At 32.0% G+C, this 133,565-nt stretch overlaps 3 protein-coding genes and 1 long non-coding RNA gene across 4 annotated transcripts; 1 reads left to right on the forward strand and 3 right to left on the reverse strand.

The window, feature by feature from the left end:
• Positions 1–4,888: 4,888 nt before the first annotated feature.
• On the reverse strand, positions 4,889–13,687 carry LOC136980099 (uncharacterized). The gene is made up of 2 exons (XM_067276138.1): positions 13,597–13,687; positions 4,889–5,652 (listed from the first exon to the last, which is right to left on the reverse strand). Exons 1-2 carry the CDS (start codon positions 13,685–13,687, stop codon positions 4,889–4,891), a joined length of 855 nt encoding a protein of 284 aa, XP_067132239.1.
• A 119-nt stretch (positions 13,688–13,806) lies between these two features.
• LOC136980100 (piggyBac transposable element-derived protein 4-like) lies at positions 13,807–15,468 on the forward strand. The gene has a single exon (XM_067276139.1). It carries the CDS (start codon positions 13,807–13,809, stop codon positions 15,466–15,468), a length of 1,662 nt encoding a protein of 553 aa, XP_067132240.1.
• Positions 15,469–17,342: 1,874 nt separating this feature from the next.
• LOC136980102 (uncharacterized) lies at positions 17,343–19,300 on the reverse strand. Its single transcript, XR_010881496.1, has 3 exons — positions 18,889–19,300; positions 18,545–18,798; positions 17,343–17,585 (listed from the first exon to the last, which is right to left on the reverse strand). It is a non-coding gene; the product is annotated as an uncharacterized lncRNA (long non-coding RNA).
• Positions 19,301–65,080: 45,780 nt separating this feature from the next.
• On the reverse strand, positions 65,081–110,366 carry LOC136980101 (patched domain-containing protein 3-like). The gene is made up of 4 exons (XM_067276140.1): positions 109,802–110,366; positions 67,006–67,878; positions 66,605–66,922; positions 65,081–66,288 (listed from the first exon to the last, which is right to left on the reverse strand). Exons 1-4 carry the CDS (start codon positions 110,364–110,366, stop codon positions 65,081–65,083), a joined length of 2,964 nt encoding a protein of 987 aa, XP_067132241.1.
• Positions 110,367–133,565: the final 23,199 nt, after the last annotated feature.

A 133,565-nucleotide genomic window follows, 5' to 3' on the forward strand; every position in this document is an offset into this window, starting at 1 on the left:
AAAAACATTTAAGCCTGGTATTCACATGCGGCAACAAACGACAGAAACGGTCGACGAAACGGCAAAATGATGTCACTTTTGCCGTCGACGTCGACAAAATACAAGTTAAAAATTTTCAACTTTTGCCGTTGCGGAAAGCAAAACGGCAAAAATTACACCAATAGGAAGGCCGTTTAGCAATATCGTAATAAGGATCACGTGGGCATTCAAACTTTAATGACAGTCAACATGAACAGAAAGCGTGTGATGTTCAATAACGAATATTTTATTGAAACGATAAAAAATATCCGTGTCTGTACGATAAAAAATGTACAGATTTTGAAGATACAACGCAGAAAAAAACAATATAAACTGCAATTGGCAAAGCAGTTCGGAATTAGCGGTGAGTAGTGATTTAACATTAGTTCGAAACTATAACTTTTTTTAATTGTTATATTTTAATTTTACTAATGTAATTACTAATTTTATGAAATTTACTGAATGTTATTAGGGGATAATGCCGAGAAAAAATGGAAAAACCATCAAGATAGGTACACAAAGGAGAGGAGAAAAATGCGCCACAGCCACGTGAGTAACACAAGTACTTCAGAAACATACTCCACAAATTAGGTTGGTTGGTTGGTAATAGTTTTTTGGCACAAAGGCAACACAGGCCAAGCTGTGCCACAACACATGGTATAAATTAATACATAAATGAATAACAATAATAAATAGAATAAAATATAACAAAATAAAACAACAAAAAAAAACAAATAACATAGAACCGATAACAAAAACAAATAACAATTAAAATATATATAGTAACAAGGTGTAAATATAAAACAAACAAACAACTAAATCTGTTTATAAATATTTGTAACTTTTAGAAAGTTCAGTAATTTATCAACATTTGGCCTCTGGCCCAAAATCTCTTTAAAACTTGCATTTCCAAAATGCTGCCTACGAATCCTTTCAGAGGCAGTGCAATTGCTCAGTATGTGCTTAACGCTTACAGTACAATTGCAATACTGACACACAGGCTGGTCATCACCCGTCAGAAGGTATTGATGAGTCAGTCGAGTATGTCCAATTCTCAAACGAGTAAGAATGACCTCGGATCTCCTGTCATACTGTTTGTTGTGTGTCCAATTTTCTATTATAGGCTTGATCTCGTAAAGTTTATTGTGGACTTGTGCGTTCCACACATTTTGCCATCTCTCTGCTAGTCGTTTTTTAACGACTAGCTTCAAGTCACCTCCTTCAATAAACATTGTATGCTGAGGAGGACTTGCTGACTTTGCAGCTGCGTCAGCTTCTTCATTCCCTCTTATACCTACATGGCCTGGGACCCAACAAAATTTTACAAAAATATTACTCGCAATAAGATGGCAAAACAGTTTGCGAATTCTAATCACTATAGAGTGAGAACTAGGTTCATGTGAGATCAAAGCCTGAAGTGCACTGACTGAGTCAGTGTAAATAACACAGCGATGATGACCTTTCCTAATTACATATTTTAAGGCTAGATAAATAGCCTGCAACTCTGCAGTAAAGATGGAAGAATTCAATGCAATTTGTTCTGCCACGATCTCATCCTGGCAGACGAAGGCTGAGCCAACGTAATCAACCGATTTCGATCCATCAGTATAAATAGGAATTAAATTCCTGTCATGGTGTTGAATTTCTGCAAAGTGCTGCATATAGATGTAGTCCGGGGTGGATTCTTTAGGAAACTGCTTTAAGCTAATGTCAACAGTTATCACAGGAGTTGACCAAGGTGATATATTATCGACCTCGGCCTGTGAAATGTTGCTTGTGTCCAGGTCAATCGTGCTGCTTACATTCTCCATTCTAATGTCAAATGTAGGGACACAACTTGGGCGAGCTGTAAATAATCTTTTCAGCTGAGTATCTGATACTCTACAATAAACTGAAGGTTTAGCCAGAGATTTCTGTTTAATGTAATAGAACAAACACAACTGCTCTCTCCTGAGAGATAGTGGAGGCTCATAAGCATCCACGTACAAACTTTGAACAGGAGAAGTTCGAAATGCACCAGTGCACAAACGCAATGCTTGATGGTGGATTGGATCCAGCATCCGAAGAGTAGATTCTCGCGCAGAGCCATAAACAACACATCCATAATCCAGCTTAGAGCGAACGAGGGCTCTATATATCCTGAGCATCGAACATTTGTCTGCTCCCCAGAATGAGCAGCATAATACCTTTAAAAGGTTCAGAGATTTTAAACATCTACTCTTCAAATTGCGCAAGTGTGGCAAGAACGTCAATTTTTGGTCAAACACGACACCCAAAAATTTTGCTTCATTGACCATTGGGATTTTAACCCCATTTAGGTGAATTTCAGGGTCCAGGTGCAAACCACGCCTTCGGCAAAAGTGAATGCACGAGGTCTTCTCTACGTTAAAACTGAAACCATTGGTCTTGAACCAATTGTCAATGCGATTTAAGGAGGTTTGCACTTGTCTTTCAATAAAACTCATGTTAGTAGACTGACAGGAGATCTGAAAGTCATCCACATACAAAGAGTGTTTCACACTGGGAGGAAGACACTTAGCTATGCTATTAATTTTGATTAGGAACAGAGTCACACTCAGAATAGAACATTGAGGAACACCCTCTTCTTGTGTGAAAGGCCTAGACAAAGTGTTGCCCATCCTGACTTGGAATCTTCGATTCTGCAAGAAGTTTTTTATAAAAATTGGCAAATTACCCCGCAGTCCAAATTCATGAAGATCACGGAGTATTCCATATCGCCAGCAGCGATCATAAGCCTTCTCTATATCGAAAAACACAGACACTAAGTGCTGTTGTCTAATAAACGCTTCGCGTATAGATGTTTCAAGGTTTACTAAATTGTCTGTAGTACTTCTGTTCCTACGGAATCCACTCTGATGTGGTGAAAAGTAGTTCTTTTCCTCTAGGAGGAACATCAGGCGTCTGTTGACCATTCTCTCGACAAGTTTGCAGAGACAACTAGTCAGAGAAATTGGTCTATAATTAGAGGGATTCTTGCAGTCTTTACCTGGCTTGGGAATGGGAATAATAATTGATAGCCTCCAAGAGTCAGGGAAAATACATTCTGTCCATATTCTGTTAAACAGATTCAGAAGGTTACTAAGGGAATTGTCTGACAGATTTTTAATCATGCTGTAATAGATTTTATCCGGGCCTATAGCAGTATTCCCCGAGCGAGAGATTGCTGTAAATAGTTCTATTCTGCTGAATGGCACATTATATTCCTCATTAGATGGAGAGTGGAAGTTTAGATATTGTTTTTCAGTTTGCACTTTGTAAGCCTGAAAATCCTTTGTATACATACTATTGCTGGATGAGGACGAAAATGTTTCACCCAAACAATCAGCAATACCTTTTATGTCACTGATTATTGTGCCATTATTTTCCAGCATGGACAGAGAGTGAGAAGCATATTTTCCATTAATTTTATGGATTTTATCCCAGACCGCTTTTGAGCTGGTGGAAGATGTTATGCTAGATACATACTTCCTCCATGAATCCCTTTGGCTTTGCCTCCTTATTTTTCTGGCATTTGCCTTTGCTTTTTTAAAAGCTATCAAATTCTCAGCAGTGGGGTATCTTCTGAAGATCCCCCATGCTTTCTTTTGTTTTTTAAATGCTACCTCACAATTCTGATCCCACCATGGTTTCGGATGTTTTGGATATCTGGTTGACGTTTTCCCCATTGTTTTTTCGGCTGCCTGAATAATACTCGATGTGACAACTTCTACTGCATCATTGATATCGGCAGTATTGACCATTTCTTCAGTGATGTTAGCCAAAGAGGAAAATGTAGGCCAATCTGCCGTTTCAAATTTCCAGCGTGGTGGACGGGCTGTTTCACAGCTTTCTCTGCCTTGGTATTTTAGAAATATTGGGAAGTGGTCACTGGAAAGTGGATTAGATCCAACCTCCCATATAAACACTGAAAACAGATTTGGGGTTGCTAATGATAGATCAATGGCAGTAAATGTTCTTGTTGGAGCGTGGAAGTATGTCACTTCTCCAGTATTAAATAGATATAGTTGGTGATTACCTATGAATCTTTCAATGGCTCTGCCTCGACGGTTGATATCGTGACTGCCCCACATTGGATTGTGACCATTGAAATCACCAAGTAAAAGGAAAGGAGTTGGCAGCTGTTCAACCAAGGCATCCAATTCATCCTCATTGACTCTGACATCTGGTGGCAAGTATATGGAACAAACTGTGACAGTGACGCCCATAGATATTCTGACTGCCACAGCTTGCAGCTCTGTTGTTATTTGTACCGGAAAAGACGGGATGCGGTTTGAAACCAGTACAGCCACACCTCCACTGGCGCGGGTGTGGCTGTCGTCATCTTTACGGTAAAGATCGAATCCTTTTAAAGAAATTCTTTTTCCAGGTTTTAGATGTGTTTCCTGGAGTGCCACGCAGAGAGATGTGGTAGGTGATGTCAAGTGTTTAACGTCAAAAAAGTTGTTGCGGAAACCACGACAGTTCCATTGGATTATTTTATAATCCATTATGTGGTTGAGGCTGCATTCTTTGCGAGGGTATCCCTCTTTAATTTAACAGGCGGTCTCTCTTTTGGAGGTGACATTGGTTTTGTTACCTCCACATTATTCTCTTCATCAGAGATATCAGAGAACTCGCTCACAGACTGAGCCTCTGATTTTTTAGATTTAGAGAGAGCTGCTTTCACTCTCTGTTTGTTTAATGGGTTCTTACTAGCCTTTTTTGAACCCAGGTTTCTTGTTATCACCCCTGTTTTAGGTAGGGGTGTTTTTTGTTTTGTATTGTCATTTTCTACTGTTTCTTTTGAAGGGATATGTAAACATTTTGCATGGCAAGTGAGAGATTCCTTTGGGGAAACAGAAATGTCTGTCTAAACTTCACATGTCTTTGTGGATTTCAGAGCAGCAGCAAATGTTTTTTGTTTCGGTGGTGCACTTGAAGTGACCATGCGACGTGCCTCTGGGTAGGGTAAGTTGTTGACTGTTTTTACACGCTGTATTTCTTTTTCTCTCTGCGATGCAGGGCATTTCCGGGAGTAAGCAGGATGGGCATCTTTACAGTTCACACAGCATGGGGTACTTTTACATTCTGTACTGTCGTGACCCTCAGTCCCACACTGTGCACATGCGCTTTTTCCTCGGCAGGATGTTTGTGAGTGTCCAAATCGCTGGCATTTGAAACAACGCAGCGGATTTGGGATATATGGACAGACTGAGCAACGTAGATATCCTGCTGTTATAAAGGATGGCAATGTTGGTTTGCTGAAAGTAAGAATCAAGTGTTTTGTTGGTATCAACTTGCCGTCTCGACGAATTGAAATGCGCCGGACAGCAACGACACCTTGATCTGAAAGACCAATCTGAATATCTGATTCGTCTTCAGACATCAGATCAATTTCAGATATCACACCACGTGATGAGTTTAGGCTTTCGTGTGGTGTGACAGTGACTTCCATTTCTCCCAGGGTCTTTGTTTCTAGAAGTTTTGCAGATTGTTGTGGGGAGGATGTTTCCACCAGTAAATCACCTGATCTTAATTTCTGAATTTTTTTCAAATCTCCAATAGTCGACTGGAACAATTTTTGAATGAGAAAAGGAGAAGCTTTAGATAAGGGTTTGTCACCAGTTGCGTGTACTATTAAGTACGCTGGGGTACTGAAAATTTTTAAATTTTTCCGCTCTTTCGGGTCTTATAATTATGGATTCCTCAAAAATAAAAGTAAAACATTCAGCTTCTAGTGACCCCACCCACCATGGGGCCCAACAAGGGGATGCCGTCACATGGGAGACTCCCATAGACCGTTGCACCAGGGTTTCCCAGGAGCTATACCCTCACAATGCAGTCGAGAAAAGCACACCTTGTCTGACGTGTCTGCCCGGTCTGCATCGATCGGTTGACTCCAAGCCGAGGTCAACAATGACTCAACGACCAGCCGATTGACTCAAACGGAGCCTGATTTGAGCCTCCCGTTTATCCGAAGCAGGGGCCAAAGCAGTGTGTTGGGGACGGTATGTTGCCCCTCAACTACCAGGATCCCCCTTTCCGGCATACGGGCCACCACGCACGGCAAACACGTGGGTGGGCGTTCAGATCCCAGGGATGGTAAAGAAGAGATACTAAACCATCTCTGGGAGGTCCCCTCACCACGGACAGGAACCCACATCGAGGGGTCCACAAATTAGAGTTTATTTAAATATATTGATGGATTTCTCGGATCAGTTTTACTACAGGCAGACAGGTATGATGATTATAAGTTTTAATTAATATATAATGTATTTAAGATATTAATACAACTGATTATAGTAGTGGTTTGCAATGATTATATATTAGTATTTTAATTTCTTAGTTCAAATATAGAACTGAATAACCAGTGATTTGTTTAAAATATTAAAATAGTGCATTACTTAAAAAAATCATTTATCAAGAAATAATGATGGCAATTTATTTTAACAGCACTATAGGAAATGATGAAGCAATCACAGCACACATTGAGAGTAGTGATTGTATCAACATTTCTGATACAACAGAACCTTTTTGTGAAATGTAAGTGAAATTGTACAATATTTTAAATTTATAATAAATAATTGTAATAGATAATAACAACTGCTGTTATTATTACAGAGATGAGACATCTGAAGAGAATATTCAACATGAAAGCCCCTATAAGAAAAACAAAAGACGATAAAAAAAAGTCGAGACATGTTGGATGTTGCTCTAAAAACTTTCAGTGAAACATCTAAACTTTTAACAGAAACAACACAAGACAGAATAGACTGCTTTTGTAAAAGTCTAAATGTTAGACTTTGCGATTTAAATAAAAAAGACAGGCATTATGCCATGAAGAATATTGAATTTATGATGTTGGAATTAGAAAAAAAAAAGATGAATATTTTAAAAAATAAAAAATTTTATATATACAAAAAGTTATCATGTATTTTTCATTTTTACACTATAAATTTCCTTAACAGGCTATTTAGAATATAACCCTTGATATAAACAGCCACTCCACAGCATCTTCAGAATACATTCAGGAAATTTGTTAATGCTTTTTCAATATTTTAGTACATATTTGTATTGTGTCTACTTCATTTGTACAAATGTAATAGACGAGGAGGAAGAATTCAGATATGGCGAGAAAAATATGAAAAAATTATCTCATAGAACCTTTTTGTGAAATTATAAAGTATGGAATATAAATTTAAATGCTATACAATATGTTACAAATTTCTTTTAAATTTTCCTATTTAAAACTTACCTGAAAAATAATAATAATCCGTCAATAAACTACATTGTATAAGGATTAATATATTACATGGGGGAAATAAAATATGTGACACTTATTAGTATTTGTTAAAATTCTTGAAACAAATTAAATAACAAAAAGTATAATTATAACTAAATCATAGAATGATCATGAAAAAACACTTGTTTCTTCAAAGGATAACCTGAAAATAAAGAATACCCAAAGTTGCCATAAACTACAAAATTACATCCATGAGATCTGGATTAAGAGCTCATTTTCATCAAACTCAAACAGATCTAGAAAATCATATCCAAAATATAAGAATCTTGGTCAACCCAATTATGCTTACTAGAATGAGTTTAAAATGTTACATAAAAAATGCAAACAAATCAGTCTTTTTTAAAAGAAGTTAAACACTCTTATAAAATGCACATTATCTAAATCTAAATAGATTTAGATCATGTGTATTTTATAAGAATTGAGTAGCTGATCTGCTTGATATTTAGTAAGTTTGTAAATTAGGATAACTGAATTATAGGCTTTATTAAACTTCTGATTTGATAAAATTTCAATATTATTGGACACAGACCATATTCATTAATTTCAACTATACAGAAAAATTTGGCAATATATCAAAGGAACTGATAATAGTTCTTATGAAAAAGAACAGATTTTGTGATAACCTTCATATAAGATTACAAGAATTATCAAATATAGACATGAGGTCTTAAAAAACACTGAATTATTTGTTGGAAACAAAAAATACATGAACAACACAATAAGTAAATCATTTGGCATATACAGTAGAGCATCGATTATCCGACTCAATTGGGGACTGGGGTTGGTCGGATAACCGAAAAGTATGAAAAAATACATTATTAGTATAGTGTATTAGGCCTGGTTTAAATACTAGCCTCCCTTTCATGGTCGAGCCAGTGCTGCCAGCTAAAACATGCAAAAATTTAACAAAAACAATATTAAAGTAGCCAAGACATAACCAAATATTGTAGCGCCACATCACTAGCGGACATTTGAATTTGCCGACTAGAACGCGGTCGGTTAACCGATAAGTCGGTTAATCGGGGGTCGGATAATCGATGCTCTACTGTACTTTTAAAATAAATCATTACTTTTATATATACACCCAATCTACTAGTCTGACTACTGGTTTATTTAATCCGTAACCTCTTTTCTAACCTTTGTATCCGGTACTTCTTTTACTGTCCAACCACAAACGTTTTCGGCCTCGCTCGAGGTCTGCTTCAGGTTAATCGAACAAAAGAACAAACGAGAATTGGCTTCCAGATTATTTGAATTAATCCTCGAGGAACTTTTAGAATATATTCAAATCTAATTTTGAATATACGCATGCGCTATGTGGCGTTGCCGTTTTCGTATTCTTCGCATACGTAACCATCATACGCATGGCGTTACGTATGCGAAGAATACGAAAACGGCAACTGCCACATAGCGCATGCGTATATTCAAAATTAGATTTGAATATATTCTAAAAGTTCCTCGAGGATTAATTCAAATAATCTGGAAGCCAATTCTCGTTTGTTCTTTTGTTCGATTAACCTGAAGCAGACCTCGAGCGAGGCCGAAAACGTTTGTGGTTGGACAGTAAAAGAAGTACCGGATACAAAGGTTAGAAAAGAGGTTACGGTTTATATATACAAAACAATATTTACAGATATTTTTACATTATAAAAATTTAACGAAGGCCTCAATATACACAGCTATCTTGCCATTCGACAACACCTTCACTACATAAATAGTGGGCAAGTTTGTCACTTAACACTTTTGCAACATTGCTATATGCGTTGGATCCTTGCCTACCACATTTATGTAAATTTTTTTGTTCATCCCGCCATTGTCCTGGATTGACTAAATGAGCCGAATCTTCTGTGTCGACAAAACCTGTCGAACAGTATATAGTGCTGCTTTCGGTTAATAAAAAATTATGCAACACAAGAGAAGCAGCAACAATCTTTGGCAATGTTATATTTTCGTCAAAATTCAATGCCCGTAAAAATATTCTAAAACGTGATGCCAAAATTCCAAAAGCATTTTCGACAACATGCCGAGCTCGACTCAAACGATAATTAAAAATACGCCCTGTATGATAAAAATGAGATTTGCGAGGGTATGGTCTCATTATATTTCTCCTTAAGGGGAAAACTGCATCAGCCACAAAGTAATAAGGGAAAGTTACATTAGAATTTGGCAAATTAGCATCTTTTGGAAGATTAAGTGTCTGACTTATTACTTTTTTTCCCAAATGTACATTTTTGAAAAACTCCTCCATCACTCTCACTTCCGTAATGTCCAAAATCAACAAAAATGAATTTGTAATGGAGCATCTACTACAGCCATTAATATTTTGCTAAATCTCCTTTTATAATTATAATTTAGCGATCCGGTATTTGCAAGACACTGCAAAACAATATGCTTGCCATCGATACTGCCACAACAATTGAACAGTTGCCAACGTTCCAAAAATTCATCAGCGATGTTTTGCCATTCCTCTTCCCTCCTAGGTACTTTGATATACGTTGCTTTCAGTTTTTTCCAGATGGCAAGACAGGTCTCTCTCACTATTGAAGTTACCGTTGTTCTTCCCACTCGAAAAGTATAGCTCAGACTTCGAAAAGTCTCTCCAGTAGCAAGAAACTTAAATTTTAAGTGAAGTTTAACCCCTTAAGCCCATAACCCGAGATATCTCGGGCTGCGCGTGCAGCTGCGCAGTCCATATCCCGAGATATCTCGGGCAAGTATTAAATAATCGTTTGTAAACGTCCTATGCCTGATATATTACGGAAAAAGCTTATTTTGTATTCTATTGGATGTTTTCTATGACATCAGCAAAGTTTGAAATTATACATCCAATAGAAGCTTTTGTTATTGACCAATTTTTTGGTCCCCTCCTATAGAAACATCACAAATCACCGATATTCTCGTGATGTATTTATGTGCATACGGTAACTGATGCACATCTGTGCAGAAACCTATCTTCCCCTGAAACTTAATTGGAAATAACCCACTAGCTTCGACAAACAGCTGTTCTCAAAGACATTTAGCTCTGTACACCGAACAGCGGCGCGTGTCGCGTGATCCGTCGCGATTTTTTTTATTTGAAAGACCATTCGTTTTTAAATAATATGCAGTAAAGGAAATTAAGTTATATGTTTAAATTTTTTAGAAATCTAATTTATAAATTGGTGTATTAAATGTTTTTTTAATTTTATGTGGGAGTTTTTCCTGTAAAACACAAAAAAACAATGTTAGGTTAATGTGGTTTAGATTAGCATATAATATAGGTAATAACAAGAAAATAAAAAAAAAATTATCAGAAAATAACGTAATACAATCGAGTATTTGCAGTAACTAGTTCAGACGTGTGTAGAAAACCTACTTCCCCTTAGGCTGTTGTTGGGAACAACCCGCGAAAGTTTACAATCAGCTGTTTTCAAGGTCGTCCAGATGTTTATCTGTACTGAAGCTTGTATTGAGTGTCTCTTTGCCAGTATTGTGTTACATAAAAAATAACAAGTTTCTAAATAATACATTATAAAATGAATAAAGATTTAAACTAAATTTTTTTATAAATTTATTTTATAAAATGGTGTATTATAAATTATTCTGATTTGGTGAGTTTTTTGTAAAACTTCTTATGTCAGCGTATAAAGCTAGAAACTATTATAGAATAAGTATTATTGTGATATAAGGAATTTTTTGTATTTGTGTAAAAATATTCATATGAAAAATGCTTTTATAATAAAAGTTTTTTGACACACCTGCTTGCAATTATCAAGTCCTAGGGGAAGACATAAAATAACACGATTGTCTATTCTAATTTCTTATCTTTCTAGTCTATATCGATTGTATTGTACAGATTGTTAAATATTTTGTTGTTGAATATTTTGTTGCAATTACTATTTTCTAGTTTATTTTTATCTAAACACATTTGATCTAATTTTATCTATAAAACACAAATTTACAATAATATTTACATGGTTCATTTTCGAAAAAACCATAGAATAAAAATAAATCAATAAATTTTATTTGCAGATTTTATAATGTAAAGTAATTTGTTGTCTTCTTTACTAGACGAACTGCACCCCTCTAGAGCCTCAGGGTGTAAAATGTCTTTGTTTACAATATACTATTTCTCTCTTGGAAAGAAACTCCAGGGGGTAGTGTGGGTCAAGCAATGTGAGACCGATAAAACCTTTTTCTGATAATAAGCTAATGAAAAATATTCATATACAGAATTTTTATAAAAATTCGGCATTTTTCTATCAAAAACACGATGTTTTGCAGGAAAAACACTTTTACGGATGCAAGTATTGTTTCAAATGTGGTATCTCGTTTCAAATTCTCGCTACATTCAGTTTTTTTTTGTTTTCTAGCAAAGTCATATTACAGTTTACAGTAGTTTTGTATTTTGTTTATAACGAACGTGAAATTATAATAAAAAAATATAAATTTTCGAACAAAGCAAAAAATAATATATTTACCTATATAAATTCGCTAAAATATCGTAGATTTATTAGTCACATACATCTTTTGTTTGAAAACAAAACAAACCACAGCCTTCTAGCTACAGCAAGTGAGAAGATATTGCCATTATTTACACTACTTCTCTAATTACTCTCCTAGGAGGGGAGTGGATGAGTCATCTGAGGGTCGAAGTCAACACAAGTTTTCTTAGCGATAATGTATAATAAACGTTATTTTTATGCTATTTTTTGACGATTTTTACAATAATCGACTATACTACGCAATTTCGGATGCGATTCTTTACATATTTTGTCATATTATGTAACTGCGAGGAGAAAGGGTCACTTTTCCAAATAATTTATAACTTCACAATTCTAAAATAATGTTTGCTAACCTAAATACTCTCTAAGAACAAAGATTAGCTAATTAGAGCTAAAAAAACGTTAGAAACAAACAATTTTATAACGATTGTTTACATATTTCAAAGATGGTAACCAGAGAGGGATGGAACTTAGCAGAAATTTGAGCTCCACTATTTTCACAGGTGGCTCATTCGTTGATCTAATATCAACATAGACAGAAAGTAACCAACTACAGTCTAAAAGAAGTTGACTATCAATTCTATCAGCCAGTGATCTGCCTCTTCATTTCTAATTACTTTACACTGGGAGGGGTCGATATTTTGCGAAATATTTATGGCCAGGAGGTGGTGACAAAACATTTATTGGTTGAGACAGTCAAAACACACATACAAAAAAGCAAATCAAAGCTTAGATCGGTACAGATTTGGTTACAGTTTGTACAAAACTCCTCCTTCCCATTGTTATATCTATGGAACACACTTCTTTTGTTTTTTGGATGAAAGAAGCCTTCGGTCACATGCCTGTTGAGCTGCAACTGGTATATTATAGCTAATTGACTATCCTTCAACGAATAAGCATAGACTCAGCTTTGTGGGGTGGGAAATTTCAAGCAAAAAGCCACGCATTCTCGGAGATACTCTTAGTAAGCTACGAACATATAGAAACTATCATAAATCGTTATTCTGATTTATTTTTACCTGAATTTAATAAATTTATATGTATATTCATACTGTTTTACGTTTATAAACGTTTTTTCAGAATCATCCAGCCATAAGTCTTTCTAAAAAACAAAGTACTTCCGGATTATTGTGATATATCCGTAATACGTAAACAATAATACATGTATAATCGTTCACATAATAAGGAAATAATTGCTTATTATAATAGTATAAATAACATAAACAAAATCAAATATACACCATCGATGCACAAATGTGTGTTGACCTAGATTTACAAATTTCAACCACCCACCCCAAACTAGTCGCGTTGTAAACTGTAGGCCATATTCTATCTCTACTTTGATTTAGAAAGCTGCAGTTTTTTTGAGAAAATAGACCTGTCTACGTAACATATAACAGATTGTTATATGTTACATATGTTATATGTTACGCATGTTTATACAAAAAAGTTTTCTGATTTTTTCAAATCTTGAATTTTATAAATTTTTGTAAATATATATATGTTTTAGTCAACAATCATAAATGGTGATAAGTTATTCATATTTCTGTAAAATATTTTACACATATAAGTATTTAGAAAGAACTTCTAAACACCTTCATGTAATTATCAATTCTCAGAACTTGTAATAAAAATTTGCCAAATGGAAATGTGTATTGTACTGTAAGTACAAAAGCTTCCGATACTGGTGTTCTCAAATGTTACAGTTTATGACTGCAATAAATGTCAGGTGTTTATTCCTAGAATTTCGGTGTCTCTGTTCTTCTTTCGAATGCTTCGAGAAATTCTCACTAGTGTCCTTGCTCTTCAGTAGACACGACACGTTATCATTTTGTTCTAGTGCGATCTTACTTGTTAGAATAACTAGCTCTATAAAATTCATCCTGTTATTTTCAAGTAAGTTTATAAGAAATATAATATTCCTGGAAAATAATAATAATTACTATTTTATTTCGCGTTCGATACATATAACGGGTTTTAGATCATTTTTTTATTGTCAGCATGTCAGATTCGGAATTTGACATCGAAGAACTGTCAATGTCTGAGAGTGAATCAGACAGCTGCATCAGCATTGATGAAGATGGATCATCAGATCACAGTGAAGATGGATCAGATCACAGCGACGATGGAGTCGACACCTCTATAAGAAAATGGGTGGAAATAAACAAGGATGATCCTCCACCACCTCCTCCGCGATTTCCTTTTCGGGGAAGTTCAGGATGCAATTTCACCCTTGCGGATTATTTTGACCCTTTAGCGTACTTTCTATTATTTTTTAATTTGGAATTAATAAACATGATTGTAACCGAAACGAACAACTTCGCATTGCAACAGGCACGGTCATCAAGGGATCAGTGGGAGCCAGTGACAGTCGAAGAAATATATATATTTCTAACGATTAGTATATTGCAAGGACTGTTGTACAAACCCAATGAGAAAATGTACTGGTCCAGGAATAAACTTATAGAAACCCCAATTTTCGGTAAACTAATGAAAAGAACAAGATACGAGGAAATAAAAAAAAATTTACATTTTGAAAACAATACCAATTTTAATCCCGAAACACACGATAATCCAAAACTTTGGAAGATTTGGCCGATAATAAATAATTTAAATTCAAAATTTTCCCAATATTATACCCCGCAACAAAATATCAGCATCGACGAGAGCCTCCTATTATTCAAAGGCCGTCTTTCCTGGAAGCAGTACATTCCTCAGAAACGGTCTCGTTACGGTGTCAAATTTTTTATGTTATGTGAATCGGAAACTGGATATTTGCACAACTTTCTAATTTATACAGGAAAAGGCACTTGCCTAAATAAAAAATACGGGCATTTTTTATTTACGTCACAAGTTGTGCTATCATTACTGGACCCGTTGTTAGACAAGGGATATTGTCTAACTACGGATAATTATTATACTTCCCCACAATTAGCAGATTATCTAATAACGCGCAAAACAGATTGTTGTGGAACACTACGAACAACAAGAAAAGATGTACCGAAAATATTACACAAAAAAAAATTAAAAAAAGGAGAGACTGTGGCAATGCAGAGAGGTAAAGTGCTGATACAAAAATGGCATGACAGGAGAACAGTCACTTTCCTCTCTACATTCCACAGTGCTACAATGGTAAGTACAGAAACGCGTACCGGTAATGTACTAATGAAGCCACAAGTTGTTGTTGACTACAACAAAACTATGGGAGGTGTTGACCTTTTAGATCAGCATCTCCATGATTATACTGTGGCAAGAAAAAGAGGGAAGAAGTATTACAAAAAAATATTTTTCCAGTTACTAGACATTTCACTTTATAATGCCTATGTGTTATATAAAAAAAATGGTGAACAGAAACCAAACATGCTATTTCGACTGACTCTAATAGAACGACTGATAACCACATACCACACCGTAACGATGGCCAGTAAACATGGTCGGACGAGAACTGCAGGTCCGTTAAGACTTACGGAAAGACATTTCCCGGACTTTATTCCGCCGACCGACAAAAAAGTAGCTCCCACTAGATGTTGTGTTGTCTGTTGTAAAAAGAACAAGGACGGAAAAAAAATTAGACGAGAAACAAGATATCAATGTGAACAATGTCAGGTGGCCATGTGTCCGGCCCCTTGTTTTAAGATTTATCACACAAAAGAAAATTTTTAATATTATTTCCAACTTAAGTGTAATTTGTATTGGTGTAAATTGCTTATTTATATTATTTTTATATTCTGATTTGTATGCTTTTTTTATCATTATACTTTTTTATATTTTTATCTCTTTATTTTGATATTTTTCATTTTTATTTTTTTGTGATTATAGCTATGTACTATACAATATGTAAAGTATAGTATATTATGTATATTTGTAAATATTTTATTTTTTTTCATTGTAAATATATTTTTTTTTCATTGTAAATATTTTATTTTTTCATTTATGTTACTTATAACTTTACTTTTATTTCATTAAATTTATTTTCATTTTAAGTTGTGTCATGTTTCATTTCTTAAATTATTTTTAAACGCTAACCGAGGCTAACCGACGCTAACCGACGAATGGCAGCTTTCCAGCACGACAGTAAGTCATGCAGAAAAGACACCTTTCCAGGCCCTGTAAAGTTGGCTGTCCGAAGGAAAAGGTGCCATTTAGGAACCAACTTTGGTGCATTCACAAAAATTAAAACAATATTTGTTTTTCAATTAAAATGAAGTGTTTTTTTAAATATTTAACAACAAAATGATTTTCCGAATGACATGCCAGCCGGAAGACACGTATTTAAGGGGTTAATATCATTCTTTAGATTATGGCTCTCATCGAGAGAGGACAACGCGTCGGTTATGACCTTATCGAAGACCGCTTTAGACGGGGAAAAAGTGGCAGACATTTTAGAATAAAATGATACGAATTAATTAAACATAAGTCGGAATAAATCGGAATCGGAAAATTAATCAGCTGCCGCTCTTAACAGCTATAAAAACCTCAAAACGAACTCACTTAGGAAGCAAGATGCTGAAGCGTTGAGATCCAAACTGTAAAAGCCTATCCTGGATTACAAGCAAACATTGGGGCATGGACTACCAGAACTGTAAACTGATATATAAGAGCCATAGAACCAGCCATCCAGTATGTTATGGCAGTCTGGTACAAGTCTATAAAATACATACATGTATAGCAGAAACTTCTGTTTCTCCAAATAAGATTCACAATAAAAATTTGTAAAATCCTACAGAACAGCTGCCACTGATGAACTCAATCTACTGGCATGTATTATACTGATTTACCTTCATGCTCAATATCTGGCTTGGTACAGGCTCCTATTCACACTATATTTTAAGCCAGCTTAAGGTATGAAATATGAACAAAACTGACTTAACATTAAACCTGTTTAACTACCAACTAGCTCAGCTTAAACCTCTTTCTCAAACAAGCTTAAGTCACTTCAAGCTTTCCTCGAGGTCTGTGATATGCAAAAAAAAATGGCAGCAGCAGTTATCAAGATATGAGACCAAAGCAAAAAAAAAAAAAAGCTCTGAAAATTGGTAAAATGAAGATAATACCATTTCAATAGAGGGAAAACGTTGATGATTTACATAGAGTGAAACAGAATAAATCCATTTACAAAATAACGGCAGCAGAAGTACATCTTAAATGGCCAATGTCAAGAGTAAGAATGTGGTCCGAAATAAGGACAAAAATTAAAACTGACTGCCAAATATAGGTAAGTTAAAATTGTAAAAGTACTCTGATCATTAAATTAATTAATAATTAGATTTAAATAAAGGACTATTTAAAACAGATATATTTCAAACCTCGATACTAGCCTATAAATGTAGTATGTGCTAGTATTGCTAATAGTCACTGTAGTACTGTAGCATTTTATTTTAAGTTGAAGACTAATTTGTAATAGAATATATAACTAATGTAAGAATATTTTTGTTTTGAAGTAATTCATGGAAAAATTTTCTTTATATTACATTTATATCATCTAGGCCCTAGTCGCGCATTTCTCAGTATATTTGGCATAAGTTAGTTAATAGAAATTTTAAAATTTAACTTCTTAATTTATTAGAAAGTACTGATATTATACTTGAAATAAGTTTTTCTTTTTAAAGTAAAAAAATAATTTTCTTTGTTACTTCTTTAATAAAATAAAGACTGGGCCTTCAGGACAGCTCATCCACTTGGCAATATTTCCAAGTCGTCCATTCAATTATAGGGTATCAGCCAGTTCACTCTGTCATTAATGTAAGAGAACTGTGTGATGTCAGAACCTTCACAGTCACCTGAATTGGACATAGGTAAACTATCGTCAGATGTATCCTGTCATATCTATTACAAATTAATTATAACCTCCAATATTAATTATAAAAAGTACAAACTAAAGAAATTACAAAGGAAAAACAAAAGAAACAAGGAACAGACAAGAAAGAAATCTACTGGCAAGTCCTTTTTAAATAAATACAATAAATTAGTTAAGAAGATAGGATATCTGAGTTTAAGAAAAAGAAGATTATGAAAGACAATTAATCTTGAATATGACGGATGTAGAAATTCCAGGTTCAATCCAAAGAACACTAAAACTAGGAATGGACTATAATGAACCAGAAATAATGAAAATTGAAGAATTTCTTGTGATTACTGAACATTTGTTATGGAAATTTCCAAAAGAAGAAAGAGAATAAATAAGAAAAGGTATGCAAAAAATAATAACAAATAAACTGAATAAAAAAAAATAAAATTAATAATTGTAAGAAACAATTAAACAATGTTTATACATTTTTAACATACATTTTTAAGTAATAATAATTTAGAAATACTTCAAGGTGACAAAACAAAACAAATAATAATAATGAAGAAAAAAGAAAAAAACAGAAGTGATCAAAGAATTAATCAACGAAGGAAATTACAAAGAACTGAAGAAAGATCCAATGAATGACCTCATAAAATCATTGGACAAGGAATTGAAAAGTCTGAAAACACATCAGATACTAGGATAATTAAAACTTATATCCAAATTAATCATAATTTGACAAAAATTATTCATTTGGATTGTTGTGTGCATTATTGCACACCGAGTAAAAACCGATTGGACACAAAGCGTTAGAGTAGGATCGCTTCACATCTCTGCCGCGATTTCTTGATACGGGGGTGCAAATTTATCATCGAATATCGGTTTAATATATAAGTATTCTTATTTAAAGTAAGAATTATCAGTAAGAAAAGCAAACTTATAGAACCTTACCTATTGAGAATCGTCCGCTTCTTTTCTTTGGGCAAACATACTTGATATTATGCCTTTCACCTCGAGGCCGATGCACCCAAACAGCTCCACTTTCGTCACTGGAGAAGCATTTCTCGTCTGAAAACCTTACATTTTCCCACTCCGTGGTCCAGTGAAGATGCTGATAGGCAAAGCCTAAACGGTCAATCATGTTTGCATTGGATAATACTTGTTTATGGGCAGCCCTTCTCCCCGATAAATTGAATTCTCTTAGTCTAATAATATAATAAAACATTCTTAATAAAGTTTTATTTATATAAATATATCTTTTTAATGTCTAGGTATTACACTCAAATGCTACATACCTTCGCTTAACCGTATTTACTGAAACAGGTAGGGATAATTCCGATTTCAGTAATCTTGCTGATTTAAACGGATCAACTTCGCTACACTGCTTTAAACGTTGATCCTCTTCTTCGGATGTAAATCGTGCACGACCTTTTGCCTTTCTCGGTGAAACCGTTCCGCTTTCAATTTTCTGTTTACAGATTTTAATAACTGTTTATGTCGTAATTTTGAACATTTCTGCTATCTCTTTCACTGTTTTCCCTTCTTCTCTATATTGAATAATTAGTTGTCTTATCTCCTTAGAAACAGCTTTTGGCATTTTTATAGATTATACAGGAACTACCTCTTGCCAGTTCGTCGCACTGAATTGAAATAAACTTTTCGGTTAATGTGAGCCTAGGTATACAAAATGGCAGTGCTTCCGGTAACCTCGATGGCAAGTGTTTTTAGAAATGTAGATGGCGCTGATAGTAATGATGCCTTCATATGCAAATATCCATCAAAAAATTCCGTATTCCAAATATTTATAATTATATGCATGTTTTCGTGCTTTTAAGTAATTTTTTTCTTTTGTTTTGCAGGAGTATGGGGATCGATGTCGGCATCCGGTCCCGGTGCCCTTGTAAGAATAAATGGCCACCTAACTGCAGCCCAATATGTGAACATTCTAGAAGGAAAATTTTTACCCTCTCTCCAAAAGTTGGATCCATCAATAAAGGTCCCGTTCGTCCATGATCACTCCCCGATACACACAGCCAGATTGACCAGAAACTGGCTGGAACATGAAACAAACATCGACGTCTTAAACTGCCAGGAAGGGGAGCTGATCTAAACCCCACTGAACATCTGTGGGCGGCGATGGGAGATGAGCCATTCAATGTTTCCACTCCGGACGAACTCTGGGAAGCCCTTTGCGAGAGATGGGAAAGATTTGGCAACACTAACATTTGTCAGAAGCTAGTAAACAGTATGCCGAATAGGATGAAAATAATGATCGACAACGATGGCTTCTGGACGAAATATTAAACATCTTCGCTACACTGCTTTAAATGTTGATTTTCTTCTTCGGCGGTGAATCATCCACGACCTTTTCCCTTTTTTGGTGAAATCATTCCTCTTTCAATATTCTGTTTGCAGATATTAGTAACTGTTCGTGTATTAAATTTAAACATTTTTGTTATCTCTTTGAATGTTTTCCCTTCTTCTCTATGGCCTAATTAAATGGAATATTTGTGCAATGAAGTTTTACTGTATATGTTATCTGCGTTTTAAACACATTGATCAAAAGATCACATAAACATTACAACAAACACACACACACACACATATATATATATATACACACACACACACACACTTGTTTTCACTCTCTACATTACAAAAATTGAAATAATAAAATTGAGTTTAATCATTATATTCGTAATAGAAAGGATACAAACGAGGTAGAGGTCTACAGAAATGTCCGTGAGTTTTCGCCATCTAACCAATAAGTATTTCATAAACTAACAAGAATTTTTATGAGAAAGTTTATATTTAAATTCATAAAAGTAATATAATATTTAAACATCATATAAGTATCTTTATGAGTGAAGCAGAAATAAATCAACTACAACAAAGCTCTTAAGATAATCACATAAGATATATAAATAAAATTAAACACATCAGAACGAAAGACGAAACTTTTATATACAATTAACAGCTTGTTTATAATAGCAGTGAGGTGGATGGCGGCTAATATAATACACTACACTGACCGTAAAAGAAAACACTTCTCCAATTACAAACGAAACCGCGGTTGGTCCGTGAAAGTTGATATGTTTATTTCTTTGCTTTTTCGAATCAAATTACAACAAAATAAATATAAAAAGTCGTTAAAAGGAAGAAAACTGATTGAAATAAAAGATATAACCATAATTTTTTTATAGTGATTACCAAAACTTCACAACTTTAAAGAAAAAAATCTCACGCTCGAAATATTAAGAAAGTATCAACATTTTAAATGGTTATTTAAATAATCAGGAATGTTTCCTATATGAGAAATTAAGAGATCCAAGAAATAATGCAGACATTATCAAAATTTTGAAAATTTATGAAATGTCGAAGGTGTAAATTTCTATCTTTATATAACTTTAAACAATTTCCATAATTTCATCAAATAAATGCCCAAATAATGTTACAAAATAAATGAAAATTTTACAAGTTGCACAGTTTGCATTACAGGAATTAGTTTTTATATATAAGTTGCGCTACTTTACCTGGGACAACGCAATACGTGACAAGTCGCGTCGTTTTAGTTAAAGATGTGACTGCTATTCCTTTCATTATATTGTTAAATGTGATGCAGAAAGCTTCGTTATTTTACGACTTTCGTCATTAAACGTTATAAGAGTTATTCTAACTGTAAATTAAACACAGTTGGTTTCTGTTTTCTACTTAAACTTTTCCTAAAAAATGATGTGATAAGTCATTAACTTTAGCCGTCATGCATGCGATAAACATATGAATCGAATAATAAGAAAAAGTAATTTCCTGTAAATCTTAGAAATGCAGAGAACAAATATTCCTTTGAATTATGTCGCTAAACGATATTAGCCATAGACATTTTATGTTAATTAGACAAATAATTTTATAAATTTTATTTGTAGATTTTTTCGTTATAACGTTTATAAATTTATTCGAGAAGTTCGACTACTTTGCAAGACTTAGCTGCTTTACAGGGATGAATGATTTTCAGAGAGTTGACAGGCGACACTTAACATGGAAAAAACGAGGAAAAAACCAGACGACAAAATGAACAATAAAGAGCGTTCAGAGAGCGATATTGGATTTATTATTGGATTAGCGGAAATTATGAAGATGTGTCGTGCAATATTAAAAGATTATAAACTCTGCACTGATCGTGAAAGAAAACACTTCTTTCTCCAATTACAAACGAAACCGCGGGTCAGTCTGTGAAACTTGAGTTAAGTGGAAATTGATGTTTATTTCTTTGCATTTTTGAATCAAATTACAACAAAATAAATATAAAAACATGTTGAAAGGAAGAAAACTGATTGAAATAAAAGATATAATCGTAATTTTTCCTAAACGATTACCATAACTTTAAAACTTAAAAAAAAAAAATGTTATTTAAGTGGAGATAAATAAGTGATCATCAATTAGTTTACTCGATTTTCTTGAGTAAAACAGTTACGTGACGCCACTTTAATGCCCCTCTTGACCAACTTCTTACTTCCTTGTTATGAATCGGAACAGTCCTTTTCAAATTGCAACCATCAATCTCGTAACGGTCAACTCTCTGATAACAGGTGGCGTGTCTTGAAACTGTAACCGATAAGTTACAGCGGCACTGATCGATTATACGCAAGTGAACACATCATTAGACCAAACTGTACATACATATGTACTGTACATTTGTAGTTGTTTTAAATGAGTAATTTTAATAAATAATGTACAGTACTGTGATTGATTTGAATTTATACTTTCCTTTAACAATCTTAATTCAACATTATTCAAGTATAAATAAATAAGGACTAACCCGTTACAAAGCTATACATCCACAAGAGCCGAATTATCGGGCTTGTAATGACCGTCGATGGTCGTCGTGTTAGCTTATATATACTGGAGGAGGCAATCAGACCGAAGGTCCGGGTAGCGTAACTGGTAACGTGTCTGCACGGATAGCAGAAGTTGCGGGTTCGAGTCCCGCTTCGGGCCGATTTCTTTTCCTCCAGTTCCAAATTATTAAAATTATTTATTTTATTTAATTATAATTATTAAGTTTAGTAAGAGATGGCGCCTAACGCCAAGCTCTAGTGCCATATTGTCTTATTAATTATTTATTTATTATAGCCAACTCTAGCCCGATAATTCGGCTCTTGTGGATGTATAGATTATTCAAGTAGCCTAAACATTACATAATTGTAAAAACAACGTTGTATTTGACTTTTCGCGCCAAACATAATCTTTTCGAGTTGCAAACGACCGCTACGAACGGATTAAGTTTGTAAGTAGAGGACTTACTGTATATGAATTTAATATCACTTGACATCAGTGCCTTCAGTTCGAAAATAAATTCTATACCCAAAGGATTATCCAAAAAATTTGTTGAACAAATGGATTAAAAAACTGACAAATGAAAAACATTTAAAATTAATAGATAAAGGAAAAAGTTTTGTTAAAATAAGATATATCCCTAAATTATTTGAAAGAATTAGAAATGTATTAAATAGTAGAATTAACTTAATACCAGAAAAAGTAAATACAACTAAAAAAAATCTATGTTACAGAAATAAAGAATATGACATATTAGAAGTAGTATTATATTCCTTTAATTGTAATTGTAAACCAGAAAAAATATATATCTGAGAAACAAAAAGAAAATTAAAAATAAGATTAAATGAACACATCCGTGCAATAAGGGGAAATTATGCAAATTCAGTAGTAGCCAAGCACTAATTCCACAGGCTGTGAATTAGTATTAAATTCAGTAAAAATGAGGAAAAAAGAAAAAAATAATTATAAAAGACAACTCTATAAACATATTAGTACAATTAGACAAAAAAACAGAATAAATAATATTACCGGACAAGAAATACACCAATCGTGGCTAAGAATCATAGAGGAAGGGGTGTGTTGGAAATACAAAGAGAATGAACAACATAAGTGTAGAAGAATAAGTCAAAGTGAACAAGAAGAGAAGTAAGTTTGAAAATAATGTTTAAATGTAAAAAACTGTGATAATGCTAAAGTTTAATATATTGAATTGTTCTTATACAGGTTTAAGTTTACAGTTTTACTATTGTTGTTGGTTGGAAAAAGTAAATGAAGGAAAAAGTTTTAAAAATGTAAGAATTTTATATTAATGTTGGTAAACTTGTCAGGAAATGTAAAATGTTTTAAAAATTATTTATTATTTTTAATTTATATAGAATGTACTGCATAAATACCTACTGAAGAGGGATGAGAGAGTCCGAAACGCAATAGCTAAATGTATATGTCCAGGTATATCAAATAAAATAAATTTCTGATCTGTGAAACTGTGTTGCAGAATCCTTAAAACCAGTCTAATAAGTCCTGATAATAAAAATTACGTACTTGTAGACAAAAGTAACATTATAGTAGACTATTTTACATTACTTAGTTTTTAAATATAAGTTATTACAGAACATGTCTTTGGATTGACATTTTAAACATAGAAAATTACATATTACATAGTTTTCTATAATTAAGCATTCAAGCCCTAATAATTATCCAACTATAAACAAACAGAAAAAGTAGATTTGACAGTATTTTCCAATTATGATTAATTGGAAAATATCGTCACCAGGGGAAAGCTTTTTCAAATCTGCATTTTCCAGCGCTTCTTTGTTGTCGATAAAAAGCCAAAACACCCCAAGAAAGCAAGATGGTCATTGAGAAGATGTTCGTATCACCAGTTCCTTTTTTAGAAAAATTTTATATTTTTTAATTGGAAAAATTTGTGTGTTTTTTAAAAGGACTTTTAGCGTTTTGGCAGCTGGTAGCCTAAAAAGAAAGGTCAGTCGCCGAGATTGTATTGTCTGTCTGGAACACAGAATTAATAAATGGCAGTCCCTGCATGGACAAACTTTGTCTCCAAATATTAATTAAAATTAAAACAACCAATCAGACGAAAAAATTAATATTAATAAAAAAAATTTTTAATTAAAAAAGGTTTAAACTTTAATGGCCCAACAAAAATTATTTATAAAGATTTCACAATATATTTAGAGGGTATTAAGTAAAATAGAAACTAACAAGAGGGAATATATCAGGGCCAATTTTAAAACACATTTTAGATCATAATAAAAATACTAATAATCATAAAATCAAACAAATTAAATTTCATAGTAAACTTACACAAGTATAGACTTAAATTATCAGTTAACTGTAGTCCCTGTTGATAAATCAAAGCAAATCATTAACGGAAAAAGACAAATGTGATAATTTAGTCTCTTCTTCTCAATATCATACTTTAACCGAAGATCGTACTTTAAGCATACGTGAAAGTCTAGTAAAAATAATTAGATTCTTTACATTTAACCAATTAAAGTAAATGAAGTTAATATACTTGATTACAACTGTAGAATACCCAGACTCAACATCCGAGTAAAAACCCACAAAACAAATGAATCTTACTCCCCACTGGTTGACAAAAAGAAGATAAACAATAGACATAGCACAACGAATGCAGTCTACTCAATACCATGCACCTGTGAAAACCCAAAAAACTACGTAGGAGAAACGAAAAGTAGAAACACGACTAAAAGAACATATCACCGATTTGAAACACAGAAGGATAAATTCAGTTTTTTACGAACACCGCACAACAAACAATTCTAATGTAAATAAGGATGACGTGAAAATTTTACACAAGGAAACAAATTGGTACAAGAGAAAATTTAAAGAAAGTTACAAAATAATAAATAGGCAAAAAAAATAGCATCAATAAAAATGTAAGCGTTAAGATTCACAACAATTGGTTAAAATTATTACAATAATGATGATATTATCAACAACAGCAATAATAATGATAATGATAGTAATAACAATTAGAAAGTTTAATTTATTACATAAATGCTCTTAAAGAGATGCTAATATGCCGAGATTAAACAAAACCTCATTAACACGAATGTCAAGAGTATCTGCTAGGTAATGTTCTAGGTAACATCAGGAAACTTTAACTGTAATGGTACTTTTAACTGTAAATAAGTAATTTTAAACAAGATGTATACATGTTAACATCACCTTACAAGATATCCAGAAAGTAATGGTACATTGTAACCTGTTATAATATAAACAATTTGTAATGTGAGAAATTCATGTTATGTTTTATTATGTAGCTGACAGAAGAACGGCTTATGCCCGAAACAGGTCTCTGCCAATAGGATATTCCCAAATAAAAATGTCAGAAATGCCCAGTGTCTATGTACTGTACCTAGTCGTGACAATAAAAGCAGACTTATATTTAATTTATTTTTAAGGAATTTCTCTATTTGATAACACAATAGCATTAAAAATTCTGACCAGTTCCTAGAAAATCTCAAAAAACTCAATATAAATAAAGATATGAGAATGTTGAGCCTAGATATAAAAACACATACCCCCATCCATAAAAAGTTTATAATTGTTACACTTTGAACTATTTAATGTATCTAACAGATAACTAAAATGAATTTGACAAGTTGAGTTAATTATTTTATTTATAATACCAATTTTTTCAGACAATTAGATGGCATTGACAATTGATTTCTTTGATTCAATAATTAATTTTCAAATTGTATCTTTGGTAATTTATTTTCAAATTATAGTATATAAGAAATACAGGTATACCTAGAGTTACCTCGATTATATGTATTTGGTCGCTGGAACTTTCTTTGTTGGAATTTTGTAAAATGCAAATAGGACTTGACTTTTCTACAACCATCGATTGGAACAGTTACACGAGGGAGGTCTGCGCCCATTCTTTAATGACTCCTTGTGATGTAACGATAAGTGGCGTTGACAAGATAGTTGAAATAGAGGAAACGACATATACAAGAAGGAAGTACAGTCCCGACCATAATTCTAGACTATCAGTCGATCAACAGCGCAGCTTCGGAAATTGATCACTTGATAAGCCAGGACGTCCTACCTGTTAGCAAAGGCGTCTCAGGTGGACTGACCCGATTTGCGCCGTAATAGGGGTGAGGAAATCGAGCTGGAGGGACTAATTGTGCAGTCAAGCGTGATGCAGGTTGACATTACTAATCGCTCATCGCTTGCCTAATGCTGGGTTCGAACCATCGGTCGTTTGTTTTTTTTATTGTAAATTTCCGCCATCGATTAGCAGAAATTATGATTTTATCTGTTATTTTTATACTTTTCTTTCTTTATAACGTTTTTTTACGTTTATTTTCCTGTAATTTGAGACGATACAGCTTTAAAATAAACAGATCACGTTTCACTTGCCAATAGACTATCTTTATTGACATCGGTTTCTTTGTAATCGGAGAGGAATAGATCCTGGGTCAATTACAAGCGTGTATTGCTTTTGTAGTAATCTGAGTAGAGCGGGGGAAGTCACTTAATAAACTGCCAAGTGTTTTATTACCCTTTAAACAACTCCTTCCCACTTGTTATTCTTAGTAATCGGAGAGGGGTAGATCGTGTGTCAAGGTCAGTAAAAGTTTATTACTTTAGCAACAGGGTGTCATATGAGCTGCCACCCACTCCCCACTCTTAATGACAACAACGCGCTAAGTGTATTATTACTATGTAAACAAAAACTCCTTTCCCTGTCAGAAGTGGGTCAGATGTCAAGGCTACTGTTTGATTGTATTGAACAGAATGCTGTCCTTGATATTTACGAATCATTTTGTCAGAACTGTTTACTTTTAATACCTTTCTTGTAATTTATTTCCGTTTCGGTTATAAAATTGTTTTTATCATGTTTTAAATCTGCGCGTTTTATAATACGCTTGTATAAAGTAACGAATTAAAATTGAAATGCACATTTCATTGTTTCATAAAATATTTATTGATTATACAGAGTTGAAGTTTGCAAAAATGTTTCCATATCTCTACATCTTCGTTATTACATATATATGAATAAAATATATTGCCATTTTATAAACAGATCTTATTGAATTCAATTTGTTTTATTTTCTTGTATTTATATTCGTATTGTATTCGAATTCACCATTTTATAATTTGTAAATATGCACGTATCACATTATATTTCATTCGTTTAATTCTATACTACTTATGTAAAAACTATTTTTATATCATTTAATTTCCTTTTATATGTTTTTAATTAGTTTTTTAAGCTAATGCGACCTAATCTACGAATGGCAGCTTCCCACGCATCACATAGAATTCTACGGGAAAGCCATCATTGCAGGCGTAAAGTTGCCTCTGTAAAGTTGTTTATCCGGGTAACATGCCGATCAGGTGTTATTTGCAGTCATGGGTTCATAATGCGTATTAGCATAATGTGTTGCATTTATCAGAAAATTCGAGGTAAAAACCTTCAGTAATTAAAAGGAGACATACACAGTAAATAAGGACACATTTTCTTCTATATTATTTATGTCTGTTTCCCCGAAATTAAATTCAATTGTCAAGGGAAGCGACAGTATATAAAGCCTTTGCTGAAGTGCTGGATTAATTCATCGAACATGCCGAAACCTCTGGCAAAAGAGATTCGACAGTTAATCGTTCAACATCATGACGATGGCAAAACTATACAAGAGATTGCGGAAAGCCTCCGAATCTCAACGAGGTCCGTTTCTAGAATTCTAAAATTAAGTCAGGAGACTGGTTCTGTGTCCCCTGGACGATCATCCGGCAGACCGCGCCTGACGACTCCTGCTCAGGACGAGCAGATCAAGGCAGAAGGTCAGGCAAATCCATTCGCCACTGCCTCTACTCACAAGTCGGCGTTGGGATTACAAGTATCTGTGAACACCGTCAAGCGAAGGTAAGTAACATTTGTAGTATAATAATCCAACCTTCCAACGAAATATATTTCTATCGATATGATGAACTGCCAGACATAAATGTTAACGTGCTCTTGTGTATACAGAAATGTAGGAAGCAGGATAATACATGTTTTATTTTATTTATAGGTTGCGAGAAGCAAACCTGTTTGGGCGGATTGCTGCTAAGAAGCAAGCATTGAGCATAACCAACCAAATGGACAGAGTTGGGTTTGCCCAACAATATGGGCAATGGACTAAGGCGGATTGGGCAAAGGTCATCTTTTCGGATGAAGCAGTTTTCTGCTCTTCTAGCAGTGGGCCGGTTTTGGTTCGGCGGCCACCAGGCACTCGCCATGATCCTAAATATGTGTGGCCCACTCAAAGAAGTGGGCGTTTTTCGCTAGGTGAGTGTTTTTAATGTGGTGTTTTCGTGTATATATGTCATTACCTCTTTAAACATGACAACTTATCTGCTTTTTTTGTTTACAGCCGTCTGGGGATGGATGAGTGATGCGGGTCCCGAGGAGTTGGTTCGCATAGACGGTAACCTCACCGCCGTGCAGTATATCGAGATCTTGGATCAGGTATTACTGCCGACGGTGAGGGCCGTCTATGGCGATGAGCGTTTTTTTTTCGTTCAGGACCGCTCCCCGGTCCACACATCACGAATCGTCTCTACTTGGTTTGACGACCATCCGCAAGTAGTGGATCTGGGATGGCCGGGGAGAGGGGCGGACCTCAACCCAATCGAACATCTTTGGGCCAAGCTCAAAGACGAACCCATTCAGGCTGCCAATCCCAACGACCTTTGGGACATTGTCTCTGGTCGTTGGGAGAAGCTTCGCGAGGGCATGCTTTGCCACACTCTTGTGGAAAGCATGCCCGAGCGACTGAATGAGGTCGTCGAAAGAGTTGGATTGTGGTCGAGGTTCTAAACCTCTCCCCTCCATCTGCGTTTTGTTTTGATGTTAGCGGATGCTAACATAGTTATGTTTTGTTGTTGCTATGTTTTGTTAACGAGCCATCAAGGCCGTGATTAATTGCTATGTTTTGTTAACGAGCCATCAAGGCCGTGATTAATTGCTATGTTTTGTTAACGAGCCATCAAGGCCGTGATTAATTGCTATGTTTTGTTAACGAGTTGTTTGTAACTAGAGTTAATAAATGTATTTACTCATTTCTAATCTGAGTGTTTTGCACACAAGTCATAAAATTGTTGCACAATTAAATGTTTTAATAGTTATTATAACTGTTACTTGATATTAATGTGCATTGCTGGCAGATTGGTCGCTTACATATATTTGTGACCTCTGATTGGCGATTCTGATATAGGTCGGTAATGATTTACGGCCAATACGCTTTATGCAGGGTGTGACCAACAATAATGACCAATCAAGCAATTAGAAGAAGGTGTGGCTAAAACCATTTAACAAATCATGTTCAAGGAAATTTTCCAATGTTTTATTGGATAATAACAAACCAATAAACTTCGTGTTTTGTCTGTCAACTTTCAAAACTTAATCAGTAAGCAATACAGTGGTGAGTTTGCGAAAAGGGGAGGGGAAATAAAATTCAGAAAGAAAAAGCGATTAGGAAAGAAACGTAGATGTGGAAAAAAACAAAAGCATGTCACCTTTATAGTTGAACCTGTTTACTTAGAAAAACAAATTGGAATCTTAAAGAGTGGGTCTTCGAAGCAACACATGAGTCCCAATTTCCTGTCGTTGCTCTCCAATTAATTTCTTTTCTATATCCAGGTAACGGCAGACTAGATCAGTTGTAGAGAAAGGACAATGTTCGATATTCATCAACCGAATTGTAAGAATAAAAGTTTCATTACCTGGTTTGACATTCGTAGCATTACAAATCGTGTGTTTGTCGAGTCAACTCAGAACCCGAAAATTGATGATGACGATAATGCGATGTATCGCTCTCAATTATGCCATTTAGAATAAATATTGTCATTGTAGTTCAAAACATCTTCAGATTGTTTCCAATATGTTAACTTCTTCATTAGAAGGCTTCTATCGAAATCGTGCTCAGAAAAATGTATAGCTTTGTTAAAATAAAAAAGTATTCATTAAAAATTTAAACAAGTGTGTATATTTATTTTCTTTTAAAATGTCGAAAAGGATTCCTGATCGGTATGTTACCCAGATAAACAACTTTACAGAGGCAACTTTACGCCTGCAATGATGGCTTCCCCGTAGAATTCTATGTGATGCGTGGGAAGCTGCCATTCGTAGATTAGGTCGCATTAGCTTAAAAAACTAATTAAAACATATAAAAGGAAATTAAATGATATAAAAATAGTTTTTACATAAGTAGTATAGAATTAAACGAATGAAATATAATGTGATACGTGCATATTTACAAATTATAAAATGGTGAATTCGAATACAATACGAATATAAATACAAGAAAATAAAACAAATTGAATTCAATAAGATCTGTTTATAAAATGGCAATATATTTTATTCATATATATGTAATAACGAAGATGTAGAGATATGGAAACATTTTTGCAAACTTCAACTCTGTATAATCAATAAATATTTTATGAAACAATGAAATGTGCATTTCAATTTTAATTCGTTACTTTATACAAGCGTATTATAAAACGCGCAGATTTAAAACATGATAAAAACAATTTTATAACCGAAACGGAAATAAATTACAAGAAAGGTATTAAAAGTAAACAGTTCTGACAAAATGATTCGTAAATATCAAGGACAGCATTCTGTTCAATACAATCAAACAGTAGCCTTGACATCTGACCCACTTCTGACAGGGAAAGGAGTTTTTGTTTACATAGTAATAATACACTTAGCGCGTTGTTGTCATTAAGAGTGGGGAGTGGGTGGCAGCTCATATGACACCCTGTTGCTAAAGTAATAAACTTTTACTGACCTTGACACACGATCTACCCCTCTCCGATTACTAAGAATAACAAGTGAGAAGGAGTTGTTTAAAGGGTAATAAAACACTTGGCAGTTTATTAAGTGACTTCCCCCGCTCTACTCAGATTACTACAAAAGCAATACACGCTTGTAATTGACCCAGGATCTATTCCTCTCCGATTACAAAGAAACCGATGTCAATAAAGATAGTCTATTGGCAAGTGAAACGTGATCTGTTTATTTTAAAGCTGTATCGTCTCAAATTACAGGAAAATAAACGTAAAAAAACGTTATAAAGAAAGAAAAGTATAAAAATAACAGATAAAATCATAATTTCTGCTAATCGATGGCGGAAATTTACAATAAAAAAAACAAACGACCGATGGTTCGAACCCAGCATTAGGCAAGCGATGAGCGATTAGTAATGTCAACCTGCATCACGCTTGACTGCACAATTAGTCCCTCCAGCTCGATTTCCTCACCCCTATTACGGCGCAAATCGGGTCAGTCCACCTGAGACGCCTTTGCTAACAGGTAGGACGTCCTGGCTTATCAAGTGATCAATTTCCGGAGCTGCGCTGTCGATCGACTGATAGTCTAGAATTATGGTCGGGACTGTACAATGGGCACTTGTGCTGATTGGGGGTACGGCTATTTCAGAGGTTTTCTTCCAGAAAATTAATAATTTCTAGACTAATTTGACTCAATCATGTCCAAAACACGTATAATTTGTTGGAAATTAGTGATATAATATATGCTATAAACAAAAAATTGTCAGAATACTTACCGAGTGTACCCCGTTTGAAGACGCCATTGCTTAAGCACGATGTCGCCGCGGAGCGGTACATTAGATGGTGGACGCGTACGAAGCGTGTCACGTGACATTTCTCGGGTCCCTTCGGTCACGTGACTATTCACTCGTCTCGGCCACGCCTCGCATCTCTGACGTGTTTCCTGATAACTTAATCTTCTTGCGGAGGAATTAGCTAAACTTTGGAGACATCACGAGATTTGACTCAAAAGTTCCCCATATAGTTATACCGCATAGAATTTTCGGTTCTGTACAGATGTGATATAGTCGTTTAATCGTATTTATGTTTAGGAAATCCTGTATTTTTCTGATTATGCCAGTAAACTTGGTGACAGTTTTTGTTACATTTTCGATATGTCTATCGTATTTGAGTTTATCATCTATCAAAACTCGAGATATCACTTCAAATAGGTCATTCAAGTAGATATTAAAGAGGATGATGATAATCGGACGGTAATTTTCTATGTCCCTTTTAGACCCTTTATTTTTGTATATTGGTATGACCATATTATTTAAATCGGAATGATCCTTAAATATGTTAAATATCGCACCCTGTAATATGAGATTTTGTACTCTGATATTGTTTTTGAAGAATTAAAAAATGTAGTAGCTAAATTTAAATGCAATAGGGTACCGGGTATAGATCAGATTAGAATACAATGTTTTAAAAGTTTATCTAATCAATCTCTATTAGACTTGTTTAATAAAATTAAAAGAACTGCAAGTTTCTCAAATAACTGGATTGAAATTCTATTCGAATATAAAAGAGTTGTATCGAGAAAAACTGTATCGTTTCTTTTTACGTTTTAAGTTAAGAATCTTATAATCGAGATGGGTTGATAATTATAGTTATATTTTTGTAGATTGTAAAATTTGTTATATTATGTATTTTCTCCTCGTAATGGATGATAATGTCTAATACAACACATAAATAAAATAAAAAATAATACGGAATTAATCAAACACTTTATTGTAATCACAGTTTACAAATTTACGGAAAAATTCTTAAATAAGATGATTCCATGAACTCATTTTCGGATTACCTCTATTACAACGTGAGCCAAATTTAAACTGTGCTTACGGGTACAATATTCATTAGTGCAATTGTCCCAACCACTAAAATGTTTTCTTCTCTATGAAAGAAACTGCCATTCTGATGTGGGACTTTCCTTTGTCTTTCTAAATGAAACAAATATAAAATACAGTACTTAAATCAAAGTTTGAGTCTTTATTCGTTTCTTTTTCGGTATCCTTTTAAACTCTCATCTGAGAAGTTCAGTACTTTCTTTCATATAGAATTAAAACATTTTACAATAGTTGGGATAATTGTCTTAATAACTATTCATTAGCATTTCTTAAATTTAGGTTAAGCTGTCCTAAAGATGAGCGAAAGTGGTCCCTATGGAACCATTTTATTTTACAATAAGCAATGGCTTATTTAAAGCTGAGTTTGTCAGATTCAGTCACTAGTTTGTGTGTTTTCTAAAACCATGGCTATTTCAAACCAAGTATTTCCGGATCTTAGTGAATTTCGAATGCAAGACCTTTTTCTTGTCACAATAAATAATAGAGAAACCATTCAGTGGGCAATGGACAACGGTCTACTAAAAAAACATCGCATTTGCGAAAACGGACGTTGTATGACAGGAAACGTGATGCAACTGGAAGAAACGGACAAAACAGACGGGTTAATTTGGCGATGTTCAGCCAGTAGGTCTTGCAGAAAGAAGATTTCTATACGCAAGGACTCGTTTTTTGAGCAAAGCCATTTACCGATATCAAAGATTATACAATTGGCATACATGTGGGCGTTTGAGATTGATAAACAGGACTTCATCAAGCGAGAACTGCAGATTTCTTCTGCTCACACAATTGTGGACTGGAAGCAGTTCTGTCATGACATATGTCACGAGTGGTTTATCCAAAATCCAATTGTTATTGGAGAGCCTGGCCATATTGTGGAAATCGACGAAAGCTGTTTTGTTCGTCGAAAGTATAATCGGGGTCATCTCGTCAGAGAATAGTGGGTGTTCGGTGGATACGACGTGCACACCAAGGAAAGTTTCATGGTCACAGTCGATCAACGGAATGCATCCACTCTGCTGCCCATTCTACAACAGTTTGTTCTACCGGGAACTACTGTAGTTTCAGATTTGTGGGGTGCTTATAACACTCTGGGTAACATGAGGTACCAACATCTGACTGTAAATCATTCAATGAACTTTGTTAAACGCACCGTTACCCAAGCGACCACAAATCATGTGGAAAGCATTTGGCAGAAGGCCAAGGAAAGAAATAAGAGACGTTATGGCATTCATCGTGCAATGTTAAATAACTACTTAGCGGAATTTTTATGGAGGCAGAGATTCCAAACGAACACATTTCATAATTTTGTTTGTCATGTGCGTCAGGTTTATCCCAACGCAGCTAATTAGTTGTAATAGTTTTATAGCTGTAATGTATAGTCGTATAGTTGTAATATAGTTGTAATATAGTTGTAATGTATAGTAGTATAGTTGTAATAATCATCATATTTAAGAAGTGATTACAATAAAGTGTTTGATTAATTCCGTATTATTTTTTATTTTATTTATGTGTTGTATTAGACATTATCATCCATTACGAGGAGAAAATACATAATATAACAAATTTTACAATCTACAAAAATATAACTATAATTATCAACCCATCTCGATTATAAGATTCTTAACTTAAAACGTAAAAAGAAACGATACAGTTTTTCTCGATACAACTCTTTTATATTCGAATAGAATTTCAATCCAGTTATTTGAGAAACTTGCAGTTCTTTTAATTTTATTAAACAAGTCTAATAGAGATTGATTAGATAAACTTTTAAAACATTGTATTCTAATCTGATCTATACCCGGTACCCTATTGCATTTAAATTTAGCTACTACATTTTTTAATTCTTCAAAAACAATATCAGAGTACAAAATCTCATATTACAGGGTGCGATATTTAACATATTTAAGGATCATTCCGATTTAAATAATATGGTCATACCAATATACAAAAATAAAGGGTCTAAAAGGGACATAGAAAATTACCGTCCGATTATCATCATCCTCTTTAATATCTACTTGAATGACCTATTTGAAGTGATATCTCAGAGTTTTGATAGATGATAAACTCAAATACGATAGACATATCGAAAATGTAACAAAAACTGTCACCAAGTTTACTGGCATAATCAGAAAAATACAGGATTTCCTAAACATAAATACGATTAAACGACTATATCCCATCTGTACAGAACCGAAAATTCTATGCGGTATAACTATATGGAGAACTATATCGTTAACCGTCTGCAAACACAACAGAATCACCTAATGAGAGCCATCATCAAATTCAACTACTACGAATCAACTTCCAATTGTTATCAACAAGAAAAAATCGACAACATAAAAACTTTATACGTAAAGCAAACTATACTTTTCTCCTTTAAATTTATAAAACTTAAAACGCATAACAGTTATCTTCTAAGCATTTTCGAAAATCATCGCAGGAAGGAAAACTACTGCCATCGTCTAAATTATAACTTCTTAAAACCCTCAACAAAACTTTCAATTGGACGAACTGACCCAGTCTTTCAAATGATAAAATACTGGAACTTGTTACATAGAAATTTTCAAGAAATAACTAACAAGAATAAATTTAACCCAAACATAAGAAAAACCCTCTCAGTCAGATCTTCAAAGTAAGAACGTTCTAACCGAAAACAAGAAAGAAAAAAAAAACCAACGATTCTGCTGATCAAAGACTTTTTCCTGCATAATCAATTCTAACAATGATAATTGATATACACCAAAAAGAAAAGAGGGAAGAAGGGCGAAGTAAATTTTCCGAAGGGTTTTTGGCTACAACGGATCACTTATGCCTTTTCTGTTTTAATGCAGGAAATTACTTTGTTCACTTTTTTTTTTTTTTTTGTTAATTTTCTAATGTTTGGTTTGTTTTGTATTTTTGTGGCACCTGAAAAAGGCCAAATGGCCACAGTGTCTTTTGAGATTAATCTCAAACATCATGCGATTTTAAATATGGATTAAAATCAACATGTAACAACGTACGATAATTCGATAAATAACTAATAATTTTACTCTGCTTTTAAATAGCCTAATCTCTTTCGTGTCTTAAGAAAAAAATAAGAGTTATATAAAGTTATATATATTTATCTGAAGACATTAGACATCTTTTGTTGCATCTGACTAATATTTATCATCATAATATATATCATATTAGTAATAATTTAATAGATAATGTATATAAAATTATAATAAATATTGTAATTTGAAACCGACTCATTATTATGTCACTGGCCATATTAAATGAGTTAATGATAAAATAATAGAATAATTAATTTTTGTATTTATTATTATTTTTGACTATACGTTCTGTAACGTAACTGTCGTAACCTTTATAGGTTCATTTTATTCATTTTGAACGTCATTTCTCATGTTTTTTCATTCTAACAAGTGAATTTCTTGTGATATCATTTGGAACTTTCGAAAATATTATGAAAGTACTAAAATTAATTGTACATTATTTAACGATAAAGTGTTGACACTGAGTACCGATCTAATACACGTTTCATCTATTGTTTTAATGAAAACATTTTATTTCTAAACAAAAGTCTTTATATGGAATTAGTCACATATCTTACATAAATTATATGTATAATATTGTTATATAACTTTAGTGAAAAAATAAAATCATATTTTTTTTGTAAATTTAGATAACAACTTTATAATTATTTAATAATTTAGGGACTACAGGAATTTCATCTGAATTTTAAAGTAATTCGATCATTTATTACTTTAGTTTTTAAAAATTGACTCTGGGGGATTTGTTGTAGAACGTTACGGTATTACCGGAAACGTAACTAATGCAAAGTTTATCAACCTGTAGTCCGGGGACTGCTTCAAAGGCTCGGTTAAATCACGTGATGTCTCCAAAGTTTAGCTAATTCCTCCGCGAGAAGATTAAGTTATCAGGAAACACGTCAGAGATGCGAGGCGTGGCCGAGACGAGTGAATAGTCACGTGACCGAAGGGAACCGAGAAATGTCACGTGACACGCTTCGTACGCGTCCGCCATCTAATGTACCGCTCCGCGACGACATCGTGCTTAAGCAATGGCGTCTTCGAACGGGGTACACTCGGTAAGTATTCCGACAATTTTTTGTTTATAGCATATTTTATATCGCTAATTTCCAACAAATTATACGTGTTTTGGACATGATTGAGTCAAATTAGTCTAGAAATTATTAATTTTCTGGAAGAAAACCTCTGAAATAGCCGTACCCCCAATCAGCACAAGTGTTATACAATGTTGGTCGTGTTTTACCCCAACAATGGGTGTTTGGCGAGCTATGTCGAGAGACAAAGGAATGTTTCCTTGTCCCTGTGCCAAATTGGTCAGCAGAAACGTTATTAAAGGAAGTGGTAAATCACATTAATGAAGGAACAACCATAAAATCCATCTTAAGAAATGAAGCACATGAACGACCATATTTTCAGATTGTTGGAAAGGCTATAATACCAAAGAATTACAAGAAGCAGGATATTTTCATTATCAAGTGAATCACAAATTAAACTTTGTCGATGCGGATACCATATGTCATACGCAGAACATAGAGAGGTTACGGGGAAATTCTAAATGCAGGAACAAGGTACAAAGAGGTACTTCTCGTCATCATCGCAACTCTTATCTGATCGAGTTTATGTGGAGAAGAGAGAAAAGTAAAAACAAAGCATTTTCAGCAATCTTACAAGACATTATGAAATTTATGCCACCAAAATGATAAATTACTAACGTAAAAAGTAAGCATTTTTGGAAATTTGTTAATTATTTAAAGTATGCCTTTTGTATAACATTAATTTATTGTTTGATTTATCAATTGTAATAAATGTGACAAATAAAAACTTGCATTATTCGAAAATATCGCAATTTCCGACTGACGTCCCCCTAACTCATAAGTACCTATATTTTTTTTTATATTTAATTCACTTTATTAGTTTACCACCACGCGGGAGTCACGTGACGACCTATCAGGACAACCTTTTCCGTGCAGTCGCTAGAGTAATTCAAAATGGCGACCGGAAATTCCGCCATCTTGGATCCTTAGGTAACATTAACCAAATATTCTTTGTATTTATTTAATTTTTGTTTATAATTAAATTTATTTATAAATAGCAAATTTAAGTTCATTATTGCAAAAAATAAGAATTTCAATGGCATCCTGCTAACTAGAAAGTACCGTACATGTAAACTTTTACCTACGCAGTAATTCACCGGATTTACTCCTTATTCGTTAAATTACCGTATATTAAATAATTTAAACTAAGTATGAATGTAGAAAAGTTTAAAACTTACTTAAATATTAAACGGCTTCTCGGAATATCGACGAAATGAAAATTACTTCAAAGTTCGCCTTCAGACGAGCAAAATACGCGCCAACAAACGGCCGCCATCTTCCCATCATCCTCCTTTAACGATTATTTTCGTTACTGACCTGCCACTAGCGAGAAAAATCACAAATTTAATAATATATTCAATTCAGTTTATTTATTCGAAACGATATTAATACATAACATATATAACCAAGTATTAATATTGCATTATTCTATGTACCCTTTTTACAGTTTGTATATTTATATAATTTTATCACGTGATACGGAGTTAGCGTCATTTAATATAAGCAAATTTACTACCTAATTTGAAAAATTATATTGCGTATTAAATTAAGAAAAATATTAAAACAATACGAAATTCTTTAAAGTTTTATATAACTACATTTTATTTCATATGTACAATAAAATCTTTAAAACTTAACCCGAAAAAAGAGGAAACCTGCCTAAACGGGAAAATTTTTATAAACGAAACGATTTTCTATGTTAAAAAAATAGAACCTGTCGAAAACGGCAATCTGCCAAACTAGACAAAATATTCGGAATCGTGCGATTCCGGTTTACGCAGGTTTTGCTGTATTTATTCACGTATACCGAAACAAAGAAAGGTTGATGAGGCATTTCGTATTCGCTCAAACAAAGCGTATAAAATTCTAAGGGGATCGATTAATAAATTTTATTAAATTTATTTATGATTATTATTTAAGGTTAAGGAACAGTATGTATGCCAAATTTGGTTGAGGAATCCCAATAATTTTTTCTGTAGAGAGATCCGAACATTCACTATTACTCACTTTATATTTTACTTATGCAAAATATTATATTATAAAGTTAAAATGTCCATGAAATGCGTGAGTCTAATGTTCGATTTCTTAGCAGTCACGAAAGCTGCTAGCAATAGCAATTCAGAGCATTCAGTGTGTTTAAAGGGAACAGTACAAGTTGCTACGGAAGCAGTTATAAAGGTAATTTTACTTTCGCAGTAAGTAATTCTGTAATTTCTTTACAACGATAACAAACAGAAGATAATAGTTTTGCAAATTGTTTCATTAAACTCCAAATTAAATGTTTCGTTCTGGTAAAAAATTAATAAATTACATGTAGTTGTTTCCCTGTATACAAAATATTTTTACTTTTGAAGTTTTTTCGTTTGAATAATGCCGAAGAATACAGCAGATATACTTGTGTTTCTACATATTATCATCTTCTTTAATAAACAATATAATAATCTAACCCAGGGCTGTCCAACTGGCGGCCCGCGGGCCGTATACGGCCCGCGAGTACATTTTACTATGAATAAATTTATGTTACTAAATTATTATTATTAATATTAAAATTATTTTACTATGTGAAAATTACGGCCACAATGTTCTCATTAATATATTACGAATATTTTAAAGTTTTCTTTTTAGTATAAATAAAATATTTTTTTAATTAACATAAACTGACTTTTCATTTATCAACCTTCTTGGCCCCCGAAATGTTTGGTGAAGAAAATATGGCCCGTGGGCTATGATAAGTTGGACAGCGCTGATCTAAGCTAATAAGTTCAATTATGAAAATATAAGTTTATTACTTAAAAACAACATAAGCTACATTTATATTGTATCGATTTGCAGATGTGCTGTATACATGAGAATGTTTATAATTATTGACTCTTTCCGCCATATTGACACTAGAAAGGCCTTCATTAATAGATGATAAAAGAGGCGGAACCATCATATGGCAGCAGTAGTGATAAATTGTGCCAACGTATAACCGGGACAGATCTTTTACCGAAAAACTTGTTCCGTTTTTGTATCTCTTTTGAATTTGCAGCCCATCACAACAACGTGATTTCATGGGACAGAACATCCGTAATTAAATCGATCATCAATGAGGCAATAGCTAGATATTTCCGTTTATGCAAAAAAATCTTGCTTCTATACTTTTCTCGAAAGCATACTAACCTACTAAACTACTATTTTCCTTACAACTATTTTCTTCTAATAAAACTAAGATTTTCTTAATAGATTTTTGACTGTATACAAGGCAGCGGAGGTGTGTGGGGTGCAGCTGTTCCCATTTTTTCACGAATATACTGTTTTATCCGAATACTGTCTAGTAGCTCAGGCAGTGGAATATTTGTAAATCACATTGTTACCTTTCTGCACCACACTCTAACGATTTCTGTTTAGATATTGTGTACACACATATCTCGAACAAAGCAATACTATAATATCAATCGTATGCAGAGATACTGCTACATGAAACCACTCCGTTGAGGTAAAACACTACTTTGTATTCTAACCACAACGCTTGTAATACTCGTACGTTACAACGTAATAATTTTAACAAAATAATCACGAAGTTGCTCGTGTTTTAATAATTTCTTGTATTGGATCATGCGATGAACATAGAATCTTGATAACAATTGTAGTAAAAAATATATAACAACACTGATTATTTCTCCACACACCAATAGAGAGGAGTGTCCCCCAGATTGACAACCATTGGAGAGAAATCTTTTGGGATTATTAATCATATAACGAAACATGAAGATATAATTTAAATATCTTTAAACAACAACGAGCAAATTAAATTCTTTAAATTATTTAATTCATATTTTATTTTTTCTTAAATGGTGTAATGAAATAAGTAATATTCGTATTTCAAATTTAAAAAAATCCAGCAACGGGTTGCTTAACTTTCCCGGCAACATTTAAAGTTATTAATTTTTGACAATCGGATGGGGTTGATCTGTTAATAAATGTTTTGATGAATTTCAAGCCACTCACATCTGAAAGTCGTATGAGACAAATTCAGCCGATCACGCCTAAACGCCGCGTAATAATTTTTTGTTTTGGAATATGTCGAAATGTAATTGTTGGCTACGACTCTGCTACTATATGCAAAACAGCCTACAATAGCCTAAAATAAAAAGTCGTGTGTTCTAAGAAAGACTGTTATTTGCTGGTGTGGAAAGGGCGAAAATGAAGGGCTCACCAGTGGCCAAGCGGTTTCGTTCCCTTAGCACAGGGAGTTTAGTCGCGGGTTCGCGCCTTGCTAAGAGGGCTGGCCAATTGCAGTTTTCCGAGTTTTCTCCATGTCTGTAACGCTTGAATAGGGGCCAATCACCGTTAAAAAGATCTGCCGGAAGGCATTGCTCAAGTGTTGCGTATGTGCCCAAGCCACGACTCAATAAAACTAAAACCAATTGAAAATTAAAACGTTTCGTATGTGTATTTTATATATATTGAAAAATATACCATTTGTCATTTTAAAATTATCTATAAGTTCATTTGAACTATTTTTCTAGAAAAAAAAACGGGACAATACTACAGCCTGGTTACAAACTATTGTGCAACACGGTATATTGCGTTTCCAGCAGATTTTGATTACTAAATTTGCAGAATTTTGATTTGTAAGATACAGGATGTTTGTTAAACATGGTATTTTTTTATTTCAGCGCACCATGCCACCTAGTGGCATGAAAACTAATTAATGTACTTTATTCGTATATTTCTTCCTCATATTCTTATTGAGGTAACTACCATCTTTCGCTGTGGACAAACTGTCAGTTTATTTGTAAACACTCTAAGGATAGAGTAAAATATATTATTCAAATGCAATTACACTAAAATTATTGTTTCTTTAAAAATTACTATACAATAACTCTCTTCATTTTGTGTAATACGACGTAGTAGATGTTTTTGCTATTTCCATTCAGAGTACATAATTATTTTTGCTTTGTATAGTTGTATATAAATATTACTCACCGATTTTCTTGACTATACTAAAAATTTAAAGTAATTTTACTTCTTTTTTTAACAAATGCATTTTTTCTCCGACAGGAATTTATTTCCTTGAATAAAAAGTCAACATGGAACAGAAGCATCTGAACAATCGAGTTGTTAAAGTGCATCCGAAACCTGATAATGAAGATAATTGGAAACTGGGAAAATGGAATCCTTTGTTAAAAACCATGGCCCTATTCGGTATGGGATTGAATACGAATGCCTTTTCTATCCCTAACGTTTTTATTTTTTTACTAGGGATATTATATACGCTTTACTTTACGTACTGCTCCTTCAGCAATTTCTTCGCCAGGCCACAAGTAAAAATGGCTTTTGTAGCATTACAATTCTTTGCGTCTAATATAATAAGTTTATTCTCTTTCTATCGCTTTCACGCCAACAAAAACACAATAATTCTTCAGATGAAACGATTAATAGAAAAATCTGATGTACAAATAACAAATAAGAAAACAACCCTTTACATATACGTGTCGCTAATTGTTTTGAATTCTGTAATGTATTTATTAACATACGCATGTGTAGATACAAAGAAGATCGATTTATATTGGAGATTAAATAGTATTTTTAGTGTACGACTTAGCAAAGAAACTTCAGAAATAATTGTAGTTGTTGGAGAAGTTTTCTTTACTATAGCTTTAATGTTGCCACAAAATCTGTTGTATGCGTTCTTTGCTGCCATCTGTAAAGAAATAGAAAATGCACTCATTTCCCTATTCCGGCGTGTTAACACAAGAGAAGACATGTCAACCAAATTTTCGGTTATTTCGAGCAATTACTTAAAAATTGTAGAAGTTGTCGACAACATCGAAGATGTTTATTCATTTTTGCTATTTCTATGGTCGTTTCAAATAGCTGGTAACATTATTTTCTATGTCTACTGCTTCATTGTAAGTACTAAGAAGTTCAGTTTAATAGATTTACAGGTGGTGTGTGTATCTATTTTTCCGTTTGCTCAGTTCATCGATATCTGCTTGGCTTCTACTAGATTAACAGAAACTGCCAGGAAAATAGGTAAAGCTCTGTACATTCGGTCTGTTGATTGCCAGGAAAAATGTGTTAGAAAAATGGCATATCGAATGTCTGTAAAATGTTTACAAGATTTACCTTCCTTTACGGCTTGGAATACGTTGTCTGTAAACACTAACTTGATCCTTACCATTATCAGTGTCGGATTGACTTACACTTTAATAATTGTAACCTAATATCTAAATTATTATATGCGTTATTCGGTTATTTTTTATTGTAGCAATATTGCATAATCTTGTATTGTTTGAAATATTCATATATTAATATCTATAAAATATTTATGACATTATAAGTTACTCTTGGTATGAACTGTACATTTCTCAAAAAAGTATAATAAAAGCTGAATAATTGTAAAAGTTGTCATGTTACATACTACAGTTAAAATAACTCATTATTCTAAATCGCGCGTAATTGGTTGTGTAATGTGAAACAGACGTACAGAATGGCGTGCAGAAATAACTGTGTATCGATTTTGCAATTACTTTCTGAATACAGTAGAGACTCGTTAATCGGAACCCCGGTAATCGAAATCGCCGGTAATCGGCACGATTTTCAGTCGGACTGTGTCGTGCTGAATCGAACGTTTTTGATACTAAATTTACTTCTAAAGTATAATTTTCATGTTTTTATATTCTTCAATATATTTATTTTGTTTGTACAAAATGCAGAAATAATTTTTAACGATACGATAGCCTCGATTATTATTATAAAAATTTTCGTTAGGCTTAAAATCGAAAAAAATTCAACACGAAGCGACACGCAACGGATAAAAATTTGGACATCGGACAGGTTAATGTATTTTTTCGTACATAATCGGTAATCGGAACAAATCACTAATCTGAACAACCCCAGTCCCCAATTGATTCCGATTTTCGGTTCTCTACTGTATTTAGAAATGCAAAAATAATGGGTGTACTATAGATTACTCCCTATGGAATTTCAGGACTTTGATTATATATTTGAACTCAGGGGACCGAAACGAGTTCAACGGTACCCTACTTTTGGACCGGAGACGAAAAATAAAAAAGTTATCATACTTTTTCACTTACCATACTTTTTTAATGCTCTCATGCAGACGGCACCGTAGTTGCTAGTATTGCGATCTTGCGGTAAAGTCTGCAAACCATGACGTCGGACTACGGTCATCTTCCGGAGGGTAAACACGCGATACGAGAGCGGAGAGAGCGACGCGACTTCCGATCATCGCGCGATCGCGAACATGGCGGCCGTTCCCACTGTTCGTGCTCCCGACTGACCTCTCGTATGGGAGCCACCACACGCCGCCATGTGCTAAACTAGTGATCGATTCACGGTAGTTCTTGAACAAAGTAAAAAAAGGGGAAAACGTCTACTAAAGGCAATTTTAACGGCAAGCACGCGACTCCCGATTGCGATAGCGAGGCCACTTAGCGGAGAGCGACGCGACTCCCTATCATCGCGTGATCGCCGGGAAAAAGTATGATAACTTTTTATTTTTCGTCTCCGGTCCAAAAATAGGGTACCGTTGAACTCGTTTCGGTCCCTGAGTTCAAATATATAATCAAAGTCCTGAAATTCCATAGGGAGTAATCTATAGTACACCCAAAATAATTAATGATATTTCGTTTGTTGTAAATAAGTAAATGAAAATTTTAATTAAAAATTTGTGTCCTGTTTACTTATTGTAAAATACATAAATGTAAAATGGAAAATACAAATTCATTGCAGAGTAGATGGACACAGAAGAGATAGATAAAATAGACGAATAGTTACATAATATATCTGCTATTTAAGAGCAATAAATAATCGAAATTATATTAAAAATTAAATAATTTTTTGGAACTGTAAAATTTTGCTAATCTACTTTCAATAATCCGGCACACTTTGTATTTTTCCTTTAGCCGAAGCGTTGTTAGCTTTCGGACACTCATTTCTCACAGAAATGTGAAACACGTGCTACAAATAACGTTTGACGTGAGAAAATGCAAAATCGGATTCTGCTGTGACGTTGATATAGATTGTGTATTTTCTTTTTGTTTATCTGTTATTATTTTATATATAAACATACATAAAATATTAGGCATTTTTATTAATATGTTTATATTAATAAATAAGTCGACTCCCCTCCTGAGAAAAAATTGACTTCACACCGCACTATGAGTTGCGAACTCATTTCCCCCCCAGGAGGGGGAGTCGACTTATCGGACGTCTATGCGCGTGTGGGACAGCAAAAGTACGTCGATTTATTCAGTGGTGTCGAGTGAACCAGAGTTTTTTTTATCATTAATGCCTATGTAAGTCGGCCGGGATAACAGAAAACTGACTACTTAACCGACAGTATCGAGTTATACCTATGACGATTTATGTGGACTCGACTGTACAAAGTTTAAAAATTTATTATTGATTTAAATATCGGAATACAAAAGTACAAATGGAACAGCAATTATCAGGCATAAAATGTTCTGGTTTAACAAACTTTTACGCATACAACGTAAAGTCTTCGTTGCGGAAGTACGCAAGTTGTAACGTTAGTTAAGTGTACTTTGTTACGTTTCACGCATAACGCCCTATTAACATTTGCTTCCCGATATTGATTTGTATCTCAGTCAAATAATAATACATTTGTCTTGACAATCCAACTTCACCAGCGACTTCGAGAAGGTAAGAAATACTTATTGTTTTCAGATAGGTAAACTTAATGAAATGTTTAATGTTATCCATGGGTCCAAGATGGCGGCTCATCCGAATGCAGCAAGGAAACAGTGGGGACGCACGTTCTAACCTGACCATAACCTATTCTAATAATTTTAACCTATTCGAGGCGCGAACCCGAGACCGAACTCCCTGTGCTCAGGGAACGGAACCGCTTGGCCACTGGTGAGCCCTTCATTTTCGCCCTTTCCACACCAGCAAGTAACAGTCTTTCTTAGAACGCACGACCTTTTATTTTAGGCTATTGTAGGCTGTTTTGCATATAGTAGCAGAGTCGTAGCCAACAATTACATTTCGACATATTCCAAAACAAAAAATTATTACGCGGCGTTTAGGCGTGATCGGCTGAATTTGTCTCATACGACTTTCAGATGTGAGTGGCTTGAAATTCATCAAAACATTTATTAACAGATCAACCCCATCCGATTGTCAAAAATTAATAACTTTAAATGTTGCCGGGAAAGTTAAGCAACCCGTTGCTGGATTTTTTTAAATTTGAAATACGAATATTACTTATTTCATTACACCATTTAAGAAAAAATAAAATATGAATTAAATAATTTAAGGAATTTAATTTGCTCGTTGTTGTTTAAAGATATTTAAATTATATCTTCATGTTTCGTTATATGATTAATAATCCCAAAAGATTTCTCTCTAATGGTTGTCAATCTGGAGGACACTCCTCTCTATTGGTGTGTAGAGAAATAATCAGTGTTATTATATATTTTTGACTACAATTGTTATCAAGAATTCTATGTTCATCGCATGATCCAATACAAGAAATTATTAAAACACGAGCAACTTCGTGATTATTTTGTTAACATTATTACGTTGTAACGTACGAGTATTACAAGCGTTGTGGTTAGAATACAAAGTAGTGTTTTACCTCAACGGAGTGGTTTCATGTAGCAGTATCTCTGCATACGATTGATATTATAGTATTGCTTTGTTCGAGATATGTGTGTACACAATATCTAAACAGAAATCGTTAGAGAGTGGTGCAGAGAGGTAACAATGTGATTTACAAATATTCCACTGCCTGAGCTACTAGACAGTATTCGGATAAAACAGTATATTCGTGAAAAAATGGGAACAGCTACACCCCACACACCTCCGCTGCCTTGTATACAGTCAAAAATCTATTAAGAAAATCTTAGTTTTATTAGAAGAAAATAGTTGTAAGGAAAATAGTAGTTTAGTAGGTTAGTATGCTTTCGAGAAAAGTATAGAAGCAAGATTTTTTTGCATAAACGGAAATATCTAGCTATTGCCTCATTGATGATCGATTTAATTACGGATGTTCTGTCCCATGAAATCACGTTGTTGTGATGGGCTGCAAATTCAAAAGAGATACAAAAACGGAACAAGTTTTTCGGTAAAAGATCTGTCCCGGTTATACGTTGGCACAATTTATCACTACTGCTGCCATATGATGGTTCCGCCTCTTTTATCATCTATTAATGAAGGCCTTTGTAGTGGCAATACGGCGGAAAGAGTCAATAATTATAAACATTCTCATGTATACAGCACATCTGCAAATCGATACAATATAAATGTAGCTTACGTTGTTTTTAAGTAATAAACTCATATTCTCATAATTGAACCTATTAGGTTAGATTATTATATTTTTTATTAAAGAAAATGATAATATGTAGAAACACAAGTAGATCTGCTATATCTTCGGCATTATTCAAATGAAAAAGCTTCAAAAAAAATATTCTGTATACAGAGAAACAATTACATGTAATTTATTAATTTTTTACCTGAACGAAACATTTAATTTGGAGTTTAATGAAACAATTTGCAAAACTATTATCTTCTGTTTGTTATCGTTGTAAAGAAATTACAGAATTACTTACTGCGAAAGTAAAATTACCTTTATAACTGCTTCCGTAGCAACTTGTACTGTTCCCTTTAAACACACTGAACGCTCTGAATTGCTATTGCTAGCAGCTTTCGTGACTGCTAAGAAATCGAACATTAGACTCACGCATTTCATGGACATTTTAACTTTATAATATAATATTTTGCACAAGTAAAATATAAAGTGAGTAATAGTGAATGTTCGGATCTCTCTACAGAAAAAATTATTGGGATTCCTCAACCAAATTTAGCATACATACTGTTTCGTGTATTTAGTTTCTATTTATTTCAAAACGTAGCCGTTAGGGAATAATTTAGCTCTGAGGAATGCTTAATATACATAATACGTACGTTTTGCAAGAAATTACCGGTATAAAAAGAGTTTCAAATAGTTCTTTACAATTCTTCAACAGGTAAACACAGTTAATCGTGCGTTACTTGATAAACTCTTCTATCATCAAAACAGCAGTGTTACCTTGGCGGTTAAGGAATTTGACGCCGAAGAAGTTCACTATTTACTAGGACTCTCTGAACAATGATTTCGAATTTGAATTTTGGTCATGGACGTCCTCATTTATTAGTACAGTGTTCCAAACTTAGCTGTATTAAACGAACACATTTTACTTATGCGACAAAACCAGTCACTGGGTCTCATGTGGCCAACGGGATGGCCTCGTAAAGTTTACCGGATTTTTTTTTCCCGTATGTAACAAATACTAAATAAAGACTAGGTTTCTATAATACTCATCCCAAAAGCATCCCCATTCGCAGATGAACCACATTTTATGATTCTCTTATCGAATCGAATGAAAGATCTTCACTTTCATCGTGTGACATTGGTGAAATCATTTCACAAAAAATTCAAATTTGAACTAATTTTTTTATATTTCTTAAAATGCAAAAAGAAGTATAACGAAACATTTTTACATAAAGAAAAAATATGAAAAACTGGCAATTGGATTAATCAAAATATGGGAATAACAGTGCCGTTCTCAATGGAAACAGATAACAGATGTGGCTTCACAGACAGTCTTTTCTTTCTTTCTTCCTTTTTGATAAATTGTTAATATAAAATTTTCAGCTCATGTAGACTATTGGAGAGTGTTTTCAGTGTCGTGATTGACTATAAAAGTAGTCAATAATGAGAACGCCGTAAACGATTTAAAAATTAAGTTTATTCGACTGAAATTGTAAAACAGTCAAATAAGTTTCTTAATTAAAATCATTAATTATTCAGTTATTATTAATAATTATAAAACGAATTTTTAATTAAAATCATTAATTATTCAGTTATTATTAATAATTATGAAACGAATTTTTAATTAAAATCATTAATTATTCAGTTATTATTAATAATTATAAAACGAATTTTTAATTAAAATCATTAATTATTCAGTTATTATTAATAATTATAAAACGAATTTTTAATTAAAATCATTAATTATTCAGTTATTATTAATAATTATAAAACGAATTTTTAATTAAAATCATTAATTATTCAGTTATTATTAATAATTATGAAACGAATTTTTAATTAAAATCATTAATTATTCAGTTATTATTAATAATTATAAAACGAATTTTTAATTAAAATCATTAATTATTCAGTTATTATTAATAATTATAAAACGAATTTTTAATTAAAATCATTAATTATTCAGTTATTATTAATAATTATAAAACGAATTTTTAATTAAAATCATTAATTATTCAGTTATTATTAATAATTATGAAACGAATTTTTAATTAAAATCATTAATTATTCAGTTATTATTAATAATTATAAAACGAATTTTTAATTAAAATCATTAATTATTCAGTTATTATTAATAATTATAAAACGAATTTTTAATTAAAATCATTAATTATTCAGTTATTATTAATAATTATGAAACGAATTTTTAATTAAAATCATTAATTATTCAGTTATTATTAATAATTATAAAACGAATTTTTAATTAAAATCATTAATTATTCAGTTATTATTAATAATTATAAAACGAATTTTTAATTAAAATCATTAATTATTCAGTTATTATTAATAATTATAAAACGAATTTTTAATTAAAATCATTAATTATTCAGTTATTATTAATAATTATAAAACGAATTTTTAATTAAAATCATTAATTATTCAGTTATTATTAATAATTATGAAACGAATTTTTAATTAAAATCATTAATTATTCAGTTATTATTAATAATTATAAAACGAATTTTTAATTAAAATCATTAATTATTCAGTTATTATTAATAATTATGAAACGAATTTTTAATTAAAATCATTAATTATTCAGTTATTATTAATAATTATGAAACGAATTTTTAATTAAAATCATTAATTATTCAGTTATTATTAATAATTATAAAACGAATTTTTAATTAAAATCATTAATTATTCAGTTATTATTAATAATTATAAAACGAATTTTTAATTAAAATCATTAATTATTCAGTTATTATTAATAATTATAAAACGAATTTTTAATTAAAATCATTAATTATTCAGTTATTATTAATAATTATAAAACGAATTTTTAATTAAAATCATTAATTATTCAGTTATTATTAATAATTATGAAACGAATTTTTAATTAAAATCATTAATTATTCAGTTATTATTAATAATTATGAAACGAATTTTTAATTAAAATCATTAATTATTCAGTTATTATTAATAATTATAAAACGAATTTTTAATTAAAATCATTAATTATTCAGTTATTATTAATAATTATAAAACGAATTTTTAATTAAAATCATTAATTATTCAGTTATTATTAATAATTATAAAACGAATTTTTAATTAAAATCATTAATTATTCAGTTATTATTAATAATTATAAAACGAATTTTTAATTAAAATCATTAATTATTCAGTTATTATTAATAATTATAAAACGAATTTTTAATTAAAATCATTAATTATTCAGTTATTATTAATAATTATAAAACGAATTTTTAATTAAAATCATTAATTATTCAGTTATTATTAATAATTATAAAACGAATTTTTAATTAAAATCATTAATTATTCAGTTATTATTAATAATTATGAAACGAATTTTTAATTAAAATCATTAATTATTCAGTTATTATTAATAATTATAAAACGAATTTTTAATTAAAATCATTAATTATTCAGTTATTATTAATAATTATAAAACGAATTTTTAATTAAAATCATTAATTATTCAGTTATTATTAATAATTATAAAACGAATTTTTAATTAAAATCATTAATTATTCAGTTATTATTAATAATTATAAAACGAATTTTTAATTAAAATCATTAATTATTCAGTTATTATTAATAATTATGAAACGAATTTTTAATTAAAATCATTAATTATTCAGTTATTATTAATAATTATAAAACGAATTTTTAATTAAAATCATTAATTATTCAGTTATTATTAATAATTATAAAACGAATTTTTAATTAAAATCATTAATTATTCAGTTATTATTAATAATTATAAAACGAATTTTTAATTAAAATCATTAATTATTCAGTTATTATTAATAATTATAAAACGAATTTTTAATTAAAATCATTAATTATTCAGTTATTATTAATAATTATGAAACGAATTTTTAATTAAAATCATTAATTATTCAGTTATTATTAATAATTATGAAACGAATTTTTAATTAAAATCATTAATTATTCAGTTATTATTAATAATTAAAAAACGAATTTTTAATTAAAATCATTAATTATTCAGTTATTATTAATAATTATAAAACGAATTTTTAATTAAAATCATTAATTATTCAGTTATTATTAATAATTATGAAACGAATTTTTAATTAAAATCATTAATTATTCAGTTATTATTAATAATTATAAAACGAATTTTTAATTAAAATCATTAATTATTCAGTTATTATTAATAATTATAAAACAAAAGAATGAACGTATTTAATAAACAAATTACGATTTTTTTTGTTATAAACAGTTTGAAGTGCACGAGTTTTCATTGTTAATTCCAATATTTTAAACCTTTTCTGCAGTTCGCTATTGTTGCGATTCGTTATTATATTTTTTTCCAGACAGGTACATCTTGGTTCAGTGATTGTTTTATTGCATCTTGATGTTATTGTACACAGAACCTCCTATCTTTTTATTATAAAACGCTTTCTCAGAAGCATTCTTTCCATTGATTTGAATATGAAATTGTTATCGATTAAACGTAACAGTGTTTACTAACGACGTCAACAGTTTCTAGTTTAATGTATTTTTACGGATAGAAAATAAATCGTCTTTACTGCGAACGTCTGCACGTTGTAACTACACTGAAGAGCCAAAATTACGCTGTTTGTTACAGTTTTTGTCACAATTGTCTTTTAACCGGTAAGAAATAGTTATTGTTTGCATACGGGTAAAACGTTGTAATGTATTGATATAAATTTCTATTTTCAAGAGAAGTATCATCATGAGTTCTTTGGTGAGAAACGTACAATTAAGAGCAGAGCATCAAATGAACCAGCTATCGATGGCTTGGAAAATTCTCTTCGTTAATATGAAAATTTTAGGTTTAAACATTCAAAACAAAACATTGTCACTTCACAGTGTCGTTGTATTAATTATACAAAAAATTGTTATTGTTTGGCACTGTTATGTAACAATTACTAATCAGAAGGATTATCATTCGTTGGGTAATTTATTGAAGTTTTTAATATATATATTATTTGTTATCCTTTCTGCAGTTGCTTTCGATTTATTTGTAATTTATAAAAAACGTATTAGTTTGAATTTGGAAAAATTGTTTGACTTAAGAAATTCAAAACAACTAAATGTAAAAATCGCGATCATATTAACAGCTCTAACCTGGATCCAAGCCATAGTTTATGTATGCTCGTTTTTTGTTATTTTACCAAATGAAAAGGAAATATTAAGTAATACGTTTATTACAAAAACAATTTTCGGAATTGCCATCACGGAAAATAATTCAATTGCAATTTTATTTGTCTTAGGCGTATCTCGGTTATTGTTCTCAATATTGCCACAGCATTTCTGTTTTATATTATTCATTTCAATATGCAGAGAATTAGAAATAGAATTTGTCGAATTGTTGCGTAAAATACAGAATTATACGCATGAAGACTTCGAAAGAGAACTTTTTCATCTTCCCAAAATGTTTATGAAAATCAAGACAATCGCGGATAATTTTCAAGAATTTTATTCGTTGATGTTGTCACTTTGGACAACTGTCGTAGGTGGAAGTATTGTTTGTTTCTCTTCTTGTTTCGTTTCCTCGTTATCTTCTTTACACACAAATTACAAGATTGGAATTTTTACTTTGAATGCATTTCAATCCTTTTTATTTATGAATATGTGTTTCGCTGCTTCTCGTGTGTCAGATGCTGCAAGAAAAATCTCCACAGTCGTCTATACAAAGTCACTTTCTTGTAAGTCTTTTGTGCAAGATTCTGCAAATAAATTTTCCATCAAGTGTCGTGAAGAAATTCCTAATTTTACGGAATGGAATATATTTGTTGTCGATCGTGTTTTGGTGTTTATTATTATTGGGATAGCAATTTCTTACACAGTCGTAATAACACAATATCAATAATAATTCACAATTATCATCTGTAACGTTGTCTATTCTGTGATCTGTAATAGTCATAATGAATTTTAACATTCGAATTTTAATTATATTTAACAAAATGTAAATTTGGTGTTTATTGTAAAACATTAATAAAATGATCACTGAATAAAAACACAGAAATAATAATCACATATAAAATCATTCCAATGAAATTTGTTATTGTTCGTTTTACCCCGTAAAAAATAGTTAAAATTCATTCGTATTTTGTATGTGTAATTTTTAATTTTCCTTTAAAATATTTGATTCGAATGAAATATTTATTCACTAATATCTGAATGGTAAACTATTGTGTAAAATTATCTGAAAATAAATTTTACAGCATGAAAATCTCTTAATACTAAGTAATGCTCCAGCACACTAATGTTTGCAAAATAATCTCGAGTAAAGCAGCTGGCCCGGACGGTATTCCGATGGAATGTTGGAAGTTGGCAGATGAGCGACTACCTCAGAAATTTTTGAACATTTTTAATCAAGTTTTGATAACCAGAATTTTTCTTAAAGGTTGCAAAATAGCGCGAATATTCCCCATTTTTAAATCAGGAGATGTAAACAACAAAAGTAATTATAAAGGAATAGCGCTGTTTAACACTGTTAGTAAGATCTTCTCTATGATCCTATGTAAAAGGCTGTTATTTTGGGCACAGAGAGAACAAATTATGTCAGAGATACTGGCGGGTTTTCGTAAGGAATCTTCTACATTGGACTATATATTTGTTTTAAGACTTTTGTTCTTATCAGACACAATGAAGCATTATGTCTGAGAAGAACAAAAGGACAGGAGCAGCTGTTGGGTTGTTTCAAGGCCAAAGGGGAAACGAGTTAGAAAGTTTTTTTGTAAAAAGTCTATGTAACATCAATCTAATTATAAAGTGTAAAATTCTGTCAATATTTAAAACTATAACACAAAAGCATTATAAATACATTTAATGTCATCGAATTTTTCATTGAAAAATAACTTTTCTCTGTAATGAACATTTTGCGTGATTAATTATCATGGGTCTATTAGAAGAAAGCGTATGACAAGAATGATTAATGGTTTCTTTAATGATCTATTAAAAACACGTAAGTAAACAAAGCCCTGTAAAGCAGCTTTAATCAGCTGAACAAAGTAGCCAACGAGGTTTATACTTCAATTGGTTCCCTTCACCAGCTGTATATATTTCCCTGGCAACATGCTTATATCTCAAGAAATCGCTTAATTTTGCATGATTTAGAACAAAATACGTATTCTTGTATTTCTTGATGTATAACTAGATGTAATTACCGAAAATAAGAAAAAAATAAAAATAACTGAAACAGATAAAGCTTTAATGGATTACACGCGGTAGATTTTTCTTGTTGGCTCTTTGTACCCTATATGCACTACGACCCTTTTCTATTTCAATTAATATTCCACATGAGAACGTATGGGGTGATATATAACAAGCCTTGAAGTATTTAAGACGGAGAAAAGTTTCTGGAAAAAATTCTTGGATTTTTTTCCAGCAATTGTAATTGCAGAAAAAGTTGTTAAATCACAAATATAAATTTCCTGTATAGACAATATAATATAAAAACAATTTAAAATTACTGAAAACTAACACAATGTTTAATCGGTTTGAATATGACAAATGTATGGCTACAGTGTGTTAGCACCCACCTTTTAGCCAGCCATTAAATCTCGGTATGTATGCAAGTACCTCGATGGTTGGTCGTTGTAAACGGTTTTAAATGGATACTCTTACTCTTCAGCGCGTATGTAAATTCTCTAAGGATTGTGTTCTGTTACTCCAGCTGTTCGTTATTTACGTAAACGGGAGTAATAGAACGGAATAGTGTACTTACTTTAAGGAGACCCTAGAATAAGACGACAGCTGTTTACTGATGACCTAATATCTCTCAGTGGTTGCAGCGTAATCTTCAGAATACACTTGATAAGTTCGAATCTTTCTGCATTTATGGTGAAATAAAAATAAGCGTGCAAGACGAAAGTGTTGATACTTTAAAAAACTCTTTTATTAAAGTAATTGAAATTATCGTGTACAGAACATTATGACTTCCTTAGTAAACACTAGTATTGTGTGTTTTCCAAAGACACTTGGCAAGTTTTCTATCAAATATCTTTATTCATTCTAGTCGATACGGTTCGTTGTCTGTACACGTTTCGGGCTTTGCCTTTCCTCAGTCAACTGTTGGTTACTTTTCATAATGTGAAATCTTGTAAAACTGTATACATTACGATTTTAAAAATTCGTCGACTGTAAAAATGCATTATAACTTTAAAAGTTCACTGTAAAACTTAAAAATATGTTTCTGTCCTCTTTTCCCCTTTCACCCCTTTTTTGACCCACTCTTTTATGAGTTCTAAAAAAGATACGTCAACGACATTTTAATAATATATGACGAAACAGAAATTAATATAGAAGAAATTAACAAGTAAGCAAATGATATACACAACGCAATAATATTTAAAATAGAAAACGAAGATATAACAAGACAAACAACTAACTACCTAGATATTACAATAACAAGACTAAAACAACATCTCGAATATAGAATATTCAAAAAACCGAGCTTTAACCAAGTAACAATCAGATACCAATCAAAAACGCCGTTACACGTCAAGTACAATATATATAAAATGGAATACGACAAAATAATAAACCGGACAAGCCAAGAAGCACACATATACGAAGACCTCACGGAATTAAGAAAGAAATTTCTCCTAGCAGGATTCCCGCAGAGACTGCTAAACCGATGGGAAACTAGACTTAATAACCCACAAACCCTATGTAAAAATAAACAAGTAACTAAAACAAAATATATTCGGTTTCCTTATATTGAAGGCCTACACGAACAAATCAATACAGAAATAAAAAGAATAAACTACAAATTAGCACCATCATATCAAAAAATGGAGAGCAAGTTGTTAACCTGGACCCGTTAAAAAACCAACAAATACCGACCGAGGCTCAAGGTGTAGTAGGGCCTATACAAAATTCCGTGTAACTGCAAAAACAAAAAATATTACATAGAAGAAACAAAACGAAAAGTAAAAACTAGACTGAAAGAACATATAGCAGACCTAAAATACAATAGAATAAATTCTGCATTTTACGAACATTGTACTTTAAACAGCTGTAATATAGACAAAGATAACGTCGAAATATTGCATTAAAAAAAATCAAAGTACAACCGGAAGTTTAAAGAAACTATAGAAATCATAAAAAGTAAAGACAGTATAAATAAAAACTTAAGCCTTAAAATAAACGACAACTGGCTCAATATATTAAAAATTAAAAATTTTTTGAAAAAAGCAATTTTTTTTCAAAAAAATAAGCCTCGAAAGAAAGTTTTGGTAGAAGACCACAAGGCAGCGAACGCCATACCTGGCAACACTAACCATATCAACGCAAACGTCAAAAAAGGGGTGGAAGGGAAAAAGGGGGCGAAAACATATTTTTAAGTTTTACAGTGAACTTTTAAAGTTATAATGTATTTTTACAGTCGACGAATTTTTAAAATCGTAATGTATACAGCTTTACAAGATTTCACATTATGAAAAGTAACCAACAGTTGACTGAGGAGGGGCAAAGCCCGAAACGTGTACAGACAACGTACCGTATCGACTAGAATGAATAAAGATATTTGATAGAAAACTTGCCAAGTGTCTTTGGAAAACACACAATACTAGTGTTTACTAAGTCTAAATTATAGAACGAGACACGGTTTCATCAAACAGATTATGACTTCCCTTTTCATTACAAAATGATTGCTCGAAAGGTTTCTTATTGATTTAAATACAAGCTAACAATTAAACTGTATTCTGTTTTCTAATTACGTCAACATTTTCTAGTTTAATGAATTTTTCCGCATACAAAATAGCCATTTAATTGCGGAAATCCGTAAGCTGTCACGTGACAGAAGCTTTACACATACGACCCTATTTCGATAAGAACACTTGTGTTAATATTAGCTTAACAATATTAATTTCTCTGTTGTTCCAGTTAATACATTCGTTGTCGCACGTCACCTTCACAAGTGACTTCATCAAGGTAAGATATAGTTACTGTTTTCGGACGTGAAAAACGTAATAATGCATTGGTAAAAATTTCTTTTTCAAGTGAAGTATCTTGAAATGTTTGGAATGAACGTACTGTACAACTAATAGCAGAGCATCAGATGGATCAGCTATCGACATCGTGGAAAATTCTCTTGGTAAATATGAAAATTTTAGGTTTAAACATACAAAACAAAGGATTCTCCATCCACAGTATCATTGTATTAATTATACAAAAAGTTTTAATTGTTTGGTATTCTTATGTAATAATTGCTATTTTCAAGCATAAACATTCGGTGGGTGAATTGCTAAATTTATCAGTTTATATATTATTTCTAATTATGTCAGTAATTGCTTTCAATTTGTTTGTAATTTACAAAAAAAATCTCATTTGTACTTTGAAAGAATTATTTGTTTTAAGAAATTCAAAACAATTAAACGTTAAAAGCGTGCTAATATTAATAGCTCTAACTTGGATCCATCTTATAGTACAAGTATGCTTCTTTTCCTTTGTCATTTTGCCAAAAGAGAAAGAAAGAATAATTGATGCGTTTAATATAGAAACAATGTTCGGATTTGCCATCACAAAAACTATTTTACGTGAGATTTTCTGTCTCTTAGGTGTATGTCAGTTATTGTTCTTAGCAATGCCACAGTATTTCTGTTTCATATTATTCACTTCAATCTGCAAAGAACTGGAAATGGAATTTGTCGAATTATTGCGTAAAATAGAAAATTATACAAGTGAAGAATTCTGTAGAGAAATTTCTCTCCTTCCTAAAGAATTTATGAATATCAAGAAAATCGTGACAGATTTTGAAGAATTTTACTCTTTCCTGTTATTGGTTTGGACAACTGTCGTAGGTGGAAATGTCATTTCTTCCTTTTGTTCGTTTTTTGCCTCGTTATCTATGTTAGAAACAAATCACAATATTGGGATTTTTGTTTTGAGTTTATTTCCATTCTTGTTATTTATAAATATGTGTTTCGCTGCTTCTCGCGTATCCGATTCTGCGAGAAAAATCTCCACAGTCGTCTACACAAAGTCGCTTTCTTGTAATGCTTTCGTGCAAGATTCTGCATACAGATTTTCAATGAAATGTCTTGACGAAATCCCCCATTTTACGGGATGGAACATATTTGTTGTCGATCGTTCTTTGGTATTCACTATTATCGGGATATCAATTTCTTACACAGTCATAATAACCCAATATCATCAATAGTTTACAATCTGTAATGTTCTTCAGTATTATACAATATTCAATTCAATTCTGTATTTTGTAACATCTATAATTGTTAACATTGCAAATTTAACTGTGTTTAACAGGAAGAAAATGTTGGGCTTGTTTAACTAATCACAAGATCTGCATTTATAATTTTAAGGATAAACACTCAGAATTTCATCTGTTCTTATGTCATTTTTAATTGTGCCATTAATGTCTTTCTATTTATTAAAAAAGGATACAGAATTACTTTTTAAGAAGAAATTTGGTGCCTTTCAAAAGCGTTATATTAATGCTGTCACCCGAATTCCTGCTACAGTTTATATTAACTTATTTATCTTTGTTATTTTTCTAAAAAAGAAGGAAAATTGATGAGTATATTGTAAGAACGTAATCGAAGATGAGCAATTATTTATTGTCACAACGCCGGGCTGCAATTCTTAATCATATTTTCAATTTATTTAATTTAAAAACATATGCTGTTTATTTCAAATTAGTAGTGTCTTCTCCTGTACATAACACTTTTCCTGCTAGCAATAGAGTATGAGGGTCATCTATCTAACATTCTAACTCCTGACAGGAGAAACTTGCATCAATATACTGTAGATTTAAAGAAATATATTATATTTAATAGTTACTGAGTACTTTTATATACATTTCCGTGCATAATAAAAATACAATTGTTAATGCAATAATTGTTAAGCATTAACAATTGTCAGAAGAATCTGCACAGTCGTCTATACAAAGTCACTTTCTTGTAATGTTTTCGTGCAAGATGCTGCATACAAATTTTCAATGAAATGTCTTGACGAAATTCCTCATTTTACTGGATAAAGTATTTTTGTTGTTGACCGTTTTTTGGCGTTCACCATTATTGGAATAACAAATTCTTACACAGTTATAATAACTGAATATCAATAATAATTTACAATTCTTTGGTGTGTAATATTGATAACTGTTGTTATTCTAGATTTAACTGTGTTAATGAAAATAAAGTTATTATTAAATAAAATTTGTTACTGTTTTTATTTTAATTTATCTCGAGTTAAATAATTTTAATTAGGATCAGTTTTAATTAAAATCTTTCTAATACGAACGGATTAGCAAGAACAAACGTAATTAATTTTTTTGATAACATAAATATAAAACTTCTTGATGTCTTGTTAGTGCGAAAGCATTGTGTATATTGTTCTTATGTTAAATATTTTAATTTTTAAGAATTTCAGTGTGGTTTTTAACACCCCGAAAAATATAATTGTCAATATTCGTCAAATGATAATATTTTTATTAAATGAATAAATACCATTACAGTCCTGCTGATTATCCAGATGTCGCAGGATACAAATGCGTTTATAGTGGCAGCCTGCTGCTCTGGTTTTTCTTTTAGAACGAATCAGGAGTGGTCGATAACCTTAAAAATTTTTGAATGTGGCAACTTTTGCATATGTAGGATGCCGCATTGTTGATCTGTCCATTCAATGGGCTTACTAACATTGTTAAAATTTTGTTGTGAGCGCTAACAGGGGTAAAATTAGCATATGATGCAATGGGCTTGCTAACAGGTATAAAATTGGCTTGTGACAAAATGGGCTTGCTAAGAGGGATTTTTTCCCTGTTAGCGCTCGCAGGGCTAAACTTAAATAAATCTAGATGTAGCAATTTCGTATTTATAGTTGCTTTCGTAATTACAGATGTTTAAAAGGAATGCATTTCACGGGATGCTAAAATTCAAGCTGAGGTGCCGAAATGAATACAGACAGAACAAGCAAGAAAATTAATTCCTGTGTAAATTAATGTAGATATTTCTCAAATTTCTATAACTGTTTAAAATCGTACTAAGATGGCCCTTTTTAATCATGGTAATCACGGGTTTTGCCACGCCCACAATGCTAGAGAAATAACTCGTGTTATATTTTCATAACTATAGCAGTGTTTCTCAATGCGTTTAGATAGAAATCAATTTACTGAAGTAGATCGTAATCTACCGGTTGAAAACAAATTAGTATCGATGCCTTAAACTAAAACCGGTTACTGGCCTTCCGGTTCACAAAATGATACGATTTAAAATTTGGGACTCTAAGCATGGCCACTAGATACCTACCAGGTCTGAATGTGACGTCACAACCGGTCTGGTGACGTAAGAGAAGGAGTGCTTCAAACCTCTGCTTTTAACAGTTTCCAAGGGAGAATTATTTTGTCTCCGTGAAAATTAATATATAAAGTGAATATATAAAATTAGTATCGTCATTCATAAAAAGTTTGGGTGTTGTATACAATACTTTAATTAAGAAAAATATGTAATTTAATTAATATTATTGGTCAATGGAAGAACAATTAGGCTGAACTATAAATTTTAATAAGAAAGTAGTTTATAATAAACCCGTATCTTTTCTATTGGGCGTGAATAAATAAGACAAGTATGACGTTCTCTTTCCTTTCATATTACAGTGGCATAAATTAAACGGAACAGAGTGTTAAAATGTCCTACTTTCTTTCTATAATAAAAAGTTTATCTACTTAATCATAATAGATCGCTTTGAAGAATGACTGTGATGTCTTTGTTTGATAAATTCAAGGGAATTTTTCTATTGAAAACTTGTTTGATAAGTGTACAAAAAAGCAAATACGAAAAATCTATCCAAAGTAATTATTGGAATTTACAAAACTGACGCGATTTAGGAGAGCTCTATGTCGAAGTTTAGCGTAATTTACATAATTCATATTAATGTAATTATATTATGAATAAATACCTCCAATACGAATGAACTAGTAAACGGTGACACTTTTTATAGTGGGTCAGATAGCCTTGGATAAAGAATTAATTGTGGCCGAAGAACTCTATTTTGTATAATTTCAGACATTTCTGAGGTATCAAATAATAGAGGTAATAAAAGATTTAACAAAAGACGGACAACAGACAAAGAAGGATGACAGTTGGAATGTATATACAGGTAACCCCCGTATAACACGGGAGTTTCGTTCCAGAAAATTGCCGTGATATGCGAATCCGTGTTATACGAAACAAAGAACTAATACGAAAAAAGGGGGTTAAGTTCCGAAAATTAAAAAAAACATGCTATTATATTTTCATAATTAAGATAAATATCTTTATTAAAATTTTCTTAAGTGATACATATAGTCTATGTAAAAATTTATTACATTTCATGTTGTATAAGGATTTTACCCAGTTCTCAAACCGTGTTAGACTGAATCCGTGCTATAAAAGAACCGTGTTATACGAGAATGGTCCTAATTCTTGAACCGTGTTAGAGTGAATCCGTGCTATAGAAGTGCCGTGTTATACGGTAATTACCTGTATCTGCAATTTTTAAATTGTATCCAAGTAACAATTTGATTGGTATAAACTAATTCGATGTGCTTTTTTTGGTCGCAATTCCAATATTGAGACGTAGATGAAGTCTTCATATCTATATTCGTAAATGTTTTCACGCGATATTATTCTCTTCTATGTTAAACTTTATTGTAAACAGAGACCTCCCTATTTACTAGAAAAACGATTTCTTGAAACCCTTCTTTTTATCGATTTAAATACAAAGTGTACTGTTTTTTAAACAAAAGTGATTGCTAATGACGTAAAAAATTAACATTTCTCCATTATGTTTTTAGCATTAAAAAGAACACCTCCCTTGCTAACAGCAGTTGTGCAATTGTTCAGCATTTGAGGCAGACGTATTACCTGATTCTGAATTTCACGTATGGCTCCGTTTCATTAATAATATTCCGGATATTAGCTATACCAATATTCAGGGTAAATTTTTCAGGTAAGAAATAATTAATTATTTTCGATTGCTAAAACATTTATAATATATTGGTATAAATTTTCTCTTTTTGAAGATAGGCACGATTAAAGCTTTCGCTGTAGATATAGAACCGAGTGCAGAAAATCAAGTACATAATTTGCCGATTTCGTGGGAAATTCTCTTACAGTACATGAAAGTTTTAGATTTTCACGTACAAAACAAAAGGTTATCATTTCACAGTATCCTTCTTTTAATTATCCAAAAAATGTACATTGCTTGGAATTTCTATGTAACAATTTGTAATTTTAATAACAATCATTCGCTGGATAAATTACTGAATTCATCAATTTTTCTATTATTTGTAATTATTTCAGTAATTCCTTTCTATTTATTTATTATTTACAAAAGGAATCTTATTTGCACTTTGGAAGAATTGTTTGCTTGAAGGAATTCAAAACAGTTAAATGTCAAAAGCATCGTAATGTTAATGGCTCTAATCTGGTTCCAGGAAATAGTTTATTTATTCTTCTATTCCTTTATCTTGCCAAAAGAAAAAGAAACGTTAATCGATTCATATAATTTAAGAACATTTTTCGGTGTTGCAATAACGGAAAATATTTCAATTTTAATTATAATCATCATAGTAACGATTTATTTCATGTTTTTGTCAATACCACAAAACTTCTGTTTCATATTATTCATTTCGATCTGTAATGAACTAGAAGCACAATTTGCCGAATTGTCGAGTAAAATAGAGGATTATACGCGTGAGGAATTGTATACAGAAATCTCTCATTTGCCTTTCGAATATATGAAGATCAAAAGAGTGATGGACAATTTCGAACAATTTTATTCCAATATATTATTGTTTTGAACAATTGTAGCAGGAGGAAATGTCGTTTGTTCTTTCTGTTGGTTCGTTTCCTCGTTTACCCTACACATCAATCAAAGCATCGGAATCTTTACTTTTAGTGCATTTCAGTTGATATTATTTATGTATGTTTGTCACTCTTCTTCTCGTGTATCTGATTCTGCAAGGAAAATCTCCACAATAGTGTACACAAAATCACTATCCTATAATGCTTTTGTGCAAAATCGTGCATACAGATTTTGTATTAAATGTCTTGAGGAAACTCCACATTTCACGGGATGGAATATATTTGTTATCAACCGTGCTTTGGTATTCACAATTATTGGGATGACAATTTCTTATACGATCATAATAACCCAGTATCAACAATAACTCTTTTTTCTGTATGTATGGACGTATGTGTTCAAGGGTATGATTTTGATTAGTTTATTTGAAACTTGATGACTGCTGTACTTTTTGTGGAAAACTTCTGAAATTCGGCAGAATGGTTTGCTTATTTCGATGATTGATGGTTAAATTTTGGTGATGAAAGGTCGAAAGGGTGGAGAGTTAAAGGGAATCGTGTGTCATATCTCCAGTAGGATTGAACTTAATGACGATTTTACTCATGATTAATATTTATATCTTTTATAAACCCCATCCATACCCTAAAAATTAAACTTATTTGCCATTTTATAATAATTAAAAATATAAAGAATTTCAATAGCATACTAAAATAACATCGGTAGCAAGACCTCTGAAGTTATTAATAAATGAAAACATTGAGACACGTATGTAAAACATACATAAAAATAATAAAAACAAATTGTTAAACTCAAAATTGAATACTTGTTTCTGGTATCAAAATTAATAGGGTAAATGACGGTTAGACAGCGAACAAGTGTAATTACTCTATAAACTAAAAGGTGCTCCATGTATTGATATATTGGCTGGTTGGAAGCCATGCTTGTTACGTGTGCTGTTTATGCGCAATTGCTATAAAAGTAAATTAAAAAATCCAATTGTTTGTGTTTCCGACTAACATCCTGCAAGTCTGAATGCAACATACAACATTTAATAACAGAAACATTTAATAGAAACTTCACAGAATACAGAAACAAAAACACTAAAATGAAGATCTGGTTGAAATACACACAGTGTAGTGTTTGCATTACCAGAACTTCATTTTAAGCAGGCGGTATTTCTACTTACACTTCCTATTTTACCTTTTCTTTGTTCGAAATGTATGTATACTGAATTTATAGAAAAACTGTTTTCACTTTCCTGATTTTTCATAAGACTAACACTGCTTGCATTGATCCCTACTATCATCCCTATCAGATTGTTCCAGGAGTACATTTACACTCTGTATATTATTTAGACACGAGTTCTTTATTTAATGTTATAATATAATAAAGAATAAGACTCATTCGCACAATAGCTACATTGAAAATTTATTCTTGTCAAATATAGACAGCTTAATATATTCATCATTGTTTAATATATATTATCAAGCATCTTCTGTCCGGGCATAAACCTTGCATGTGACACTAAATAATTAAGTAAGTGGTGAAAAAATATATAATTTTTATTTCATAATAAACATATGAAATTCATATTTTCATACTCCACATTAATTAGACGGTCAATTCGTTTCAATTATGGCATTTGATTTAAGCCATTGTTCAGTTAACAGCTACATTGACTGTTGACTAAAGTCTTCTTAGTTTCTTCTTGTTAAAAGCGAAACTGTCGAAATTACGATGGGAATTACACACATGACGTGAAATACTGTTTCTATTACAATTAGAAAAACTACTTTAAAGAAAGTATTATATATGTATATATTGTAATATGCGAGGATTGATAATACTAATCCAGTGGATATCGATCCTTGAATTAGCGGATAACCCACGTGATAGAAACTGTCTTTTAGTTTCTTTCTAGTCGTTGAATGTAGTGAAGTAACGAACGAATAGCACATGTGAGTAGGGTAATTGACACTGAACCCGAGACAGAGAATCAAGCATATCATAGACACTATGTCTAGATTGATTTCCCACAAAGACATGAATCCGATCGTCTGCACGGTGATGGACACGACACAGATAGAGACAATAAGAGCGCATTGCAAATTGGGAATTAAAGAAACAAAGACGACAAAGATTAACAAAGAAGTGATCCAGAACAGTTGAAACGTTATCTCTCTGATGATGACTCCTTGTTCGACAATAGGCGTTATCAACGTGTGAATGACAACGGAAAATGGTGCCTCTTCGGCTACTTTCCATAAATTATTTACAAATTGGATTTCCATTGCGCTATCCGAAACGTTCTTCGCAAGAAACAAAAAACGACTGGAAACTATGTCCGTGTAGTTCTGGTTGAAACTAATGTCATTGGTAAACTGAAGAGCTCCTTTGAATTTCAAGAAGACATTTCGAAGACTGTCGATAAAATCCTGCTTCTGAGATAAATCGTAACCTCTCAAAGAAAACTTGGAAATGGGATGACTTTGAAATTCCTTAAAATATTTTAACCAGGAAAAATCGTAGTCGTGTTTAGCAATGTTTTCAATAGCATGAAATTTCTGCATGAAATTGTGGATTGAGTTTTGAATCTTCGGATCGGAGTAATCCAAAGTTTCGTTAATTACGACGTGCACCGTGAAAGGATATTCGGTAAAATATTTATAGAAAACTCGAAAACTTTCGGTAATTTCGTAATTAGTTGGATTAAACTTTAGGATGTCAATTCCTTCTTTTATGCAGGTAATACCCCAAATGCCCATTGAGAGTAATGCGAAATACAGACAAATAATTAAAACAATGACACCCGGACGAAATACAAATATTGAAAATTTATCTCTGAAAAACTTCATGAAGCAATCTTCATTGTCTTTTCTGTCTTCTTCGCAATCTTCGACAGCTTCTATATAATGGAAAAACAGTTTAATTATAATTTACATATTTGTTGTGTGTAAACGTTGGTCAATGGTGAGAAAATTACTTTTTTCAAATACTCAGAGATAGGAATATGTCAAAAAATGTGTAAACAAATGTAATTCCTATAATGTTCATTGTTGCTTATTGATATAAGTATGGTATTAGTATATTCTCGTGTATGCAACTTGTATTTGTCTACCGCATTTTTAGAGCAGCTGGGTGCACGTGTGGCGCAGAAAAATGGATATACAAAGAATAGTGTTGAACAGAATATTTAGTATTGAAAAAAAAGTGAAATTTACCAAATTTTCGCTTCCACGTAAAAGGATGAAGACCCTTCTCTTCCCTGTATCCACTTAACGCCAAACATCCGCCAAAGAAAGTCAACTGAAAGAAATAACTGAAGAAGATGCACGTTGCAGCATATATACAGAACGTTCTTATACCCGGGAAAGCTGAGGTCATGGCAATGCAATACGAGATGAAATTCGTAAGAGAAGTTATGGTGATGGACACCGCCGCGTTGGAATATGTCTGTTCCATTCTGTTTTCTACGCTGTCGTTGCAATCTGTCACTCTCCAACAAGCCAATACAACAAATGCATCGTCCACTTCCGTAGCTTTAATATATTAAATAAAATTTAAAAAGAATTAGTAAAGCAAAATATATTAGTATTTGCAAATGTTTTATAATTTATCTTACCAAGAATTATAAAAGGCAGGCTGATGTTCCACACGACATTTTCTATTCCACAAGCGCACAATAATCCAAACGAAGTGGAGACAGCCAAACCAGCGGATAGGACACCAGCTACACCTAACCACGGTTTAGACTTCACCCAGTTGTTAGTCATGTACGTAGTCATGCAGAAAATCGATATTACTACCACAGCCACACTTATGACTGGTATTACATTTTCAGAAATTAACTTTATCTGAAATTCGTTTAAAGTGAACGGATCGGGAAATACTTTAATGTGCTCAAAACTGTATTCTCTTATCCTATTGTAAAGCGCTTTCCTCCATTCCTTATTCCAATGTTTCTTACTTTCGTCGAATTCGTCTAATAAATAAATCAAACGAATCGCTTTTGCTTCCCTTATGTAGTCCTTATCGTTAGTCACAACTCCTCCGAAATTCAGACAAAGGATTCTGTACGCGTATGTTACAGGATCTATTTCAATAGGATACTTTAATTGTAATATTTTATCAAGAGCATTTTCTGAGTTATTTATCATTGTAATGATAGTATTCTCGAAACATTTACCATCCTCTGTTACGCACACGTCTGAATAACGGATAGCTTTTCCATTTATATACGTTACAGTATCTTTCGCAATAATATCTAGAAGTCGTATTTCGTTGAAGACTTCCCTGCATAACATATTTCCTTCTCTTTTATTTACAGAATAGATAATTGGAGATGATGGACGTTTGGTAAATCTTAAAATACCTTCGAATTTGGAATAATTGGTGGGAAAGGTCCTATCTATAAACTGTTTGGCATCAAAAACTTTTCCTCTGTCTGCGGTTATGAGAAAGTCAATATCGTCGTTGGTTTTGATTCTAATAAACCCTACGAATAGCAAACAAGATATAATAAGAGGAAAATAAACGAAATACCAAGGATATCGTCCGATAATTCTTCCGAGTTGACCGATTCTGGTGGAGACAGTTTTTGATAACCACAAAATATTCATTTTCTAAAGACGTTTCGGCACCTGTAGTATTAGTAATAATAATAATAATTGTTATTATATCGGATTACATATTATACATAAATTATTTAGAAATCATCCGTATGTGTTTCAACAATATAAAAGATCGTTCTGAAATCACGTAGCCCAGTTGAAGAGGAGTGTGTAAATGAAGGGATACCACGGAACACTACAACGGGAATGGTTGGTCCGGATTTGATTACGTAGCTTAAGCTATATTGCAAGCAAGAACAAGAGGGCATAGCCAGAAAACCATTTGATTATTTATCACAGTGTGACCAGAGTGTCGGAGTCTGTTTGACCCCTTGTCAGGATGTGACACCACCGAGTCTTTCAGGACTCGGAAATCGCGACGGGGAGTTGTTACGTGAGGCGAGCGGTCGCGGGTGAGCGGTTACGTCCGTTGTGGAGGTGGAGAAAGGAGAAACGAGGAAGTCACTCTGGATACTGGCTAGGAAACAAGAATAAATTTAATAAAAATAACAGAGATTACAGCACGATGTATAGCTACAAATAACGTATTCCTAGATATACGAGAGAGAGTTTACAAACGATCCGCGAGTTGATAAATATTTTGGTTAAGGAGATGTTAGAGTTGAGTGTTAGAGTTCCTTGGGCAGCAGGGTATCCACGATCTTAGACGGTATATTCCACAGAGGTACACAATCCACAGAATAAAACAGTCCACAGTATGAATCAATCCATACGTAATATTTCCCGGTCTTCTAGGTGGGGTAACGCCTGGGCGTAGGTCGAAAATGTTGCAGGAATTTTTTCAGGGTTGGGTTCGCGGTGGGTGACCAGACGACGACTGCCAGGATTTTTCCTCGTTCTCTCGTATTATTTTTCCTCTTGGGATTTATCCATGTGATCAGGATCTCGTTGTTAAGGGTCGGGTGTCCAATACGTGAATTACTTTTAAAAGTTCCGGGTGACACACGACTAACTGGATGGATCATCTTCAACGAGGAAACAAGTTCGTGGGAAATAATTTTTATGATTTTCAACAGATCTTTTGATAAAATGGTGGAGGTAAAACAATCGAAAAATTTGATTGAACACCTTAGTTTATTCCTCCGTCACAACAGTGTAACAATTAACAGAAGCCGGGAAACTGCGAACACTTACAATTGTTATTTTTTATATGAGCTAGCGGGGTTCTTTTTATTGTTGAAGGTAAGTTGCAAAAACGTGTTTCTATTTTCCTCATATAATGTGTACATTAAAAAATGGAATATTTCAGGGTCTGACTTTCTTAGACTGGATAGCTTTCGAGATAAAGAACACTTGAACACTAAATGATGCAATGCAGTCAGAATAGTTTAAGTAACAATCTCATATTTAAATGTTTTTTGGAATTAAGCATATAATTATTACGGAAAACTTATCGTTCAGGGACACTTTTTCGATGAAAAAGTAGATTTTATTTTCTATTTTTTACAAAAAAAAAATGCATTTCGGACCATAAGCCACTCTTTAGTCCTTATTTTGTATAATATTGTAGAGCTATAATATATAGAACTAATGATAATACTAGAATAACTAAATGTTAAAAACCAGTAAAACTGTAAAATGAAAAAATAAACTAGCAAAAATCTAGAATAATTCGACAGATAATAGGAATAAAAGCATAAAAACTGTCTAAAATACAAACAAAAACTGAAATGAACTGGTGCATGAAAAAAGAACTGAATCGATGGATATCTGTTTCGTTGGTTTTACCCTACGTTTTTAAAACTTATTTATTCCAATAATTACCGTTAAATACTATATTTTGCCTTGTCGAAACAATTGTGATTACTAACAATACCTGTATTTAAGAGCTTCGTATCAGCTTAATTTTGTTTGGCCCATCAGGTATTTCGAAAAGTTTAGTTGCCCCACTTGAACATAAGTAGTATTGACTATTTTCAATACAGTACAACACGGTTAGTGCCATAACTAGCCATTCTTGTGCACTAAGCAAGAATTTACATTTAGGCCCCTTAACTAATTAGGTTTGAGAAATTAATAAAAGAAATACATGCATTTTGGAACCCCCTTCTAAGTGGGTCCTGTGCGGGTGCACCTGTTGCACCTACCTGGTTACGGCACTGGTTACTGTAATTATGAATATTTTGTCATGTGCGTGAATTGCGCACGTGGGTAATTTGACGAGGGAAGACTTTTATAGGAAAATAGCACCTATTTAGATGAATTTCTTAGTTCGATTATACATTAGATGTCGGTTGTTTACCAATATAATACTTATTTTTTACAATTTCATTAATATGTCTTTTTAATATAATTGAACCAAGTGTTTAAATTTATATACACTACCTTTTTATTGTTATTGTGATCAGTTTAAGCAAGTAGCGAGGTAACACAATAGGCGGATTTAACTCTTAATTTCGAAATATTTAGCATATTTGAAATCATTTTTAACAGAGAATAAAATAAATATGAAAATTGATTTACTTACCTATCGAGTACGCTGTGGAGGTATAACGGCTGAAATACTGATGATTTAATTCGGATATTTATCATAAGACAATGACGTCAAGAGAGCGATTATTGTCTTATTGTTTGCTCACAGTTCCCGTTACAATTTTCCTTACTTTTAATGATGACTTTCATTCAAAATTTCCGTCCAGTTAAACAATGCTAGGAAATTTTAAATTTTTTGTTAATTATCGGAAAAACTTAAATCTTAAAATAATTGTTCAAATGATTTTTATATTCGGACGGGATTAGTACGTTTGTAACTATAAATTCAGATTCGCCATTGTTTTATTAACAAATGGAAAATGTTAGGATATGTTATTTAAACAATTTAAATACTTGTTAAATTACATAGTATAATATTAATTCATATGCCTATATGTCGTTGTTTTCTATTTGTTATATATTTTGTCTACGAAAACTTAGCCTATTAATAGGACTTATTGCACTGATGTTTTGGCTTTAGCAATCGAGGGAAATATTATTTAAAGACAAAAAATCAGTGCATTAAGTTCTATTAATAGGTTAAGTCCTCGTAGACAAAACATATAATCATCATACTATAATAAAGATAAATACGGATCACAGAGAACAGGTGTCAGTATACAACGTGTCAATTTAGGGTACGTGTTTAAATATATACGTATTGAGAATAGCCTATTATTATTGATTATTTCAGGACTTCGTTGATGCAACTGTCTGAAAAATTACACATGAATTAGATCGTTTTTTGAAAGTTATAATGAAAATAAATAGCGTAAACTCCCGATACCTCCTATAAAGTACGGAATGGTCTCGTATACTCTCGAATAAGCCAGATAAAACGCTAGTGTGTAGACTTTGAAACCATTCAAAGCGTAAGCTACGTCATAGCAATAAACATTGAGTAATTTCAGTTAGCAAGAATGATTAACTAAGGCAACTCAATCTCACGTTTGCATCTAAAAATGACGCGTGTGTTGTGACGTAAAGCGATCGAGAGTACTGGAAACTCTCATTCAACCCTCTCACCTACCGTGACGTGTTATCTTGCGCGATTGATTATTTTTTTTTTCAGGTAGACACCCCTTCATATTGTAATTATTAAGAATTTACTAAGCGCACGCTACGCAAAAAATATTTATCTTTTACATTCGTCTTCAACTTTATTTGACTATAAACTTTATTAATATTTCAACTTTATTAATATTTATTATTATAATTTATAATAAAATTCTTTTCATAATCTCTATTTATGTCAAATTTAAAAGAAATAGTGATCGTATCTCCAGTGAAAACGTCATATTAACTCCCCCACTTAATGAATTATGGCTGTTTCTACTGTATATTGTCTTAAGATTAATCGTTTTTGAATTGCCTTCTAAAAAAGTCTTTTGGGAATTTCACTGAAAACAAAGGAAACAATTAGTACTTGACGTAGTTACTATAAAAAAGGTTGCATTATCTTTATATGTATCAAAAACAAACGACCACGTGTTGTCTCATACAGCACGGAGCTAACAATCTGTAGCGATAGCTGAGAAATTATTATACATAATATTTATGTGATAAATCACAATTACAATAAAATATAATTATAATATCGTTGACGCGTACAGTAACGACTAATTGTTTTCTTTTTGCAGGAAAATATTAAGGTAGGATGTTTTTAAATAAATTTTCCTGTTATTTAATCATCGTCACTCAGGCGGATATTAATGTGACTAGAGGCTCGGCACCGCTTTAGCGTCTCGTCAGGACTGACACCGCTGTGTCTTCTAGGATAGACACAGAAACCTTGATGGCCGCAAATTCGGATTTCGCGCGAGCGGTCACTTGCGTAGGTGGTCGGATTTGGGATGGAAAAGGGTTGAGAGACGGATCGAAAGTGACTCACGCGGTATATACCTTGGATGCACTAACATACTTGGTAAACATTTTCATTAAATAAAAGTATTCATTGGAGTTACAATTCCTCGAACACCTAATATTATCATCGTTTTGCCTGGTAATGCTGATAATTAAACAGGCTACGTCATTAGTTTTCTTACTCGGGTATTATTAAACCCGATTTACGTATCCACAAGCATTATAAAATATAAACACGTAATGACAGCATCGCGACTTTACGTCACAATACACTAGAACAATAAATTTGAAAGCAAAATAAATTCGAAATTTTTGTTTAATATCGTTTCCTAGCAAACAAATCCTGTATAACACTTGCTGTAAATATGTACAGTACACGCTGTAAATATTAAATGGGTTGTTATTGAACGAAAACAATACACTTGTCGAATCAATTAAACTTAAATTACTTATTATAAAAATTTCCAGAGTAATTTTATTGAGGATTCTGTATTGCGTGATACACGACAAGTATTTATGTTTCGAACAAAAGAGTCGTTAAGGAAACAATAACAATTCAGTATTATACAAATGACAGAATAATCTTCGCTTATTTCTATTGTTAAATGTATTGGAATGTCTTTTGTAGAATGCAAAAAAAGGTTTAAAATTCCACGAGATTCCAAAAACCGCCACCAAAGAGCGCTTTTAAAGCCGAAGTAGTGGTTTATTGACATGCAGGATCACCAGACTTAAATTTATGCGATTTTTCGCTCTGGGGCTATCTCAAACAGTTGGTCTATCTTTATCCTATAACATCACTGTCAGATTTGAAGAATAGCACAGTACGTCATGTGCGTAACATTCCAAGGCATTCACATCATGCGACTGTTGAACATGCTATTTTACGGTTTCAGATGGTAGCCAACAATGGTGACCATCATATTTTGAACATTGTTTGTTCACATTAAACAGATAACTTGTGTAGCTCATTGTTGTGTTCTGTATAAAGCTGTCGTACGAAGCTTTTCCTAAATCGTTGTAAAACAGTAAAGTACTATAATAACTTGCCGAATGGCCGAGAAGGTTGTGAAATTAAATTCGGGTGTGGAACTCCAAGAATTTTTCATGACCAATTCGTTCCTGATACGTTGAATCTGTTCTTCATTAGCCACCATTTCGTTGTCAGCCTTGCGAAACTCATGATGGACCCGGAAAATAAGCTTTGTGAGAGTTCACACAGTAGAAAGCTAATATATATATATTAGCTGTTGGCTATTTTTATTAGTCCTGTTCTTAAAATCTCAAAATATAAAAAAACGTACTACCAGTAGGAAGATGGGTACAATGAGAAGGATAAATAATTATTAATACTGTTCTAAGCGAGAAAAGGTCGGGTAAAGCAGCTGGCCCGGACGATATTCCGATGAATGTTGAAAGTTGGCAGATGAGCAACTACCTCAGAAATTTTTGAACATTTCTAATGAAGTCTCGATAACCAGAATTTTTGCTGAAAGTTGGAAAATAGCGCGAATATTTTCCATTTTTAAATCAGGAGATGTAAACAACAAAAGTAATTATAGATGAATAGCGCTGTTGAACACTGTTAGTAAGATCTTCTCTATGATCCTATTGTAAAAGGCTGTTTTTTTCGGCACAGAGAGAGCAAATTATGTCAGAGATACTAGCGGGTTTTCGTAAAGAATATTCTACATTAGACTATATATTTGTTTTAAGACTTTTGTTCTTATCAGACACAATGAAGCATTATGTCTGAAAAGAACAAAAGGACAGGAGCAGCTGAACTACCGAAAATTCGAATGCTCGTATTCGACTTAAGATGACTGACTGTAAGCCAAACTTGAGTAAATTGGCGTTACAAGTTCAGCATTAGGAGAGCCATTGATATCGAAAAGAAAACTAAAGTTTATTCAGTTACGTTTGTTTTTATAATAATTAAAATTACAATTATAATTTTTATGTTTAAGGTTTAAAGGATATTGTAATTATTTTCTGAATAAAATTTTTCTCATCATTCACCAAAAAAGACTGTTTTAAAATAAAAATGAAAATACCACTGATGTTTCGTCTGTGGCATTTTCCTAATACACACATTTTGGTCTATTTTGACCAACAGCGAAAAAAAGATTGCCGACCTTCGGTTTAAATGCATCGATGAAACTTTTTTATCTGCAATACTTTCATCTTTTCATGCTGTTGATGTTAGTGTAAGAATCCACGGAGGAAAAGTCGGTTAACTTCTATCCTTATAACTACCGAATGGAATACATAAAGACTGCTCACGTAGTCAGTAGATGGGTTTTCAAATATTTGTCAAGTAACAATAATCAAGAAATTTCGCACTATGCCTTGTGATAAGACCTGTTTTTAAATCTTATTTGAAAGGGTCAAATCATGGATTCACGGCAAGGTAAGTATCAAGTTTTTTTTTTGTATTTTTTTACAGATACTTTTTATCCTTTATAATTCGATAAATATACGAGAAATGATAAGTACAGCGTCAAACTCTTAACCCCTTTTAATGGCGACGGTCTGGTGAAAACCCCTCAGGTATTTCCTGGATGGCTTGTAATAAGAAGGCTAATTGTCTCGAGTGTGGAGGTCGCGTTAAGTAGGTCGCTACGGGACCGTTCTCCGAATAAACACAGGTTAACAGGTTAACAAAACAAAAAACTTTAATCGAAAAATAAAGCGATTTACAATAGGTAGTTACAAAAATGATACAATTAATTAGGCTACAATGTCCCTAATACCCCGTTCGCACCAGCACTTCAATCTAGATTGTAACCAAGGTCGGCGACTATGCCTTGGTGCGACCTCTCTCGACCGTTTCAATCTCGACTGAAACGAGGTTCAATCGCGAACGACTCAAGAGAGTTCTTGAAACTAGATCCAGTCATAAGAGAGATCCCACAATCCCACGCTCGCGAGAAAATACAAGATGGCGGCGGAACACGTGTCGAGCTATCGACAGAAAAATAAAAAATATATTTGGAGAGAAGATAGCAAGAAGCAAGTATATGGCAAGAAGAAGTATTTATTTCTATTCAAAACTTTTATTCTGTGTGTTGGTCTTCGTGACTTACCAAGTAGTTATGCCAGTTTTATCATCGCGTGTAATAGCCGGGTTCTTCTCAAGCGGACTGCCTGTGCGAGCAGCACGACGTTCGACTGACGACAGTCACAATCCAGATTGTAGGTAAATCTAAATCGAAGTGAGTCGTGGATTGTGTGCGAAGGTTCAATCGCGTATAAGCATATGTATAACTGGGTCAACTCCTTATACTATATACGAGTCTAACTCTTCTTGCTAACTCGATCGAGAGAGTGTACGAAATTACATCTTAGTCGAATGCCTTGCATGAGCCGAAGTCTTCGGGTCGAATCGAAGTAAAGTTGGTATCCAGTGGTCGTCTTCTATGTGCACAAAAAGTGGCAAACGGGCTTTGAACATGGCCACTCGGAACAATGTTCACTTATCATGAGGCAAGACTGAAGTAGTTTATATCTGTCGTTTTCGAACTTGCCGCCTTTAATATGGCGGAATAAGCCTTATGTAGTCGTCTCCTAATTATGTCCGTCCCCATTAACAGGTATCTGGACGTTATATCTGTATACGGTGTGGGAATCTAATCGGGTGACTGTTTGGTACCGTTGACACGATTGTTTGTTAACAATTACTTATAAATTTCCTCCTAAGACCAAGTTAATTATTAACATTCTCACATTTAACGGTCGACCGTTATAACATATTTGCGCGAATTGCGGGGATTAATTTGAGAGCGGAAACTACTTGTTGACAGTTACGTTAATATTTGATATTCTTGCATTCTTATTTCGTGGAAACAGGGTGGGAAAAAGAAAAAGTTACTAAAGCTTCTCCTTTCGTTAAAAATTTATATAAAATCAGTTTCTGTATTCCCACAAACATAACTAAAAGTAGATTAATACTACCATTAATTCCAGCATTCGAATTTTCACTAATTTCCTTCTTTCATAAATACAATTGCTATATGGCCTATTGTTTTATAAAGATTAGTTATTTTCCAGTTTTATAACGTACAGAACAAGTTAATAATAAGGAAAATATGACGACGTACGATACTAATCTTACCCAAATAAATAAATAAATAATAATAGTAATAATAATAATAATGATAAATAACGAATACAAACTCGCAGTTGTTTTTTTTATATTATTTTCTATTAGAATAATATCAATAAAAAGTCATTTCAATAATAACAATGTCTTCGAAATAAAATATACAACAATAAGCGTTATTATTTAATAGTTTTATTTCTGTTCAATAAACTTTTTTTTATATGGTCACAACGCATTGGTATTTGATCGCGAGTTTGCAGATACGACGAACTCAACACGGGTTTACTACAACTAAATAGGGGTTATTTTACTATAAAAACCTCCGGAAAACATTCACAACTCAACAGGTCGATGTACTACAATAAAACAACAAACCACCAGCAGTCTTTTTTGTTTAGTTAATTTATTTGAAAAGATATGAATACATAGAAACTACATCAACTTTTTGTTTTCTTTGCGTCAGAAATAGAAATATATAAAATTTACTACCTAATAATTATGATTAATACTGGGCTATTATGACAGTGTAAGAAATTGCTGTCCCAATAATAGTTAACACCAAAGCACGATCAACGACAAATATGTTCCATCCCGTGAACTGAGGAGTTTCTTCAATACATCTCATAGAAAATTTGTATGCACGATCTTGCACGAAAGCATTACAAGAAAAAGATTTTATATACACGACTGTGGATATTTTTCTTGCAGCATCAGAAACACGAGCTGCAGCGTTACAAACACACATAAATAAAAAGAACGGAAGTGCATGCAAAACAAAATTCCCAATACTATAATTTATATCCGAAGTAGTTAAGTTCGAAAAAAACCAACAAGACGTAGAAACGATATTTCCTCCTGAATTAATCGTCCAAATTAACAATATCTTGGAATAAAATTCTTGGAAATTGTCCACAACTGTCTTGATCCTCATGAACTTCCTCTGGCAGATGAGAGATTTCTCGACAGAAGTCTTCACGCGTAAAATTTTCTATTTTACGCGATAATACGACAAATTCCGTTTCTAATTCTTTACAAATTAACATAAATAGTACGAAACAAGGACGACGCCAGCCAATGGGTAAGGGGGGGCAAGATGATGTAAATTGATAGATGATATGAATTGTATGTAGGTAAAATAGAAACGATTCATAAAGTTTTAATCATTTACTATGTACCGGAAAAGAAATATCTCAAATAAAACATTTTCTTTAACTTACAAGAAGCCTAAGAAGATTATTTTAATTAAACTTAGCATTTAAATAACTTTTTCGAATTTCTAGGGGAGGGCAACTGCCCCTCCCCCTGGAGACGCCCTTGGTACGAAACAGAAATAATGTGGTGTTGTTAAAAACACAAGATAAATCATTGTCAAAACGGTTAGAATTAAAATGTTGTCTAGTTTCCTCGAGAGCAAATGCATTTTACACATATATCACAGTGTTATTATTTAAATAAACGTAGACTTATGAAAATAGGTAAAGTGTAATTTGCATGACTGGTATGTGGCTTATTTTCTTTCGTATAATTGAAAACTGCTGTTGGTTATTCGCGTATACGAGCTACACAAGTTTCAGTTTTTCAAATATTTTGTTAACTCTTATGTATTCTTTCTGTATTGAAAAATCTATGCTGTTGATGATATTCACAGTTTCTTGTTTCATTTACTCGTCTTTATATGCATAGAAGAAATTTTTAAAAAGTAAATTGTTTCCAAATAACAATAAGTTGCATATTGTTTCTTTTGTATGTATACACACTTCTTCGACTGTATTCTTATTATTCTTACGCGCATTGTACCTCTTAGTAAATTTCAATTTGTAAATATTCATCCCGTTGTTTTTTCTCTGCTGTAATAAAGTGATTCGTTACTTTTTACTAAATTTGCATATATCTTCGTTTATTAATTATATCCTATGTATGTAATTGTTAAATTTTTATTTCACGAGTGTTACACAGCAATTGAAAGGACGACATCGATGTAATAATTTTGTTATTGTTGATTTAACGATTAATAAATTACATGAACCGAACATGTGGACTTTTATGCGCGTATTTTATCGAATATTATTTACAATCTTACATCTGGTAATTTTTATTTAGTTGTTACTGATTGAATATAATAAAAAGGAAATTTTATCATGTTAATTCGAAGTAAGACTAAAAGTATTACGAGCAATTATTTATTGTGACATGGTCACAATGCTCTTCTGTATTCTACTAGTGCATTGCCTGCCTTACATCTCGTCGCAATCGAACGATCCCTGACGATATAAACTGGCTGCATCCGTGCTCTCATTAGAAGAGCGTTCCTGTATTAAAGTAGTATAGAAAAAATATATAAGATGGCGGACAAACATGTGCCATTTTCACAGCAAACCGATGCTCGGCAAATAAATATACGTATGTACTGTACAGTGCGTGTATGCTGGCCACGTGACAAACACTTCGGAAAATATTTTGGCAAAAGTTATTTAGTTACGGCAATGCGATCTGCCGAGATGGAATGCCAGACGGGAGGCCTTTTATGGGAAACTAGCCCCTATTTAGGTGTTACTAACGTGAAAAAATCTTGGATTCGACACGTTGAGCTTCAGTGATTATTGATTCTATTTAATTAATGTAGATTTAAATTATAAAACAAAAGTTACTATATGTATTTCGTACGACAGAACGAAGAAGAATTGAATTGTTATCTATAAAAAGAAGTATTATAAGCTACTTTTCACTAACTCATTTTATAAATCATAAAAAAAAAATATCATCAGTAGGAAGATCGCGAATTTAGCTGTTTTAGCTAGACTTAATCGATTTATGAACAATCCATTAAATAAATCATTTAAATTATAATGGTCCGGCTTTTCTTATGACGTTATCTAGCCATAAAAATAATTAGAGAATTATAATGGAAACAATATTATTTTGCTACTTTATTTCAATATGTTAAGTTAACAACAATTCTGTGTGCATATGTGGATTCGATTGTGCAATGCGGTACCTAGTGTTAAGAATTCTTTCTCTCTTTCTCTCCCTCGTGCAATTGCAATAACGAATAGTGACTGTGTTCAGTTAGTCAGAGTCCAAAGGGTTTAAAGCCCACAAGTCTTTTGTGGTTTAGCTGATATAATTGTCAAATTTCATAGCTAATAACACCAAAAACTCTCTGGTTATTTTTTGAGGAATACGAATGTTTATTACGATTTATGCATTTCTTTAAGTAGTAAAATTGAAATCATAGTGAGTCAATCAGACTAGACTGATAATATTGATTTATTTCAACTGTTCGATATACAAGATGACCACGTTTACAATTATTCTATTTTTATTATATTTTGCCGAGGAATGAACTCACGAAAATTAAACTACAATTTTATAAATATCTTTTATAAGCACGAGTATTTAAAACGATAAATTATATATTCATAATAATAATCAATAATTGAATAATATAGCTTGTATATTAGGTGACAATTATTAATGTGTAAGTCAATCCGACACTGATAATGGTAAGGATCAAGTTAGTGTTTACAGACAACGTATTCCAAGCCGTAAATGAAGGGAAATCTTGTAAACATTTTACAGACATTCGATATGCCATTTTTCTAACGCATTTTTCCTGGCAATCGACAGATCGAATGTACAGAGCTTTACCTATTTTCCTGGCAGTTTCTGTTAATCTAGTAGAAGCCAAGCAGATATCGATGAACTGAGCAAACGGAAAAATAGATACGCATGACAATCTGCTTAAATTTAGTAATTTAAAGGATTAAACACTTAAAACGAAGCAGTAGACTGAGAAAATAATGTTACTAGCTATTGCAAACGACCATAGAAATAGCAAAAATGAATAAATGTGTTCTACGGTGTCGATAATTTGTACAATTTTTAAGTAATTGCTCGAAATCACGGAAAATTTAGTTGACCTGTCTTCTCTTGTATTAACATGCATGAATAGAGAAATGAGTGCATTTTCTATCTGTTTGCAGATAGTAGCAAAGAAACCATACAACAGATTCTGTGGCAACATTAAACTTAAAGCATAGACAGCTTTTCCAATGTATAACATTATTTCTGAAGTTTCAAGTCGTACTCCAAAAATACTATTTAATCTCCAGTATATATTTATATTCTTTTTATCTTTATATACTCGTATATTTATATTATATATTATATCTATATTATATCTATTATATATTATATCTTTATATATTATATTTATAATCTTTGTATTTTTTGTCGATTTTTAACCTCCAAAATTTAATAGCACCAATCCATCTAATACAGCAACCTCCCTGCAAAATTTCAGAAATTTTCGAAAAAAAGGCTATTGTTAGGGGATGGCCGGGGTTACGGAGTTTGGCTCGAATAGTGTACCACTTATTCGGCTGTCCAGTCAGGTAAACTGGTTCTCTGCGACGAATAATGGCTTTTTACGAAAAAAATGTACGGAGACTAGACGATCGTATAACCACCGTCTCCTTCGTCACGATTCCCGACATCGGGTAGTCAATTTCGCGGACTAACACGCGTAAACTATTATTTAAAAAGAGGGGCTTAAAATTTAGCGAGGAAGAGTGCATAGGTAAGTCGATAGGAGTCCGTTGACAAAACTAGAATCAAGTCCAATTAACAACTAACAAATGCTTTAATTGATAAACAGCAAGATACAAATGGACTATCTGATTAGAATCTAACTACGATTCAACTTTATAATTAAATCTCTAACTGTGAGATCGAGAGAGAGTTTACATACACATTAAATTATACTACCTCGACTTATGTAGTATTCGAAGTCGTGGTTTTCTATGAGGAGCTTCGGAGATGAATAATGTGGACCGGGAGTATCAATCTTGTTTGCGCGCTGTATACATTATGGATTATGTCTTCTATATGCGCTTATGTGGCCAGTTCGGGTTTTGAAAAACTGCGCGAAAAAACGAAGAAACTACAATACATTTGATTAAATAAGCACTAATTTCTTTAGGATCATTGTTTTCTCCTTGTATCTTTTAACGAACACCATTTACCCTTTTATAATTCGAGAAATATAATCGAAAGTACTTTAATATTTTCATTAGTTCCAGCATTTGAATGTTCAGTAATTTCCTTCTTTCATAAATACAGCTTTTACATGAACTATTGTTTTATAAATACGAGTTATTTTTCGTAAAAAAGTTATCTATTTTTTATTAAATATGTTATGCTATATAATTGTACACGACAAAATTACAAATTATTCTACCGTCTCATATTTTAATTAGAAAAATTGTAAATCAAAATTTCTTATATCGTATTTAATAGAATTCCGAAAACTTTTATTTCTGTACTGTCACTTGGCACTATCCACTTCGTCGTGTGTTTGATCATAGACAAGAAACTGACTACGTGCAGTTTTCTTCACATTTCTAACTACAAAATAAGGGCCATTTTCCGATAAAAGACTTTCGGAAAACATTCACAACTCGGCAGGTCGCCGTATAACAACAAAACCACAAACCACCAGCCGTCCTTTTTCGACAAATTTATTTTAACCCAAATGAATACATAGTAACTTCCTAACCAAACCAACTTTTTATTTTGTTTGCGTGAGAAATACAAATATACTAAATTTTAATACCTAATAATTATTATTGAAACTGGGTTATTATGATAGTGTAAGAAATAGCTATCCCAATAATAGTGAACACCAAAGCACGATCGACGACAAATATGTTCCACCCCGTGAACTGAGGAATTTCTTCTATACATCTCATAGAAAATTTGTATGCACGATCTTGCACGAAAGCATTACAAGAAAAAGATTTTTTATACACGACTGTGGATATTTTTCTTGCAGCATCAGAAACACGAGCTGCAGCGTTACAAACACACATAAATAAAAAGAACGGAAGTGTATGCAAAACAAAATTCCCAATACTATAATTTATATCCGAAGTAGTTAAGTTCGAAAAAAACCAACAAGACGTAGAAACGATATTTCCTCCTGAATTAATTGTCCAAATTAACAATATCTTGGAATAAAATTCGTGGAAATTGTCCACAACTGTCTTGATCCTCATGAATTCCTCTGGCAGATGAGAGATTTCTCGACAGAAGTCTTCACGCGTAAAATTCTCTATTTTACGCGATAATACGACAAATTCCGTTTCTAATTTTTTACAGATTGATATAAATGATACGAAACAGAAATAGTGTGGTGTTATTAAAAACACAAGATAAATCATTTTTATAACGATTACAAGTAATATTGAGGTGTTTTCCGTAATTGCAATTCCGAAAAATGTTCTTGTGTTGTATCTTTCAATCATCATTTGTTTTCGGTTCGACATAATAACAAAGAAATAGTAGGATATATAAAGTATATCATAAATCCAAATTAGAGCCATTACAATTATTATGCTTTTGGCATTCGACTGTTTTGAATTTCTTAAAGCAAACAATTCTTTCAAGGTGCAAACAAGATTCCTTTTGTAAATTATAAATAAATCGATAGCAATTACTGACATAATTTGAAATAAAATTGTAATTGATAAATTCAATAATAACTTTACTGAATGGTTATTCTTAAAATTAGAAAGTGCTGCATAGCAACGCCAAATAATATACATCTTTTGTATAATTAATACTACGATGCTATGAAAGGATACATTTTTGTTTTGAACGTTTAAACCTAAAATTTTCATATTTACGAAGAGAATTTTCCAGGAAATCGATAGTCGATCGGTTTTCTCTGCTACTCTTGGTTGTACGTTTATCACCGCAAAACTCATAATGACATTTCTCTTGAAAAAATTCATACTAATGTATTATTAGATTGCACAGGTATGAAAACAATAACTGTTACTTACCTTGTTGAATTTACTTTTGAAGTTGGAATGTAGAAACAAATGAATTAACGTTTAAACGTTTAATAGAAGTGAATGTCGTCAAGCAAATATTAACACGAGTGTTCTTGCCGAAATAGAAAGGAATGTGTAAAACCTAACACATTGCACAGCTACGACGCTTCAATGACGTGACAATTGGCAAACATCCGTAATAAACACGTCAGTTTGTTGCGTAAAAGTGGTACGTTTCTGACGTCATTTACAATCGCTGTAACGTTTAGCAGTACTTTTTTACTTTGATGTTCGAATCGATTAGACCACGCCTTTCGAGAAAACATTGTCGAATGAAAAGAGAGGTTCGTGGCTCACTCACCGGCCGAATATTCGGCATTATTCTTTATTCGGATATATAATAATATATTGTATCGAAATAATACCAAATTGATGGAATATTAAACACCCCAATCTATTGTTTAAAAGGACAAAATGTTGTTTGTATATTTATCTAAAAAATTAAATAATTATTTCAACGTTTAAATTTCGAACATTCTTGTAATGTTTGAAATTCTGATATTAAATTTTAAAATTTTTCTGTTTATCAAGGCAATATTGACCATTATGTAATTCTCAGACACAGGTAAAGTCATTTCAAAATTAGGGTTAATCCAGGTAAAGTTAGTGTAGCTTCGCCCTTGTAAAAAATACAAAAAACAATAAAAAGAAAATTTACAAACTCCAATAATAATGATCATAATTGAAAATAAATTACATTATAATGAAGAAAGTGCAATGCTTTTGTGTTAAGAGGAAATGAGAATTTCTTTGCTTGTCAAACATTTCCAGCTTGTAAAACTACTTGACGTTACTGCTAAAATACGGCGGGTTTTATTGGCAAGATACAGAAACATTTTGTTATGTCGGAAAAAAACAGCTTGTCTCTAGGAACAGATAGAGTTGCTGTTCCTAGTGATTTTTCAAAGTTAATTTAGGTAAAATTAGTCTAGCTACGCCCTTGTAAAAATACAAAAAACAATAAAAAAAAACTATCATATAAAACTAAACCTCTATAAACAATTATATTTTAGCTCGTTTGAGGAACTGAATCACTGACCTTGACGGCCGGATCTGTCTCTGGGGCCGAAGTTTGGTGACTCCTGCTCTAGAGAGTATTTTGCGAAGAGATTTCAACAACACAAACTTTAATTTTTTTTCGTATTCATAGTAAATCGCTACTGCCGTCGATTCTGACATTTCGTGCTGTTATTTAAGCCAGGTATTTCGAATTTTTCATAAATGGCTACCGTGTCTCCATTCTGCCGGAAACACTAAACAATGCTTTTTTCTAACATCATTCTTGAATTGTATTGTAATTTAATTTTTGTATATTTTGTCGCTTAATAATAATAATTTTTTAAAGGATAAAAACTATTACAAACTTTATTATTGATTAGGAAACACTGTCGTTCACTTTATGAGAAGTGATTCGGACACGCAGTTCGTAATAAATCGAACGATTACACGTGTATTATTAAGGAATAGATTAGCAAGACTGTACACATCCGAAAAATTAATCATTGAATTTGTCAATATAATTTCCAATATTTGATGTATTATTTATAAATTTTTCCGTTTTATGTGTCTCGTTTTGTGTTCCATTCATAATTAATTCCGTAATGAATTTGTATTATTCATTTTACACTGTCTTCTGCAATGAGTAAATGAAACACAAGTTTTTAATTAAAATTTCCGTTTACTTGTCGACAGTAGACGAATTGTGAATTTGAATTTTCGCGTGAAATGTTTAGAAATGAATAATTATAAAATCGATACGAAGTTATTTCTGCACGCCATTCTCATCGTTGTTTTCGAAGAAGATAAAGTTTTGTATTTCTAGAAAGAAATCTTTTGTCAATTTAAGAATGCTTTTGATTTAGAGTATTTTTTAAGTCTAGTCCTACACTCGATTTATTATCTTCTCTCAAATAGTGGCGTTGAATAGTTAATGGTGTGTGTTTTGATAATTTTAACATCACAATAACAATATTCACAAATATCTAAAGGGAATTTGTAATATTCAATTATTAAATCAACGTTCTTATATATTTTAATAGATCTTTATTGTGTGAAATGCACAGCTTGGTTTTTATTTTATTTTATTGACTGGTAGTTTTCACATTTAATTCGCATAAAGAGCATCCAGAATATATAAATAATACAGTATTTTTGGAAATATTTTATACGCAGACCATATATTATTAAAATATTAAACCAGTCGTTTGTTTATACTTACACGAAATGGAAAGAAATTCATTATTCGTTCAAATATTTATTTATTCGAAATTATATTTACTTTCCGCTTTGTGAATAAGTTTTAAAACTTTCACGTTCTTTAATTTAAAATTAAATTTAGAAATTAGATTCGATTGAAATTTCGTAGTGGCATATTTCTTAGCAACGGTGTCTCCCAGAAATATGGTTTATCACAGGATTAATCGTACTTTTCGCGACTAAATAGAATCCATAGATTATTGCATACACTTCGTCAAAACAACTCTCAGAAATGTTCTAGTCATTCTATTTATACGAGGTCTTCAGATCATCTTCGGTAAAATGCTTACAATCAAATTCGGTAACATTTTAATACAGTACTTTGAAATATTTAAAAAAAACGTGGCCACCAATGCAGTACAGTAGCGTAGCTAGGGTATGCGGTAGGTGCGGTCTGCACCGGGCCCCTGGAAAGCGATAGGCTGGAAGGGGCCCCAAAATCAAGAAAAAAAACCCGAAAAATTTTTCACGGCAACCAGAACGAAGCAAAATTTGGCATTCGGCTACTCGAGCTGCTGGAGCCCTTATTACACAGGAAAATTAGCAACTTAACTGTAATCTAATTATACAGTATATAAACCACTAAACAAAAATATGTTAGTCCGCCGTTCACGTAAACAAAACAAACAAACAAACAAAAAAATACCTAACGCATCATTCATCAAACGACAAAAAAAGAAAAGCTGAACGCAATGTTTCCAACAGAATAAATAAATTCAAAAGCCAAAATAAATAATTATGGTAATTTATTAGAATAGGTTTCTAATGTTTCCTCTCTTCTGTATGCTAAAGTCAGACACGAGTCGCCATTTTGTATACCCTTTTCTTTTTAAAATCGTTTACATGAATAAAATATTTATTCACTAATATTTCTATGATAAAGCGTTCTTTACAATTATCTGAAGACAAATTTTACAGCACGAATACCAGTTTCTTTATACTAAGTAATGCCCAGTACACAAATGTTTAACTAATGTTCACAAAAAGAATCTCGAGTTAAAGTTACGAATTAACCAATTAATATTCGTTTACATTAAGCACGCGAATGCTTATTAATACTAGAGTTAGTTAATTTATTATAAATGTGACCAATGATAGGCACTGGCCAAAAATGCAAATGGATAAATCAATACTCTAAATAATATCAAGATTTATTTGGGGCCACGTAATGTACGAATATACGTGACATGGTCCAGGGGCCTAGTTTTCTTATGAGCTTTATCTCGCTGATCGTTATTAATATTTATGCCTTACATATTTTTTGTTTAGTTCCTGTAAACAAATAGGATCTAAAGCCTCAAAAATGCCTAAAAGTACCATGAATTTATGGTTATACTACGAACACATGGCAAATACATGAATCTAAAATAATGGATGGCCATGTTGTTAAGTATCAGTCTACCACTCTCGTAACCCTGAAACGAATCTAAATGCCTTTACAGTCCCCAGAAATTTTCGGCGGTGGTTTGTTTCGAATATGTTGGATCCAGGCATCCGCATTTGGGCTTGGCATATAACCCATGATGGGCTTGATTAAATAGCCGTTTTTGGAGAAAAAAATTAAAAAGTCCTTTTCTAAAGAATTTACGTAATATCACAATATGAAAATATGAATTTATAAAAGTAATAATAATTATAAAATATGCACTAAAATTCAGTTGAAGTTTTCTTATTAAATATGGCAAGCAATCTTGTTCCTGATGAAGGAAATCATCAATTAGAAGAGGAAAATAATTTTCTGCAGTCTTTTAAGCGAGTAATCATTTATTATTATATTATAAATCTCACACAGCAAAAATAATTCACACAGCTTTTTACTTTGAAACCTACTTTTTTAAAGCCTTTAATTATGTGTCAGAGTAACTTGTAAATGAAAAAAATACTCTATGTGAAATTATAAAAGGAATTCTGTGGCTCGAACTCGAAGAAACGTGAAATTTACAACATGTAAATGGCATGAAATCTATACCATGTCATCGGAACTGTGAATCCAAAATGGCGGTTCAATAGGGAACGTTGGTGTTTTGACCTTGTGTTTATAGACCTTGATTTAAATAATTCATACTTAGCGCCATCTTGTGTACGAAACATGAATTACTGAACAGTTCGTTATGAATTTAATTAGCCTTTAATCCCTTTATATTTAATACAATGCACTTTCCGCAAATACATAGTAAAAATAATTTTATTGAACGGTTATCACACAATTGAAACCATTATTGCTCTATATTCAATCTAAATTGTTCAAGAAAATCATTTACTGCACATTTGTAAAAAGTATATTGTACTTCACAGTTTAGTATTATTATTATAAAAATTATACAGAATTATTTTGTAATTCTTTTGGGTATTCTATCCTTGACATCATAACGTTACGTATCCTTGTTATTTAGTTGTAAACAATTAAATAAAGTACACGAAATGTCTTTCTGTCACCGAAAATGCACACGTAAAACACAGCCCACCCTTAGACCAGTTATAAATTGTAGAATTTTGTCAATATTTTAAACTATTACACGAAAATATTGAAAATACATTGGGTGTCATTAAATTTTTGAATGAAAAAATAACTTTTTCTCCATAATGAACATTTTGTGTACATGATTATAATGGGACTACTAGAAGAAAGCGTATGACATGAATGATCGATGGCGTCTTTAATAATCTTTTGAAAATACGTAAGTAAACAAAGCCTGATACAGAATTTAATATAACTGGGTAAACAAGCCAGGTGGTTTGTATTTTAATTGATTTCCTAACTTAACTTTATTTGGGCGTGTTGCAGAGTTAAGTAACTGGCAACAAGCCCAAATATGGTCTCAAGAAATCACTTGAACACTTGTACGCGTATTTCTGTAAAGTGTTCGAATCAAAGGCTAGTTTAGAATGCTCCTCATACTTAAGAGAAAGTTTTAACTGCTAATATATTTTTTACATGAAAACAAATATGCCAATAATAATTTATTCTAACGTGTAAACTCTTTTATCATTTGTGTTTTCTTTTATACTGGCTGCTAGCGACAAGCCGTTTTAAGTCAGTGCCATGCTTGCGGTAACTCGATCGCTTGCTCGTATGGAGGTTCCGCGGCAAAGAAATCCGCGTGCATGACGTCATTCGAAGCATTTAACACGGCCGGATTGTATCGAAAGCTTGCGGTACACAGTCAGCATATATGTATTGTGTATAGCGACAGATCTACATACAGACTAACAGGTATTAAGCCCTGGGTCCCCAGTGTCAAGGGACCACAAATATTGAATTATTATCATAAATTTTTAATACTTTTTCATTATGATATATTTTATGTGTAGATATAATAAGCTTTATAACAGTCCATACATTTTAATTCACATCAAATAACGTTTCTGCCTATTGTTTAGTGCTAGAGATAGACCTATTATTCTTATTATAACTTTCAGTATGCCCAAAAATTTTCATCAGGATTCGCCCTGGTTCGAATTCAGTCTGGAATTAGGAAATTTAAGTTAATTAACTTGAAGGAAACTTATACTAAATATCCTCAAACAATATAAGTTCCATCCTCTACAGATACGTTTTCAAATATTATTATTGTGGTATTTTTATCCAATTACAAAACCTATAAGCTTTTCCGGAAATAAATAAAATAAATAAATTTTTCATTTTTGATTAGGACCTAAGAAGGTTTTTTCAACTGCAATTAAAGGTTCTGTTAGGCTCACAACGAGAAAGAGTGAAGTGATGAACAAGCGGAATTCTGATCGTAAATACTCTTGAATACTCTTCGTGGATACTCTGATATTCTTCAGTGTGCGTGCTATATTTTCTTTTAGTGGTGTTCTATCAATTTCGCTTTTATTATTTACATAAACTGAAACAATTCAGTGAAATACAGAGTGCACATGGACACTGTAGAATAAGTTCACACGAATCATTTGAGTAAGCCCCTTAATACAAAGACGAAATTGATTAGTAGTGCTTATGAAACAGATAGAGAGAAAGGAAAAATCGTCAGTCATTTGCTCCTAATCTTTATTTACTAATATGAATATTGATAATGATCAAACATGTGTGATTCAGAACACAGGTAGCAGAGATAAGATTCTTCAAATTGGCTGCCGGTGTTAAGAACCTGCGTCAATATCGAGCCACAGCTTCACCACATTCAGAGATACATTGAGTGAGATCCATAAGCAGCATGCCAGAAAAAAAAATATATAAAGCTCTGCTTTTCTATTTCAATGGAACTGCTCGACGTGAAATGTAAAGAACCGCGTTCACAGATCGCAGCTGAAACTTGATTGGATGTGTTTTGAATGTGCAGAAAAGTTGAATTTAGTGACTGCAGATTCAGACATTAGACGAATTTACTGAGATTGCTACTTTCGGACCCTGTAAGAGACCAAAATTGAAAACGAAAGAATAAACGTATTTAATAAACCAATCACGATTTTCATTGTTATAAAGCAGTTTGAAGTCACGGGTTTTCATTGTTAATTCCGTATTTAGCTCTTATTTTAAACTTTTTCTGCACTTCGCTATTGTTTCAATTTGTTATATTATCTTTTTCCAAATAGGTATATTTTGGTTCAGTGATTGTTTTATTGCATCTTGATGTTATTGTATACAGAACCTCCTATCTTTTCATTATAAAACGCTTTCTCAGAAGCATTCTTTCCATTGATTTCAATATGAAAATGTTATCGATTAAACGTAAGAGTGTTTACTAACGACGTCAACAGTTTCTAGATGTATTTTTACGCATAGAAAAAAAAATCGTCTTTACTGCGAACGTCTGCAGGTTGTCACGACACCGAAGAGCGAAATTACGCTGTTCGTTAATATAGTTTTCGACACAATTGACTTTCAACAGGTAAGAAATAATAGTTTTTTGCGTACGGGTAAAACATAGTAATGTATTGGTATAAATTTTTTTTTCAAGAAAAGTGTCATCATGAGTTCTCGGGTGGTAAACGTACAACCAAGTGCAGAGCATCAAATGAATCAGCTATCGATATCTTGGAAAATTCTTTTCGCTAATATGAAAATTTTAGGTTTAAACATTCAAAAGAAAAGATTGTCACTTCACAGTGTCATTGTGTTAATTATACAAAAAATTGTTACTATTTGTCATTGTTATTTAATAACTACTAATCAAGAGAATTATCAATCGTTGGGTAATTTGTTGCGGTTTTCGATTTACATGTTATTTCTTATTCTTTCAGTAGTTGCTTTTGATTTATTTATAATTTACAAAGAGCGTCTGATATTTCATTTAGAAGAATTGTTTGATTTAAGAAATTCGAAACAGTTAAATGTAAAAATCGTGATAATATTAATGGCACTAACCTGGATCCATGCCATAGTTTATGTATGCTCGCTTTTCGTTATTTTACCAGAGGAAAAGGAAATATCAAGTAATACGTTTACTGAAAAAACAATTTTCGGAATTTCCATTGCGGAAAATATTTTGATTACAATTTTATTTGTCTTAGGTATATCTCAGTTATTGTTCTCAATATTACCACAGCATTTCTGTTTTATATTGTTCATTTCAATATGCAGAGAATTAGAAATAGAATTTGTCGAATTGTTGCGTAAAATACAGACTTATACGCATGAAGACTTCGGAAGAGAACTTTTTCATCTTCCCAAAATGTTTATGAAAATCAAGACAATCGCGGATCATTTTGAAGAATTTTATTCGTCGATGTTGTTACTTTGGACAACTGTCGTAGGTGGAAGTATTGTTTGTTTCTCTTCTTGGTTCGTTTTCTCGTTATCTACTTTAGACACAAATTATAAGATTGGAATTTTTACTTTGAATGCATTTCAATTTTTCTTATTTATGAACATGTGTTTCGCTGCTTCTCGTGTGTCAGATGCTGCAAGAAAAATATCTACAGTCGTCTATACAAAGTCACTTTGTTGTAATTCTTTTGTGCAAGATTCTGCATACAAATTCTCCGTTAAATGTCGTGAGGAAATTCCTAATTTTACGGGATGGAATATATTTCTTGTCGATCGTGCTTTGGTGTTCACTATTATTGGGATAGCAATTTCTTACACAGTCGTTATAACCCAATATTAACAATTATCATCTGTAACGTTGTCTGTTCTGTGATCTGTAATATTGATAATGAATTTTAACATTAGAATTTTAATTATATTCAACAGAATGGAAATTTGGTGTTTATTGTAAAAAATTAATAAGATGATCACTGAATAAAAACACTGAAATATTTATCACATATAAAATTATTCGATGAAACTTGTTATTGTTGTTATTTTGATTTATCTCAAGGAAAAAAATTTAATTGACATTATTTTCAATTGAAATTATTCTAATATTTATAGATTTGTATGAATGAATATGCCGTCGCTATGCACCAATCTCACATTGGTAGCTCAGTAGATTTCATAATGGGCTTGCTTAAAAAATCTTCTTAGGAACTCGCAGGGCGAGAGTTAAATAAACTCCATATGTAACACTTTGAAATTTGAATTTGTTTCCAAAACTGAAAAATCTAGCGACGAGTTGCTTAACTTTCCCAGCTGTTATGAGATTTTATTGAAAAATAACTGTTAGGTTAGCAATCATAATAAATAAAATTGTTTATGGCGTCATCTGTTATGGAATTTTATCATAAAAACATTTTATATTACTAATTATTACGAAATAGGTTAATTATGACGGTAGGAATATATGCATTATATTAATAAAAGCGTTTTTTAAGAATATACTAATGAAACCTTATCGAAAAGTCACCATATTTGCTTCCTTCGTTAAATGCTCTAGCCAAATGTTAGATTGCTGTTATACAGCGTAGAAGACGACATAGGTCAAAATGTAAAACACATTAGAGAGAACAACATATGACACTTGACCAATCCAAACTCTCTAGAAAGTTAAACAGAGGGTTTGAAAAAGAATAAAAATCATTGAACTGTTTGCAGTCTAATTTCAAAACTAAGAGTCTAATTAAAGTTGACAATCGAAATGATAACATCAGCAGTTGGTTTGAAAAAATTGAAGAATTAGCAGATATTAAAGAAAAGATTATCATTTTAAAAATATGAGGAGCATCCGAAATTTAATTTTTTCAAAACAATTGCTCAAAATCACATTTAAGAATATTTATTTTTACTAAAATTTCTCTAAAAAATTTGTATCATTTTATTCTTTAGCGTATGTACAATAAGAAATTTTAAATATCATGCAATCTTTATAACATGTTTATTTTGTTTCATAAAGTACAGGATGGTTATAATTAAAGTTGCCCTACTCAGACTTGTCTAGAGCCCGTTCTCTCGGACGTGTTTTGATGAAACTTGGTATATATGTTATATAAACCATGGGGAAAAGGAAAATGAAAAAAATATTTAGTTCGAATTTTTGCCACTAGGTGAAAAGATGGCGCATGAAGAACAAGAAACACAAAATGGAAACACGCAAAAGGTTTTCATTCACAACACTTGTTCAATGTGCAATCCGTTTGAATCAGTCACATGTTCAAAACGCCTTACGATTTTATATGTACATTTTCCCAATTTATTTGAAAAGTTTTATTGCCAACGAGTGAGATTCATTCAGACTCAACGTTCATTCCAATTCCTTGTTAGAATATGTATTCAAAAACTCAAAAACAACAGATTTGTAACATGTAATAACAGGTATGCTGCACCGGTCAAAGACACAATAATAAGGTAATGATGTTATACAAAACAAATTATATCTACATACCATAACAGTAGTAAGATATGCAGATATAATTTGTTTTGCAGAATATTATTGTTCAGCTAATTTTAAAACTTTTTGTATTAGTAACCCTTACGTGAAGCTACCGTGTAACATTATGAGGCCGTCTTAAGCCTGTCTTCTCTGCACCCTTTTTATGCTCAATGATCAGAGGTTATTTTATTTTGTATAATTTTAAGTATTACAACCTTTTTATGAAGAGGGACTATTGCGATAGTGCGAAATGCATTTTGGTTATTTCATGTTAATTACTCAAGTAATGGCAATTAATGTACACATCTTTTTGTTTTATTAAATGTACCTCATTGATACCTGGGTGCTTATGCTTATTATCACTGGTGTGATAAGTCTTTATTCTCTACCTCACATTAGTAGTTTTTGATTAATTGAAAAAGCAATGTTTAATGTCCTAAAAACATTTGCTAAAAAGCTTCTAAATTTAAGTAGATCATGTTTTTTTTTTTAATGTACACTGGTGTGAGAAACTTAAGTAACAATGTAATTTTTAATCCTGTACGGGTTCGAGGAAATCTTTTGTTTCTAACTTCAGCATTCGTTCACAAGGTAAATCATATTATTTTATACTAGTAAGTAAAAGAAGTATAAAAGTAAATAGATTTTTATATTTATAGATGTCGATCCACAATAAACGTGCTTATAAAGTTAAGTTCGAGCATAATAGAGAGTTGTACGAAGCTTATGCCAAACACGTTGTAATCGTATCTACTAGAGTCTTCAATTCTCCAAAACTATTAATGCTATCAAGAATTGGACCAAAGCATACTTTAGAAAAGTTTGATAAAATATATATATTATCTTTACGAATTTTTTCACGTGTAAAAATACAACACAAGTGCTTTAGATTCCTGTTGTAGCGGATTTACCAGTTGGAAGAAATCTTCAAAAACTACTACTGGTATGGTATTTGGAGCAAAAACTTATACTTACTCTACAGAAGGGATTACAGTAATGAATTCTAACGAATTTTTAGTGAATGGTACAGGTAAAATCAAATAAAAATGTTAATAAATATTTGAATATATTTAAAATTAATTTTATCTTATTTCAGGTCCACTGTCATGTTTGAGAAATGTTGACACGATTTGATTTGTAATTTTTAAATATAACAACGAACTTGAATGGCCAGTTATTGAATTATTATGCGCACTTTATCACCTGCATCTGATAATGGCACAATTTTAAGACGAGTTCAACCTAAACGAAGAAGTAAGTGATGTAAAAATGCGTTAGCCTTCACTTTAATTTGCTTTTTAATTATATTTTGATTACTTCTATTACAATTACATACTTTTATAATCAGTGAGGTTAAAGTATAAAATCTAATTAGTAATTGAAAATATGACAAAAATTCCAGAGTTCCAACTGAATTTTAGAAGTTCAGCTGCAACGTACAGTAGAATGTTTTAACGGATCACTTGGACTGTCGAAAATCATTCGTTGTAAGCGAATTTGTTATTTCGTGAACAATGGATTTTTGCACACCCAGTTAAAGTATCAGTTGTTTAAATAAATCAATTAACTTCCGAATGAATTAAGTTTGAATTAGTGCTGTATTAAATTGTTACGAATAAATTGTGCAATTATAAGATAAAAATTAACTGTTGCGTGTATTCGTGCTGTATCCAGTGTCAGGTGTGCCAAAATTCTGCATACAGTGACACAAATCAAGCCCACCAGTGGCCAAATAAATAAAACCATTGAACACTGGTAGTTGGTGATTGGTCTATGACCATGGTGGCCAGCCCATTGGTGATCAATGGGCTAGCCACCATGCAGTGTTCTGTGTTTTCTTCCTGTGTCTAAAGGCCTCCATATACGTTCAGGAAATCCTTTGAGGAAAAACTGTGCAGGCCTAGCCTTGAGGAAATCCAGAATTTCCTGTCGCCCACACACGAGGAGGAAAAATCTCTCAGTTAAATTGTTTTATTGCCCTGTAAACGAAAACTCTCTCCCCGATTTTAAGTCGGTGTTGTTATTTTATTGCACTTAGAAGGGTTCGATTCGTGGAAAGTGCACGTGTTCAAATCAAACTGAACTTTGTATTCTTTCAATTTGTCGTTCGACATCGTTTTGTTTCTCCTGTATAAATCTTTTTTACATTATCGCAAGTACAATTTAATCTATACACAACTCCTTTACATTTGAAAACATTAAATGATTTTTTTAATAAGGGTATTTTTTCATTTACTTTTAAAATTAGCTCATTTGAAAATTCATTACATAATTAATTAGCTCTACATATTAAACCATTTCTCTACTTTACTTTGTCTTGTTGTTAAAATATTATTTCAAATGGCCGTGTTTTAATTTATTCCGATATTAGAAAAAAAAAAAAGCAAATATAAATAATTCTCAACCACATCCGATATTAGTACAAATTGTAAAAATTATTATCGCAAATTAATTTTATAATTAAAGTTTAATAAATTATTTTTAATTATTAATTTTATGTCAACTTAAAATAATATTTTAACAATGTTTTAATAAAACATTAAAACAGATATTAAACAGGTATAGGTATTAAAAGAATATTTTTTTTTAAATGTAAAAGAAAATGATATTATAGAGTATCGAGATGTTTTATAAAAACTAAAGAAGTGAACTGAAAAGTTTTCTAAATATTAAAATGATTTATAATTTTAATTTACTCGAGAAAGTTTTGATCTGAAAATAATTTTAACTTTTATTATTTATAACCTAAAAAATTAATTTTTCAGGTTATAAATAATAAAAGTTAAAAGGTTATAAAAAATAATTTTTCCAAAGATTCACGAGACACTGTTCTCACTACTCAGCGGCCTCACAACTGAACAACACGACAGCACACACGTTCAGTCGGCCTGCGCAGTCCAAAACTGTGCAGGAAAATCAAATGGTTTTTCGTTTCTACTCCGGTGGACTGTACAGGCCGCCGAAACTGTACAGTGTTTACCCACACACGTTCAGGAATTCCTAAAGGTCAGGCCTGCACAGTTATTCCTCAATGGATTTCCTGAACGTGCGTAACGGCCTTAACACGTAAACAGAATCCAATTTTTACATAAAGTCCTAATAGAAGTTACCGCATTGGCAGATCACTCATGTATTCCGTTTCTTTACTGCGTCACTCCACTGATACAAATCTTAATACTGACACTTTTTTTTATCAATTAACAGGACTTATTACACTGGAGTTATGGATGCAGATATTTAGTCTTACAGATCAGAAATAATATTTTTTATTTAGTTCACCTGAACACGTACACTTGAAACTTGTGTTTCGGACTTGTTCGTCCCTCTCCAGCAGGCATTCAAAAGACACTTTCTACAATTAACAATTTTTCTGGTACAATTATAATTAAAAATTAATTTAATCACAATAATTTCCCAACAATAAAATATTTAAAGATTCTATATTTCCGAACTTTTTCTCAATTTCAAAGAAACTCGTGATCCACATTAATCATATAACTTGATACCTATTCCTATTTTTTATACATCATAGATAATCACATTAAATCTATAAATTTAATTTTTATGTAAAACTTAAATTTCTGATTATTCTTTTTCACTTAAACTGAATTTCAATTCATTCCTATCTCTGTTTTTATACCTCTCCCTCCCCCTCCCTTCTATAATGCTTCTCCATGATTGGTGGATCTCCCTTCCGGTGTTATTTATTCTATTAGTTTGTTTAATTATATTTATGTGTTCATATAATTGTCTTTTATAATTATTTTTGTTTTCCTTATTTTCACTGTATTTAAATCAATTTCGCAACATTCTGTATTACAATGTTCAGCCACTGCTGAATTTGCATATTTTTCTTTAATTGCTCAGATATGTTCACTTAATCTTATTTTTAATTTCTTTTTGTTTCTCCTATATATGTTTTATTCGGGTTACAATCAGTGGTGATATTCGGCGGGTTCGCACAGGTTCGGCCGAACCCGTTGTTAAAATTTTCAGTTTCCCAAACCTTGTTAAACACACGGAACATTTCTCAGGGGGTTTGTTTTTTTTAATATATTAAAATATGCGTATTATACTCTGTAATACTACTAAACTAGGGCCTTATACCCCGTTTGCACTGAGCATTTCAATCTAAATTGTGAGCAAGTCAGGGAGTATGTCTTGGTGCGATCTCTCTCGACCGTTTCAATCGAGGTTTAATCGCGATCGATTCAAGAGTGTTCTTGAAAGTAGATCCAGTCATAAGAGAGATCCCGGAATGCCACGCGCGCGAGACAATACAAGATGGCTGTGGAACACGTGTCGGGCTATGGACAGCGAAAGAAAAAGTATAATGTATCTCGAGAGATGATGACATACATGTGCCTATTTCTAGAAGCGCCATATTGCGGTAAAGAATTTCTCTGCCTCGAAAAAAAAAAGGTCGACAGCTCTAAAATACTATTGTTACCTGGCCTTCTCCCATGGCTCGTTACGTTCTAAATACGCCACTGATTGTTAGATATATAGTTGCAAGAAAATGTATTGTATTTATTTCTAGCCAAAACTTCCATTTCGTTTGTCGGTGATTGTCAGAAAAAATTTTCTGTAGCGAACCCCTTGTTAAATATTTCGAATATCACCACTGGTTACAATTACAATTAAATGAATACACTACACCTTTTTCATTGGCCAGGGCATTGTATGTTTTGCATACCAGGCCATTGCATGTTCTTGCCCAGAATGAAGTCTATCGGGATGGAAGAGGTAACCGTGCACATATATAAAATATAATTATACACAGTGCACTGACGTAATGCAAGTGAATTTTTGACGAGTAACTTCCTAAAATTTATTCAAATGTTTGTTTGATGAACGGAACGTTCATCAAACAAATTTAATTAATTTAACTATAAGCGTTCCGGTTATAGTTAAATTAATTAAATTTGTTACTATTATTTAGGTATGGAAAACAATGTTCGAACCCTTTACATCAATTGACACAATATCATGTTTCCCATATCGAACACGTCTAAAAAGTAGAGGATTGGATACCATCAAATCTAGCGATCGCACATGACGATCCACTCATCGATTTCAATTTTTTTTTTTTTTTTTGAAATCCTTACGACTTAAAAGTTGCAGTTGAAGGTGAAGAAAAGTTTACGTGGTATTACATATTGTGGAAAATCAGTTAATAAGTTAATATTTAGGTATGAGATACTGCCTGAAAATGGCATCTACGGAAGCAATGAGAAAATTCGGAGTGTGTCCGCGGCTGCGAACATTATAAGAGATTCACTGACGAATATTGCGCTTGTGTAGCAACAACGTTTCCATTTACAATATACCATTAGTGTGGAACGTGTAAAATAGAAAGTGATACTAATCCCACAACTGTTGTTAATTCAAAGTCTTCTTAGAAATTCATAAATATATTAAATTCATTATTTAACAATAATAGTATTAGTATTTTAAGCTTACAAAATTAAAATCTGCCATTATAATCTTGCGTGCTACTAAATTCAGTTCTGATTCTCATTTTCGATAGAGGAGTGTATTACTGTTCGCTTGTACTCCGGAAGAACAGGAGGGTGATCGCTCAGCGAATGAACAGCCGGCCAACGCAAGAAGGGGGGGATAGAATGCCTTCCGAAAGGACTTTTGATGGGAAGCTGGCCGCTATTATTGCTTTGATGATTGAAAAACATCGTGAAATCACACAACAATTTTTGTAACAACCTAATAAACGACTACAATTGTTGTCAACCGACATGCGAAAGGGAAAAATGATCATCAATTAATATGTACTGTATGTGAACCTTCCAGAAATCAAATACAACGTTATACTTTTATACACTAAAGTGTTACAATGCATTGTCAATGTTAAAGTGCGCAGTAAAAAATTATAGTCATAGATTAAACAGAAAAGAGGCAATAAAAATTGAATTTTCAGATTTTTCTTCTGTTACCGAAATCAAAACAGGCAGAAGATTTATAACTATTTATGGAATGAAAAAGTTATTCAAAAAAGTTATTACATATTTAATTCTTTTATTATTATTGCTTTTAGAGTTAAAGGTATAGAAGGCCTAAGAGTAGCAGATGCTTCGATAATGCTATTTGTGATAACTGGACACCTGAACATTCCAATTTGCATGATCGGAGAGAAAGCTGCTGATATGATTCTCTGTGATCTATTCCATAAACACGAATAAGTAAAGGCTTTAAAAATAATCCTTTAGTCATAATTGAATAATCTTAGAAATGAAGAATTATTCGTTTCCATCTAGTACTTTTTATAGTCAACTCTATCGTCTTCAAATTATTGATTTTGTTGGACACATTTATTTTATTATACATAATTTGACCTGAACATCCTTTTGGCGGTTTTGTAAATCGTCTGTGCATATAAAAGTGAAAAGAAAATCTCTTTGCATTTTCGGTCTATTAACAGATGTCAATGGTTGCTTAATAATCCAAGAAGAACAATATAAAGTGAAATATTTCCTTAAACGCTGGTTAATTTAATTTTTATACATTATACTTTTATTTCTTTTAAATAATGTAAATCCACATGAACAACATGAAAGATATAATTTAATGTTACAGTGAACAATCATTGTTTGTTCGCATTTACCAGTTTTAAATGTATACAGCACCCTCCTAGTTTGTTGCTATTGTTAATTTTTGAACTGTATGATGGAAACACTAGTGTTTCTCAATTAAATTTTATATCAATCGTATAGTGAAATATAAAATGGGTACATCATTATCGATAATTTTAATAAATGTGTAGATTTTAGCACACGATAATTACGTGTATTAAGTTTTTAATGTAATAGTTTTCACCAGATAGATGTTATTTGTAGCTACCCACTCTAACGCAGCGCATCTTAGGGGTTGACAGCGAAGGGTTTATTACGAGGAACAGTATTTTCACGAGAGCATAACGTATCCAGTGTTGCCAAGTTAATAGAGTTTTTATTAAATCTGACCGAGACGTTTTACCCTCTTTTGTAATTGCATGAATGAATTGTGAATCGTCAAAGCGGCCGGATTTCGGTATGTCAGGCCTGCATTAATATCTTCTAAGACAGGGATGAGAAACACGCGGCCCGCGGGCCGCTTGCGGCCCGTTAAACATGTTTATGCGGCCCGCCAAGCATTTCTAAAATTGAATTTATTTTATCGACTTTCTCCCATCAATATAATGTTATAAAATTAATTATAATAAAATGGTAGTACATACTAAACCGAAACAATTTTTTGTGACGAGTTACTCACTTGTCGGCGACTTGTTTAAACATGCAATACGAACGCGCCGCGTCTGTGCTTGTTTGTGTTTGCTTTTGTCACACAATCAGTCAGACTGGTAAGCTGTTAACTAGCAATTTTAGCAATTCTTGTGTTTCTTGAAAGGCGTAAGTGCAATATTATTGTCAAAAAGGTAATATTAGAGTTTTTTTTATTCAAGATTAAGTTTTAAAACAAATTTTTTTAACTCTCAAATTTTTAATCTATAATAGCATGTCGGAAAAGCAAACAGAAAAAAAACGGAAGGTTGCGGATGAGCACACTCATTTCCAAGAAAAGTGGAAATTTGATTATTTTTTCACTTTCGTCAAAGATAAAGCTGTATGCTTAATACGCTCAGAGACTGTGTCGACATTAAAAAAATATAACATAAAAAGGCATTACGATACAAAACATGAACAACAATATAAAAACTTAACAGGACAACTCCGGATAGATAAGTTTAATCAAATGGAGAAAAACTTGGGAAACCAACAGGCTATTTTTAAAAATCAAGCTATTTTATCAAATAAGGCAGTAAAGGCTAGTTTTGTTGTCAGTCAAATACTGGCAAAAAAAAAAAAAAAATGAAACCCTTTGCGGATGGAGAGATGATAAAAGAATGTCTGACTGCTGTTGCAGAAATAGCATTTCCTGATAAAATAAATATTATTTCAAACATTAGTTTATCAAGATTCATTATTGCAAGGAGAATTGAAAACTTGTCCGAGAACATAGCAACAACGCTTCGTGAACGCATTGCAAAATTCGAATACTGTTCTTTGGCACTTGATGAGAGTTGCGATATTAGCGATACAGCACAACTGGCTATATTTTTACGTGGTATTGTCACCAAATTTAATATTACCGAAGAATTGTGTTCACTGATTCCAGTGCAAGGGACTACAACCGGCAAAGACCTGTACGATGAACTAATGTCTGTGTTGGGAAATTTTTCAATTTCTTTAGAAAAGATTATTGGTATATCGACAGATGGAGCACGACCAATGTCAAGCATGGCAGTAGGAGTATCGGGAAGGCTATTTCAAGACATTAAGGTCGCAGGAAGGGAAATATTCGTTAACCACTGCATAATTCACCAGGAAAATTTGTGTGCGAAAAGATTGAGTTTGCCAAATGTCACAGTACCAATAATTAAACTAATCGATTTTATAAAGTCGCGCGCGTTAAATCACCGTGAATTTAAAGAATTCCTGAAAGATTTATAAACTGAATATGGCGACGTGGTTTTTAATACCAAAGAACGTTGGCTTAGTAGAGGTGCAATGCTAAAAAGAGTATACAACTTAAAAAGCGAAATACAATTGTTCTTGGATATGAAGGGATATGCTTTTCCTCATTTTGGTAATAAAGAATGAATGTGCGATTTTGGCTTTATTATCGACATGACTCCGCATCTCAATGATCTTAATGTGAAACCTCGAAGCAAAGAACAGTTTATTCACAATTTGTATGATAAAATTCAGGGCTTTAAGCGCAAATTAAAATTGTGGAAACAGCATCTTTTGCAGAATAATGTGTCTCACTTTCCACATTTAAAAAAAGAAAACGTTACTACTTCTCAAAAATACGCACAATATATAGACATTTTAATCAACGAATTTCAATTACGATTCCAAATGTTCAAAGCTGAGAAGACAGCGGTTTTCATGAAAATATTTTCCTCGCCATTTAATATCGATGTGGATACAGTTCCCGAAGACTTTCAAATAAAAGTGATTGACATGCAGAATAATACCGATTTAAAAAATGTATTTATCTCAGTAAACATCGAAATTTTTTATAAATCTTATGTGAGCCCTGAGAAATTTCCGCTTTTGACGAAAAATGCAAAGCAAATTATGTCTCTGTTTGGAAGTACGTATGTTTGCGAACAATTATTTTCAACCATGAAATTAATAAACAATGACCACCGATCGAGACTGAGTGATGCACGATTGAGTGATGCACGAGTGAGGTAGCTGCGTACGTGTAGCTACCTCATCAATTCTTGCTGATATTGATCGGCTTGTATCGAAAAAACAGTGCCAAATTTCTCATTAAAAATTTCAAGTAAATTCGTTTTTCTGTTCTTTTCCTGTTTGTTTTTATTTTTCATTAAAATTTGTATATGAAATCTTTACTTTTTTAAATTTTATAATTTTTTTATTCTAATGTTTATTATAAATAAAGTTTTGTAAATTATTAATAAGTGTTACTTTATGTGCGGCCCGCCAAAAAATTTTAAAATTTAAATTGGCCCGTTGATTAAAAAGGTTGCTCACCCCGGTCTTAGAAGATATTAATGCAGGCCTGACATACCGAAATCCGGCCGCTTTGACGATTCACAACTCATTCATGCAATTACAAAAGAGGGTGAAACGTCTCGGTCAGATTTAATAAAAACTCTACTAACTTGGCAACACTGAATACGTTATGCTCTCGTGAAAATACTGTTCCTCGTAATAAATCTTTCGCTGTCAACCCCTAAGATGCGCTGCGTTAGAGTGGGTAGCTACAAATAACATCTATCTGGTGAAAACTATTACATTAGAAACTTAATACACGTAATTATCCTGTGCTAAAATCTACACATTTATTAAAATTATCGATAATAATGTACCCATTTTCATCGTGTGAAACAGCAATAAGTATGATGAATTTCACTATACGAATGATATAAAATTTAATTGAGAAACACTACAGTGTTTTCCATCATACAGTTAAAAAAATTAAGAATAGCAACAAACTGAGAGGGTGCTGTATAAATAAAACTGGTAAATTCGAACAAACAATGATTGTTTACTGTAACATTAAATTATATCTTACATGTTGTTCATGTGGATTTACATTATTTGAAAGAAATAAAAGTATAATGTGTAAAAATGAAATTAATTAACGTTTGAGGAAAAATTTCACTTTATATTGTTCTTCTTGCATTATTAACCTCTTAACAGTAAGGGACGAGAATAGTCGTCTAAGGCGATCCAGTGGCAGTGGTGAGGGACGACTATACTCGTATAAAAATTCTTATAAAATACCTGGACCATTTCGTGAAGTCGTAGAATTTTCACGAATAGTTGGATTTCCCAACTTTGTTTTGGAATATCCTTTAGTTCTCGAGAAATTACAATAAAAGAGAAAAAATTAAAATAAATATGAAATTTTAGACGGCCATCTATCGACATGAATGAAATTTAAACCTTCCGCTATCATTTGATTGGTTAAAAAAATTAATATTCCTAATTGGCTCGCATCAGAAAAAAGTAGGTGTGACTTCTGTAAATGACGCTATCGGGAAAGCACCGATGCAACCCGAAAACGTAAACAGCCTACGTCATTAGTCTAACGGTCCTTGTCTGACCTACTTTTTGTAAAATCAACATTAGAGTAAGCTGTAGTAAAACGTAGTAGTTCATAGTAAAACGGTCTTCTCTAATATTCATAGTACTTTGTAAGAGCTTGGATTTCAATTTAATAAGTATTATTTAGTTCAGAAACATTATAAATACATTATTAAGAAGGAGGATATTATAAAAAAACTTTATTTTTTAGTATAATACAATTTACAAAATTGAAAGTTCGTATATCGTAATATTGTAATAAACTACATCGAAACATACAAAGTCACCTAATTTACTTAAATTCAATTCATTATACAACTGTCGATACTCTTGCCTTCCTCAGTTTTGTCAAACAAAATTCGAAATCTATAATTAAGCCTATAAATATTTAATCGCCATTACTATTCGAATGATATATCATTATATCAAGCTGAATTTTACATAATTTGGAACTGTGATTACAAATATAACTGAAAAATATTTTCGATATAAACACTAGGCCATAATTATCAAAACAAAATTCTTCAAGTATAAATTTTTCGAACATTTTCTGATTGAGTAATACGTAATAATAGTTTTATCTACCAGTCTTGTTATATTCTACTTTCTATATTCATATCCATTTAGTTTCATCTAATTACACTTAAAATGTAAAAAAATCTACCAACAAATTAATTTGCTAATAAAGGGACTACTTGCTAATTGAACTTTGTATTCTTCTTTGACATAGTTCTAGGTTTTAGCACTAAATTGGTAGACATGTCAAAATAACACGCTTATAAACACTAAAAACAATAAATGTTTCGAAATTAGAACTGGATAATTATATGCACAAATAAATTAGTACACCTATAATAGATGCCTTCATTTATATCCAAACAAAAATAAGTTCTCACTAATTGTCGAAAATAAATTATTTTCAACTTTTCTTTCTGTAAAGTAGCATATTCTGAAAAATAAGTTCTATATTCAGAGTAAAATTGCCACCTTTTATCCGTTAAAAACAACGCGAAATGTATGGATGCACGTAATAAAAATTTATCGGAGTGAACTTCAAAAAAACGAGAAACACAGAAACATTAAACCGCACTCTACAAAATTTTGCCGCAAACTGATTCATATAGGATGTCCTGTGAAAAATTTCACCACATGACGAAAAGTTTTAAAATAAATGCTAAAAGTTTTAAAAAATTCTTTCATGAAACCCGATGAATTTAATTAATACACAATAACTAAATTTGTTTTATAAAGATTAATAATTTGCCACTATAATTATGCAAATTAGATATAAAAAAGCTCACTGCGCAAATTCTCCTGCCAACCATACGTCATGGGAAAACTTACGATGTTAAATGGATTGAAGCTTTCCCACTAAACACTGAAAATTTTATATTATTATTTAATTAATCCAGTCAAATTTAAGTAATATAAATTGTCTAGATCTGTTTAATAAAGTTTAGTAATGTACTATCACTAATATGCAAATTAGATATGACAAACATCAATGTGAGAAAATTCCCGCCAAGATAAAAATAGCTTTCGGTCATATGATCACCAAGAAATACAAAGAAATGTGTCTAAAGTTTAATATTCGTGTACATATTAATAAATTTTAACTAATATCATCGTTCAAAATGTAATGTTTCTGTAAAAATTAGTAAACTGTAACAAATTTCATCAAAGAAAACAATAATTTTCAGCTTATAAAAACTCTACAATAAATGAATATTTCTTCGAAATACGTCGATATGCACGAATAAATAATAAATATACAAAAATGCTTTTATCCATTTTAAGTGGATATTGTAAAAATTAAGCTATTTAATTTGTTTGGCCTTTATAATTTAGTTTCCGAATATTTTACTGTAAAATTTCATTTAGTAAACAGAAACAAAGACAAGCTATTAATTGTAAACAGAACTATAAAATAATTTTTACGTAAATTGAGTGTAAATACAGAAAAAACGAATTATATCAAAGATGGGACAAACAAGCTTACATCCCCAGAACAGAGCTTATAATTCGTTGTCATTTTCAACCATTTTCTATTTCGATGTTTTATGTTAATAAAAAGTTAATGTTTTAAGATGTTCTTAGTGAAGAAAAATGAAAATATCGAAATATAATATTCAAACACACAAAACTATTCATGTATGTCTACATTAGAAATTTGAAATGAATTATAGAATGTCCTGGATAGACATATCGTGTGATTGTCTGTTTCTTCTGTCTTATTTTGTTTTTCTACGTGAAAATAAGGTATTTTTTAAAACTATTGATAATATAAACATTTTGTTTCGTTATATATTACCTTCAATTACAGATGCAAACTTTAATACATGGAGCATGTGAGAAAGTGTTATTGTATCGATTATTACATTTTTATGAATACATCTGAGACTAATGACAATATATATTAACCTAGTTTAAGTGTCAATATTTTATTTAGAATCATTTTAAACGTTATTATTACAGCAAATTATGAAATGAATATTTCAAGTATATGAGTAAGAGGGAGGGGAAAGAAGCCATGCGTGGGAAAAAATGTGTCTTTATCTAAATTATAATAAAATATACTTATATTTACGAGAGATATCGACAATTTTCTTCTGGAAAAATGTATCTTGATAAAATTTATTTTCTATATGAATGAAACTTTCAATAATACATTAGTTACAATGACTGACGTTCCTTTCTTACCTTTTCTGTAGTATGTCTTGTATATTAAACATAGTTTTCTAGATTATAGCATAATAATGTATAAAAAACGGAAAATTCTGTTAATTTGTAAACGCAGATACTATCACATAACAAGCATACTGTATCCTCTGTATATTTAAAGTCAGTTATTCGTTATTGAATTTTTTTAAATAAACCTGTTTAATCCGTAATTTATTTGACAAAAAGAAATTGTTTATGGCCGTATTTCATATATCTAATGTTTTTCTCGTGAGATTATTTCAAATATCAAAAACAAAATATATATACATGTCTAATATGGATATACATCAATATTTTTATTTCTGAATAGTATATTTCGATACTTTTATCTTTCTTCACTAAGAACAATGTACTTTTATTTTAAAAAATTAACTTTTTACTAAGATAAAAGAGTCGAAGTGGGAACCAGGCTGAAAATGACAATGAGTATATGAGCTCTGTTTGAGGGATGTCAGCTTATTCGTCCCATCTTTGATATAATTCGTTTTTTCTGTATTTACACCCAAATTACGTAAAAATTATTCTATTGTCCTGTTAATAATTAATAGCTTGTCTTTGTTTCTGTTTACTAAATGAAATTTTACGGTAAAATATTCGGAAACTAAATTATAAAGGCCAAACAAATTAAATAGCTTAATTTTTACAATATCCACTTAAACTGGATAAAAGCATAATTACATATTTATTATTTATTCGTGCATATCGACGTATTTCAAAGAAATATTCATTTATTGTAGAGTTTTTATAAGCTGAAAATTATTCTGTTTTCTTTGATGAAATTTGTTACAGTTTACTAATTTTTACAGAAACATTACATTTTGAACGATGACATTAGTTAAAATTTATTAATATGTACACAAATATTAAACTTTAGACACATTTCTTTGTATTTCTTGGTGATCATATGACCGAAAGCTATTTTTATCTTAGCGGGAATTTTCTCACATTGATGTTTGTCATATCTAATTTGCATATTAGTGATAGTACATTACTAATCTTTATTAAACAGATCTAAACATATTATATTATTTAAATTTGACAGGATTAATTAAATAATAATATAAAATTTTCAGTGTTTAGTGAAAAAGCTTCAATCGCATTGATGTCGTAAGTTTTCCCCATGATGTATAGTTAGCAAAGAATTTGCGCAGAGAGCTTTTTTATATCTAATTTGCATAATTATAGTGGCAAATTATTAATCTTTATAAAACAAATTTAGTTATTGTGTATTAATTAAATTCATCGGGTTTCATGAAAGAACTTTTTAAAACTTTTAGCATTTATTTTAAAACTTTTCGTCATGTGGTGAAATTTTTCACAGGAGCATTACTATATGAATCAGTTGGCAACAAAATTTACTACAGTGGTGGTTGGTGTTACTTTGTTTCTCGTTTTTTGAAGTTCACTGCGATAAATTTTTATTACGTGGATTCGTACATTTTGCGTTGTTTTTAACGGATAAAAGGTGGAAATTTTACGCTGAATTTAGAACTTGTTTTTCAGAATATGCTACTTTACAAAAAAAAAGTTGAAAATAATTTATTTTTCAACAATTTCAGAGAACTGACCTTTGGATATAACATATGGATATAAATGAAAGTATGTATTATTGGGCTACTAATTTATTTGTGTTTATGTGTATTGTTGTACTGCAACTTGAAGCCCTCCATATTATTTTCTCCTCCTTTAAGTCGAGCACAGAGAAGAAAACATTCCTTTCAAGTTGAGACAAAATGTCATCAATTCTTGCCATGAAGAATATTTGTGGCACGGTGATATCATTTATCTTACGTAAATTTAATGTTAGTCTGATCTCTCCAGATTCCTTCGGAACTACATGTAAGGGTGAGTTCAACGCCGATATGCTTTCCTCACACACTTTCGCTTGACTAAGCTCGTCTATCTTATGCCTGAGGGCTGGCAGGTACCCATATGGGATACGGTATTGCTTAGTATTTATGGGTTGGTCGGAGGTTAGTTTCACGCTATGCACAAAATTTTCGTGCTGGAAATTTAGGTGATATTCTGCGCAGTAACGTCTGGAAACTTATCAAGGACCTCAAGAACCCTTTCCTTAGTGCTCTACTCAAGGTGGTCCAGATTCCATACAGCCTTACTACCTGCGATACTTTTGGTTATATTTATATTGAATTTATAGTTATATTCTACCCCTACTGGCCTTATCATGCGCCCCAATTGTCCCAATATTCCTGATTGTTGGCTAATAATGTCCATTCCTATAATGAGGTCGTAACAGGCACTCTCAGGGAATGCGATACTTGGGATTTTCACCTCGCAAATGCCTCCCTCACCCAAAACTACCCTTACAGCCATAGCCTTGTCACTCGAGATAATGGTTTCCGCCATTCCACTAATAAGTGACTCATTCTTCACAATACACTTTTTCATCCCTCAGTTTCACCCAATCAGTTAGTTCCCTTCTTATTACGGTCCTTTCGGCCCCCGTATCCACTAGTCCTCTCAATTCGCGTCTTATCAATCTACAATTAATGACCGGTAACCCGCGGTTATTTAACTTTATCTCATTGGTCAGTGTTAGCTGTGTGTGGCGGTCAATTACCTGACCATTTAATTGACCGTGTCTTAGTTTAAATTTCTACGCTGATTACAGTATCTCGATATATGTCCACGTTTCCCACATGAATAACAAGTCCTACTCTCTCCTCTACTCTCCTTCCGACTTCCACCTTCTTTCACTATCTCACAGACCAACTTTAGCGACTCACTCAATTGTTTTATTTGCCGTTCAAGTTCGTCTATCCTATTGTCTCTCTTAACCGGGTTCTCTTCTTCATCCATGTTTTTTTTTTTTTTGTTTTTTTGTAACTCTTTCCGCCCAGTGGGCACTAAGAGGGCCTCTTATAGCAAGCCCATTATGGGTTCGGCCAGGCCCACAATGGGGCGGCCGGGTGGTGAGGGACGGGGACCGACATATCCGGACGGACCACCCCCCGAAAAATTCCTGGGGATTTTTCGAGCCGTCCGGATTCGATCCCGGGTCCCCCAGGGCGGCAGGCTGCTAACCTTGACCGCTCGGCCATCCGGCCGCTCTTCTTCATCCATGGTTACACATATCTCGCTAACATTTGTTCTTTTACCACAGACATTTTCAATTTCCTCCTCACCTTTGGCCAAACTGATTGCCTCATCTAAAGTCCTCGGGCGCCCTTGCATTACTTGTTTTCTTATCTCAGGACATAATCCTCGCATGAAACGTTCTTTTACTGAGTTATCTCTAAGAATCTCTAAATTAGGATTCCGGGTTATGGCTCTAGATAGCAAAGACTTGACTCTAATTTCGTATTCACAAACCCTTTCATCACGTCTTTGGGCCACCTTAAGGACTAAACTAAAAGCGTCCTGTTCACGTTCCTTGCGGCTGAAGCACTTGATGAGGGCTTCTTTCAACTTACTATAACTAATAACACTCTGTTCCTTTAAGTCAAAGAAAACCGATAACGGCTCACCTTTTAATCTTGCCTGGATCACCGTTATCTTCACCTGTTCTTCCCAATTTGCCAAACTTGCCACATTCTCCACTGTTTTAAAAAGACGGCTGATATCTAGCATGTCGCCAGGCAGGTTTGAATAGCAGGGGATCATCCCCATAAATCCCGTCACAATCGTGATATTACTGACTTCCGTAGACCCAGATTGTTGAAGGCTGCAGGTGACTTGTTCTTCCATCATGACGACCCTTAGCACGACAAATAACACAGCTAACCGACGTGTGCACACCTTAACTTATTAAATTCACAGTGGAAATACAACAATACTATTACAATCTTGATCTTTTCACAAATAGGTTTACCCTTGCCATGAATTGATACTGTCGCGGACGCCAATGTAGTATCGAGGACCAACGAATTGTTCCCACGTATAAAAATGGCAAGTGTGTAAAGGATCTTACAAATTTAAGCACACGACGAATTTTCGATAACTATATAATGTTTATAAAACTTAAGATCACAATATCTACGGTTATACAATTACGTTTTTTCTGTTTCGCGACATAATTAGGTGGATCAAATCTTACAACAATCATATACCCGACAAGTACAAACGAATCTAGAACTACGCGTAAAAAGATATATACAATAGATACAAACGACGTTAATCTACAAAGTACTCCTCGATGAATTCCTCGGACAAATCCACCGGTCCTTCAATCCAGTCGTTAATCCGGTCAGCGAAAAAAAAAAAAAAAAATGGCTCCACACATGGAGCGTCGCCATTTATATTGCCCGCCATCCGGGTTACAGCTACGTCACGTGGTAAGCACCGACTAATCCTAACTGCACTTACACGCACCCGGCAATAGGGTGGTATGACAACGCGAAAACAATTAACACGCGCGACGACATCTAGACTTCCGATACGAAAAACGGAACTCCTATATATATATATATATATATATATTATATGTACATATAACTACCATACTGATTTATCACTACAACAGTTACATTAATATTTGGTATTCTTTCTTTCTTATTCCGTGGGAACCAGTCAGGGAACGAAAAAGGTTAGTAAACTTCTCCATTCGTTATGAATTTATATAGGAACAGTTTCTAGATTCCCACAAACATAATTGAAAGTAAATTAATACTTTTATTAGTTTCAGCATTCGAATTTTCAGTAATTTCCTTTTTTCATATATACAACTACTATATAATATATTATTTTATAACAACGTGTTCCAACAAAAACATTTAAATTGTTTTTTTCTGTCATATTTAAAATTTAAAATAACAAATATAATTATAACGTACAAAACGAGTTAATAATAAGGAAAATACGACGACGTCTGATACTAATCTTACCGAAATAAATAAATTAATAATAATAATAATGATAAAAAAAACATAATACCAACTTGTATTTCTTCTTGTATATTATTTCCTGTTAGAATAATTTCAATAAAAAATAATTTTAATAATAATAATGTCTTCAAGATAAAATATACAACAAGAAGCGCTATTACTTAATAGCTTTATTCCTGTTCAATAAACTTTTACTTTTATACGGTCACAGCGCACTGGTATTTGATCGCGGGTTTGAACATAGAACGAACTAATCATGCGTTTAGTGCAACTAAATAGGGGTTATTTTACCATAAAAACTTCCGGAAAACATTCACAACTCAAAGGTCGCTGTACTACAAAAAATCACAAACCACCAGCGGTCTATATTTTAGTTACTTTATTTTAAAAGAAATGAATACTAACTGTAACTACATCAACTTTTTGTTTTGTTTGCGTCCGAAAAACCAATCAATATAAATTTATACGTAATAATTATAATTGATACTGGGTAATTATGACAGCATAAGAAATTGCTATCCCAATAATAGTGAACACCAAAGCACGATCGACAACAAATATGTTCCATCCCGTGAACTGAGGAGTTTCTTCTATACATCTCATAGAAAATTTGCATGCACGATCTTGCACAAAAGCATCACAAGAAAAAGATTTTTTATAGACGACTGTGGATATTTTTCTTGCAGCATCAGATACACGAGCTGCAACGTTACAAACACGTATAAATAAAAAGAACGGAAGTGCATTCAAAACAAATATCACAATACTATAATTTATGTCTAAAACAGTTAAGGTGGAAATGAACCAATAAGAATAAGAAACAATACTTCCTCCTGAGTTAATTGTCCAAATTAACAATATCTTGGAATAAAATTCTTGGAAATTCTCCACAACTGTCTTGATCCTCATGAATTCCTCCGGCAGATGAGAGATTTCACGACAGAAGTCTTCACGCGTAAAATTCTCTATTTTACGCATTAATACGACAAATTCCGTTTCTAATTCTTTACAAATTAACATAAATAGTACGAAACAAAAATAATGTGGTGTAGTTAAAAACACAAGATAAATCATTTTTATAACGATTATAAGTGACATTGAGATGTTTTCCGTAATTGCAATTCCGAAAAATGTTCTTAGATTGTATCTATCCATGATTATTTCCTTTTGGTTTGGCATAATAACGAAGCAATAGGAGGATATATAAAGTATGTCATAAATCCAGGTTAAAGCCATTAAAATTATTATGCTTTTGGCATTCGACTGTTTTGAATTTCTTAAAGCAAACAATTCTTTCATAGTGCAAACCAGATTTCTTTTGTAAATTATAAATAAATCGATAGCAATTACAGACATAATTTGAAGTAAAATTCTAATTGATGAACTCAATAATAACTTCACTGAATGGTTATTCTTAAAATTAGAAATTATTATATAGGAATCCCAAATAATATAAATTTTTTGTATAATTGACACTATGATACTATGAACGGATACATTTTTGTTTTGAATGTTTAAACCTAAAATTTTCATATTTACGAATAGAATTTTCCAAGAATTCGATAGTCGATCGGTCTTGTTTACTACTCTTGGTTGTACGTTTATCATCGCAGAACTCATAAAAATATTTCTCCTGAAAAAATTTATATTAATATATCATTAAATTTCACACGTATGAAAACAATAACTGTTACTTACCTTGTTGAATTTACTTCTGAAGTTGGTATATAGAAACAAATGAATTAACGTTTAAACGACAGACAAGTAAATATCGTCAACCAAATATTAACCCGATTGTTTTTGCCAAAATAGAGAGGAATGTGTAAAACGTAACAAGCTGCACAGCTATGACGCTTTACTGACGTGACAATTGGCCGACATCCGCAGTGAGCACGTCAGTTTGATGCGTGAAAGTGTAGCGCTAAACTGCGACGTTTCTGACGTCTTTTACAATTGGTGTACCGTTAAACAGTACATTTTTACTTTTATTTTCAAATCGATTAGACTACTCCTTTCAAGAAAACATTTTCCAATGAAAAAAGAGGTTTGTATTTTATTCACGGGCCGAATATTTGGCATCATTTTTTATCTTGGATTTATTGTAGCTAAATAATCTATTTGATCGAATACTAAAGACCTGTATTTCATAATCAATATAAACTTATGGTTCGAAATGTCAAAATTTACTTTATACATTTATCGAATCAAATCCAAAACTAATTTTAACGTTTAAATTTCTAATGTTTTTGTGCTGTTTTGTACTACTGTACTTATTGTATTACATTATAAAAGTAAACTTCAAAATTTTTTGTTTACATAGATATTATACACTACTTGTACAATTACCAAACAGAAGGAAAGTCATTCTATAACTTAACTTATTTCCAATAAAGTTAATCTAGCTTCGCCCCTGTAAAAATAGAAAAAAAAAACCATTAAAAGATGGTTTACAAACTCGAATAATAATAGTCATAATTGAAAATAAACAGATTACAGATGAAGAAACAACAGATAAAGAATCTGCAATGGTTGCGGGCTAAGAGGAAGTGAGTATTTCGTTGCTTGTCATAAACATTTCCAGCTTGTAAACACCGTACTTGATAAGCTTCTAAAATTCAACGGATTTCATTGACAAGTGACACGAACATTTTTGTATTTTGCAATAAAAAAATAACAAGTGGTCTGTAGGAACAGATAAAGTTACTATTGCCAGTGATTTCTTAGATCTTCTCCTAAGAGATTTTAAAAACTAACACTTTAATTTCTTGTCATCATAGTAATTCTTTACTGTCCTGGATTTTTAAATTTTCTCAGCTATTTCGTGATGTTATTTAAGCTAAGTATTTCCAATTTCCAGAAATAATGCCGTGTCTCCATTCTGCTAGAAATACTAAACAATACATTTTTCTACCATTATTCTTAAATGGTATTGTAAATAATAACAATGTTTTAAAGAACAAAAACTAATGTAAACTTTATTATTGATTAGGACACATTTTCCTTTACCTTACGAGTGGTGTTTTGGTACATGCAGTTCGTAACAAATCGTGCGATTACACATGTAATTTGCCTGATTATTAAAACCTCTTAACAGTGAGGGACGTAAATAGACGTCCAAGGCGATCGAGTGGCAGTGGTGAGGGACGTCTATAGACGTTAAAAAATTCTTATAAAATACCTGGACCTTTTCGTGAAGACGTAGAATTTTCACAAGTAGTTGGGTTCTCCAATTTTCTTTTGGCATATCCTTTAGTTCTCGAGAAATTACAATAAAAGAGAGAAAATTAAAATAAATATGAAATTTTAGACGGCCATCTATCGACATAAATCGAATTTAAATTTCCCGCCGTCATCTGATTGGTTAAAAAAATTAATATTCCTAATTGGCTCGCGTCAGAAAAAAGTAGATGTGACTTCTGAAAATAACGCTATCGCGAGAACACCGATGCATCCCGAAAAAGTAAACAGCCTACGTCATTAGTCTAACGGTCCTTGTCTGACCTAATTTTTATAAAATCAACATTAGAGTAAGCTGTAGTAAGACGTAGTAGTTTATAGTAAAACGGTCTTCACTAATATTCATAGTACTTTGTAAAGCTTGGATTTCAATTTAATAAGTATTATTTAGTTCAGAAACATTATAAATACATCATTAAGTAGGAGAATAACGAAAAACTTTATTTTTTAGTATAATACAATTTACAAAATCGAAAGTTCGTATATCGTAATATTATAAAAAAACTACATCGAAACATACAAAGTCACCTAATTTACTTAAATTCAGTTCATTATACAACTGTCGATACTCTTGCCTTCCTCAGTTTCCTCAAACAATATTCGAAAACTTCAATTAATCCTATAAATATTTAAGCGCCATTACTATTCGAATGATATATTATTATATCAAGCTGAATTTTACATAATTTGTAACTGTAATTACAAATATAACTGAAAAATATTTTCGACATAAACCCTAGGCCATAATTATCAAAACAAAATTCTTCAAGTATAAATTTTTCTGATCGAGTAATATGTAATAATAGTTTTATCTATTACTCTTGCCATATTCTACTTTCTATGTTCACATCCATTTAGTTTCTTCTAATTACACTTAAAATGTAAAAAAATCTACCAACAAATTAATTTGCTAATAAAGGGACTATTTGCTAATTAAAGTTTGTATTCTTCTTTGACGTAGTTCTACGTTTTAGCACTAAATTGGTAGACATGTCTAAACAACACGCTTATAAACACTAAAAACCATAAATGTTTCGAAATTAGAACTAGATAATTATATGCAGAAATAAATTAGTAAACCTATAATACATGCCTTCATTTACATTCAAACAAAGATCAGTTTTCGCGAATTGTCGAAAATACATTATTTTCAACTTTTCTTTTTGTAAAGTAGCATATTCTGAAAAACAAGTTCTATATTCACAGTAAAATTTCCACCTTTTATCCGTTAAAAACAACGCAAAATGTATGGATCCACGTAATAAAAAATTATCGCAGTGAACTTCGAAAAAAACGAGAAACACAAAAAGATTAAACCGCACAGTACGAAATCTGGCGGGAACTGATCATATGCAATAGACAAAACGAAAATGCTCTTGTCCAATGTCATCACGTGACAAAAAGTTTCTAAATAAACGCTAAAAGTTTTAAAGAATTCTTCCACAAAAACCGATGAATTTAATTAATACACAATAACTAAATCTGTTTAATAAAGATTAATAATTTTCCATTATAATTATGCAAATTAGATATAAAAAAGTTCATTGCGCAAATTCTCCCGCGAACCATGGATGACTCTTACGTCATCTGGATTGAAGTTTTCCTGAAAAATACTAAAAATTTTATATAATTATTTTACTAATCCAGTCAAATTTAAATAATATAAAATGTCTAGATCTGTTTAATAAAGATTAGTAATGTACTATCACTAATATGCAAATTACATATGACAAAGATCACTTTGGGAAAATTCCCGCCAAGATAAAAATAGCTTTCGGTCACGTGATCACCAAGAAATACGAAGAAATATGTCTACAGTTTAATATTTGTGTACATATTAATAAATTTTAACTAATGTCATCGTTCAAAATGTAATGTTTCTGTAAAAATTAGTAAAATGTAACAAAATTCATCAAAGAAGACAGAGTAATTTTCAGCTTATAAAAACTCTACAATAAATGATTATTTCTTCGAAAGACGTCGATATGCACGAATAAATAATAAATATGTAATAATGCTTTTATCCATTTTAAGTGGATATTGTAAAAATTAAGCTTTTTAATTTGTTTGGCTTTTATATTTTAGTTTCCGAATATTTTACTGTGAAATTCCATTTAGTAAACAGAAACAAAGACAAGCTATTAATTATAAACAGGACAATAGAATAATTTTTACGTAAATTGAGTGTAAATACAGAAAAAACGAATTATATCAAAGATGGGACGAATAAGCTGACATCCCTCGAACAGAGCTCATATACTCATTGTCATTTTCAGCCTGGTTCCCACTTCGACTGTTTTATCTTGGTAAAAAGTTAATTTTTCAAAATAAAAGTACTTTGTTCTTAGTGAAGAAAGATAAAAGTATCGAAATATAATATTCAGAATTAAAAATATTCATGTATGTCCATATTAGAAATGTATATTTTTTTCTGCTATTAGACATAATATCACGAGAAAAACATTAGATATATGAAATACGGCCATAAACAATTTCTTTCTGTCAAATAAATTACGGATTAAACAGGTTTATTTAGAAAAATTCAATCGCGAATAACTGACTTTAAATATACAGAGGATACAGCATGCTTGTTATGTGATAGTATCTGCGTTTACAAATTAACAGCATTTTCCGTTTTTTTACACATTATTATGCTATAATCTAGGAAACTGTGTTTAATACACAAGACATACTACAGAAAGGGTAAGAAAGGAACGTCAGTCATTGAAACTAATGTATTATTGAAAGTTTCATTCATATAGATAATTAATTTTATCAGGATACATTTCTCCAGATGAAAATTATCGATATTTCTCGTAAATATAAGTAAATTTTGTTATAATTTAGATAAAAACTCATTTTTTTCCCTCGCATAGCTTCTGTCCCCTCCCTCTTACTCTTATACTTGGAACATTCCATTTCATAATTTGATGTAATAATAACGTTTAAAATGATTCTAAATAAAATATTGACACTTAAAGTAGGTTAATATAGGCCTATATTGCCACGAGTCTCAAGTGTATTCATAAAAATGTAATAATCTATACAATAATACTTTCTCACATGCTCTATGTGTTAAAGTTTGCAGCTGTAATTGAAGGTAATATATAAACAAACAAAATGTTTATATTATCAATAGTTATAAAAGATATCTTATTTTCACGTAGAAAAACAAAATAAGACAGAAGAAACAGACAATCACACGATATCTCTATCCAGGACATTCTATAATTCATTTGAAATTTCTAATGTCGACATACATGAATATTTTTGTGTGTGAATATTATATTTTGATACTTTTATCTTTCTTCACTAAGAACAAAGTACTTTTATTTTGAAAAATTAACTTTTTACCAAGATAAAACAGTCGAAGTGGGAACCAGGCTGAAAATGACAATGAGTATATGAGCTCTGTTCGAGGGATGTCAGCTTATTCGTCCCATCTTTGATATAATTCGTTTTTTCTGTATTTACACTCAATTTACGTAAAAATTATTCTATTGTCCTGTTTATAATTAATAGCTTGTCTTTGTTTCTGTTTACTAAATGGAATTTCACAGTAAAATATTCGGAAACTAAAATATAAAAGCCAAACAAATTAAAAAGCTTAATTTTTACAATATCCACTTAAAATGGATAAAAGCATTATTACATATTTATTATTTATTCGTGCATATCGACGTCTTTCGAAGAAATAATCATTTATTGTAGAGTTTTTATAAGCTGAAAATTACTCTGTCTTCTTTGATGAATTTTGTTACATTTTACTAATTTTTACAGAAACATTACATTTTGAACGATGACATTAGTTAAAATTTATTAATATGTACACAAATATTAAACTGTAGACATATTTCTTCGTATTTCTTGGTGATCACGTGACCGAAAGCTATTTTTATCTTGGCGGGAATTTTCCCAAAGTGATCTTTGTCATATGTAATTTGCATATTAGTGATAGTACATTACTAATCGTTATTAAACAGATCTAGACATTTTATATTATTTAAATTTGACTGGATTAGTAAAATAATTATATAAAATTTTTAGTATTTTTCAGGAAAACTTCAATCCAGATGACGTAAGAGTCATCCATGGTTCGCGGGAGAATTTGCGCAATGAACTTTTTTATATCTAATTTGCATAATTATAATGGAAAATTATTAATCTTTATTAAACAGATTTAGTTATTGTGTATTAATTAAATTCATCGGTTTTTGTGGAAGAATTCTTTAAAACTTTTAGCGTTTATTTAGAAACTTTTTGTCACGTGATGACATTGGACAAGAGCATTTTCGTTTTGTCTATTGTATATGATCAGTTCCCGCCAGATTTCGTACTGTGCGGTTTAATCTTTTTGTGTTTCTCGTTTTTTTCGAAGTTCACTGCGATAATTTTTTATTTCGTGGATTGATAGATTTTGCGTTGATTGCAGTGGATATTTTAAGGCGTAAAGTTTACTGTGAATTAGTTCTAATTTCAGAAAGAAAAGTTGAAAATAATTTATTTTTCGACAATTTGAGATAACTGACCTTTGGATATAACATATGGATATAAATGAAGGTATGTATTATTGAGCTACTAATTTATTTGCGTTTATGTGTATTGTTGTACTGTAACTTAGTTTGTTTTACTATGTTCGAGAAAGTAGGTCACACATTGGATTTCTGAGATAAAATTGTCAGCTTTTTCAGAGTGAAGCGGACCCACTCAGTGAAGTGTTTTAGGGAAGTTATGCTTTCATTTCTGATGCATGCCAATGATGAAAATTGTTTTTAAAATTAAATATCGATCAATGACGATAACATATGTTATAAATGTGAAAATGAATATAAAAATATTTCTTACATTTCTTTATTGTTTTGTTGTTTCTTATAGATTAATTCATTTAAATTTATTATATGTTAAGTAAGTTTATTTACAAAATGCTAATATTTTAATCCGCTTTAATATTTCGGTGTAAATTTGAACAACGAATTTTAAAATTTTAAATAAAAGATATACTGAAATTTTCTTTTATTTACAATGATTACGTCACTTCTACAGAAAGTAGAACACGAGACAACCTTCACCCACATTTCAGTCTGGGGGGAAGGCCGCCAGTTGTAGTCATAACAACCTTTACGTCTTCTATTGTTGTGGATGAAATTCGTTAACTGTCAATTACATTTTCTTGAATTTGATTCGCAGGTTGGAAAAAATCGTCATTACTTAAATGCCTAAAACTTTAAAAAATTTTATAAAATTGAAAATAAATTCAAAAGTTTTGAAAAAATCGTATCGGATGGAAAATCAAAAAAGAATTTAATATAAATTTGAAAAAAAAAATTTTAGCAAAAAATTACCGCGAAAAAAATTCATATATAAAAAAATTATGTGACAATAAAGAACGATTTTTTCTTTACAAGACGTAACTGTTTAAAAATTTTTTTTCCTAAACGGAAACGAGAAAAACGCGTGGGAAAATTCTTAAAAAAATTCCCACGGTTTATCTCCGCAACTAACTGGTAGCGCCGAGTCCGACTGTTCCACTGTTAAGAGGTTAAGGGCGAGATTTGAAAGAGTGTAACTTTTGAAGATGTCTTCAATACCTTAATGTAATTTCAAATATTATTGATTTCTGATTTATTATTGAACAATTTATCTATCTTTTATATTTTGTTTTCATCCATTCATTATTAATTTTGCAATAAATTTCTAATTCATTTTTTCATTTTTCTTCTACAATAAGTAAACAGGACACAAATTTCTAATTAAAATTTCCATTGACTCATTGATAACAAACGCGATGTCACTAATTGTTTTCGAATTTTCACGAGAAATGTTTAGAAATAAATAATTATAAAATCGACACAAAGTTATTTATGCACGCCATTGGCTTCTTTGAAGAATATTAAGTTTTGTATTGCTGAAAATAAATTTTTCGGCAATTTAAGGATAATTTTCATTATCTCATATAAAAAACAAAATGTTCTATATTTTTATAATTAATAAAATATGATTAATTTGGTATTTAACGCGATATACATGTATATATATGTATATAAATAAACGTGTTTGTGCCTATATCTCACTCTGCAGTCAAAACAATACATCGCACATGAATGGTGTTTGAGTGTGGCAGTAAGCCCATGTCTCTCATCGTGCACTATAATGGTTGCGTCTCAATAGCAATAAGGGTGTAGAAGATATGGGGGTTGAAAGTGGTTGACTACAAAAATATATGACGCTTTGATGAGAATGTACCAGTTTTTTTAGAAATTTCCAAAACCTAGAAGTGAAATTTGGTACACAGTTGGAATACGTCATTAAAATGCACACTAAGAAAAATTTTTTCGAAATTGCCTCCTCAGCAGGGCGAGAGAAAAAGCATTAACCTGAACAACGGCTTTCTACTGCACTATTTTAGATGCGAATTTTTTAAATTACATTTAGTCTTCATTGAGTAGTTAGGGGTATCAAATTGATAACATTTCAGACATTGTTATAAATATTTTTTATATATTTCGATTTTTTTACCAATTGTTCGAATCGTTTTAAATTCGAATTTATTATTGCATATTGGTTCGATTATAGAACGATTGTAAACGTTCCAGAAAATTTATCAAATTAAAAACAGTTCGTTTGATTCTCAGCAATTCTCAGCGGTAGGTGTTATATAACAATTACTATGGTTGTTGAAATATTGAATGTAAATAGGGTTTGCTTGCAAAATCCGAACGAGCGAAGCCGCGGGTGACAGCTAGTTTACTTTATATAATAGGTTACAATGAAACTCATCACAAGCGGGTCTGACTCGCAATCGGGTCAAGTTGTAGATGGATGAGGCCACAGGCCGGATCTACCCGCAAGGTCGATGCAGACCAATGATCTCAATTATTTTTCAAGAACAATCGTGCCCTGTTTTTACTGACCACCCGCCTTACTGCGCAATTGAACGAGCGATATATATTTTAAAAAGGCCTCTTAATTTTTGTAGAAAAAAAAAGAATCAACGATACTCTAACCGAAACATAATTTGTAATATATTTTGCAGTGTATCTCGATAATCACTTATGCTAAAATAAATATCAGTTGTTTTATGTTAGTGTTGGAGTGAATCGCTACCGTGTAAATAAAGGGATTCTGTGTCGGTAATTCACAGGTAATGCCACATCTCGACCTGAGAGTGCTGCAGTTCTACTCTTTCCATGTAATTGTTAAGAACTGAATACAACTTAGTAGCAACATCTATTTATATGTTATGTGTTTATTTATTTACCTATTTCTTTGTTATTCACTCAGGTTTGCATAAACTACAACATTTTCTATCCAGGTCATTTATGAATATTTTATTGTTATGATTTATGCAACGAATATTTAGAATTTTACATTTCGATTTCTCGTGATGACGCGTTGTATGTAACTGTATTAATCAATATTATATTTCCTTATTATTCCTCTCGATTATTAATATATATAATTATTGTTTAATCTTAAGCAGATATTTATTTAATTAATTTTTATGTTATGGTTACATATATTAATTTGGCTCAGAATAATTACTATTTTCATATATATAAAATATAATTTTCAAATTAAAATGAAAATTTTTGTGAATATTTAACACATCTACCTGTGTAAATCAGTAAATCAATGTTCTATAAATACACAAAGCAACCTTTATTTCAGAATAACAAAATTGGATTTTTCTATTCTGTCGTAATTAAAAGAAATAACAATTGAGAGAATAACAAAACACCGAAATAAAATTGACCAATTGTGTAATTTAATGGCACTTTTTAAAATCTAATTAAAGTTGTTTTTCCTACAGTATATGGCCTTATGTTCGTAAATTTTAACTTTAAATATTGCAGTAGCAAAAATTAATTAAAACAGACAGAGTATGCTTTTTTTCATTTGTGGTAGACTATAAACGTAGTCAATAGAGCGAATGTCTAAAACAATCAAATAATTAAGTCTATTGGATTAAAATTGTTAAATCAGTCTGCAAATATTTACGAGTGAATATTTTATCTCCTATATAATACCAAGCAGGGACTGTCTAGTTCAACAGATTAAGCAATTTTGACGTTATGTAATGATTATCAGTTCTGATGGAACCATCTAATCTAGCTGGTTTCTCAGAACTGTTCCACATTCGTATCAGTTCCAGTTCAGTTCCTCTACTTCAACTGGATGCCCCACCGCTATAAGCTACGACACTTTGTTTTCACCAGAATTCGAGCGAAACGGTGCTTATTTTCGACTCTTAGTGGCAATTTCGTCGCCGTAAATAGTTCGTTAGTGGAGCCCAACCTCTATTGCCTTCCAAGCGCAAACGCAAAAACGTCATATGTGAGGCTGGATTAGCGAAACAGTACTGTTAATGTTTGTGATGGGTAATAAAACTGTGTTTATTATTCATCACATATGGTATTATCAAGTACTATAGAAGTGTAGTAATTGATAATATAGGAGGAAAAATCCCAACGCAGATTATCGTTTTAAAATTTTTTTTAACGGATATTTTGTGGTTAACATAAGCTTGGCACTTAAAAGCGGAATGTGAGAAAAAAACAGATTTTATTTCAAATGTTTGAAATATGAACATTTGAACATTTGAAAATAGTAACATTTGAAATAAAATTCATTTCTTGCTAGGCAATTTTATTCTTATAACCCATAAAATTAATCCGTAAGGCTGAAATATCTAAATGGGAAACCCCTGCGAACTTTCACCTATCGACCAGAAGCATCGTCGTAACCTCACCAATAACAAGAATAGCTAAAGCTTAAAATATATGCATTCTAGATTAAAAAGTTTTTTTCTCTACGAGCTTCTTCAGTGCGAGATTATAAAAAAAAAATACATTTTGCGATTTTCGTACATTTCGATAAGTTATATTTCGGGAATTGCTTTATAGAAAACCTTGAAATTTTCGAACTTTAACCCAGAAAGCAATTACTTTTTGAACGAGACATTCGTGATTATTATAAACTTTTGGGGTCAGACAAATGAAATCCAGATATACCGGGCCTCTTTCCTCACCTTCCAACCGCCCTACTGGGCCGAATCCATAATGGGCTTGCTAAAAGAGTCACTCAAGAGTGCCCACAAAACAGAAAGAATTAAAAAAATATAATTTATTTATTCAACTTCTGTGACAAATACTTAAATTACAGCAGGAAATAAATAGTAACTGAAAAAGATTTCTGTATATTCGTGATTTACCGTATTTTACGGACTATAAGATGCTACAGACTATAAGACGCACCTTAATTTTTAAGCAATTTTTAAAAAAAAAAAATACCTATAAGAAGCTACGGAGTATAAGACGCACCTGAATTTTGGAGGCAAGTTTTCGAAGAAAAAAGTGCGTCTTATAGTTCGTAAAATACGGTAAGTGAGCAAACTGTCGATAGGCACTATCGACAGGTGCAACTATATTCAACTATAAAATGAGTGTGAGACAGTAAAATCCTACTCTACCGTCTTACACATTTTATCCCCTAACTTTCGAATATTCTTTACTACTAATAATCATAAATGTCGAGCAATTTCTAATGTATTAAAATAACATTTCAGAAATAAAAATAATCATTAATGAATTTTCTATAGCTACGTTTTGTATTCTACAAAAAATATAAAAATATTTACACTAAATTTTTATTTAAAGCGTATTAAAGTAATCGGCGTATTAAAAGCATTTTACCAGGTAAACCTTGAATAAAACAATGTATTTATATAAATTTTTTACAATCCAAGTTAAAAAATTATTTAATTGTGCACAACTTCAATTATTTTTCCATTAACTTACAAGTAAATATTTTGCGCTGTGTTATTAAATAACTACAAATATTTCTTACTTATTGTTTGGTTAACGGCATTAGTATCAGCTTGAGTGACGATAATTTTATAACTTTCTAACTTAATATTTTCCGGGTCCAAAAATGTAATAATCTTGGTCAGTCATTTTTTTGCCGATCGTCATACTTTTTCTCTGTTATAAATAATAGCCGGGAAAAGTTGACGGGAAAAGCAGTAAACAAACTGCAATAAATTAGGTTAAGTAAACACTAATTTTTTTATTGTTTCCTCCTTGTATTTTTTACCAACATTCTTTCTCTATAATTCGATAAATATGCGAGAAACGGGAAGTAGAGCGTCAAACTCTAAACCCCTTCTAACGGCGACGTTCTGGTGAAGACCGCTCACGTTGTCACTGGATGGCTTGAAATAAAACGACTAATTGTCTCGAGTGTGAAGGGCGCGTTAAGTAGGTCGATAGGGGACCGTTCTCCGAATAACGACAGGTTAACAGGTTAACAAAACGAACAACTTTAATAGAAATATAAAGCGATTTACAATAGCTAGTTACAAGTACAATTATAGGCATACGTGTCCCTAAGCGTTTGTATAACCGGGACAACGCCTTAAATTATATGTGAAGCTAACTTTCTTGCTAACTCGATCGAGAGAGTGTACAAAACTACGCCTTAGTCGAATGTCTTTCATCACCGAAGTCTTCGGGTCGAATGGAAGTAAAGTTGGTATGCAGTGGGTAGTCTTATATGTGAACAAAAAGTGGCAAACGGGCTTTGAACATGGCCTCTCGAAACAATGTTCACTTACCATGAGGCGAGATTGAAGTAGTTTATACCTGTCGTTTTCAAACTTGCCGCCTTAAATATGGAGAGACGAGCCTTCTGTGGTCGTCTCCTAAGTATGTCCGTCCCCATTAATAGGTGTCTGGACGTTGTGTATTTAGTGTGGGAATCTGATCGGGTGACTGTTTGGTAGCGTTGACACGATTGTTTTTTAATAATTGTATATAAATTTCCTCCTTAGGCTAAGTTAATTATTAACATTTTCACATTTAACAGTCGACCGTTATTAGCGCGAATTTCGCAAATCAATTTGAAAGAGGAAACGGCTTGTTTACAGTTACGTTAATATTTGATAATCTCTCATTCTTATTCTGTAAAAACAGAGGTAAAAAGGAAAAAGTTACTAATGCTTCTTCTTTCGTTAAAAATTTATATAAAAACAGCAACTTCATTCTTACAAGTATAAGCGGAAGTAAATTAATACTTCGATGAATTCCTGCATTCGAATTTTCAGAAATTTCCTTCTTTCACAAATACAAATTCTATATAAACTATAGTTTTAAAAAGACGAGTTATTTGTCTTTAAACAAAAAATTTATCGATATTTTATTAAATCTGTCATGCTATAAAATTTTACGCGAAGACATTACAAATTATTCTTCAGTCTCATATTTCGATCTAAAAACTTGTAAATCAGAATTTCTTATATCGTACGTAATAGAATAAATTATTAAAAAGCAAAGAATTTAAATATATCATATGTATACGTGATAAACTGCATTAAAAAAAAACGCATTAAAAAAAATCTCACGAAACTTCACGAATGGCTGTAAATAATAGTTTTCGCAACACAATTAAAAAATAATTTTTTTATGCGGTCAACAGGGACCGCATAAAAAAAGTCTCACATAGAAAATAACTCAAAACCGTACGAAATAGAATTTATTGACAACAGATGTCAGCACTTGACTGCATCGTCTGGTCTATCGTCTGTTTTACATATTTTTGTCCAGGTGGTGTTTTGTTGACTTAAAAAGTAAATTATTTCATTTTTCGCATATTCATGCAATAATATTACTATAATAAGTGCATTTATGCTATAATAAGTTTATTTAGCTATAATAAGTCAACGTGAGACATGACGAATCGTACGAGACTAGTCGCCAACTATACCGCACAAATTAAAAATTCGCATTAAAAAAATCAGTCTCATATTTCGATCTAAAAACTTGTAAATCAGAATTTCTTATATCGTACGTAATAGAATAAATTATTAAAAAGCAAAGAATTTAAATATATACATATGTATACGTGATAAACTGTTAATCAAGACGCTAATTAAAACTTTGCTATAATATTCACGTCAATGTTCATGATTTAGATCAGATATTACTTATGGAATTACGAAAAAATGTTTAGTGATTCGGCATTGTACGTAATTTCCTTCTATTTAGGTTCTTTTACCTGCCGTATTAACAAACATGTGCTGTATGAAAATATCAAATTTTCGTTTTAATTATCGTCGTACGAAATGAACGAATATTCATTATTCGTTCTTACAATTATCAATTTCATTTACATTTACTTTATCTGCACGATAATTGTGAATTCAATATTAAATTCAGAAATAAATAGTCGTAACAGTGTTCTCGCTGTTACATTCTTTTCAAGACACTAATATAATAAGCGACACGTGGGTCATGTACTGTACATTATAAAAATACATTATTAAAATTTGGCATTTACGTATTTAAACACGCTGCCATGTTTATTGCTTGTGCTTTGTATTGCGGAAAGTGTTCATTATCAGTTATAATTAATAGTTTAAAGTAATTGTATTATATACGTCATAAGATGGATAAATAATGTATTTACTTTTATAAAATAAATTTGAATGATTCGATTGAAACTGTATAATTTAAACATCTCTTTTAAGCTATTCGTACATTGAAAATACTTTAACATTAACATTTAAATTGTTTTTTTTCTGCCATATTTAAAATTTAAAATAACAAATATATTTAAACAAATATAATTATAACGTACAGAACGATTTAATAATAATAAAAATATCACGACTTCTGATACTAATCTTACTCAAATAAATGAGTAAATAAATAATAATAATAATGATAAAACAAACTAATACCAACTTCCACTTGTTCTTGCACATTATTTTCTATTAAAATAATTTCGATAATAAATAATTTCAATGAAAATAATGTCTTCAAGATAAAATATACAATAAGCACTTTTATCTAATAGTTTTATTTTTGTCGAAAAAACTTTTATTTCATACGGTCACAGCGCATTGGAATTCGGTCGTGGGTTTCCACATACAACTCACTGAACACGAGTTTCCTGAGTTTTCGTGACATCTGTAACAACTAAATAGGCGCAATTTTACTATAAATAACTTCCGAAAAACATGCACAACTCAACAGGTCGCTGTACTAGAAAAAAAACCACTAACCACCAGCGATCTTTCTTTTAGTTATTTTATTTTCAAAGAAATAAATACATAGTAACTACGTCAACTTTTTGTTTTGTTTGCGTCAGAAAAACCAATCTATAAGTATTCATACCTAATAATTATGATTAATACTGGGCTATTATGACAGTGTAAGAAATTGCTATCTCAATAATAGTTAACACTAAAGCACGATCGACAACAAAAATGTTCCATCCCGTGAACTGAGAAGTTTCTTCAACACATCTCATAGAAAATTTGTATGCACGATCATGCACAAAAGCATTACAAAAAAAAAAAATTTATAGACGACTGTGGATATTTCTCTTGCAGCATCAGATACGCGAGCTGCAGCGTTACAAACACACATAAATAAAAAAAAAACGGAAGTGCATTCAAAACATAAATCTCAATAAAATAATTTATGCGTAAAGTAGTTGAGCTGGAAAAGAACCAACAACAAGTACAAACGATATTTCCTCCTGAGTTAATTGTCTAAATTAACAATATCTTAGAATAAAATTCTTGGAAATTGCCCACAACTGACTTGATGTTCATGAACTCCTGTGGCAGATGAGAGATTTCTCGACAGAAGTCTTCACGCGTAAAATAGAGAATTTTAGGCGATAATACGACAAATTCCGTTTCTAATTCTTTACAAATTGACATAAATAGTACGAAACACAATAGTGTGGTGTTATTAAAAACAAAAGATAAATCATTTTTATAACGATTAGATGGGTATTTTCAAGGAACGTATCTACCGCGTTGTAGGAGGCCTACCTGTACCGCGTTGTGGGAAATCGAATTATAGGAAACACCAACTTAAACCAAAAACTGGGATTCACTTCTAAGAAGAGAAAAACTACTTTTTGTGGTGTAACATTTTCATCATTTTTTAAATTTATGTACATAAAAAGCTTAAATAAAATTCAACGTGATATAAAAACCAAAAAGATTATGATTTCAAGTCGAAATAAAAAAAAAAACATAATGTAAACATAAACATAATAAAGTCTTCATCGTCATTTATTATAGTTGTTCGAGAATGTTTGACTGGCCTTATTTTAAGATGTGAGCTGGTTCCATCAAGTTCCACTACACTTACGTGATCCGTTGCAATTTTTCTATTATGTGAAAAATAATTCGTTTCTTAATATCCTAAACCGCGTTGTAAGAAAATTTCCGCATTTTTCCAATTGCGTTGGAGCGAAAACGCGTTGTAAAGGAACCGCGTTGTAGGAGGCCTACCTGTATTTCCTGAGGGTTTAACTTGTTTTTTACATAATTTACAGCAAGAAAACTGTTTAGAACTTTCGGTAAAGTACGCTTGCAGTACTTTCGGCATTTTTGACGCTTAGTTTAAAAGTTTAAATCACTTGCAAATCACACAAGTCGCACAGTTTAGGCAGCTTGCAAAATGGCGCCACGTACAAACAGTGTTGCCTCTTTTTCAAAATTGCTGGCCCTGTCATTTAAAAATTTAGATGTAGTATTTAGAAATAAAACAATTAGGATTTTTTTATTGTGAGTAGAAAATAAATTTTTTTAAATTAAAAGGTAAACATGTACAGTACATGATATATTATTAAAGTAATATAATAATCACATGTGGAATATCCGAAAATAATTAATAATAGTCCGATGTCAACATTAATAACAAAAATGATTCATAAAAGTAAAAATATTTTGTTTCATCATAATTTCAAATTTCTACAAAACCCGGACAAATTAATAATTAATCCGGACCATGAATTTAAAAACCGGCCGGGTGGCAACACTACGAACAGCACAGCACAACGACAATGCTGAACGCTTCTTTCCTTTGTTCTTTTCCCAGCCAATCCACAGTTTTCACTCATATATCGCACCAAAACACTACGATATATCGGCGATATATCGAAATCACGAATATCGCGATATATCGGATATCAGCAGATGATGGGATCGGATATTCCGATCCCATTACCAGTCAAAATGGAGAAAACCATTGAACGTTGGTAGTCGTTCGTGCATTTGCGCCTAATCAACTGACTGGCCACGTGGAGGTTTTTTGAGATTCTTTCATGTTTTTAACGCCTAATTAGGAAACAGTTTCTTGTAGAAAGTCACCCGGCGTATTGCTCACGTGTCACTTTGCTGTACAATTATAAACCAACCAAAGCACCACTGTAATTTTTCGAAGTAAAACCATTTTATTCGATTAGATTATCTAGTTACCACATCTGTCGCTAGGTTGTGCTCGTATCTAATATAATGAAAATGTATAGATTTTCTTACTCTCCTATGGACTTCTAAAAAGGCCCTTTTCCATATCTTTCGTGGGTTCGACCAAATAAATATGGAGGCGGCCAACTAATTAATGAGTCTGACATATTCATGCCAGATCAACATAAAAAATTCCCGAAAAATTGCTCATCCGGATTCGATTGCAGATTGCCTGAATCACTAGGCTGATGTTTCCATCGCCTCGACTTTTTCCTCATATATAATATCCACACATGCTACAAGTAAGGTATCATTTATTGTTCTGGGAATGGGATGTCACCGTTCCTACTGTCACCTTTATCACTTAACGGTGACATTTTGGAAACGGAAAATACGTGGAGTCGGTAATCAGTCTTCGCTAAACCTTCTGCGTGTCTAGTCGCTATTGTGTTCGGTTCATTTCTTTGTTAACATGTTATAGTGAAGAAATCAAACACAACACAATGTATTTTTCGGACCTCGAGTGTATTCCAATCCGGCTGTAATTTTTCCTGTCATTTTTTCTGCCGTGGACAGTTAAAAATATGCGAATATTTCGGTAAATTTTTTTGGACCGCGTTTCTAGTGTTATTTTTCGAATGTCACGTATTGCGTTGTTTTTACGTATGGAAATTTCGTATGTTAACTGTAATTTTTTTGTATAAGATATTAGCAGAGTGGTAATATTATCTTGTATAATTTATTTTATACACTTTCGAACTGAAGGAAACGAGCCATGTAGAAATTTGTATATAATGTGTTTTATTATTATTAACCTTAAAATGTTGTCTAGTTTCCTCGAGAGCAAATGCATTTTACACATATATCACAATGTTATTATTTAAATAAACGTAGACTTATGAAAATAGGTAAAGTGTAATTTGCATGACTGGTATGTGGCTTATTTTCTTTCGTATAATTGAAAACTGCTGTTAGTTATTCGCGTATACGAGCTACACAAGTTTCAGTTTTTCAAATATTCTGTTAACTCTTTTGTATTCTTTCTGTATTAAAAAATTTATGCTGTTGATGATATTCACAGTTTCTTGTTTCATTTACTCGTCTTTATATGCATAGAAGAAATTTTTAAAAAGTAAATTGTTTCCAAATAACATAAGTTGCATATTGTTTCTTTTGTATGTATACACACTTCTTCGACTGTATTCTTATTATTCTTACGCGCATTGTACCTCTTAGTAAATTTCAATTTGTAAATATTCATCCCGTTGTTTTTTCTCTGCTGTAATAAAGTGATTCGTTACTTTTTACTAAATTTGCATATATCTTCGTTTATTAATTATATCCTATGTATGTAATTGTTAAATTTTTATTTCACGAGTGTTACACAGCAATTGAAAGGACGACATCGATGTAATAATTTTGTTATTGTTGATTTAACGATTAATAAATTACATGAACCGAACATGTGGACTTTTATGCGCGTATTTTATCGAATATTATTTACAATCTTACATCTGGTAATTTTTATTTAGTTGTTACTGATTGAATATAATAAAAAGGAAATTTTATCATGTTAATTCGAAGTAAGACTAAAAGTATTACGAGCAATTATTTATTGTGACATGGTCACAATGCTCTTCTGTATTCTACTAGCGCATAGCCCGCCTTACATCCTGTCACAATCGAACGATCCCTGACGATGTAAACTGTCTGCATTCGTGCTCTGATTAGAAGAGCTTTTCTGTATTAAAGTAGTATAAACGAAATATATAAGATGTGGGACAAACATGTGCCATCTTCACAACCAACCGATGCTCGGCAAATAATCATACGTATGTACTGTACAGTGCGTGTATGCTCGTGACAAACACTTCGAAAAATATTTTGGCAAAAGTTATTTAGTTACGGCAATGCGATCTGCCGAGATGGAATGCCAGACGGGAGGCCTTTTATGGGAAACTAGCTTCTATTTATGTGTTACTAACGTGAAGAAATCTTGGATTCGACACGCTACGCTTCAGTGATTATTGATTTTATTTAATTAATGTAGATTTAAATTATAAAACAAAAGTTACTATATTTATTTCGTACGACAGAACGAAGAAGAATTGAATTGTTATCTATAAAAAGAAGTATTATAAGCTACTTTTCACTAACTCATTTTATAAATCATAAAAAAAAAATATCATCAGTAGGAAGATCGCGAATTTAGCTGTTTTAGCTAGACTTAATGGATTTATGAACAATCACAATTAGACATATTGGTTAATGTTACCTTAGGATCCAAAACGGCGACCAGGGAAATTTTTTTCTTCCTAACCGTTGGAGACTGCGACGGGGAAAAATTTTTTCCCAACCATTTTAAGAATGGCCGCGGTTCCGAACCGCCATCTTGAATTTCTCTGCAGACTCCTGCGGATTTTTTAACCGAAATAAACAATAAAAAACAACAAAAAGAGGAATTTTTTACTCACTTTTCGATTGTTCGATATTCTGAGTATGATCTCCTGTTTGGGGGTCGACGAAATTTTTCGAATCGTTGACAGTTCTATGTTCGACCACTACTCCTTCTATGTCGTCAATATGCATATATATATTCCTTTCCATTCGTCCGTTATTATGCGTAACTGGCCGGAATTCACGTATTTATAAACGATCCGATTCGCAGTGTTTTTCTGATCTGTCCGTTCACGCTGACATATGAAAAGCAATTCTTATCGTCATCGCAATGGAATGCAAAACGGATCTCGGTCGGCTGTATACCTAATTCTACAGCAAAATTCCTATTTTGCGTTATCGATACGGGGAGGCAAACCTAGCTTCCGAAAAGTCCTGTCTTCCAAATCAACTGTGTAAAAATCGCGGGAAGTGCATCTCGGCCAAAATTCGTCGTTGCAAGACTCAAAATCGGCAAAAACTAGTCATTATCGAACAATTGGCAATAAACTAAACGAGGGGAGGTAAGGATAGGTAAAAAACACGCTTCTTCCTTAATTTCTGATTACTTGGTTCTCTAACTTTTAGGATTAAATTGTTATAAAAGAAATAACAGTACTTATTAATACTGGAGAAAATAATAATAAATATTCAACGATAGCAATTTGTGTGCGAATAAAATATCGTTACGAAAAAAAAGCACAGCAATTAATCCAATACGCAATTCGTCGCAACACAGCAGTAAACGATTCCAACTGGAAACTAGTCGATTAGCATAAAATTCGCCCAGAAATGACCAGAAATCAATCGGTCAACAAGATCATGCATTTGCAAATATTCGTTCGTAATCACACGCTACGAATTTCCCGCTCGATTTTACTCTTTATCATCGACGTCACGAAAAAGGCTTCCCTCAACCGTCGGCAATTTTACAACACTAGCGTCTCCGTTTCGAGGTTACAGGATACTCGGCAACGTCGAACGCAGGGTAGGAACCGAACGGGGAAAACTTCCCCACGTCGTCGACGTCGCGACTCTAGGAAAAAATTTTTTCCCCGTCGCAGTCTCCGAAGTAGGAAAAAATTTCCCTGGTCGCCACTTTGGTTCCTAAGGTAACATTAACCGACG

This window comes from Centruroides vittatus, unplaced genomic scaffold (assembly GCF_030686945.1).
Source record: "Centruroides vittatus isolate TY-2023 unplaced genomic scaffold, ASM3068694v2 contig_68, whole genome shotgun sequence".
NCBI lineage: Eukaryota > Metazoa > Arthropoda > Arachnida > Scorpiones > Buthidae > Centruroides > Centruroides vittatus.

Coding starts and splice junctions, on each gene's coding strand:
- LOC136980099 (XM_067276138.1), bottom strand. CDS start 13,687: ATGAATTTTATAGAGCTAGTTATTCTAACAAGTAAGATCGCACTAGAA. Junction 5,653..13,596: donor ACTGAAGAGCAAGGACACTA/GTGAGAATTTCT, acceptor CGTACTTAATAG/TACACGCAACTGGTGACAAA.
- LOC136980100 (XM_067276139.1), top strand. CDS start 13,807: ATGTCAGATTCGGAATTTGACATCGAAGAACTGTCAATGTCTGAGAGT.
- LOC136980101 (XM_067276140.1), bottom strand. CDS start 110,366: ATGATGGAAGAACAAGTCACCTGCAGCCTTCAACAATCTGGGTCTACG. Junction 66,923..67,005: donor CCTGCCTTTTATAATTCTTG/GTAAGATAAATT, acceptor AATATATTAAAG/CTACGGAAGTGGACGATGCA. Junction 66,289..66,604: donor TACGTGGAAGCGAAAATTTG/GTAAATTTCACT, acceptor TCCATTATATAG/AAGCTGTCGAAGATTGCGAA.